Source organism: Lagopus muta, chromosome 9, assembly GCF_023343835.1.
Source record: "Lagopus muta isolate bLagMut1 chromosome 9, bLagMut1 primary, whole genome shotgun sequence".
Taxonomy (NCBI): Eukaryota; Metazoa; Chordata; class Aves; order Galliformes; family Phasianidae; genus Lagopus; species Lagopus muta.
This window is the reverse complement of record NC_064441.1, coordinates 1,608,492-1,730,794: the sequence shown is the minus strand read 5'-3', so window position 1 is coordinate 1,730,794 and position 122,303 is coordinate 1,608,492. Positions and strand designations below refer to the sequence as shown.

The window sequence follows — 122,303 nt, the reverse complement described above, 5'->3', positions numbered from 1 at the left end:
AACAACAATAAGTAAGTGTCAGTTTAATAAAATACATTTGTGGTGGGGGGATGGAATTTGGATGCGTCTCATGCTTTGCTGCAGACACCCTGAATAAGTCATCAGCCGAGTGCTTTGCTAAGGGGAATCTGTCACGGGGTTGGGGGGGAATGAAAATGTGGAAGGCAAAGGTCCCCGCTCCTGGGAGCAGAGCAGGGCAGGGACACAGTGCCCACAGAGCAGGGCACAGCCCCAAGGCAGGGGGGAGCTGCTGCCATATTGCATACATTTCAGATGCTGCTGAAGATTTTTAACATAGATTCTTCTTTCTCTAAATTTCTGACACGGGGGAGTCATTGAGCTATTCAGCATGGATAATAAAATATAGAAACATCTATGTGTGTGCCTGGGCCTAACAACAGTCACAATATTACGGCCTGCTGAATGCTAGTATAGAAGAATAGCTTAAGTCCATGTCATACATACATGATGAGCTTACAGGTAAGTAGCTGTACAACAGTCCTGTCTTCTCTGCACAACTGTACGTGCTTGGCTCTTTTTGGTGATGACAAAGGAGGCATTGCACACTGAGTTGGCTGCGTACATCACCGAGTCAACCACCGGCCAACAAAAAGACATGTCATATGAAACAAGTTTTTAAATGTTTATTTTACATCTTTATACATAAAACTTTCCAGGTAACTCTTTGAAACCCAACTCAATGTTAATAGCACATCTAAAAATGAACGTCAGGTAGTCAACATTCACAAAATGTTGAAAACTGATTAAAATGTACATATTACCGAAGGTTACGACGTCACTACGAGGCAGGCATGTCTTTTGGACTTGTATAGCACCGTCAAGTACAGTCTCTTTATTTAAAACTACAGTGAAGAATAAAAAAGTAGTCAATGGTAAAATATCGTCCAACGTAAAACCTCTAAGCAAACAAAAATAAAGTTAAACTGCCCTCTCTCCTCAGCCATGTTTTATAACGTTATAAGTACTGTACATTTTTCTGTAATAATATTATTAAAACGCCTGATATTGAGTGGCACGAGTAAAAAAAGAAAAAAAATAATTAAAATAAATTAAGAAGCGGAGGCCAATCACCGGACATAAAGCTTCGGACACGACCAAGGACTAACACTGATTTGCTGCGCGCCACTGAGGACATCAGCACGTGTACAGACACAGAAGCGAGGGACAGGCGAGCTCCATCTCTGCTGCCACAGACTCTGGGGTTACTTTGCTGGCATCTTCTCTGCCATGTGCTTCTGCTGGCTCTCGGCATGTCTGGGAAGGAGCAGCCTGGTTATGCGTTGGCAAAAGCATGGAGGTGGGGTAGTGGGACTCTGTAAGCTCACATCTCCTCCCAGATCCTGCTCTTGTGGGATTGAGGTCACCCACAGCCCAATCCCACTGACCTCCCATGCTACCCGCATCTCACCGTGGTGGTGACAGCCCCCATCACCTCCTGCCACCAATGGGGTTAAGCCATAGGGCTGCTGCATGGACACAGCCCGTTTTTCTGCTGGCTTGGTGGCTTCCAAAGGCTGACAGTGGGGGCAAATGGCCCCTGGACCCCTCCCTCACCTGGTCAGGTCCTCGATGTCCACCAGCATCGCATCCTGCTCCGTGTGCAGCTCATCCCGGATGAGCAGCAGCTGCACCAGCTCCTCGTTCAAGCCTGGGGCCGGAGAGAGAGGAGGAGAGTTCGCGCTGAGCAGGGGGAGGTTTGCAAGGAGAGGAATTTTGCAGTGCTTCAGCCACAGGCATGAGCAGCTCCACATCCCTAGCAGGAGCTGCCAGGAGGGACGGTAATTAACGAACGCGAGCAGTTACAGAATTGCAGAGCAGCCCAATGAACGTGTTGGGGCTATTTTTGTCCTACAGCCACCTGAGACATTTCCTTTAAGATTAATTAATCATTGATAAGGGAAGGTGGAGATGCCGGGGAATAACCCTGGATTCTTTGGAGAGAGCAAAGACAGACAAGGAGGCAAACACAAGGATACGTGAGCCATGTTAATGTGCTGCAAGACAGAACATACGAACTCAGTGGTGTCTATTGGACCAGAGGGCTTCTCCACTTCTGGATGCTGCTGAGGCCATGCAGAGCATCATATCAAAACACAGCCATAAGGCTGCATGAAGCCACAAAACTGGCAGTATTTCTGGCTGCTTTTAGACGCTGAAGCAATGCTACGTTACTGAATGCCCTCTGAATGCTTGATGGATAAAAAGAAAGCAAAAAGCCAAAGGAGCCAGACCTAGCAAACAGCCCACCTCCAGCAGCTCTCCTCAGTGGTTCCATTCCTGTACATTTATCAGTGTTTTTACATATATAAAATATATATATCCTGAAGTAGACGGTGCTTACTAAGGGATAATTAAACAAAGACCACTTACTTTCTATCTGTGAGTGGAGATCATTGACTATCACTTGTAGCTGCCCAATTGTCATGTCTCTTAGGTCGGCGGGTTTTAAGTTCCTTTTCATCAGGCATTCACTTATATGAGGCATATGTGGGAGCTGGAAATGAATTTTCATCTGTTTAATTCTTTTTCTCTGAATTACCCATATTTCTGCACAGCACCAGTTTGCCCAGACACATCCCCCCCTGCAAACACCCATTTGTGGCTACACTGAGACTACCAAAGCATCTGCCAGCGCTCGGTGCAGGCCTTCAGCCTCAGCTGGGAGGTCGTAACACAGCACTGAGCTCCGTGCTTCCCCCTCTCCTCTCCTGCTCCCATACCACCCAGGGCAGAGGGATGAAGTTCCATTGCATCGGCCAGCACTCACCAGATCCGCCACTGGAGATTTCTTCCTGTTCTGCTTCTCCACCTCCACCTGCATTTTGGCCATGGGCTTTGCCATAGCCAAGGCCATTTTGGCTTCAGCTTGGAGTTTCTTTTGCCTGGTGAGAAAATCCATGTCATCGAGGGACTCGGACTCCTCCTCGGTCGTGTCTCTGTCGGAGTAGGAAGAGCTCTGCTTGCTCTAGGGAAGCAGACACGCACCGTTACAGCCCGGCACCGCCGCCGCGGGGACAGAGCAGTGGAGCTGACCTGCAGCTTCACACCCTCTGCATGCACACAGAGGGGTTCATTTCTACAGGCAAGGTGAAGATTACAGGGTTGGCTGGCTTTTTTTTTCCTCTTTTTTTTTTTTAAATCAAACTCATTTCTTGATTGGCTCTTCTGAGTATTAGCAGCCACTTGAGCACTTTAGATGGAGCCAAACAGATCGATAAGTGCCTAATGGACAAGCTGGTTAAGCTGGAGGAAAGCCCACCACGGGTCTGGGGCCTCTGTGTTGTATCCATGAAGGAAAAAAGGAGTGGAGAGCTGATAGGAGCCGACACCACTCTGCACCCATTACTGCTCTGACAGAGCACAGAGAAAGGAAGGGCAGGAGAAGGGCACTGTCCCTTGAGTGCAACCCCCCCTGCAGCGGGTCTGTCCTGTAATAGCAATGTGCCAGCTGCTCTGGGCTTCAGTGCTTCAGCAGTTCTCATTATGGCCCGTGTGCTCTGTGAGATGAGCCACCAGACCTACCATGGGTGACAAAGGTGTGTCCAGGCTGGTTTCTGTCTTGCTGTCATCAGCATCGCTGTCCTTATCACTGCCACTGTCGTTCACAAAACAGATCTGCAGGTTCATCCCGCTCTGGAGTCTGCAGGGAGGAGAGATGACAATGGGGATGGGCCGTACGTAATGGCAGATCTGTGATGCACAACACTCTGCTTGGCCTCATTGGCCCCACAGGCAGCAGCACCCAATGCCTGGGTCGGAGGTGACAATTCCCACATAGCATTAGGAAGTGACAGCTCAGACTGAAAAGTCATCAGCTCCACCATGACAGTGCCTCTACCACCATCTACTGCTGAACGGCAGAAATACCCACAACACTGCAGAGCTTCGTCATCGTGGCCATGAAACACCATGTGCTGACCAAAAGGATTTACTGAGGGCTGTCCCAAGGCTGCTTGTGGCACTATGGCATCTCATGGGCACTCCTCAGCAGAGCCCTGCCCAGCTTTTGCTCCACCACGTGCTGTCCATGCTAAGTACCGGCGTGCAATGAAGAAGAGGAGCAGCACAGCCCTGAGCATGGTGCGATGCAGGTTTGCAGCAGGGCTCCTTGCCTCTTACATTGCACTCCTTTTTCTATATTCAAGTTCCAAATGATCCTTTGGGGGCAGCTCCGTTGCCTTTCCTGTGCTCCATCACCACGTGTCCACACTGGGAGAGGCCCATACATAGACAAGCTCTGCAATAATGGGGCTTATATTGGTCCTCACACCAAACTTTCCACTTATTTTAGTGGTATTTTTTAAATTCATTATTGCTATACAACAGATAGCATTAACACATGAGCTTCTGAGCCAGGCTCAGTGAACACAGCGCCCAGGTTGGGGAGCAGGACACAGTTTTTGCTTGGCTTCAAACTGCATTATGCAGAAAGGGAAGAGTAAGTGCAAGTCAGGGTCTGTGGGACACCTGCATTTCAAGAGCATGACCGAAATGCCTGACCCACACTCATCCTAACAGAGAGGCAGATGAGGCACCTCTGGGAGACCAGAATATTAGAAACGGAGGATGCTGACTGCATTGTAAAAATCCTGGATTAAAATGGTGCACAGCTGGGAAAGCAGCGACCGGCCTCGAAAGGAATCCAGGAAACATCCTGTGGGACACAGCTGGACGTGGAGCCCTTCCCTGTGAGCAAGCACCAGCTGTTCACAGTGACAGCAAGCACAGGCTGCAGCAGCCCAGCTCTCCCACTGCCTCCTCCACGGCCCCGTGTGATGAGCATGGAACCCCTGACTCAATATGCAGTGTGCTCTGCTGCAAAAAAAAGGATGCAACAGCACGAGGAAGCATCCTGTGCTTGCCCTCAGGGCACTGGGACAAGGAGACTGGGAGCACTGTGGTGGAGCAGTGGGGACCGCCAGCCTCTCCTGGATGTCCTGACCCATGCAGTGCATACCAGTGCTCTGTCTGGACTATAAATACAAACAAAATGCTGCAGCATCCAGGTACACCTGGTGTTTTCTCATGTTATGGCTGCCCAGCCCTGCTGCAGGTTGTTAATTAGTCCTGCCCTGTAATTACAAGACAGCAGTTACCACTCAAGCTGTAACCACACAGAGCACAACTTTCCTTTTCAGATGCACTGTGGTTCAGTTGCATTTTACAGTCTCACCTCCATGCTGCCCTAGTAGGATTCCCCCTGGTTTTATGCCTCTCCCAGGTTTCTTCCTCCCTGCCCCACATCTGCCCACAGCACAGAAGGCACTCGAGCTACCCAGGATCCACCCTGGCTGCTCAGTGCAGTGTGAAACATGCAACCAACAGAGCCCAACTGGTGACCAGTATGAAACAGGTGGCCACCTCTTGAACCACCAGAGGAAGATGCTCTTTTACAAACCAACAGTTCTGTTTTTAACCAGCTTTCATAGGATCACAGAATAGGTTGTGTTGCAAGGGACCTCTGAAGGCCATCGGTCCCACTGCCCACTATGCACAGGGACACCCAAACTCCATCAGTGCTCAGAGCCCAGCCCTCACTGTGGGTGCCTGGAGGGACTGGGCAGCCACCCCTCTGGGCAGGCTGTTCCCAAGGCACTTGGGTTTGTTGAACCTCATGAGGTTCTCCTGGGCGCCATCGTTCACCACGCTAACCCAGCAATAAGACCAAGCTTTCTGCTGCTTTGGATGTGCACATTTCAACAGGAATTCAGACACACAACTCCTTGGCCAACCCCACCAAGCAGCCCAGCCTCCACTCGCCCCGCAGCCCTGCGTACCTGGAGGACAGGCTGGGCTTGCCGCTCTTACTGCAGCCGGTGTAGAGCCCTGGGCCATCGTCGAAGAAGCTGCCAAGAGCCAACTTCTGCCTGATGGACTCACGCTCATTCTTCTGAGCCTGCAGGGGAAGGAATGCAGGAGAGGTGCCATCAAATTACCAAGGTTTGAAGAATGCATTCACAGAGAGGCGTTTTTTTTGAGTAAGGTTAGGCTATGGGATGGATTGGAATGGGTCACCGATCCACGGCTGTGCAGTCAGTGTGCAATAAATGAGAACCACAGATCTGTACCCCAAATCAACAGCAGTACTGCACTGGTGTCTGTCGGCAATGGATGACAGGAAGGGAAAGTAAGGGCAGAAGGAACATTTGGAAGCCCTCAAACATTTCATTTTAAAGTAACATGTAACAGCTGATCAGGAATACAGCAAATTAACATGTACCATCAAAAGAAAATGTACCAGGCAGCATCCACAGCACTAACATAGCCCAGTGCCTCAAATTCTGCCTAAACAACGCACCTTTATCTGACAGAGGGAAGTGACAAATAATGAAATGTAAATTATTAACGTAAAATAGCTAATCATTTAATCTAACCCCAGTGCTGACAACCTACATTACAGCATCGCGCTGCCCATTATGTTGTCAATCTCTTACCAAAAAACATACTTTATTTGTAATCAAACTCCTTTGCCACTGCTACAAATAATTCAGAGCAATGAAAACAACGCCCAGAGCATCGAGGGGCATTGAATTTTCAAGTTGTTCCCTGTTTTCTTTTTGTATATTATTTACTGCTGGTGCTCCTGGCCTGGTAGCACACCACCCCTTTGGGAATGCAGGAAAGGAGCCACTATTTTGAAGAGCAGGCCAAAATGAGATGAAGCAGTGACACAAAACCCAAGGAAAACAGAATTTCTGTGCCACTCACTGCACCCCTGGGCATTGCTGCCACACTGGGCATGTGATGGGTGAAAAAGATGGAAGAAACACCAGTAAATGTCCATGGTGCACCTTTCCCTCTTAAGAAAAAATCACAGAATCATATGGTTATGATGGTTATCATATTAATGGTTGGGTTGGAAGGCACCTCCAGCATCACCCAGTTCTGACCTTCCTGCTGTGGGCTGGGTGCCCCCACCAGATCAAGCTGCCCACGGTTCTGTCCAGCTTGGCCTCCAACACCTCCATGATGGAGCCCTTCTCTGCCAGGGGCCGACCTCCGAGCTCAGCTGCCTCCAAGCACCAGATGGGCACATCCCCACAGCACCTTCCTATTTCATGATACCATGGATGCTTCTCTTCCCACCCAAAGGACCCCTTCTATTCCATCTCCATGCCCAGACATTTCCATCTCCCACCAGAAGCCAGGGGCTGCAGCACAGGGCCGTGCATTCCCTGCACACCAGCCCTACCTCCAACACGTGCTGAAAATCACTCCACATTAAAACACACACGAATGCAGACTGCTCCCGCGTGTTTTCCCTTATAGATGGAGCTCTCTCCACACCCGTTGTAATTTTGCTCCACGTCCCACTGCGGCTGCAGCTGCTCCCAGTCTGACATCTGTACATTTAATCAATGTGCCATTTGTCTGCTCCACCAGGCCATTACCAGGGATACGAAATAATGCTATTCCCAGTCCTGAGCTCAGCACATCCCATCTTATAGAACAGACCCAGCATAATGACCGTAAAGAAATGGAGAGTCCTATTTGTTATGATAAAATAGGGAACAGTTACTAAGAAATAGAATATACCTAAGGGAACCAGACTTTATGCTGTAGATAAATTACCCGCCAGCTGCTCGATGCATCCTGAACCGGGCACTGAAAACTGGAAATTGAGAAGGAAAATTGCATGTGGTTTTTCTGACTATCAAATATACTCACTTTGTATATAAAAAATAACGCATGGAATAAAAAGTACAGGTACTAGCAAGGAAAATGTAAAACCATGTTATATTTAAATGTGCATTTTGACTTCGCATCCCTCAGCTCTGCCCCGGCCTCTCACAGCTCACAGCTGGGCAGTGAGCCTCCTCAGGGGGTTAAAAAAACCAACAAAATAATTAAAAAAAAGATGGGGTTGAGAAACAGGAAGAAGATCTGGAAAAGATTAAAAAAAAACCCTGAAAAGTTGTGAATTGATGAAGATTCATGCATTACAAAGGGCAGCGCTCTGGGACTCTTGTTTGGAGGACACAAGCTCGGGATCCCCGTGTCATGCTGTGTGGGCCCTTTCTTGGCCATCCCAATTCTATGGTCGGGGCTGCTTGGCCCACTGGCTGCTCACACCGCTGGCAGCAGTGCCCACATTGCTACCTGACCCACTTTATCTCCTACTGACCTATTTTGTCATCTATTTCCTTCTGCATATACACAACACTGGGTGAGCAAGGAACTGTTCAATCCTTGGTCTGTACGGACACTTGCCATCCACAAGGCGTACTGGTTTACCACAAAAAGCCCCTCTTTGGCCAACACCCCTGATTTGCCCCACTGATACTTCATCCCCATGCAATCCCCATCCATCAGGCTGTCCCCTGCTGACCTGTGCATGGATGGGAACCACGAGATTTCTGCTGATTTCTGAGAAATGAGAAGAGCCCCCAGCGCATCGCCCATGCCGTATTATTGGCGTCACTGGAGAATTAAGAGCTGGGCTGCTCCACTCACCCGCTCTGCATGCAGGACGCGGTATTAGCAGCCTTTATGCATTACAGACGTCACCCAGAAGAGCAAATAAAAGTGCACATCAAATATTTATCTGCAACTCAGGTGCCGCAGCAATCTCCCAGGCTCCGCGTTGCACTTTGGAACCATCCAACATTAACAGCCCTCCATTAACAGCGGACGACAGCGACATTTCTGGAGCTGTACTGATCGATACCAAGGGCTGAGCAGCAGGCATGGCTGGTCTGTGAGCCGCCCAGAGTGCTTGGGAGGGAACAGCACAACAAATTCACAGAACCATTAGGTTTGGGAAAGACCTCCGAGATCCCCAACCCAACTGCAGCCCACCCCACCGTGCCCACTGCCCTCAGTGCCACATCCCCCCCGCTCTGAACTCCCCGTAAGGGATGGTGACCCCACAACTCCCTGGGCAGCTGTGCCACTGCCCAATTACTCATACAGAGAAGAATTTGTTCCTAATATCAATTTGGTGCAACTTAAGGCCATTACCTCTTGTCCAAGAACTGCAGGTAAATGAATGCCTGGAGGGCAGTGCTGCTCCCATCCAGCCAAGGGGTTAAAGCCTATGGGGGCCATCAGTGGACATCACCCCACTGCTGTGGAGCTGCCTGGTCCCTGCAGCCACACCACGGAGGCTATTTTTGCCAGGGACTGTCATTACCAGCCATGGACAATTACTATATTTAAAGTCCCAGACCCGTACACAGTACCCTTTTTTACTTCTGTGCAGTACAAAGGCTATGATTGGATTCACCAGCAGAAATTATAATTATGCAACACTTGTTTTTGTACGACCGGATTTGCTAGAAAAACACAAAATGCTCATCATCTCTCAAGCCATGTGGCACGGAGCCCAAGAAATGCCAGCTCTCCTGGTCTGAGGAGGTGTCTGGGAACGCCCCTGGGGACAAGCTGTGACGAGGACACACAGAGGGGACAGTTCTGCCACATCACACCAGGGAGAGGGCATCCGTGGTTAAAGGCAGCGGAGGGGCATGAGCATCCAGCGCAAAGTGGCCACGCGTGCAGCCCCACTGTGCAGCCCCATGCCCGAGCACATAGTTCTGTGCAGGTCTGCCCTCTCTGCAGCCCTGTACGTGCAGCCCCACGCCCCGTGCACGCCGCCTGGCAGCGCCCATCCATGCGGAGCACGCCGACAAAAGGCCCCTTTTTGTCTCCTACCTTTTTATAATTCCCCTCCACATCCCGCGCGGATGCCTGCCCGATGATGTCACCCATTCCATCACCAGCCCCGCTCATGGCCCCGTTCCCCGGCTGCTCCCCGTGGGCACATCTCCGCTCGCCGCAGCCGTGGCACTGGGATCGCCGCTCGCTGCTCCCCGCGGGCGCAGGCCTTGCCCTAATAAAGTCAAAGCTGCGGGCAGGCAGCAGAGCGGGACCGGGAGAGGAAAGCTGAGGGCTTCCTGCAGCCACTGGCAGCGCCGGGTAAAAATAGCCCCAAGTGCTGCACAAGGGCAGGAAAAATCCCGGTGTCTGATGTCAGAGCCACAACCTCCGACAGTGAAGTGATTGCAAAGCGGAGCTCGCCTCTGATATCAGCTTCCCTAGAGAGCTGCTTCTGGGCTCTAAGAGTTTTTTCGGGTTCCTAGGAAGTAACCAACAGGACCCAAGTGGTATTTTATGCACAGCTCAGACCCCACCGCCCTCCCCAAGCACTCACAGGGCCCCAGCCCTTACCTCCCCCAGCCAGAAGCTTGGGGACCATGCAGGGGATCCTCCAGGCTATGGGGTTTGCGTCCTGTTGGGCCAATGCAGCACATCAACAGCAGCACTGCTCCTCAGTGTGGCAGAGGAATGCCCTCAGCAACCTCACAGTGACAGATCCCAGTGCCACCACTCCTCTTTTCAAAGGCACATTGGCTTGAGTTTGCTGGCTCCGATCACCCACAGGTTAACCACCACGGCATTACCCCATCCTGAAGTTTCAGGGGAGAAATAATAACAGCAGCAGTACAGGGCACCACTTAATCCCATTGCTTTCCCAGGACACGCAGCTCTCTGCACGCCTCATTCTTTCTGCTTCCCCTCCACCGCTGACTCACTGTGTCATTTCCCAGTGCTGCTAAATTTAACCTCCCCCGCTGACAATGGGGTCCCTGAGTTGGCAGTGATAACATCTCCAGTTCTCAGCCCAGCTCTGTGCACAACACAATGCTGCTGCACGCACCGGCCCTCCGTCTCTTCAAGGAAAGGGTTTCTGTTTTTAAATACTGCAAACGCTCAGACGTCGCAGACTCGCTGTTAGGGTTGGGGAAGACCTTTCAGATGCCCGACTGACAGCCCACCACCCTTGTGCTCGGGATCTCCTCCGAGAAACAGCAGGGGTTGCAATGGGCCCCTGGGTTCTGCCCTGCAGATATGTGGTGGAATAGGAGGGGATGGGAGAGACCTCCTCCAGGTCAGGGGATCACAGAACCATTCAGGTTGGAAAAGAGCTCTGAGATCTCCAACCCAACACAGCGCCACCATGCCCACATCCCTCAGTGCCACATCCCCGCAGTTCTGGAGCACCTCTGGGGATGCAGTGACCCCACTGCTCCTTGGGCAGCAGTTCCAACAGCATTTGGAGAACAAATGCTTCCCAATATCCAACCTGACTCTCCCCTGGGGCAGTGGGAGGTCCTACCTCTGGTCACCTATAATGATAATATGGTAACCCACGTCACAAGAAAGTTCTGCTAAAGGGAAGCAGGCAGTGCACCATCTCTCCCCGGATACATTTCCTCTCCCTACCACAACAGCAGCATCATAAATCTGAGAAACAAACCCTGCAGAGTGGAGGAAGGGCTTTGGGCATGCAGACTAACACTGTTCCATTGGCCCTGACACCACCTCACTGCTCACTGCAGCCTTCATGCCCCCCGCCTTGCCACCCAGGCTGGGATGCAGCCCCGCACCAGGATGCCCCACGCAGGAGGAACATCTCAGTGCAACCCACAGATGCTGTCCCACCCTGTCCCCGGTGACAACCCCCATTCCACAGCATCTTTTTGCAAAGCTGTGGGCACCGTCAGCAGCGGGTTCCTCCTGGGGAAGGATGCAGACGTCAGATTGCATCAGCTGTGAGCCAGCTCCATGGTTACAGCACTGCTGAGTGTAAGGGGAGTGCTGTTAGAAGCAGCCGGAGCCACCTGAGGCTGTTCTGCTTTTTATAGCACCGAAGGAGAAGTTAATACAGGAGTATGTGGGGCTGCATGGCCCCAATGCAGGGCTGGGGGCTGCTGGGATGGGGTGACAGCCTCTGGATCTGCCCAGGCAAGGTGAGGGATTGGGCTGCTTCATTGCTCATGGACAAGCAAGGAGCTAAATTAAACCATGCCATGCCTATGTAATGCTGGTTTGTGTCAATGCAAAGCCCAAAATGATTCTGATGCTTGTTCCATTGTGAGAGGGAACCACCACCATCCCATTCTGCTCAGCATCAGCTTCCAAATGCTGCTGTCATTGAGTTGTCAGAGAAGAAACCTAAATCTCCTGTGAACTAAAACAACTCACTGCAGATTGGGGAATGATGCTGACCCTTCCCACCCGGGCTTTAGCACATCCCATGCTCCCAATGTATTTTGTAGAGCATTCTTGGGATCAGACCGAATGAGAAAGCCCTCAGCCTGCTTTCCAGAACGCAGCCTTTGTTCTGTGCCATGGCAGCTGGTGTTGTATGGCCCATGTGGGGCTTCTTCTCAAAGGCCTATTGTATGAACTCCAAGCAGACCAAGGGCCAGGTCCTGCACCCCACTCACAACCCCATGCATTGCTGTGGGTGTGGAGCAGAGCTGAGAGCTGCACGGAAAAGAAGGGAGCTGGGGTGGTGGTCAGCAGCAGCTGAACAGAAGCCAGCAGTGTGCCCAGGTGGGAAGAAGCCAAGAAGTCTTGTCAAATGATAGGAGGAAAAAAAAAAACAACGGAGCCCGGAACAAAATATTTGACACAGGAAAATAAATCAGCATAAAACAGAAAAGGAAATAACTAAGAAGTTTCTTTTTGTTTACACTTGGGTTACTTGCAGCCTTCGGGCTGCGTGTCCTCATTTGGTTGCTCAGAGGTTTCCAAAGGGCATTCCTCTATCAGATCTTAGAAATTCCCCTCTGATGGAGGCAGACTCCTGGTAGGGCTGGCAGTGCCCAGCGTTGGAGCATGCAGGCAGCCTCAGGGCAGAGCTCGGAGCCTCCTGAGCACAGAGAACCCAAAGGAGAGCAAAAGGAAGAGTGCAAGGACAGCAGGTTCCCAGGCCACCACCCTCTGCAGCGCTCGGGTCAGAGCTTTTCTGCTGAATGTCCCTAGGGCAAACATGTCCCCAGCCTCTCTCCACGCACTGGCTTACTCCTCTGTTTGCTCTGCAGCTCTCCTAAATCCCCAGGAGCTGCAGTGAGCAGTTTGAGCAGGGATGTGAGGAACACGGGCAGGCATGGCTGCCCCATCCCCAGCTCTGATGGCTCCCAGATGGAACCACAACCCGGGATTCACGTTTGGCTTTTGGGCTAATGGGCCAGCGGGGGTAGGAAGGTTGTGGGACAGATTGCACTGAGTGAGAATGCACTCCCTGGGATCTGCATTCCTTCTGCCTTTTTCTGTCTTCATATTTACTGTTCCGGAGGAGAGAGACCGGCTCAATGGAAGCAGATCAAATGCAGCAGCACTACTGCAGTGCAATGAAACATCAGCACATAGGGATGCTGCCAGGCCAGCACCAGGCATTGCTTGCCATGCACCATGCACTGCCCACAGGGCACCGTGTGCCCACTGCCCCGAGATGCGCAGCATCTCAGCAAACGTGCCAGGAAACATCCCCTGCCCACAGACAATGGCCCCATTTATAATGGCAGGGGAGCAACAGGCTTGTAGCTGCAGAACAACCAGCTTCCCTCCAGCAGAGATCAAAAAAACAGCTTTTCTTTTCTTTTCTTTTCTTTTTCCAAAGGAGCTAAAAAGGGAAATCCATTTCCAGAAGCACTTGCTGCAACGAAAAGCATCCACTGAAAAACCGCCTGAATTACCCCTATACACAGATATATACACTGATATCATTTCCCTCCATGGTACCTTTACCAATAAGAGATGTTTAGCTTTAAGATGAAGCCTGACTTCAGAGGAACGCCGCAGCTGAGCTGCTGCCCTGCACAGCCCCTCTCCCAAGGCCCAGCTCCACTGCTGGGAATGCTGCTAGGCCGTTCTGCAACACGCCCTGCACCGCACGTACGCACTGCTTAGTGCTGCTGTAGTGCAGGGGATGCTCACATGGACCAACCCAGCCCCAAACGCTGCCCTTCCCCAAGCAGGTGCACCCACAGCAGCACCGACCCTCTCGGCACACAGCAACGGAGGCACAACAAGAATCGTAGAGTCGTCGAGTCATTCAGCTTGGCAAAGAGCTCTGAGCCCATCGAACCCAATGCCTGCACGGCACCAAACCACAGCTGCAGGTGCCGCATCCACAGCGGGATGCCGGGCTCCCACTGCCCGACGAGGCGGGGGTCCAGCACCCCACCGCAGCCCCGTTCCTCACTGAGCAGCGCAACGTAACACCTTTAGAAATCGTTATCTCCCGCAGAGATACGGGGCCGCGCGGAGCCGGCGGATCGCACGCACTCACCCGGAGCAGCTTCATCAGCGGCGGGGCTGCGGGCGCGCTGCGGGGCGGGCTGACGGCGGGGCCGGAGCATCCCCGAGCCGTGCCGCGCCGCTCAGCCCCACCGCGGCTCTCACTGCGGCTGCGAGCATCACATGGCGAGCACAAAGCCCGGCCCGACCGCGGCTCCTCCACAAAGGCTGCCGCAGAGCGCTCCCCGCGGCTCCGTTTCCCCGCGCCTCCCGCAAATCCTTATAGAAAAAACAAACAAACAAACAAACCCAAAACAAACAAACAAACAAAAAAAACAAAACCAAAAAAACACAACCAAACCAAACCCGCCACAACAAACCCGCGTCCTCCCCCCGGCCCCGCGGCCCCTCACCCGGTAGGCGCAGTTTTCCTGCAGGACCATCTCCGAGCATCCCGCGGCTGCTAAGATGGACGCTGCCGCCCGGCCCCGCCTGCTCCGCCGGGCGCGGGGGGGTTGGAGGGGGGGCGCAGGGCTCGGCTGCTTCCCGCACCGCGCGGCCCCGCAGCGCCTCCCGCAGCGCACAGCCGGGGCCGCCCGTGGCACGCAGTGCCAGCACGGAACACCCAAGGCCGAAGCGTCCCAAGGCCTGCGGGGATCGAACACCCAATGAGTGCCCTTATCCCTGGGGGGGCTCAGGGCGAGGCTGGATGGGGCTTTGGGCAGCCTCAACCGGTCCCTTCCAGCCCAATCATTCCAGAGTTCTATCATCTTTAGGGCCCCTTGAAATCCAACCATTCCACGGCTCTATGATCTTTGATGCCCCTTCCAACCCAACCATGCCATGGCTCTATGATTGCTCTGCAGAGGTTTTCTGCAGGGTGATGGCTTGCTGCCCTTTGCTTCATCAATATAACAAAATAACACTAGAAGATAGCAAACATCTCCCACAAGCTCAGGCCAGACACACACGGGGGAACAAAACCCCCACTTTGCTTTCTATTGTAAAAGTCTCAATAGGAAAAACTGCAAAGAACAGAGGAACAAGTTAGCAATTCTCTGCCTTCACAGCCTGTGGGTGCTGGGTCCTCACTGAGCACCATTACCTCAGTTTGGATTCACCACTCACCCTCTGGGGGCTGACAGCTGCCCCACAGCCCCACCTGCAAGTGTCTGGGGCACTGCTGGCTGTGAGAATACAGCAGCTCCCACACTCCAGCCCTGCCTTCTGCTGGGCACGGCTCACCCCCAAAATGGCCACTGCCCCCCATACCAACACTGCCCAGAGATGAGCTCACAGCTCGAGGATCCTAAACGCAACATGGCTTTATTCTGCAGTACCAGCTATTGCCTGCTCCTCCTCACAGCCAGCTGTGAGGTTCCAGAATGTAAATGACTGCAGAGGCACTTGCTCCCAGATTGGATTCCTGAACCAGATGTGCCTGCAGAAAAATTGGCCTTTGTAGAAAAACAGCTCTGCCCAGCTCTGCTGGCTCCTCCTCCATGCTAGAGTGCATGCAGGGGAGATAACAGCAATCTGCAGCTTCACCAGGAGTGGAAATGGAGATGGTAGGAAAAGAACTATGGGAACTCATGGGATAAGGTTCAAAAACGAAGGACAAATGCACCAAGTGACCCAAACAAGGCTTCCTCCTGTGTCTGCAAAGCGTCCCCTTCACTGAGGTGGGGCATCCCAAACATCAGCATTTAAACATTCACTTTCAGCACAGCACACACCTTGGGCTTGGCGTGGAAAAGTACAGTGAGCTCAGAACAGCACCCTGTGCACCTCGTCTCCAATGTCAGCCATTGGGCACATCACAAGGGAAACTCACAGCTCTGAGCCCTCTCCCCCATTCCTCCCTCTGGATGCTCTGCAGAGGGTTTGGGACATGGGGAGATCCAAAAAGAAGGGAAAAGTGGCTTTACCAGGCACACTGCCCATAGTCAATCACCAGGATGTCATCAGTTACTACAGAACCACTAAGGTTGGAAAAGACCTCTGAGAAATGAAGGGGCAATCACCTGGTGGCAGCAGTGCTGGGGGAAAAGACATCACGTCTGAGTCCTGCACATCCCCAGCCCTCCCACAGCCATCCCCATGCGGGGGAAACATCCTCACACATAACCACAGGATGTGGGGGGGCACATCCCCACCTCCATGGGAAGGAAGTGAGCCATGCGGGTGAGCAGCGGGCAGGAAGCCGTGGCCGGTCCATCCCAGCGCACTCCTGTCTTCCCACGGCCCCATGCAGTGATCAGCACACACCCTGTGCTGCCTGCTGACCCCAGCCCCATAAAACAGGGACACAGACCTGCTCCCATCCGCCCAGCTGGGAATTACACGGGGCATCACGGGATTTCATCTTTATTTGCTAGCGATTTACTAGGAGTTATGGGTTTAGCTCCTCTTTAAGCCAAGCTAAAGCTTCCCAGGGTTTAAATCTAGCAAGAAAGAAAAAAAAAAAAAAAAGATTATATTTTAATCGGTTAATACTAGAAATCTCCTTGGAAAGGGGAACATTTGTTTGGATTACATTCATGTCTAATGCTCTGGACTATTACTTCTTTCTTCTTTCTCGAGGGAGGGCGATGCTGAGCAGCATTCCACCCCCTGCGATGTGCCACTCCTCCCTGGGAGCAGATAATCACACTCACAGCCCAGGCCACAGCTACCCAGGAGGTGATGGAGTCACCATCCCTCTGAGGGTCGTGGTTTAGTGGGAAATACAGATGGATGATTGGATCAGGTGATCTTGGAGGTCTATTCTAACCTTGGTGGTTCTACGATCCCCATTCCCTCCTGTAAAACACCAACAATTTCACCCCAGTGTTACAGTGCTGTCAGTACCCTGGAATGCCATGGGGTGATTGCAGGCACTCAAAGCTTTTTGGTGGTCCAACAGGAAAAACCACACAGCCAACAACCTCCAGACATCCCACCTGTATCAGCTCGCAGATACAGCTGCATGGCCCTAGTTTGCAATGGTGCCATTAATCAGCTGGCTCACGCGTGCTTAATAGAGGATTTACAAATAGCCTGATGATTAGTAGGTACGATCTCCCACCAGCTTTTTGCTGCTCATGAATGGGGAACCAATTCTCCATTCTAATGAGCACAGTGAGATAGCAACTGAAGAGCTATGGCTGCCTCCCCACGGTTGTATTTATGTCCTTAAGGATAAGCTGCTCCTTTGGAAATGCGAGAGTCACATTATGCAAAATGCTATGGAGAGCACGAGCCCTTCAGTAGAACAATATACAACTGCAAGATTTTGTATTAATATAAATAAATTAGCAAGTTACAGCCCACTTTGCTCTGCAGTGCTATTTCTGTCCTGTTCAGGAAAGGATTTGTAGCAAACTCCATTGGCACACATAACATCAGTGTTTGTGTATAGACACACGCAGTGCAGGCCTGATGCTCACAGCATGGCGAGGTTTTGGGGACTCAGCCCCAGCACCTCCTCTGTGCATCCTCTCACCCAGCACAAATCCAACGCAGCACCAAGCCCAAGTCAAAGCCACCCAACACCACAGCCAGGAGATGGGCTGCATCCACCTCCTCTGTAATAAATCACCCAACTTCAACAAATTACCCAACCTGCAATAAGTTACAAAAGTCCATTGACCAGAAATGATTGTTTTTCCCTTTCATGTCCTTCAGGGCAGCTTCTGCTGTCACAAAGTCTTCTAGGACAGCACTTGGAACAGCACCGTGTGAGAAGGAGGAAGGGAAGGGGAAGAATGAGACACATCTCCCCAGTGATGATGAAGAGCCATGCGGCCTTCAGCTTCCCCAAACAGACACAAGGGGCTGCATGGGAACATCTATGAGCAGAAACCCCACATCCTGTGCTCTGGGTCTGTGTGCTTCCAACAAAGAACTTGGAATTCCAGCCTGGCCATGCAGGAGCACAGACACAACCTGTGCTTATATGTTGTCTTTAGTACAGTGCTCTGTGCTGCCAGTCATCAATGAGTCCCCTGAGCCCATAGGTGAGACAGAGCAGCATGTGAGGATGGTGCTGGCATCACTCTGGAGCTGTTCTGGGGTTATCATAGAAAGGTTTGAGTTGGAAGGGAACCTTAAAGGCCATCAGTCCCACTCCCTGCAGTGGACAGGAACACCACATCTCCATCAGTGCTCAGGGACCTTGAAATGGGGTTACTCTGGGGTTGTTCCAGTACCAATCACCTGGAGCCACCTGCCCCACTCCCAGCCAAATGTGTGCAAAAAAGACTCAATTAGGAAAGTGCAGGCTGAAGAATTCCACAGACCACAACCCCATGTCACCCAAAATTCAAAGCTTCTCTGTCAAACGCAGCCAAATCCAACACAAACACGCTGAGACACAGGGCAGAAACAGGCAGCTGGGGACTTCGGTGCCCACAACAAAGCCTAGCAGAAATCTATGTTTTTTCTTTTTTTTTTTTTCCCTTCCCTTCCTATTTTTGGTCTACTTGTACCGCTCACAAAGCCACCAGCAGCAGCCCTGCAGCTCCCTGTCCACACACAGGTCTCCCAGCTGCACCTCCGGGTTGATGCAGTGGGAGAGCAGAGTGAAGCTCTCACCACAGCGAGGGCAGAGAGGCTGAGCACAGGGATGGAAAATGCTAAAAATACCAGTAATGGTAAGGGTGGGTCCCAGTTACTCATGCAGTGCAGGAGCTGCAGCCGGCGCGGGGCAGCTCCATATAAGAGCAAAGGAGCGATGCTCGCCTCGTAAATCAGATTTGTCACCCTCCCTTTGGCTGTGAGCTTTGCCTTCCAGTGAGCCCAGCTCTGGGAGCCCTCTGCTTTTAGCAGTTCCACAGCAGGGCTCATCTCAGCCTCCTCCTGTAACTGCAATCACAGCAATGCGCTCCCAAGCCAAGAGCACAGAACTGCTGCTTGTGCTCTATGCAGGGCACCTGTCTATCCAGGAGCTCTCTGAGCAGAAAACAAAGCCCAAATGACATTCATTCCTCCAGCCCCCTGCTTTTGCACACCAACCCAAGCTTTGGGAACACCACAGTTATCATAGAATCCTAGAATGGCCTGGGTTGAACAGGAGCACAATGCTCATCCGGTTCCAACCCCTGCTGTGTGCAGGTCACCAACCAGCAGCCCAGGCTGCCCAGAGCCACATCCAGCCTGGCCTTGAATGCCTGCAGGGATGGGACATCCACAGCCTCCTTGGGCAACCTGTGCCAGTGCCTCACCACCCTCTGGGTGAAAAAAGATACCAATATGCCCATATCACCCCTGTCCCTGTGCATCTGTGGGCTCAATTCCACCTCTGAGAGCAATTAGCAAGCATACAATACACAGTGTATCATAGAACCATTAAGGTTGGGGAAGCCCTCTAGGATTCTCATCCCAACCCACCCCACCATGCCCACATCCCCATGGTTCCAAATACCTGCACGGATGGTGATCCCACCACTCTGCACAGTCTGTGCCAATGCATCACCACTCCATTTCCTAACATCCAGCCTGACCATGTGCTACAGACAACACCAGGCACTGCCTAGGCACAGAGGCTTGCAGTATGGCTCTGAGCGTGCAGTGACAGCACCAAGGCTCGTGCTTCTCTATCAGCTGTAATTAACTCTGCATGCACTCATCTGAGCTGCCCCCTTTCCTTGAGGAAAAAAGAAGAAAAAAAAAAAGATGAGCATTTAGCATTTGTATCCATTTTTTTTTCCCAAGAACTTTCACATTCTTCTTTTCTCTGCTTTGCTTTGCTGCAGCACGACATAAATCATTTTGTTAGAGCTGTCTGCCCAGGGCAAGGCTGGAGCCAGTGATGAACACAGAGCCTTCACCTAACACAGAATCCTATTTCACGAGGTGCAGGTGAAAAGCAGGCACAGAGCTCAGCATCCTGCCATGTCCTTGTCACACTGCTCCAGAACTCACTCAGCCCTTCAGCAAAATGACCCTCATGGGAAAAAAACCCAAACACAACCTAAAAGTGCCTTCCTCAGGAGAAAAAAAAACAAAACAAGGCCCCTTCATGGGGTGATTTGGAGCAACACAAGGAGAGGAAGCAGCAGAAGAAAGCAGAGCCTCACCAGCTTGTGTCAGCCCTTGTTAAGCTATCAGAGATGGGCACCAATGCAAATGCACAGCATAGAAAACTCAGTAAGGAGCATCAATCACAGATTACTTGTTCTTAAACCGCTGAGATCAGTTCATCACCCCATTCCTGATGGGAAGGAAAACAAAACACGATGGCCCCACACAGCCCAGGCACAGAACTCTGCTACTTCCCCAAGTCCCTCTTTAATAAATTCAGTATGGGAGTTACATTAAATAAAAAAATGTACATTAAATTTTTAATAACTCACTAAAAGCATTTCAATCCCCTACAGACCACACATATTACCAGTTTTGGTGTTCATAAAGAATTAAGCACTGCCATACAGTTCTCTCTCAGTTTTTCCCAGCATTGCCACCTACCAACCAAGAGCAGTAAATCTCATTCCTGCACCTTTCCCTTTTCTTTCCTTTTTCCTTTTCCTCCCTCTTCCCTTTTATTTTTCTCCTCTCTTCCTTTCTCATTTCCCCTTTCCCTTTTCCTTTCCCATTTCTCCTTTCCCTTCCTTTTTCCCTTTTCTTTCTCCTCTCAGTTTCCTCTTTCCTTTTCCTTTCTTTCCCTTTCCATTCTCCTCTCATTTTTCCTTTCAATTCCTCTTTCCTTTCCCCTTCTCCTTTCTTTTCCTTCCATCCCCCCCCCCACTGCCATTATTTCTTCCACCTCACGAGAGCACTTGGCTTTCATTCTAACAAAGCATGGACAGGTTGAAAGAAATGGCTTTAGTGCAATTTTCTCATTTAAAGGCGACCCATAGATCACTGAGCAGGAAGCTGAAATTGGTGGAATAAATAAGATCTACTGCTGCTGTGACGCAAATGACTCCATAGGCACGATGGGGAAAGACAAAGTGGGTGAAAGTGACACAAGTACTTGAAAAAGCTGGAAACCCTTGATGACAACAGCTATTACAGAGCAATCCTGCCTCAGGGAACAACTCAGCTCAGGTAGCTCACTGCCATCAGAGCCGTTAGTGCTTTGCTCACAGAAGTGGGATAGACTTGGCAAAACATGGCACAACACAGGGAAGCTCCTCCGCTTCCCATTTATCCTTAAGGTGACAGAGTAAATCTCAAGCATCCTTCACAGGATGCAAGGTCCCCATGCAACCACTGTGCTACTCTGGGGCTCCTGCAGGATGGATGCTGGATCACAAAAAGGGCAGAGGCATCTCCATGGCTCAGGCTTCAGGCCTGCATTCACTGCTTAGTATATTTTACTCCCTCTGCTCTGTGCCCATGAGAGGCTGGGGCTCAGCACTCATTCCCAAAAGGCTCTGCCATCAGCAATGGCAGCCGGCCCACAGCTCACCCAGATGCTCCTCTGCAGATCCTGAATGCATTTGGTGTGTACTGAATAAACACTTGACTCTTCCTGTGCTTTTTAATACACTCTGCCTATAATTTCTCTCTTCACACACACTGCTATTACACACACACCATGCCTGAGTGTTGCTGCAGAAGCTATGGTTCTTCAGCAGTCAGATTAACACGTTTTGCACAGCACAGGCCAATTCTGAGAACTGGAAAACTCTAACTCTCCCGCTTAGCACACACAATATGCAAGAAAATGATGCCTAAGTGCATAATTAGTACCCAACCAAGTGTTCCTGCTGCTCCTTCAGCCCCAGCCACCAGCGCTGTGTGAAGGGAGCAGCAGGGCACGGGGCTGTGGGGTTACACTGCAAAACTAATTCACACCAATCATTGCATGACCTCCCCAAAAGCTCTCCTCTCTCTTCAGAAATCTTCAGTTCTTTGCTGCCCATTACACCCAATACCCCAAATACTCTTAAAACGCACCCACGGATCTTCGAATGGGCAGCACCACAAATGGCACTTTTTAAAGATCTCACAGAATCATCCAATCAATAAGGTTGGAAAAGACCTCCAGGATCACCAAGCTCAACCCCAGCCCACCCCCCCACACCCACTGCCCACATCCCTCAGTGCCACAACCCCACAGCTCTGAACACCGCCAGGGATGGTGACCCCACCACCAGCCCCAGGGCAGCTGTGCCACTGCATCACCGCTCTTTTGGAGAACAAACCTTTCCTAACATCCAACCTGGAAGTTTGCTGCTGCCTGCACTGCAACCAGCACTCCCACAGCCCCACTTTCTCAGTCTGAATTGGGGATTTCTGCACACCATAAGGAACAGCCACTTACCAGGCGGCCGGGCAGCTTGCTGGCATCCATAACAGAGCTCTTCCCATCACATCAACTCTCAGATAAAGGAGAATCGTTCATCAAAAAGGCATCTGCACACTGTCACCTCACATATTTAACATTTTCTTTAATGACAGCCTTTGCAGCACCGACAGAGGCAGCTTGTAGAGTTTTTACTTAAGATTGTTAATTACGATCATTTGGCTTGGACCAGTTTCAGCCCCAGCAAACACGCATCTCCCCCGTTTGTGTAATTACAAATGTGCTTCCAGAACCAAGCTCGTCAGTGCACCTACAGCTGTCTTCTGAGCTGACTGACAGGGCACACTTTGGCAGAACCATTAATACCCTGCCAGCCTCATCTGACCTTTGAGCTGGGTGGAAAGTGGCCGAAGTACGACGCAGTCACCTTGTTGTGTTTTGTCACCAGGCGTGTCCGAGGCACCACGTGTGGAAGGTCAGCCCCTGTTCAACCCATTGACAGGATTTCCTATGGCTGAAGGGCTTGTGCTCCTCATCAACACAAACAAGCTGCCTCTGGAGTACCCCTCCCAGCCAAACAGCCCCATTCCCTTCTTTGGGTGCCGAAGAAGGAATTTAATCACAGAATCATAAGATGGCTGGGTTGGAAGGGACCTTAAAGATAACAGAACCGTAGGATGGTTGGGTTGGAAGGGATCTTAAAGATAACAGAACCATGGGATGGTTGGGTTGGAAGGGATCTTAAAGATCATAGAACCATGGGATGGTTGGGTTGGAAGGAATCTTAAAGATCATAGAACCATGGGATGGTTGGGTTGGAAGGGATCTTAAAGATCATAGAACCATGGGATGGTTGGGTTGGAAGGGATCTTAAAGATCATAGAACCATAGGATAGTTGGGTTGGAAGGGATCTTAAAGATCATAGAACCATGAGATGGTTGAGTTGGAAGGGATCTTAAAGATCATAGAACCATGGGATGGTTGAGTTGGAAGGGACTTCAAAGATCATAGAACCATGGGATGGTTGGGTTGGAAGGGATCTTAAAGATCATAGAACCATAGGATGGTTGGGTTGGAAGGGATCTTAAAGATCATAGAACCATGGGATGGTTGGGTTGGAAGGTCCTTAAAGCCCCCCCCAATCTCACCCTCTGTCACAGGCTGGCTACCCCCTGCTACATCAGGCTGCCCCATTCAGCCCAGCCCTGAGCACCCCTAGTGATGGGGCACCCACAGCTCTGGGCAGCAGTGCCAGGGCCTCATCTTCCTAACCTTCAACCCAAATTTCTCATCTTTTAGTTTAAAGCCATTCTCTCTTGTCCTCTTACTATCAGACCATGTAAAAAGTCTCTCTGCCTCCTGTTGATCATCTCCCTTTAGGTACTGGGGGCCTGCAGTGAGGCCCCCTGCAGCCTTCTCTTCTCCAGGCTGAACAAGCCCAGGTCCCTCAGCTTTTCCTCCTAGGAGAGGTGCTCCAGCTGATAAATAAGAGAGCCCAGGCACCCTGCTGTCAGGTGTGTGAGGAGGTCTGGCAGGGCTTCTACATCACAGGAATGACAGAAATGCAATTCCCCTCAAGCCACAAGTTTGATTTTGAAAATGAGTGTGTCAGAAGTGAAAGTTCAGACAGCTCTTGTCTGGGGAAATGCCTGCTCGGACAAGGAACCCAACGCTTTAAGAAGGCTCAGTCAACCATCTATGACTTAAAGTGAGAACAACCTCGCTGCCCACCTCACCAAGCAAACATTTGCTCCCTAAATGCTGGAGGCAGAGCACACCAGCAGGCAGGAGCTCTGCACTGCACTCCCACTGAGCTCAGCCAGCAGACACAGGGCCAGACCCCACCAGGACAGCCACTGAATCATTCCAGGATTTAATCCTGGACCACAGACTGTACTTTGAATCCATCTCTCTGGGCATCCAGCCACGGTGAACCACAGCTGGGAGCAGAGCAGAGCCCTGCGCCCGTCACCTCTAAATCAAGACAGCCTCGAGAGCCAAATGATTCAGAAGGAAACACATTTAACTTCCTAACACAACTATGTTCAGCACAATGCAGGACCCATAAGCTGGAGGTGAGGCACAGGCCTGGGCAAGCTGTGCTGATGCACAACATGTCTTGTGTCCTGCCAAAGGGATCACAGACCTGGAGGCTGCAGGAAAAGCTGCTATCACTGCTGCCTGCATCGAGCCTCCTCCATAGAGCACAGTCCATTCAGCAGTGCCATCCATCTTCTGACTGCCACAGGCTCTGAAGTGGCAAGCTGGTTGACCAAGCCATTTCCTTGCCCAACTGACTATGGAATCTGCAGATGTTATTCTTTGGAAAATACATGCTATTGATTGTAATCACCATCCTCGGAGATGCAATGGAAAGAGTATTAAAACCATCGATGCTGATTTTGATTTTATTAGAACCATTAGTGAAATGGTGAGCAGCAAAGTCCTGCTTCCTGCACAGCTCCCAAGCGCCGTAAATCACAGCACAGCACATCTGTTGTGCTCCTGGTACAGCTGTGGGCCGGGGCTGGGATGGGGAACAGCAGTGGGGGCAGAAATGGGATTGCTTCTCCAGGAGTGGATGGATGTTCCTTTAAAGATTCATTCATTGAAACATCACAGAGCCTCAGGAAGGAGCCGGGCCCAGGCTGGGCAGAGCTATGGCACAGCCAGCACCCACAGCAGTGCTGGGTATGGCGTGGTGACTCAGGTCACAGCTGGCTCCTGGAGCACAATGACACCAACTCACTGCAACTGCCCACAGCAGAAAGAATTCCCTACTGCCCCAACACGAATTGCTCAGGATTTTGTTCTCAACGTCTACACTGGATTCCTGTTCACATAAACCAGCTGAAGAAATGCTCCCATTCAAAACAACAGCTGTTGCTCACTGTGCCCCTGTTAACGAAATCATCTTACACTGCACCAACCAAGGCCTCCTCACGCTGAAATCTCTCTTTTCTCAAGTGTGTTCTCGCCGTTGGAGAAAACCAACCCCTCTCCCCCCTGCCTGCTTTCACTTCACCATATTCACGTTTCCAAACATTTGGGTTTCCAGCAGGACGAGAAAACACAAACAGTGAGACGCTGAACTTCAGGAAAACATCATGGTAAGGGATGGTTTGGGTTGGAAGGCACTTCAAAGATCATCGACTTCCAACCCCTGCCACAGGCTGCTGCCAAACACTACATCAGACACTGGATCTGGTCGCCCAGAAACCTCACAGTTCTACCACCAGACCACACATCCCTCCCGACCCAGGAGCCTGCAGTCTCTGTGCAGACAGAGAAACACATCTGGGCAGAGTTCCTCAGGTGAGCCCTCCCCTTGCTAAGCACATCACCGCAGGCAATGAGTTTCCAGCAGTGCTGCTGCTTCCGGCAGCTCGGGGCAGCAGGAGTTCATCAGATAGCACAGAAAGCCTCCAAGCCACAAAAACGAGCTTTCTTTCTTTCTTTCTTTTTTTAAGCTGACTTTCTTTCTGCACAGAAAGCAGCTATTAGGGACGTTATCTGTCCCCAAGCACTGAGGCTCCCCAGCTCAGGCCCTGGGCACAGCGCCCCGCACCGCTGCTGTCACACTCATCCATGAGCCATTCACCGTGCCCAGGACCCACCCACATTTTTCAGCAATTAGTTGTAATTCGAGGATTTCGGGGAAAATCCCCTACCTCTCCGAGCCAGATGACTTCACAGGATGCGAGGGCTTGGAACGCCTTAACAAAACCCAAACCAGGCGGGGAAGCTGCGGGCTGTGGGCGAGGCGCACCGCGGGGCTCCTGCGCTGCGTTCCGGAGGTTCCCTCGAATTCAACCCCGATGGAAAAGTCCCAAGGAGCGCTCGGCCACTCCGGCGGCTCGAGTCATGCGCGAATTCTACCCGACTTTGTCTGCGGATGACGCGACCGTGGAAACAATTCGCGGCGTTTCCCCATGAAAGCACGCTCGTTAGGCTTTGCGGCTCAGCCGGATCCCCACCGGCGCCCGGCTCAGCCGGCGGGAAGGCCGCCCGGCATCACCCCAGACCCAACGCACAACCCCAGGGATGCTCCGCGAAGTTGCGCTCCCTCCCCCCCGCCCCGCTCCCCACTCACCGAGGCGGGGTTGGCCCTCTGCCCACGCTCCTTCTCCCGGCACTGCAGCCCCGCCAGGTGCCTCTCCAGGGCCGCCCAGTCCATGGCGGGCGGCTGCGGTTCCCGGGGGGGTTGAGCCGTTCCCCCGCCCCGCCGCGCCCGCCGCCCGCCCGGCCCCGGCGCCCCTCCGCCGTTCCGCCGCTGCTGCTGTTTCGGGGGCGGCGGGCGGTGGTGCGACCGCGGGCGGGGAGCGGCGGAGCGCTGCGGGGAGCGGCGGAGGGCGGGAGCGGCGGGGAGGGCATCGGCGGGGCCCGGGCAGCGGGGAGGCAGGTAGGCGGCTTCGTCGTCTTCGTCGTCGTCCTCCTCTTCTTCTTCCGAATCGTCGTCCAGCGCCGCCAGGTCTAAGCTGCTGGGGGACGGCGAGGACTTGCAGTCGGAGCACGGAGTCACTTTGCTGGAGTTGGACTCCGAGCTGGAGCGGCTGCTGCCGGCGTCGCTGCCTAAATCCATGCCATCCTCCCGGGAATCCTGGCGGGGGGAGGAGGAAGGGAAGGGAGGAACGGAGAGAAAGGTTCCGCGTTAAAAATGATTAATATCTATATCTCTATATCTCTATATCCCGCTCTGAGCCCGCGGGTACCGCGCACCGCCCGCCCCGGAGGCTCCGCCGCTCAGAGCGCCTCCGGCGGCGGTCGGGGATGGGAGGAGGGGGGCGGAGGGGGCGGCCCCGGGTCGGTAACGGGGAGGGGAGCTCTTTGCCCACGCTTCCCGTCTCTTTTTTGGCCGTTTAACGGAGCCTTAATAAGCGAATTGTGTCTGGGATGTTCTGGCTGGTCAGAGGCGAGCCCGACGCACCAGCGATTCGCGCTCCGCTATTAATTTTGATGAGATGCTTTCTGCAGTGCTGGAATCTGGAAGCAGCACCCGGCCGGCCTTGCAGGAATGGTACACACAGACCGACAGACACAGCAGGATGGATAACAAGAGACCAAACTTCTGCCGTTACCTCCTACGTGATCACAGAATCACAGAACCATTCAGGCTGGCAAGGACCTCCAAAATCATCAACCCCAACCCACCCCCTCAGTGCCACATCCCCACAGTGCTGAGCACCCGCAGGGCTGGTGACCCCAGCAGCCCCTGGGCAGCTGTGCCACTGCAGCACCACTCTTTGGGAGAAGAAATCTTTCTTAATCTGCACCCTGAACCTCCCTGGTGCCACCATGGCTCCCAGCCCCAGCTCCCTATGGGCACAATGGTACAGCTGCAGCCAAGGCAGCAAAAATAGGTGCTGGTTCCACAGCTGTGCAGCAGGGTTACACCTGACATTATGCCTTCGCTGGACATGAAGATACTGGTGGCAGGCAGACGGTTGGACTGGATGATCCTGGAGGTCTTTTCCAGCCTTGGTGGTTTTATGGCATATTTTGGGGACATACATCTTTGTCTGAGCATATCTGAGTGCTGCGAGGCGGGGAGCAGCCTGCTGGGTTCCAGCCTGACAGCAGCAGCCTGCAGCAGCTTTATTTATAGGATCTCGTGGCACGCGGGATCGATTGGAAGATTTCTGCCATGAGAGTGATGACAACAGCTCGGGGAAGAGGAGAGCACACTGTGCTGCTCAGAGCACTGTTAACACACCATACCAGGGCCACCTCTGGCTGCCAGCTGCCATCAGCTCCCCAGAGTGAAGGGAATACCAAGGGCTGATGTGACCCATAGGACACTCAGATGGTGGCGAAGCACTGGAACAGGTTGCCCAATCACAGAATGGCCAGGGTTGGAAGGGATCTCAAGGATCGTGAATCTCCAACCCTCTGCCACACGCAGGGCCACCAACCTCCACATTTCATAGCAGCCCAGGCTGCCCAGGGCCCCATCCAACCTGGCCTTGAACACCTCCAGGGATGGACGGGGCATCCACAACCTCTCTGAGCAGCTGTTCCAGCACCTTATCACTCTCATAGCAAAGAACTTCCCCCTGACATCCAACCTAAATCTTCCCTCCCTCAACGTAAAACCATTTCCCCTTGTCCTGCTGTTATCTACCCTTTCCAAGAGTTGATTCCCCTCCTATTTGTAGGCTCCCTTTAGGTACTGAAAGGCTGCAATGAGGTCACCCCGCAGCTTCTCTTCTCCAGGCTGAACAAGCCCAGCTCCCTCAGCATGTCCTTATAATGGAGGTGCTCCAGTCCCTCATCATCTCTGTGGCTCCTCTTGACCCTCTCCAACAGCTCTCTGTCTTTCTTGTACTGGGGGCTCCAGACCTGGATGCAGCACTGCAGATGGGGCCTCACAAGAGCGGAGTAGACAGGGACAATCACCTCCCTGTCCCTGCTGCCACCCCTCTGCTGATGGAGGGGTGCCCAAGGAGGTTGTGGATGCCCCATCCCTGGAGGCATTCAAGGCCAGGCTGGATATGGCTCTGGGCAGCCTGTTCTGGTGACCCTGCACATAGCAGGGGGTTGGAACTAGATGAGCATTGTGGTTCTTTTCAACCCAGGCCATTCTAAGATTCTGTGACACCTGCAGAAAGCAGTGCTGACAAAGGAGAGCTCAGAGGTGAAAAGCCAGAAGTCCTCAGCCCACCTGCAGGCCTCAGAAGGGCAGAATGGTTCCTTACTAGGCTGCAGAGCAAACCATGTTTGCTCTCTGTCTAAGTTTCTCTTTTTTTTTTAACTTTCTATTTTTCTTTCCTTGCAGACAGTTGCAGTTGATTTACCCTTGCAGCGTCAGCCCTCTACATTTCTAATTATACACGGGGACCATATTTCCACTTGACCCCTTTGCAAGAAGAAACCACTTATTGTTATTCAAAACACATATGTCATTTCTTCCCTTCTACTAGCCTACACCAAATGGGTTGTTCCTGCAAAGCGATGAACAATTTGAGCTTCATATGAATTTTAAAGGGAGGAGAGTGTGAGCACAAGTCCTTGTAGATGAAAGAGCGTGCTTTACAGTTACTTTATTCACTGCAAAGGAGGTTTTAATGCAAACAAAGCAAGCTGAGTTTGTTCTGAAACAGCAATCTCTCATGGAAGCAGAATTCTCACAACTTTCATTGCACAAGTGCAGGGCCATGCTGAAAGCCAGCTTGCTTATTTCCACAAGCCATCAAACTCGCTTTGTTCTACCATTTTGGCACTAGTCTAACCCCTTATTAAAGGCACCTCAGGTGCTTTCTCTTCCTTATGATAAAGTGCAGAACTTTTAGGTAGGGGAAGGAGGAGGATAGAGAAGCCCAGCAGCCCCAGCCAGCCCCTCCTGCCCTCTCCAACCCAATCCATCATTGGGAGCATTACCCACAGCTCCATTCCCAGGCACCAATCAACCCCACGGGGATACACAGCAGGGCAGAATGCAACCACGTGTTTTTGGAGTAGCATTTTTTTGGAAAACTTTGTGTTTCTCCCAGTTTTGGAGGCCTAAATACATAGACCTGTGCTGCCAAATGCATGGACTCAGCCTCCCTAGTGCCTGCTTGCTGCAGCCTGGAGCCTACTGGGAACCCACCACTGGTCCAAGAAAACACTGTGCCTTTACCTGACAGAGCAGGGGCTTCCAGGAGCCCTTTCTGATGAAGCTGCTGAGTCTCAGGCTGAGCTGACCGCTGCTATTATGCAGCTGGGGCTTTGCCAGGGAAATGGTGCTAATCTGCCCCTTGAAGCAGCAGCAACACACGTTTCCTCTGAACAATAGCAGCTCATGTCATGGATTTCCTTTAAGCAATAATAAAAAAAAAGCCTCTAAAGAGCTTCCCCTTCCCTGCACAAGCATCCTGCCACTGCTACAGAATGTCACAGAATCATGGAATCATAGAATGGCCTGTGTTGAAAAGGACCACAATGCTCATCCAGTTCCAACCTCCTGCTGTGTGCAGGGTCACCAACCAGCAGACCAGGCTGCCCAGAGCCACATCCAGCCTGGCCTTGAATGCCTCCAGGGATGGGGCACCCACACATCATGGCTGCATGCTGGCTGTCACCCAGCAGGGACCCCATCCTGCGCATCCCACCAGCTGGGCTCCCCATCTCACAGCCAGGAGAAGCCAGTTTATGTCCGACACAACCGCTGGCCCCAGATTTTATTCAGGAGCCCTTTTTTACCTATTGCCCTACTGACACCAAAGTTCTCTACCACGTATTCCCCAGCAGGGCAGGGGCAGCACCGTGCCATCCCCACAGCTCTGCGTTCCTCAGAGAAAAATCACTGCTTTTTGAGGAGCTTTTTGACAGTGATTCTTTGCTGAGAGGCGCACACAGATACCATGGTGACAGACACCTTCCCCTATCGCGAAAGCAAACAGGAACTCAGGAATTTGTGTTTTAAGGCCAAACTATATATAGGAGCAACGCGCGCTCAACATCTTGCTGCTGTTTCCTATTAGTGCTGTTTGCTTGATGAATCCCCCGCAGCCCGGCCGGCTCAGGAGGCACTGCTTGGCCTTTTGGGGCTGCGTTGGGGAGACTCGGCAAACTCCATTCGCACTGGCAGGTTTCAGCATTTAAATTTAGCACATTAATCCTTTGCTTAATTTAGAGCAGGGATGGGAGGGGGGGGGGGGGTGAAGGAAGAGGAGGAAATCACACCCTGCACACTGTGGTCCCACTGTAGCTCTGCTGCAGGCAGAGGAGAGGCAGAGGGCTTCTCCCAAGTATTGCTTTGGACTCCTTTTTAAGCACTTCAGGTCGAACTCAGTGACAAATTCCCATTCTCTCATCCGGGCAATATTCACAGAATGGCTCAGATTGGAGGGGATCGTAAAGATCATTGAGCTCCAAGCGCCTGCCCTGGGCAAATAATGGCAGGGAAGGGAGGAAAAAAAACACCTCTGCTTTCAGAAGCACCCACTGCACTCCCTGCTCCTGGTGGATTACAGAGGAAACAAGGAAGGAACAAATCCCCTTCAACTGAAGGTACTTCCTGGCCATTTCAATAGGGCAGAATGGTTCCTGCTGGAACCTCCTGGGAGCTGTCTTTCTGGAGGCCAAAGCAGCGGTCAGCATGGCTAATTTTATTCCCAAAGCATGAAATGTGCTGATACACACAGCAGAAGTTGTATCAGTTCTTTGGCAAGCTGAGGATTACCACCCAAGTATGGTTGAAGTGAAATTACACTGAAATCAGTGGAAAGCAAACACCACCTCATCACTTTAACGAAGGTGCATTAAAGGCAACTACCAAAAACCACTCTTCAAGGAGTAAATGGGCTGCAATGAGGCTGCCAGCAGCCCAGCAATGGGGCTCTGCTCCTCCCTCAGCCCCCCTGGGGAGATGCTGGGTACCACAGGGAACCAATCCCCCCTCCTCATCTACAGTGAAAGCAGTGATGTGCCACTGTCACACACTTTCCCAGCAAGGGCACATCACTGAGGTTGGATGAAACCAGTGGGGCTGCGAGTTCCCCTTCTTCTGTTTTCTCTCCTGGCTTCAGGAGAGCCAGCAAACACATTGGGTAAACACGGTGCGAGGTCAGCAGGAATCCCCTTATCTCTGCACAGGCCTCTGGAATTTGGTGTAATCTCCAAGGCCACGTGGAAAGAAAAAAAAAGCCATTTATAAACTGGTTTCACAGGCACATTTGGTAAGGAATGTGAGCGAGGAAATAGCTGAAATAGTTCACATGCACAACGCCAGCACAACAGCACCACATCTTCATGTTTTTGCAGTCACTCTAAACCTATTAACCAAGGAATTCCAGCATGCACAGAGGAGGTCACACAGAGCCAAAGAGCAGTTCTGTAATGAAAACCCTCCTGCTCCACTTCTGTGTGCACAGGGAGCAGAGGGCAGCAGGATGGGAGGAACCAGCCCTGTAATTACATATCAGTGAACTGAAGCTGCTGCCCTCACTGCCCTGTGGGTGCCGTGCAGGGCACAGAATCACAGAACCATACAAGCATTAAGGTTGGCAAAGACCTCCTGGATCCCCAACCCCAGCCCATCAGCCATGCCCCCAAGTGCCCCATCTCCACGGTTCTGTACGCCCCCAGGGACGGTGACCCCATCACTCCCTGGGCAGCTGTGCCACTGCCTTTTGGAGAAGGAATGTTTCTCAGTATCCAACCTGAGCGTCCCCTGAGCCTCCTCGTCCCCACACTGACCCATCCCACTCCCCACAGCACTGTGCTCCAGACCCCTCACAGCTCCATTGCCCTTCTCCAGACACACTCCAGGACCTCAATGTCTTCCCATAGCAGGGAGGCACTGAGTACACAGGAACTATCTCTGGGAGCTGAAGGCACCAAGGAGAACAGAGAGGGCAGTGCCCTGGTACATCCCTGCAGCCCAAGCTCAAGTAGACATCTGAGTACAAACCAACACTCAGCAATTTCTCCAGAGGAGTCTTCCTGGCTGGAGATGGCCCTCTAACACACGGCCCCAGCTGCACCACTCTGCCCAAGCACCACTAAATCCACCACTGCTGCTTCCCACCTCCCAACCAAGGGCAATTATCTCTTGCTATTCCTTTGCCTCTGCGTCTTTACGAGCTACTCAGCATTGAGATGCAGTTCAGGTTCACAGGAGTACAGGCTGCTGCTTTGCTTTTCCCTAATGATTTATGATGTGCTTAACGCAGCCGTTTGCAGGAACGTGCCGTGGAGCAGCAGCAGGGCTGTGCCCAAAGCCCCCAAACTACTCTCCCAAACCTATAGGACAGATACTCAATGGAGGGCAGATGCCACCTCCAAGCCTCCCTGGGGGCTGAGCCCTGTGTGCCTCCTCCTGAGGCTGCTCGCCCTGCTCTGGTCCTTGGGACGTGCTCCAGAACCTAGAACTGCCCATTTGCTATGTTAGAATCTGTTCAGCCCTTGCTGTAAAGTTCCTAATCTGTATTCCAAGCCAGAAATGAAACTTCACAAAAAAAAACCCACAACCAACCAAGTCTCAAAACCAACCAAAAAATACCCAACACAACTGCACACAAACCCAAGGAAAATAAAATACATAACTACAGCACATGTAGCTGTGAGGAAACAAAACCTCTTCCCTGATGATGAATTATACTTTGCTCGCAACAGATGCGGCTCTTTATATTTGTTTTCTGCATAAATCTACATATTAGCCTGAAAGCAACTGTATGTGCTTTGTCTTGCCTTGGTTACATCAGTCACTGCTCATTTTAGCTGATTGCCTTCGAGTGCTGGGCTGGGTGCTCTAAGCACAGCTTAGCTCCTGAAAACAGGCCTGTTATGGAGCTTTTCCAGCACCAAAAGTGCCTGGTGCTTCCCCAGGGGCTGTGCCATGTCACCTTGTGCCATGCCATCCCATAGAATCCTATGCTATGCCCAACATGGCCGGAGCTGCCAAGCTCTGTTCCTGCAATGGCACTTATTATAATTGATTGCTGTCGTTTAATGAGTTGTATTACTTGGAAATGCCTGCTGCATCCCAGGCCTTGCTGTGGTTAGTGAAGAAGAAGCACAGAGTGACAGTGCCCATTGCAGCCCCAATGTCCTTGCACAGAGATGTGGGGTAGCAGCTGGTGGGGGTACACTGCAGCCACCCTGAGAAAGAGCTGCTCATGGGGACCCAATGCAATTATGTTATTAAACAGTGAGTGCAGTTTTTCAGCTCTCCATAATCTCATTTAATGCTATTGGTGTCGAGTTAAATTATTTCTAATTGTTTTTACCAAACGCATCTGATGAATTTATGTTTTTCTCTGTAGGCTCGTAACTCTCGGGGAAAATTTATTTGTCTCTCCTCAAGGAGCATTATTTAATATCCATCTGCTGGGAATCAAAGTGATGAAGCAAGTCAACAATTACTGCACTGCTTCCTTAACGGGAATGTGCCCATCCTACACCCTCACTCCAGGGACATGGTGTGTGTAATGGAATCTCAGGGGTTGGGGTCATGCTGGGCAGACTCCTGCCCGTGGCCAAGAGGATGCAGAAAGATGTTTTCTTCATTAATTGAGAATTTGGAAGATCTGCAGCCGACAGCTCCGACGCGCTGAGCAGTGGGTCAAAGGCGTGCTGAACTCAGTGCTGGGGGAGGATGGCAAAAAAATAGAAAGCAAATTGCCATGACCTATTCCTGTAATGAAAAGGTCTATTTCTAATCCATGCACTATTTAAGCAGAGGTATTTCCAGCTAATCTCCAACCATAACCCACTTAGGCAGAGCTGTGTGCACGAAGCAGTGGCTGTGCCCTCAGCACGGTGCAGAAGCACAGACTGACACTGCTGGGTCATGATGGGGAACAGCGAGCTGCTGCTGGGCACAGAGCAATCCCAGGGCTGTCCCAGTAGGTGAGGGGGGCTGAATGCTGGGGTGAACCTGGGCTGCTTAGATGAGAGCTCTGTGTCCCAGTCTCTGCTGCTGCCACCGGGGTCATGCTGTGTCTGATGCAAGACAAGAGGTAACGGCCTCACGTCGCACCAGGAGAGGTTCAGGTTGGATATTAGGAAGAATTTCTTTCCCAACAGAGGGGTAATGCAGTGGCACAGCTGCCCAGGGAGCGCTGGGGGCACCGTGTCCCTGGAGGTGTTCACAGCTGTGAGGATGTGGCACTGAGGGATGTGGGCAGTGGGCATTGTGGTGTTGGGTTGGGGATCTCAAAGGTCTTCTCCAACCTTAATGGTTCTGTGATTCTGCTTCTGCAGGTGCTCCAAGACAACATCTGAACACACCAGCTGTGCCTCCTAAATGCCTTCCAGACCAGCGTGCCCAGCACAGGAGCTCCGTGACAGAAGAAGCAATAGATTGGGCTCAGCTCCCGAGAGCTCCTGCTATTTGTTTTCCAGAAGTCCTGCAAGGCACAAACTTCAGCTATTCCGAAGGTGCGAGGTAGGCGGGCTGGGTATTTTTGAACACGCTGCAAGAAAGCCTGGTGTCAACATTTGCATTTTGCCTGCAGTGCTACAAAGCCCGATCCTATGTTACACAGCAGGAAAACCTGAAGCTGACTTCCATGACCCACCCAGACTAGATAAAATGAGGAAAGCACCGAAGGAGGCAGGAGGGGATGGGCTGCTGTGCTGTGCCCTGCTGCTGACCCAGGGGGTTCCCACTGACACTGGAACCAGTGGCACAGAAAGCCAATAATCCTCTTACTGGCCTGGCACTGCTCGTGCTGTGCTCCAATTAGCGGTGGCAGTGGCTCAGCCTCTCTGGGGTTGTTATTAATTAAGGGAGGAAGAGGGATGGAGGAGATTTAGAGCACGTCTGCTGAGGGAAAGGAGGGCAGAGGGGAAAACGCTTTGCGGGTTTGTGCTGCTCCACTCTCACTCCACTCTCATTCTGTCCCCAGAATGGAGCTCCTCCCCCATTCAGTGTATAAGATGCTACACAAAATACACCCCAAATGCTGCTGCTGCTCCATTTGTCATCATTCCATTTCAGCATTCCCAGATGATTTTCACCCTGGGGAAAAGCCAGAATCCCCCACCCCAGGCGGGCACAGTGGGAGCAGCCATCCTCCCCCAGCAAGAGGGCTGAGCGCCTCGGGAAACTCATCTCAAAGCCTCAACACATTGCACAGCCCTCCCAGTTAACAGCAAGGAACCTTAAGTCACGAGAACATAAGTAAGGCATGAGGTGTCAGCTGGGTGGCACGGGGAACAGCTTTGGTGAGCACAAATCTGTACTTCCCTACGCACTGCCAGCTAAAACTGGGCATGCCTCTAAAGGGACGTGGTGCTTAAAAATAGGGTTCTTTGTCCCAAAGGCTTTTAAAAGAGAGCTCAAGGTAGTTGCATGCATTGCACCCCCTAGGAGAAGACGCAGGTTGGGGTTCCACCTGTCCAGCACTACAAAGCTGGGGTGGGATCCCCCTCTGTCGGGCAACACTCATTGCCCTAACCCTTACCATGCAGCCTCTGTTCTGCCACCCCTTTCCCTGCTTCCACGGACGTATCATGCATGCATGACACAGCACAGTTTTGCAAGACACAGTGTGTGCCACACTTATCTCTGCAGTGCCACAGATGTGGCCAGCACTGCTTCAGGGCCACAGGTCACTGCCATGCAGCCCAGTATCACAGCAATACAGTATCCACTACTCCTTGCACATGGGGACTGCAGGCAAAAAGCAGAACCTATTGTAATGAGATCTCTCTCCCTGTGAGGCAGTCAGATGCCCAAAGGCTCTCATTTACACTCAAAAATGACCACCACTTTAGAACCATCCTGGACTGCTTTGCACAATCTCCACTGCCAGACACACAGATCAAGTCCAAGTCATACTTATCAAGAAACAAAATAAGGTTAAAAATACTGTCTTAGGGTGAAGTAGGATCTCTCTAGAGGCTCCCGTGGCTTTGCCTGAAATACACCCAACGTCACTGCAGGATGTACCCACAGACCTTGCAGGCTGCCGAATCGCATCTGCTACAAAAAGCCCCAGCTCCTGAGCCTGGCTCCAGCCCTGCACGCTGCTGAAGGCACTGGGGCTGTGCTGAGGTCTGAGCTGCATCAGGACCAGGACTGGAGGAGCACAGAGCACTGTGCAAGGTCTTCACACCAGGCAGGGATTTTCTACCTGCACCCTCAGGCATCCATGCTCTGCCTCCCATAACACATTTCTGCACAGAAAGGGAACGAGCCGCCTGAAAGCACCGGATGCGCACCGTACTCACGTTCATCTTCCAGAGCAGCCCTCCTCTTTCAAGCCATTTTGTGAGAAAGCCCAGTCGCTCACCGCCGCCTAAGGCATTGCTGCCTGCGTGCCCTGCAAGGACCCGGGCTCCAGAGCAGCCCTTAATCCATCCAGCACCAGAGGTCCGGGCTCAGCCCTGCAGCTCAGGGATGCCCGGTGCCACCAACTCGCTCTCCTCGGCTCCAGCCTGCGATGGATGGAGGTCCCCAGGCAGTGCCGAGCTCTCCAAAGCCGTCCCTTTTACGTTCTCCGACCTTGCGAGGAAAATCCTGTCTCGTTTGAATTATTCATCATACTTTCTGTTCTGCCAGCTCCAGCACAACGTTCTGAATCATTAATATGTCATGACTTTTTATCTCTTTTTTTTTTTTTTTTTTTTTTGACTTTTATCTTCTCTCCGACACGACTCCCTTCTTTAAAAATAACACAATCACCGGTGTGTTAATTAGCATTCATCTGATTTACCAAATAAAAAGCCGTCTCTGTCCTGATGCACATCCTTCCTTGTGGGAAATACCACTTTAACAGCTTCGGGAACTGGGCTAGCGCTGGCTGGTTCTATCTAAAGCACTGCAAAACATGTTTGGATTTCAGTTTTTGGCAGCATTTCCTAAGCCTGCAAGCCGGTCTGGTGATGGAAAGCAGGGTAGGCTTCCAGGATAATAAAAGAAGAACAAGGTAACGGCGCTGGGAGTGCTGTCAAACAGCTTGTTCTCCTCCTTTTTAAGCAGAGCTAATGGCAAAACACTCCAAGCCAAGGGCAGCAGGGCTGGCTTGGCTCAGTGCTGCACTACTGCAGTGGGGACACAGCTGCTGCCAACACCAGGAGCTGTACCCACAGCATGCATGCGGCCTCACATCTGTCCTGTGGGGCCCGTTGTTTGGGGATGCAACGAACCACCCCCTGGGTCCTCCCTGCCCTGACTTGGCACTCCCTTATTAATTTCGAGTTGGATCCAACAAGCAGCCCTTCCCACAGCTCCTGGCTGGCAAAGCTGCATTGCCCACCCCATTCTCCAAAGAGCTAAATGACATTTCAGCAGCAGGAAGCTCCTGCCAATAACATCACAGCCCGGCCTCGTCGCTTTCATGAGCTCCTACATTATGCTCTGTGCTGGAGGTGGCTCCTAGAGGAGCCAGGGCTGGGGCTCAGCCTGGCCCCAGTGCCTGCAGCCAGGGCTGGGAGCAGACGTAACCCACCCTGTTCCAAACACGCTCCTCTCTGTACAGATTTCACATACGAACCGCACCTGGTTTCATAAATAAATGCAGTGGGAACCTGAACTATTCAGCCCGCTGACCTGAAGTTGGTTCTGAAGTTAATAATTCATTCATGTGAGCTGGGATGGAGGTTTCTAATTCAGCTCATTTCAGAAGTCAAGAGGGGGAAGAAACACTTCAAAAAAGTTAATTTGTTCTGGGAAGTCTGAGCATCCCAGGTAACAGCAGCAGGATGATGGCTTCACCTTGATCAGTGTGGGGTCAGGATGGGTATCAGGAAACATTTCTTCTCCAAAAGAGCAGTGATGCAGTGGCACAGCTGCCCAGGGAAAGCTGGGGTCACCATCCCTGGGGTTGTTCAGAGCTGTGGGGATGCAGCACGCAGGGATGTGGGCAGTGGGCATGGAGAGGTCTTTTCCAGTCATCATGGTTGGAAACCATTGACTGGAAGCAGCCTTCAGCAGCATTGGATCTGGTAATTTAAAACTCGAACAAATATTTCTCAGATTTCGGTGGGACTTCAGAATCACTGAAGTTGGAAGAGACCCTTATCATCCTCAATCCAACCCACCCCACCACACCTGCTGCCCGCATCCCTGAGTGCCACATCAAGGCCAGTGTTCTGTGACCAGAGGAAATTCTCAACCTGGTGGCCAAGAGCTGCTTCCTCACTTCCACTGAGTGATGAAAGAGGGATGCAGGAGAAACAAGGGCAGTGCATGCATTTTGGGAAACCTGCCTCTCCCGCTGCTGACCTTCCATCCATTTGGCTGGGAACAGTCAGTGGGGGAGGTAATTAACAGCTCACAGCTCACAACACACCAGAAGTTCAAACCACAAATGCTATGAATCACACAACACTTTGCTGTGTAACCCTTAGTGACAAAACCTTGCTGAGCTCTACATATGGGCTGTGCCCCCGGTGGGGGGCTCGTGCTCTGATTGAGCAGCACCAATGATCTGCAATGGCTGGTGGAATGGTTCCAGCCCTCCCTTCAATCCCACCTGCACTCAGCCAAGGCAGGTGCAGAAGCTGCTGCTTTTTGCAACACAGTGCCACCCTCGTGCTGCTGGATTTGCATTTGAAGCTGTTATTAACTGCCAGCGTAATGAGGAGCTTGTGCAAAACTGGGCAAAGCAGAAGAAAAAGCCAAAGAAAGGCAAGTAACCCAGTGAGTGTGCTGGGAAGTGCTGTGCTGGTGGCTCATGTGCATGTCCTGGGCCTGCCAGGGGTACTGGGGGCTGCTCACACCCACCTGGGTGCCCACATCCATCCCCAGCAGTTACAGCCCTTGTGGGAAACAGAAACCAAATGCAGCCAAGGCCTCACACCATCGCTCAGAGGCTGCCCACTGGAGCAAACCCACATCTTATCTCAATTTTCTTTAATCCAAGGGCTTTGCTAAGTTGACCTGGCACAAATTGATAGCACAGCCAGCTTGCCCTGAAGGGAGCCGCACGCGTATTTCATCCCCTCACCTTGAGAAGTGCTGAAATGGCAGCACTGGCACAGCCCAAAAGAGGCAGAGATCCACCTTGTGCTGCCCCAGGTCCCCATTGCTGTGTATGGGCAGCAGCCACTGACCACACCATAGCTCCTGCTAATTAAACCCCACTGTCACTTTTGTTTGCTTAAAGTTTTGCCCTCCCAGCTCACACCGGAGCCGTGTAATTAGCAGCAATCATTACACCGCTCCCTAGAGCTTCTGAAATCAGCAGATTCTTTCAGTAATAACATTGTGATAAAAAACAAATTTGTCCTCAAAGCTCAGTTTGGTATTCCTCTCATCCCATCCTGCCCCACATTGCCCATTGCTGGGTGCTCCCACAGCCCTGCTTCCATCATTCCTAGCTAACTGTCACCGCCTGGTCAGAGAGCAGCTGCTTTTTGAACATGCCCCATAGGGACTTCCCACACCACAGCTACTGTACCGGTTTGTCACCCATCTCCAATGGGCATCTAGAGGCCTTAAGGAGATCCAAACGCCATGTCCTGCACTGGGGAGGCACCCCACAGGGGAATAAGAGAGCTGGAACATTTCATAGCATCATTCAGGTTGCACTCTGAGAGCACCAAGCCCAACCCCACCTCACCACATCCCTCAGAGCCACATCTCCGCAGTTCTGGAGCACCTCAATGGACCGGGGACCCCAGCACCCCAGGGCAGCCTGCACTGCTGGTCAGACAGTGCTGGAGGAGCTCAGCATCAGCAGTCCTTTAAATCAAACTACAGCAGGCTGAAGGGCTGCTGTCACCTCTGAAAGATGGGAGGCGCTCCTCAACCTCTGTGCAAACTGCCTTCCTTGAGGCTACAGCCCAAGAGATCACCATTATTCCCTTCTTTGGGAAGCTACGCACACCTGGGCACCACAAATCAGAACCTTGATTTTAAGTCCCTTATCAGAAATACAGTTGTTCGGAGCATCGCTTCCTCCAATGGGTGGCAGCAGCACTGATGAGTGCCCCATCCCCATTGTGGTGGGACAAACAAGGATCTAAACCCTTCTGCAATGTGTTTTTGCACTGCCTGGACACCTGCAGGGATGTGCAGGATAAGAACATTCCACGGGCCAAGAATCAGCACCTAGGTTGAACTCCCCATGCTTTGGGGCCTTCCAAGTGCTGTGCTGCTGCCTGCAACATGCCTTTAGAGTCACACTTTTTGCTGAAGCAGTAATAAGGCACAATCCCCAGTGCATGTAACCCTGTGCTAGCAAGCTCACCTGCCTGATAGCAGGGGAACGCTGGCAGCATTTGCAGACACCAGATACAAGTGTGTGGGGTTAAGCGTTTCCGGGCCTAGGGAGCTTTCCCTTACAAAGCCTCATTTTATTTCCCCCAGCTATTCTCCAGCTGTTTTCAAAATGTACGTGTCACTTCATTTTCACGTCTTCGTGTTTCAAAGCCCAAAGCAACATCTCCTTTGCCAGCTGAAACGGAGCTTTGCATCGAGCCATCAACATCAGCCAGCCAGAATTAACGCTGAGCGCTGCCAGCTAATATTTCCTTCATCAAAAGAGACCATTTGAGAGAGATCCTAATAATTCTTCATCCTCTGCAAAAGCGCTGGGATGTAAAAGCATTAAAGAGCAATTACATGCTACCTGGTATGTAAACTGCTGTAGTTTGAATTTATGAATAAAGTACCCTCACATCCCTGCAGGCATTCAAGGCCAGGCTGGATGTGGCTCTGGGCAGCCTGGGCTGCTGGTTGGCAACCCTGCACACAGCAGGGAGTTGGAACTGGATGAGGTTGTGCTCCTTTGCAACCCAGGCCATTCTATCTATGACTGATACCTTTCTCCCATGGCTGAAGTGTGCAGGTGCTTATCAGGCAGGTGTTGCAAAGCACCTGGGCTTCTGTGCTCAGGGTCTCTCCCAGCCCACAGCAGGAGTTGCTAGCGGCTCCTGTCCTGCAAATGTGTGACAGAACAGAAGGGGATGGGAGAGACCTCCTGCAGGCCTCAGAATCACAATCATTACAGTTGGAGAAGCCCCCTAAGGTCACCAAGTGCAACCATCAGCCCACCCCCACCACCTGTGCTGCACTCTGTTTCTTCCTTAGCAAAGCTCTGAGAAGCGGAACCATTTCTTGTGGGTAATGGGTGAGGCTGCTCTGAGGACTAAAACCACTTTCCTGATGGAGCCAAAAGGAAGCTTTTAGAGCTCTGGGCACAGATGCTGAGATGCACTCCTCCAGTCTGGGAAGGTGGGGACCCAGGGGAAGTGTCCCCGTGTGCCCTGTGCACCAATGCATGCAGAACCTGCCAGATGGGCGCCTTGCACAGCCTGCTACCTGCAAGCATCCTCGAGGGAAAAGCACTCCATTAGAAGATATTCGCCCAACATTACATTTTGCCATTGCACTGAAACCTTATGGGGTTCCTTCTGGGAAAAGATACAGGGAAATGTCTGAAAGCGATTAAGAAAAGGTGGGAAAAAATGCTATATGGGGGAGATTTTCCGCTTAGAGTGATTAAAATGTACTCCAATCAGATGCAGGAAGAGAGAGGAAAAGGAAGAAAACCACAGAATTTGGCATTCTAGGCCCATCTGCTGCCAAAAATATACAAATATCCTGACCATATTCTGGCTGCAAAGTGTCTGCAGCACAGCCAGCAAGTGGGAATCCCCAGCAAGTAAAGGAGTGAGAGCTGTGCTGAGGGGCCAGCAGGGAAACACGGACTGAAAGGATCTCAAAAAACAGAATAGATGGGGATGGTGGTGGCCAAGGAGAAATAGAAGCCTGAAAATACAAATAAAAACGGAGGCTGTCTGAGGTCTCTCTCCAAAGCCTGCGGTGCTGCTCAGAAAAAAAAAGTTAAATCCAAAGGTCATTAATTATTAAATGGCAGGGAGGATTAAAAATTGAACGAAGTGTTAGATAATTTAAAAAATAAAATAGGGCTGTGCTGCACAGGGTGCTGGGAGGGATGCGGGGCTCTGAGAAAGCAGGAAGAGACACTTCGGGTCGGTAAATAATTGATGCTGCATTTAATTTATTCATATTTCTTTACTTTGCTAATGTTGCACTGAGGAAAGCAGAGCTGAGGGCTGGGATGTGGGGAGGAAGGGGAGCTGGGGATGCCAACAATGCGGCCGCTGCTCCCTTGATGCTTCCTGGGGACAGGACACACATCTCCCTACAGTTTTCATCTATGTCAACAAGGCGTTTAAAAATCAGACCCATTAGAAGCCACCATTAATTACACTGTCCCTTGTACCTACAGCTTTGTCCTCTTTTTTCCACATACAACAGAAGAAGAGCCACTACTGACCTTACAGAATCACAGAATGGCCTGGGTTGCAAAGGAGCACAATGCTTATCCAGTTCCAACCCCTGCTGTGTGCAAGTCACCAACCAGCAGCCCAGGCTGCCCAGAGCCACATCCAGCCTGGCCTTGAATGCCTGCAGGGATGGGGCATCCACAGCCTCCTTGGGCAACCTGTAACAGTGAACTCCTTCTCCCTCCTAAACTTTTTATAACTGTCTCAGTTTGGGGAGCAGAGCATTTCCCTCTGACACACATAATAGGCACCATCAGCACAGTCCTGTCTTCCCATCCCCTAATTTGCAATGTGATATGATGGCACTTTTTGGCAATAGCTGTGGTGATCTATAGCCACAAGGATACAGCCCTCAGGTAGGGGGAAATTTATGGCCCTGGCTATAAGAGATATTTTACTGCTCAGCAGCAATAAAGGCATGGCTGAAAGCTCTACAAAATCAAAATAAATGCAGAGAACGAGGAAGCTTGTCAGGTAATAACGGGAGTTCTTTAAATCAATGGCAAGTTTAAGGGAAAGGTGACTGAAGTTTGTGAGCAAGTCCTAGACTGCGCTCTTGGGCCTTCCAGCAATGCAGACTTCTGCCCCATCCAGCTGTGTTAAATCCCACCTCTGCTTTCTGGGAAGTTTAAGCTTAATCAAACTGCTTTTACAGAGAGCACTGTTCAATTCTGCAGATCTCTGTTTGCTCCATAGCAAACAACTACCAAATGGCACACACGAGAGTGCATGTGCCTCCAGCTGAACAAATACACAGTCTTACTGCTGTACCATGGTTTCCCTATCTGCCATCACTTTTTCATTCCCATCTCCCCTTCCGCCTTTCTTATAGCTACCAAAAACAGCATGAGTTTGGAGAGCTCGTGGAAATAATTGTAACTATTTACTTTGGAGCTGGGATTTGCAAGGCATCAATAGGTTTGCCATCAGAAACTCCAGCTGCAGCCCAATCCCTGGGATTAACCAGCACCTCCACGTGCCATTTGGGCACTCCTTCTCACCCCTGTCTAATGAGCTCCCAGGCTGTACCCATCACAGAAACATGGCAGGGCCCTCCTGATATCACTCCTTGTTTTACAGGGCTGGTGCAAGTCATTAAAGAAAAGCAGGCATTTATTTCCCTCAGTGGGAGCCGGTGAGGGCCATCAGTAACGGGAACCAGGATGGAAGCAGCTGGTGAGTGCTTAATGATGCATTGCTGTGCTGTTAACATAAAGCTGTTACATGCCTTGATAAGCACATAACAGGCCTGACGAAATTAAAAGAGAATTAAAATGTGGATGTTTACATGAGATCTGTTTTCCCTCTGATTTTTTAAAACACTCATTCACCTGCATGGCAGCAGAATGGCAGCTACGTGATGGTGATGCACCAGTAAAAGACATGGCCACTGTGCACAGTGAGCACTGATGGCAGCTGGTGGATGGGAGGGAACACCAGAATCCCATTGCATTACCAATGGTCTGCTCCACTGGTAATTAATCAGCTGGCTATAACAAGCTGCTCTCCTGCAGTATTGTCTCCCAGCATCTCTATAGCAGAGCTCACAGATCAATGCTTGGCCAACACTGAGCACAGAGCAGTTTGCTCCCAGCCAGGACTGGACAAGAAATATATGATGTAGTCCATAAAAAACAAAACAAAACCAAACCCACAAAACTATCAGGTTTGGATATGCATGGTCTTGAGGGAAGACCACTGGTCACACCATCTGTGTGCTCATGTCATTGAAGCATCCATGCACCCCCAAGCTACGTGCCTTGGGAAGCACAGGCAGTGCCACACTCATGGGGACAGGGACCAGCGAGGGGGACACAAATTTGCTTATTGTGGTAGTTGCAATCACTGTCCCAGGAACTACTAACCTGAATATGAGAGCAGGGAGGGGAGAGCTTTAGGAGCCATTCCCATCACCTGGTGGGCACTTGGCAGAGCCCCACAGCCCAGGCAGTCCTTACAGTTCCCTGCAGCATTGGTTCAAAGGCATGAACTCAAACTAAGGATTTACACACCGTGACCCCCAGCTGCACCAACGCTGATGGCAGCCCCCAGCACAGCCAGGCACAGAGCTGAGAGATTCACTGCAGCTCCTTGAGCTGTGCCCTCAGCCACAAAGCTCTGTTTTCACACCGTGCATCAACAGCTCTTACGTAGAGCCCCAAGCCACTGCTGTTTGCTGGGCTGTTGAGCAGAAGCTGATAAAAGGAAACAAAGAAAGAGCATGAAAAGCTTCACCCAACACAGGGTCAACCTGCAGCAGCGCTGCCCTTCTCAGTAATCATACTAATGAAAAAAAAATTAATCTCTTTCAATTAACACTCAAAAGAGGCCTTCATTTTTAATACGCGAATTGTTACGTTTCCCATATGCCTTCTTCCAAATGGGCATCCTTGATTTGCTTGTGGATCATCATCATTTTTTTATATAAATGTAGAACAACTCGTTTCAGTCATTTAAAAATTCTTGACTATTGAAAAAAGGTGAGGATGGCAACCTGACAAGCATTTAGGTAGGACTTGCATCAATGCTCAATGTTTTAAGGCAAGAGGGGAGACGTTCACTCCACAACTCACATAGAGGTGCCTGGGTTTGTCATACTCCTGGTGAATTCCACTTTGTACCAAAGAGATTCTGATTTCTATAGAACTTCATAACACAACTGTGCCCTGCAATCTGTAAGAAGCAGGGTAAGCCCAGATCAGCTCATCGGATCTCTCCCTTTGCAAAGTGAAGGGATCACATCGCATCTGAGGTTAACTTCATTTTCAGTGTGATGCAAACACTGATTGCTCCTGTATAAATCCTTCCTATCGATGCACATCTCATTAAATCCCTTCACATCATTCTGAGAACACAGCTCTTCTTTTTCTGGTCAGTGATCAAAACAGAGCAACGTAAGCAATAAAGACCCACTCTACAGTAATCAGTACGGGACAAAAACGATGTTTAAATGCAGAGCATTAAAGGCTTTGCACAGACAAAATCATGTTCTGCTCAGAGGAGTGCTGAATATTTAAAGGCAATAAAGTTCTGATCGGTCTAACACTAATTTATACTACAACCTATTCTGTATTTACCAGGATGCTTAACTAGAGAAAATGCCACCTGGTTGTAGATGATGCAAATCCAATCAATGGGGTAATTCTATTTTGCTGAACGATAATCATGTTGTAAGACACAGAAGACAAAAGAAACACTGTAAGTGCACACTGCCTCCTGCCCTACAGTCACGCCAATCTGCTCTCAGCTCAGTCAAATAAATATTCATATTTCATTGCCAGCGAGCTCAGGTAATCAGTGCACTCAATTCAGCTGTAACAAGGCAGTCAGCAAATATGTTAATGCACATTTTTTAAGTAGCATCACTCAGCAGCACTGACGAAGCAAACCTCTGTTCTCTATTTTTAAGCACTGGGTGCCTACTGGCTGCATGCAGTGCTTGGGTACCAGTGATGCCACCATCCTGCTGCCTGGGAAGGTGCCACCAGGGCCACCAAGCTTCTAAGCTAGAAGAGAACAGGATGTAGCACACACATGGAAGTGCTGAGAGCACTGCTTGCCTTCCCCGCTGATTTTGGAACAACACCCCAAACAAAATTTTAACACGCAGGCGAGAAAATGCCAACATCAGAGAAGCTGAGGGCAAAGCCAATTGCTTGATCTGCTCATGGAAATGTAATGGAAAACAAGGAGTTGCACTTCTGGAGCCACTGTTTATTCCCTTGGAGGCACATCCACCAGCGTGGGGTCATCTCAACGTGCAGGTGCCCTTCTCTAGGGGTGCAACTGTGCTGCACAGCTGCTGTGGGCACTGCAGCCATCCATCTCACCTGGACAGACAATGTGCAAACCAGTGAATCCCTCCACGCTGTGGGTTTTTGCTGAATTCCCACTGCAAAGCCCACAGAAGCACACGGACATGCACGTGCAGCATGATTAAACCAAAATGCTGCATTTCCACCCTTTAATCAAGTTGCAAAATTAATCAGCGCTGTGGCTTTTCAGCTTTTCCTATGCTGCTGCTTACAGAGAAGCAAATGCAATTAAAGTGCTGCCCAAACTCTTAATTGCTGGGCTGGGGTAATGAGTGTGCACAAAAGGGGACCCTTGAGATATGCAGTTGGGCCCCAAATTGCTTTTTTATTCTGGATGAGCCCCAGCGTGGTGCGAGCAGCACAGCCATCACAGGCAGCCTCATTGCTTCAGCAAGACCTGCTCTGTCTAAAAATAAATTAAAAAAATAGTAATAAAAGCCCAGTGTTGAGATCAGAGCTCGTGGCAATGCTCTTCCTTCACCTGGCAGCCCTCCCCAGGGAGCATTTTAAGTACCTTTCTGCAAGGAGGAGAGGATGGCACCAGCTGCTGGAGTGGGGGAGGAGGGGAAGGAGCAGGAGGAGCTCAGCCCAGGGCAGAGGGGGTGCAGCTGGGCTGCCCCACAGCTATCACTAATAAAGGACAACAAGAATGAACCAAGCGTTCCATTAATGGCATGGAACAGATAGAGCTCTGGCTCAAACTGCCACTGCTGGGCTGCGTGTAACCTGCAGGCACTAATATGGAGCGCACAAAGCTGGTTATGTGAAACAGTATTTGTGATGGTGACACCAGCACATAACAGCATCTTACAAAGTTAATAGCTGGGGAACTCCCTCTCATCCCCTTCATGTGGCATTTCTTGGTTAAATCATTGGCATATTACCACTTAACAGATAGTTTTAACCAAGGAGCTTTGTTCAGCTGCATCCCCTGCACCCATCTTTTCCCCCCCCCAATGGGTATTTTGGGCACCTTCCTCCAATGTGCAGTTAAGCAAACCTAGGCAATCCAGGCTGGTGCCCCTGAAAGTCAAATGAAACCCAGTGCTCAGGAGGAAGAGACAGCACAGTAGCATTACTTTCTTTTAAATGCACAAGTCCTCAGCTCGCCCAGACAGATAACACAATCTGGTTTCCCTTTAAGGTCCCTAACCTAATAAAATCCACATTAGCAACAGACTCTAACAGAACGGATCCTGCAGGTAAATACTTGCATTACACAGCGTCAGGAGGCCACAACTTCATCTGGTGGTTCTTCACCTCACCTAAATGCTTTGTGGCTGGAGCCAAGAGCTCCCTGTTTCCACAGGTTAATGGCAGTGCCACTTACTGCCTTGCAGCCATGCAGGAGTCAACACTGCAACCAGAGATATGCACTGTTTTGCCACAATAGCTATTTACAGAGTGACTTATTCAGCAGGTACAAAGGTAATCAAGTTGCCAGGCTGGATGGGGCTGTGAGCAGTCTAGAGGGAGGTGTCCCTACCTATAACAGGGGGTTGGAACTGCGTGATCCTAAAGGTCCCTTCCAGCCCAATCCTTTCTATGATCACAACAATGCCACACGATGGAGGGATGCTTGGTGTCAGTTCCAGAGGTCCTTATGTGATACACAAACCCCACAGCCAAGGGACCCCTTTGTGACCCCAACCCCTGGGTTCAAGCACCATTCCTGCTTCTCAAAAAAACAAACAGGATATGGGCAGAACTGGCTGCATATTAGGCAAGTTTGGAAAAGACCTCTGAGATCCCCAAACCCAACCTCACCCCCACCATGCCCACAGCCCTCAGTGCCACATCTCCATGGTTCAGGAGCACCTCCAAGGATGGTGACCCCAGCACTCCCTGGGCAGCCACTGCCCCACTGCCCCACCACACACACATTGCTAACACCTGCTCACAGCAGCTACACCACGTGCTGGTCCTACATCTAGATACCAAGTAAATAGATGGGCTTGGACAAATGAAAACAAACAAACAAAAAAAACCCACCAAAAAATAAAAATCAGTGAGGTAGCAAAGGCTTCTCTTGTTGGATTGATCCAAGCCCCAGGATAGCAGCACACAAAGCGAGGTTGATGCAGCATACATGAGTTTCATTCACAGGAAATACAACATCAAGGAACTAATAGCAGCACAAATGCAACCCAGACTATCACTGACCCTAAGACATTATGTGAGGGCATCGTATAATTTAATGAACAGTAAAGACCTAAGAGCAGCACACTGTTTAACACTTACTCTCTCCACTGTTGGAAGCTGTATGATGCTATACATCTCATTCAGCACATGTGCAACAATCATTGTTTAAACACCAATCTAAAAACTATACTTGGGCTTATATATCCTTGTAGTATTCTCCTAGTCAAGTTATTATTATTATTTTCTTTACTAACACTGTCAGGGCTTCTTTACCACACAGCAGGGCAGCACTGCCTAAGCAGCTCTGCATATGCTTGTCACTGAAAAGCATCTTAAATAACTCCTGCTGAGGTCCACACGAGACTGCCTCTATATCTCCAAAATCATTTTATCATAGTCCATTTTTCATCAACGTCAATGAAAGCAACACCCAACCCACATACACCTGAACATGGGTATTGTGAGGATCATCCCACAATCACACAGCAATGCATCAAAGGCACTGGACTTCAAAATAATATTGATCAGTTCCAGAGATTTACAGCAGTTGTTGAAACACATCTTTGAGGTGTACACAGCAAAAGCTCCAAGAACTTAACGCGCTTGAAAACACAGAAGAATACATCATAGCTAGCAAAGAGGTTTGCAAAAGTCAGCCAAAGCCTTCCTCCTCATCCCTGGCAGAGCAATGCTCCCAAGCACTCAAAGCCACAGTAGCCTCCAGCAAAAGAGTTATGGGTGAACTTCTGATGGCTTTGCTGAACAACAGATCTTTTAGTCATGGCGCAGTATTGGTGGTTGAAAGAAGATGCCCACAGCAGACCATGGGCATGGTGCTGGGTGGCCTGCTCTAGGTGGCCCTGCTTGGGAAGCGAGACTGGACCAGATGGCCTCCAGAGCCTCAACCGTTCAGCAATGGCTTCTGTCCCCCAGGTGTACAAAACGTGCCCAAGAGCTGCCTGCAGGCTGATCCCCTTCACACAGTAAGGTCTTCCCCAACCAGCCCAGCCCCAGGGTCCTGGGATGGCACAGGGATGGATCCCAGCACATGGAGCCCAACCCAGCCTATCACACAGAGGAAAACTGCAGAGAAAGCATTATAATAAAGCATTAGATTTACCACAGCTGAACTTTGGGGAATGAAGTTAGTTTCCTCATCATACACATCAGGCCCAGGCATGACCGTGGGTTCCTGGCTTGCTTCTAAAGTAACTTGTACATTAAAATGGTGCTGAGTTGCACCCTTCTGTCCCAACAGGATCCTTTCTTAAGAGTCTGAGGGATTACACAGCTTTGATTTCCACATTCTAGCTCCTGCACCTCTTAAAATCCACAATAATTATTTGCAGTCAAAAGCCACATTTCTGTCTAAGGAAACTGGAAACAACGAAGAGCAAAGACAATAAGAACTGGAAAAGGAAACACAAGTCAAAAGACCACTTTTGATGAGCTGTTTCCAAGCCATGGCCTATAATCACAGCCATTCAACCACTGAGCTCTCATGCAGGCATTACCCACCCCAATGGGTGCTGGGGACCAAGCACAGGGAGTCTTCATTTTTTCCCCACATCCTCAAGCATGCCTGATCCCAAAAGAGCACACATGCTTGCACTGAGCTCCAGGGCACTTGTGCAGTTCAGCATTATTGCATATAGGTTATAAATGTGAATTTGGAAGGGGTTTTCACCTTTAATCTCTCACAAGATACACAGCCTGCACAGAGGCACGCTGCTTCACATCAATGCACTGGGCAAGGAAGGCAGAACCTGCCCACAAAGAGCAGCAGACAAAGGATGCAACCCAGAGCAGGGAGGCTGAGCTGAAAGCAGAAACCCAAAATCCTACCTGAGATCTCCAGATGCACTCATTTCCCATGGTGAAGCCTCCAACCATTCCAAGCCAACCCAGCACTCCAAGGTTAATCCTCTACTCTGGGATGCCAAACCACCCTCTAAAGCCCTCAGTATTTCAGAGGGGAGCACAACTCATCACAACCTACAGCTCTCTTACCATCAGCACCAATCAGCTCTTTTGCTCCCAACCACACACAGGTGGGGATGGATGAGCCCAGCTGAGGACCGTCTCATTAACCCACACTGCTGCCCTGATCGACTTTACAGCCCAGTAAATCCAGCTGGACTCCAAAAATAATCTGCAAAACCACTGCACTCAATAGCTCAAGGTTCAACCTGTACTCAACTCCTCAATTTACAATTTCCATGCCATCACTGAATGCAGCAGCGTTCATTAAACGCGATTACACATCTCCTGATTAAAAGCTGCACGTGTGGCAGAAGCTGCGGTGGAAGGAGCTGCCTTCCCTGTGCAACGGGCAGGGGATGCTCTTGCTGTAGCAAGGACAAAATGCTGACCAACACCTTCCACAGCTGCCTTTTGCCCCAGTGCTGTGGACTCCCAACACTCCCACCTCTCTGCAGGCAGCCGCCTTCACGTCGGCACTGAGCAGCTTCCATTCAGCAATGGCCATTAAATAACATCAGATAAAAGGCTGCCTGCAGATTACCCTAAGTGCCCCAGCTCCACCTGGGAAAGGTAGTGGAAGAACTTCCACAAACAGTACGATATCTGTTCAGAGAGAGAAATGATCTTCACAGTAATGACTTTTTTCTATCGCTGGGGAGGAGGGAAAGGAGCAGCGCGCTGTTTCCATTTCTCCATGTGCAGCAGACAGAGAACCTTTTCAGATGAGCATTGCCAGGTTTTAAATATATCTAAAAACATATTTGAGCCCACCTCTCCCTGGTTTCTATCATTCACGCTGATTTGCAGCTCTCACAGTGTCTATTTTTTTCCTATTAATTGCTAATGAAACAGCCAGCTCTCCCAAGGGCAGAGTGAGGTGTTGTTTTCTAATTCCTCCAATCAAGAATATTGTAATAATTCCTCATTAACTCAATCATCTTTCTGTCAGGTAACTGCTGTATAATTTAAGGGGTAAGGCTTTAAATAAAGATCTTGGCAAAACCACCAGACTGATTTAAAGCATGCCCTCCATCTCAGTGCAACTCGTAACAAATTGGTCTGAAAAGCAAAGCGAGTTGGCAACAAAAAGTCCTAACTGTTTGAATATACCTTCTTTCCTCTCTTTCTTCCTTTTCCTCAGTCTCCTCTTTCCTTCTTTGCTCAGCAGCAATGTGCCCCAGTGGAAGAACCTGACCCTCTTTTCCAACCTTGGTGATTCTATGATGCTATATCACCCCTGGCAGACAAGACCATGTCTTATTTTGCAGCTTATCTAGCCAAGCCAAGCAAAGGTATCAAAGCTGTCCTGCCTTAATCCTTCTTCTTTAAAGGTCAGCACATTTCCTGGCATCTCATCTGAAACGAGAGCCCTCGTTTTTAAAAAACTAATAATGATAGAATAACATCATTCAATACTTTGAGCTGGGGTTGGGCAATGTTAAATCACGGAGAAAGCAGTGAAGCTGACAGCATTTGACACGAATACATTGTTGGGAGAGTACAGAGGAAACCACCTTGTGTCTTACGGTGATGAAAATGATCATTTAATGCAGTTCTACCCTTTATTTCCCTGAAATTGCTGCAGGTGATGTGAAAGCTCTTTATTTTTCGAGCCCTGCAATTCACTCAGCAGGATGATCGTTTTAACACGCCCCATCAAGTCATTATTTGTAATTAGAACTACGAGTCAAAAGGTAGAGACACTTGAAAATAAATATGTTTTCTAAAGAGCTCCTTTCGTAGAAAGATAAAATTAGGATAATTCAAAGAGTAACAACACTAATAGGTTACATAGATGAATGGAGGAAAGAGTCATGCCTTGTTTAACCCCAATGGAGAGCAGCAGAAGACAAAGGGATGCTTTGGATGGGACAGACAGGCCACCAATAGAGCCAACCAGCCATGGGCAGAAGAGGCAGAGGAAAGTATCTGAGCCCTGAACGCTGCAGTGGCAAAGGTTGCTCTGGTTTCCACATCCACGAACAGCAGCTTTCCAAAAAAAGACCTCTGAATCTGGAACAAACCTCCTGGGAAGCGCTGTAAACCTGCAGGTTCACCTTCGTTTGGTTTTAAGACAAGCTGTGTCACGCAAGAAGTGCAGAGAGCTCATCAAAATCCCGGTCTGAAAGCTCATGCTGCCAGGCACAGGGAAATGAGGCTTGAGAAAGGACCTGCAATTAGAGCATTTTCTGGATGCACAGCACTCAGAGGCATAATTAGCATTCCCCAAATTGCTGGAGCCCCAAAGTCTTAAGAATTGGGTGCTGTTTCCTTTGGCTCTGCAGAAATATGCATCTCCAGGGCACAAACAAGCTCAGACAGCTATTCCTTAACACGTGTACTGGCTAACGCTGCACAAACTCCTTCACGTGCACTGAGAGTTTTAAATGACTTAAAGACGCCTCTGGGAACGGAGGGGAGAGGGAAACGGCTTGGGAGACTGGCAGGGTTTGAGTACATCTGTATGTGCACACAGGGATGTGTGCTCTGTGCTGACTCAATGCCACCAAGTTATTCTTGCTTGGGCACCTGGCCACCGATTATTTGAATTAAATCCCGATGAAAACCACAATGGTGGGTGGTGATGATGAGTTCAGAGGGTTCACAGATGCTTGTTCTTTAATAATCAGTCCAGAAGATTTGGGGTCCTAAGGAGAACATGGGGAATGCAGCCCATCTCCGGCATCAAGACTTGCTCCACCTGTGGCAGAGGGGTTGGAACTTGATGATGCTGGGGTCCCTTCCAACCCAAGCCATCCTATGACTCTATGACTCTATGATTCAGAGCCCTGCAAATATTGCCCTTCTCTGTAGTGATTCTTGCTTTAGACTTCTGAGGTCTTCTTAGAGGTACGTTTGATGCATTAATATTTTTAGGGCCGCATGAACTATTGTGAAAGGATCTGAGTATTCCAACTTTAAATTTCTCTTAAGGCCTTAAAAAATGGATGTAGAACCAAATGCTTTGGACGCAAAAAGCCTTTTCCTATTTCAGGGCCCACTGTTATCACACGTGGACGAAAGCCATTACAGAAGAATGTCACAAACCCTCTTATGCTCAGAAGAGCCACTCACAGCCTGCTGGTGCTGGCTGGGAGAGAGCAAGGAAAGGCAGCATCAACAAGTTTGGATTTGTGTGGTGCCTTCAGGGCCAGAGCAGGTTGCTGCTAATTCATTTGTTCAGTAAATCTGTAATAATAGATGATAACATCACATGGCAATAACAGAAAATATGTATGTGGCCACAAAAGTTAATCTGGACAGCTTCGTTCCTATAAAATCATTGTTTTCCTAAAAGTGAGGAGCAGATTAAGCTCTGAAATGGCAAAAATAATTCCTCGAAGAGCCCACATTGCTCTCTTAAGACTGATTGTTATCAGCAGAGAGGAGAGCAAGTCCACTCTAATGGAACGATTTAAATGCATAACTGCTAAAATAAACTCCTTAAAGTCTGTCTCCACATTCCTTACGATGACTAGCAAGACATTGCTTTTTCATAAAATACCACAGAACTGAGAGCATTTAGAGATACTGTCTGCCCCTGCCTGGTCTATAACAATTTCTGCACTTAAAGGCATGATTGACTGTGTGAAAGGTAAAGCTAAAATGCACTTCACATAGCTCTGCAGATTTCAGCCCCCTTTCTGGTTTCCTTTATACATATGCACCATTCCCTGGGAATACACGTTTGCAGGGAAGAATAAGGCAGCAGGGAGTGTGGTTAAATGGGTTAAATAAATAAATCGGCATCCAAGCGATTTTATTATCAGGCTGATTCACTGAGGATGGAAAGTACGACGGTTAAATCCACGTCACATCAATGAATTAGAGCCATCAGATCTCCTTCATCAGCCATAAAACAGACCCACGGATGGGGCTGCAATGACAAAGAATTATGGTCTGTCAGGGCATGGATGGAGGCTTCACCTCTCCTTCTCTGCCTGCTCCTGCCTTCAGCCAGGAAGGTGTCTGGGGGAAAGCACCTCCAATTTAACCAATTTAAAGACAGTTTCTGCACATGAGCCTGGTGGGCTCTCTGAGTCAGATCAAGCTTTTAATTCTCCAGTCAGGAGAATTAAGAGTAATTCTTTCCACGAATTACAGGTGATATCGGTCAGCTTTATGCACAGATGGTTAAGGCACCAAAGGCTACAAAATCAGATGATAATGAACAGAATGATCCTAACAGCTTTTATTTACTGCCTTTTCTATCACTGCAGAGCACAACCACTGTTGTAAATGTGTAAACAATACCAGTGAAGGCTTTAATGCATTTTATCACCAATTTCCACTGTCAGGAGGCTGCTGAGACAAGGCTTTGTGCTCCGTCTATTGTGTAATTAAGATCCTTTCACTGAAAAGCAAAGCTAAGGCAGTTATCAACCAACTGAAGTAGGAAACAGGAAGTATCTAGCACAAAAACACGTAGCAGAGAGCTGAGGCTTTTGTAGATATCAGACAATTGTGCTCATAAAACAGTTGTATCAGGTCTGCAGGCAGAGCCCACCCCAGGCTGCCACTTGTGCTCATGGTCAGAGAATGGCAAATCCCATTAAAAGCAGTAAAGGAGTTGGGAAACACAGCCCATGTGACACCCAGGGACAGCCTCCTCCTCCTTCTCCTATGGCACACAATGATGGGAGGTTTGTTGCACACCCCAGGGCTCTGGGAAAGGGTCAAAGAGGGACCATGCAGCTGAAAAGGTGGTGTGGGGAAGCTCAGGCATCATCAAGATGATCAACTGTGGTGACACTGCATTAGGCAGGACTGGCCTGGGCCAATGGCTTTCCTGATGGACCTTCTGAAGGCAAATCAAGGACTTATTGGCCTTGCCCACAATCGTGCTGTACGAGCTGCCCGTCCTCATTCAGGTCTTATTTTGGACCTGCACCGGGATGGATTTAGGGCTATCTGCCCAAGGAAATGGGAGTGAAACCTATCTGGAGGAGTGGGAACGTGTCTGGGGGAAAGAGATCTGCCCATGAGGATCAGAGCTGCTGGGGTGCCCCCAAGAGAGGGAACAGCAATTAGCTGCTCCCCTTCCTCTGTGGGACCCAGGTGCACGCCAGGACCAGAGCTTAATTAATTGCCCTCAGCAAAATGCACCTGGTGTTGCCCACTTCCCCCGGCTGTTCTGGGAGGTGTTGGGGTACTCTGAGATCTCAGGCTCGGCTGTGGGAGGTTTTCTTTAGTCATTGCACACGGGTTAGTCAATGCACAGAAATGCTTCTTTCTAAAAGTTACCCAAAGAAAACATACTTCACACGTTTTCTGAACGCTGTCAGATGCCTTCGGGCTAAACATTCTTGAATTAATTCTGTTACATCTCTTTTGACTGAGCTGTAATTATTGCTGCAGTGGAGATGAGTCATCACTGGCTGTAGTTTACCTCTGAAATACAGCACGTACTGCACCTAACACTGCACCAGAGCTACAACAGTGACTTACTCCAATGCCTTTATTACAAAGGGAGAGAGAGCCCAAGGCAGGCTCTATCTGCCATTCACACGCAACGTGAAGCACAAACCCTTAATTTGCTCTTTTCTACAAGCCCTGTAATAAGAGATTTGATCGTATGTTTAACCACCTCTGTGTACCACGTGCACAAATAAAGAGCGGTGAGCTGGGGAAATGAAACTGAGAAGCTGATGGGGAGAAGGCATAAGGGAAAGGGGAAGCCCTGCCCTGGTTCTCTGCCCCTTGGCATGGGGAGGTGCAGGCAGCCCCACGCTGAGCCATGCTGCTTGGGGTGACCGACTCCATCTCCTCCCAGAGCAACCCTTGGGAGCTGGGTGTTCATGAATAAATACTGCCTCAGTGTTAAACTTGTATTTATGCATTTTCAGGAGTTTAAAAATATATCTATATCTGGTTTCATCTGCAGTTAAAGCACTTTAATTTAAGCTTTCCCTGTTTTGTTAAATTAGCTTCTACATCCTAATTAAGTACTTGTGCATTTCAAGATGGTAACCTCGTGTTTAAAGAGTAATGGCTCTTTCCTGTCCTGGGTTCCTCCTAATTTGCTCTCTGCCAAAGACTTTAGAGATAGCAGCTTTTAATTACAAGACAAGGGAAGCCACTGATGTGTCCCTACCACCTCGTTAAGGATTCCCTTTGCAAATGTTATCTTAGTGGCTCACTGCACTGAAGCATTCAGGGATCTCCTGCTATTCTTACTAGGATAACCAAGGAGCTGTGTCTACTTCTATCTTTTGCTTGAAACCATCTAAAATTTCTCTTTTCCTTAATAGAGGGTCTTCCAAAACATACCTGCTGGAAGCAAACCTGCTCCTTCTAAGGAAAGCAGAGAATATTTCCACGACCACATCATCTTGCCCCAAAACAAGGGGAGGAACACCTGGAGCCAACCCATCTGGTTGTATATAACACAAATTTCAGCTGCCCTCCCCATGTGCCACTGGAAGGTCTGAGCAGCTCCATGGGCATGCCAGGGCACCACTCTGCTCCTCACACATGAGGGCAGCGAGGAAGTCATCACTGACACTACCAGCTTTTATCTCCACTGTTGAGAAGTAGGTTCTGGCTTTCATCAGAGAGCTAAATTAACTTTCAGTTTGGCTTCTGATGGATGTATAATGAACTGCGCATTGTTCGGCTGGAAATCTTGGAGCTATTTTTCATTCCAAATGTCTTCTGAGCAGCGCGTTTGACAGGTTATTAAGATTTCAGTATCATTGTGGAAACATTTTTCTAGGTTTCATGTCTAGGATCAGAGAGGTTCACTGCACCTTCCCCTTCCCCACACTGTGTCCATCCCTTTACCCAGTTTGATGAACTCCAAAACCAGCTGTTCTTCAAAATTCAGCTTTTTTAAGTGACTGACTGAAGGAGACATTCTATAAGCTGTAGAAGCAATCATTTCCAGTTCTAGTTTCTCTGTTCTAGTTACCAAACTGCACGGAGAATCACAGGATCACCAAGGTTGGAAAAGACCTCTAAGATCAGCCAGATCATAAGTGGTCACACCAATCACCAACAGAAGGGCTCACACATCATCTCACATACTTAAGTGCAGTTTGTTCAGCTGTCTACCAGCTGTTGGCAAAGTTGGGTTTCTCTGAAAGACCACCAAACTGGGGACGAGGGCACTGGGCTCTCAGGTCTGAAAGGAAAGAGTTTTATCATCCTACCTTCAACCCCGTTCTGCTTGTGCACTATTTCCACCAATCTCACTTCCATGAGGTTTTCATGATTTTCTGTTTTCCAGGCAATTTAAAGAAGGCATTTTGGCTTACTGAAAGGGCATCTGAGCCAAACTCACCACTTGTTCTCATGTGTTGTGTCTTTAGTACCAAACCCCAAACTTTTCAATCATCAATCACAATGAAAATAGGGATATTCTGGGGACAGAAACCAAAGAAAAGGTAAACACGTACACATAATGAAGACATGCTAGCAGGATAAAATCCCAGCCTCCCTGAATAACCATCCACTTCTGTTTCTGCATACTTTAATTATGGCTACCAAACTTTCTGGTAACTGACAGCAGAAGCATTGCGGTATAAAGTGATAACTTGTCCCTTGGCAAATCCAAATTCCTTCCTGTGGTTCTCACAGATTGGGATCCAGAAGCCCTACTCCCCTGGAAATGCACCTGCATGGGATGGGTGCAGGGGGAGAAGATGTTTGTATGGGGAGGTGGAGGATGAGGTGAGCCCTGACGGAAGGAGAGTGAATGAGAAATGGGCTGCAGAAGTGGTTTCCAAGGCCTGCACCTGGCAAATGGATTCCAGAGTTCTTCAAAAAGCATAATTTGATGACACAAAATACTTCTTTCCTGAGTAACAATGACAAGATGGATGCCTTTTGCTCACTCTGTTCTGACATAACCGTGTCTCGCTGTCTGAGTCATCTTGTCAGACTGCTCAACAAGACAGATATCCTCACTGGTTTCCAACACCACTGACTCATGTCCTATATTTCAGAACTTTATAAAAGAAAGGAAAAAAGAGATCCAATATATCAACAAAAATAGCTTTGTACTGTTGGTTGTTGTTTTTTTTTAGAGAAGGTGCAAAGACCTCAGAGCATCCCAACATCAAAGAAACCCTGGTGACAAATAATTGATTTTCTTAGACTCCTCAGATTTCAGAAATGCCATCTCTTATCTCTGATCCACACAGGAATGTTGGAGGATTATGAAACACATGAGAAGGACTCACCCACAAGTGCAGAGGTGGACTGCTGAGCAGGTGGGGCACCTACTACAGCAGTGCTGCCAATCTGCCTAACAGACAGCAAGCAAAACAAACAGCCCTGAGCATTAGTGCACCAAGGAGAGAGATACCAATCCACCAGAGTGATCTCTGCAAACCCTTCCTGTATCATCCTGCATTTATTGGCTTCCCAAATAAGGCATCTACCAGACACAGCCAATTGTTTTTATAAAACCTGTTGTATTTGCCAGGCTCAGGATTGCTGTGGGACAAGCACATATCCCGTGCTCTCTTGCAGCTCTCCAAGTCATATGGACATGGCTCGAATGTAGAGATTCTGGAACTCCACACAACAGAGAATCTGGGACTGGATCCCAGCTGCGTGTCCCTTGCTTCAAGCAGATGACATCGGTGTCCTGCCTGAGCACAAGGCTCCCCTGGGCCTCGGCTGCCCTGTCCTGAGCCCAGCACTCACCCTGAGCTCAACCCTCAGTATGGAAGCACACAGCCTGAGAGCAAAGCTCTGAGAACAGCAGGTACAAAGGAAATCGAATACACAAGGTAAAATTTCCACTGGCATTTAAATACTTCAGTACTCTGAAGGCCCAAAGTAACTAAGCAGAAAATAATTTCAAACAGTGAACTACTTCTGCTCGGCCTTTTCGTCGGCTTCTCTCTCCAAAAATGAGAGCACAAAATATTATTTGCACAAGAGGAGGAACAGGGAAGATGGCTGAGCTCTGAGGGTCATTTGAATTAATATAACTCCATGTTCAAACCTTGTCAGTGCATGATGAAGATTGAACTGTAATAGCTTTGCTTTTAACAACCATAATCTCCCCCTCTCACTAGTAGGTCTGATTTTTGCACCAAAATACTTGCTGAATGAATTGGATTTTCACATTTTCTGCCATTCCCCCCCCCCAAATGATATAAATCAGCATTTTATGAATGAATAAATCCCATCTGCCAGCTGTTAAAAACTTGCTTCCAAACTATAATATCTAGGTCATTTTCTTTCGTGACCCTGGTGCTACCAACAATAATTAAACTTATTATGGAACCGAGAATATTTCAGTCTTTCTTTCTCAAGAGGATTCTCTTTTTTGAGAAAGGGAATTGCTGAAACAAACTGCTAACTGCCCAAGGCATTCAGCACTTGCCTTAAAAACATCCCTTCCCAGTCAGCCTTGGCCCATCTTTTGATTTACCCTCTCCTTGCTCAGCGCAATGAATTAATGCTGTGATGGCCACAGTGCAGCAAGCTTGGGAAATCAGAATCATAGGCCATCCCGAGTTGGAAGGGACACATAGGGATCACCAAGTCCAACTCCTGGCTTCACACAGCACCACCAAAAATCAGACCACGTGTCTCAGAACGTTGTCTGGACGCTCCCTGTGCTCCAGCAGGTCAGGGCTCTGACCGTGGCCCTGGGGAGCTTTCTATTTGCACCCTGCTCCAGTGCAAAACCCCTTCCTATATCCAACCTGATGGAGCAGTTGAGATCAAGATGAAAGAGGGCACATCCAAAAACGTCTTTGAGCATCTCTACATCGATCAAAGCCAAAGGAACAAAGTCTCCTCAACATCCAACATTACCACACGTTTCTTACTACTGGTTGGTTTCTTACTACTAATATCCCTAATGTTCTGTTTACTTTGGGTCCTGGTCAATGCTCACTGATAATATCATGAATTATGTTAATGAACGCTAAGGGAAAGACAGCTATTTCTGTGCTGGCCTGAGCTGCTATGACATTACCCAAGAGAAAATCCCTCCCTGATGCACGTGCCCATCCCAAATTGGAAACTGTTGTCACTAAAATAATTGATGTTCAGCACTTCTTGACATGTCTGCTTTTAATTAAAGCCTATTTTAATTAAAAAGGGAGAACAAATTTAAGGGAATCTGTCTGCCAGATGGCGATCCTTAATTTACCTCAGATGTGTCAGATGCAGCATGATGCCTTCCTGCCTAGCTGAGGTTGGTCAGATGTGTGAAATTACAGTTTTGCTCTGAAAAATCCTATGAAAAATGTCCAGTTACCCACAAAATGACAGGGTATGTCAGTTCTTCCATTGGTACCTGAGCTATTTAGGAATTCTGCCTTTGTCCTAAGATTTCTGATGTGGAAAGTCACTGGTTCAGCAATGAGGGATTCTGCAAAGACTCCTTCCTCCTGCTCTGCAGACCGGCAGAGAACACACTAATTATATTCTGTTAAAAAATTACTTGCAATGAATCAACTTAAATGGGACTTCCAGCTTTTTCCACTGTTAAGACCATTAATAAAATACAAACTCAGAGCATGTTCTCTCATAGACCATGCCTCTACTTGGAAGCAGTTTGTACAAGTTCTGCTTCTGGCCCATGGAGTTCACAGCTCCAGCGGAACAATTTCTAAGATGTAATTGGAAAATCTGTGCTGCAATATGGGTGAATATTAGACGGCTCCTCTCACTTCTACATACTTTCCTTTCTGCCAGCTCCTCGTTTTGCACGCTCACGGAGGTGAATGAAAGGACTGCACAGCACAGAAACAGCAAACTGTGCACACAGTGGACATTAACATTGTCAGCATGTTGTACCCCCTCATACATCAGTGAAAGAACTGCTTTGGAAATTAAACTGAGGATCCAGCCATGATGTGGCGCTACATTAGCAGGTTACGCATTGCAACTCATCACGATGGCTGAACACCTCTCCAGTTTTGGATCACCTTCAGCACATTTCAGACTTCCACTTTGCTCTGTGGGACAGCACGTATAGATTTCCACTTTTTGGGCTATCACAGTCTTTATTTTAAACACTGAGGATTTAGGCTTGTTGCTACGCCAGAGCTGGAGCAGCACTGCAAGCAAGGGGCCAGGACACAACAAGAGCTGCAGAGGCCAACAGGGCAGGATTAAATACCATTAAGTTACAGGGAAACCGACTGCAGTCACCAAATAAACCCAGCTAGCTTGAGCAGCTTTTATGTGAGGGTGTAAATCATTCTCAAACAGATCCGACCGCACACATTGAGGAACTGGTGTTTTATGTACGACGATGGAGAGATGTGGGAATGGGCAGAGCTGTGAGTGGGCAAAGCACTGCTGCCTTGTGGCTTTCCTGCAGCTGTTCTCTCTTTCTACGACCGCATAAAACTTCACCTTATCAGTAACTCACATGAGGTGTAGCTGGTAAGAAATCAGATCCTTGCTATCTTGATATTTTGCTGCTGCAATACTCCACATCAAAGGTCAGCTGATAGCCCAGACCCCAACCCCACAGCAGGATTGTAGTGAGTGCATCCCATGCGCAACCAGGGCACTGCTAACTGCCCAAAGCATTAATTTGGTGCTATTTACACATTCCTCAGATCCTAAATGCTTTCCCCCTTGGAAAGAAGTGATGTTCTTCAAAAGCTCGAGAGCTTCATGGCGCTCGCCCAGCAGAGCAGAACATCCCTGCAGCACAGGTGGCATTTGGAGATTTCCAGCTCACATTTCACACCATAATCATCCTCTTACACACTGCCATGACAATACTCAGGAGCCAACACAGCTAAATGCTTCTCTGCATACTACTGTATATCTTAGAGGGCGAGGTTTTCAGTTTCAAAACCTCTTTAATTTGAATTTCAAAGTAGTTATAAAATATGAATTCCAGGGCACAGCATTAGCATAAAGCCATTCAGCATTATATATGCTGTCAAAAGTGCCAGGAAGAATTCCACAACTATTGCATTTCCATCTGGTAACATCTCCCTGCCCCGAATATTTGCATAAAATATTTCCACAATAAAGAGAAATTATGAAATGTAAACTCTTTACGTTATTTCAAATAGATAACTTCCCCATAGATAGATACTTCCAATAGGTACTTTCCCCCTAATCTATTGAATTGGCCCTATATTTTCATAGCCAAATCTCTTCTGGCGTTGTCCTATCTCCTATCTGGCTTATGGGCCAGAGTTAGACTGTAAATGCTGGATTTCCAGTGTTCTTCCAGATCTCGGGTAGCAGAGAAGAAAGTCAAGACGTGGCTGCAGCAAAATGTAGAGCAGAATAAAGAAATAAAATGCATTCTCGTTGTGTTGTTGCTCAGCTGTTTCTGTCCTGACCCCTAGAAGTCAAACCATGGGCAGGGGAACTCATCCTTATTGCAAAGCAGCTGGTGGGGGAATGAGTGACCTTGCAGTACCTGCAGCAAGAGCACTGCTCTAAGGATTTGCCACACATCTCCTTTTCATTTTCTGCTGCATTTGAACAGAGCACTGTGGCTGCATTTGTACACAGAGTTGGACATGAGGTGCTTGTAACAGCGGAGATGATTGCCACATTAAAGCAAGGGAAATAACACAGGCATTTCAGCACTGTGTGAATGTTATTCACACTAGTTCTCTTCAGGACTTATTTCAGCAAAAAGGTCATATGTATTTCAGCCAGAGAAACCAGGAAGTTTAATGCAAAGTCTATTTTCCTTCTTCTAACATGCACATTTATCCAATCCTTTCCGTGATTCGGCGTCAACTTTCAATGCCAAAGAGGGAGGAAATACAAAAAAGAAGCGTGTTTGTGTTTTGCACTCCATGCAGGTTACATGGAATGGGAAAACATCTCACGCAGGCAATTATAAATTACTACTCAGTCATAAGTAATTCTATTAAAATATAACTACATCTTCCACTTGGCCACACCGAGGTTAATTCTCAAACCTCACGCACTTGTAGGCTTTAAATGAAGTTTAACAGGAATCACCAATCTCAAGCACGAGGTGCTGCTCACCAAGGGTGAACCCTATGCAGCCGTGCTATCAAATTTCAGCTCAAGTTCCTTTTAAATCTTAACTTAGGGGGAAACAGAAGAAAAGCATGAGAATGTGATAAAAATGACTTTTAACCCAACTGTATATTGAGTCTAGACTTGCATAATTTAATAATAGTAAAAAAAAAACCCCTCTTTGAAGAGCCACAGCTGAGAATAAAGCAAGACACAGGCTGAAGCAAGCCTGCCCAGACATGATTCATCCTGGCGTGCTCCAAACGAGCACTTTCTACCAACCTACTTCCCTTTTAATAGAGTTTTATGGCCACGTTGATGCAATAATGCTTTATGTGCAGTGAGGTTTGAGCGCCTGGCCAGATTCTACCAGTTCTCAGGACCTCTCACGTTGCTGGCACCAACTTTTCCATCACCCAAGAGTTACAGCGTACAGCAAAGGCTTAAGACAAAAGACAGTGACGCTGTAGAAGATCCAAATAATGCCCTTCAGTGATGCTAGAAAATGCATTCATTGAAAGCCAGTGGGGCTGGCATTCTTCTGCTGCACTGAGCGGGATGCAGTAACAGTCTCTAATTTCTTTGGCATGATTACACAGAAACCCAGTTCTTCTGCTCTGCGTGACCCCTAGCACACGAAATAAAGCTTTTCTGTTCAGCCGAGAGCCAGGACTAAAACATGGGGCATGGCAGAAATGCCCTCCCAAAGGCTGAAAGGACAGCTATGCCACACAGTGCTCAGAAATACAGATCCACGCTTATGCTGAAGGCTACCAGGGAAACAAAGTATGGGCATCTAAAATTGGAATATCTCCACATTGAAAAATACGACTATTCTTAATTTTCTAGATCATTAAACCTCCTCTTGAGAAGTGAGCTAAGAAACCTGGGGATATTTTTACCGCGCCAGGTCAGGTTTGAGGATATCTAATAACATTTTGATTCAAGCTTGCATTTGCAGGAGATCAGTGTCTTCACAAAGCTTTCTCCGTGAGGGAGCAAGAGTCTGTCCTGAAAGAAAGGTCACAAGCAGCGTCTGAGCACCAGCTGCCAAGTTTCCTCCCATTCTGGTTAAGGTCACAAAAGGATCTGTTTCATCAAAGTCCAGGTTGGATGGAGCAACCTGGTCCAGTACAACATCTGGAGGTTGGTGGCCCTGCCTGTGGCAGGGGGTTGGAACTTGACGATCCTTGGGGTCCCTTCCAACCCAAGCAATTCTATGATTTTATGATTCAAAGAAGTTCCTGCAGATGCACTGAGCAGCTCAATGTATGGGATGAAACATGCTGGATTTCTGTGCGATTTCTATGTGCAACATCTAAGCTCTCCTGAGCCTCACAGATTCCTACCATGCTGTCCTAGAGATGACTAATGTCCCACTCAAGGTCTGTTGTTCTGGGGGATTTTTTCAGACAGATTGAAGAAAGCTGAGAAATGGGAAAGGGAGGAGAGATCTCAGAGCAAAAGGCAGAACATATCTTACCATCAGTAAGAGATGCATCAAAATGGGCAAATGGACACCAAGAAGGCAAGAAGGCACACTGGGACTTCCAGTGCTGCTGTCTACAGAATTAGAATTTTTACTGCTCTGCATCACCACAAACTGCTGATTTCTCCATAGCACATCCATGCTGCATTTTCCTTTCAGGTGCAAAGGCTGTTACTGAAACTTGGCTTCAAGACTCAATCTTTGGGTTTTCGTCATTCCAAGTTTGCAAATTATACACAGAATAAAATTTAAGTAATGAGCTCTCTGGGCTGCTGAATTTCCAGGAATGCATGCAGCAGGCTTTTGCAAGTTAGGATAAACAGCTCTGCATTGCACAAATATACCATGCAGTTAGCATGTAAAGTGTTATCACATGATAACCTACTTATGTTTCACCACTGCACTTGTTTCATTTAAAAATAAAATCACCAGGAAGGATCTTATTCCTGCATGCAAAGCTTTCTCTTCCTTTCTATCCCCAAAGTGCTCTTTAGAACAAGATGTTCCTTCTGCTCTTCACTAAAATGGTAATACTTCATCCAACAGGCATTACAATATCTAAGACTTCTGGACAACATCATGATCAAATATAATAACATGATATTTTTCTTATCTCCTCAGAGTACCAAAGTCATTTTATTATTTTGAAGGTGGTTTGAAAGCATTTTAGCTACATCCTTGCTGAAGCAACACGAATGTCTTTAAAGCTATCCCACTGCAAATGCGTCAAGAACACTCTTGAAATTCCATGCACCTGAAAATCTGTTTGAAACATATTCTATTGTATTGAATTCCTGTCTGAAACAGCAGATTTAGGCAGCTGATGGAATATGGCAGATGCCCCATTCGTTGCGTTATCATTTTATACAATCCGCCCGTAAAAGCCCCAAGAGAAGGATGTACTGTCTGCCCATGAAAAACAACCCACTGCTGTCTGTGGCTTATGGGAACAGCAATAGAATTTTAAATACCTTGGAAAGACCAAAGCTCAACCATTTACATTATTCTAGCAGCATTTTTTCTAGCTGAATGGCCATATTCAGTCTGACAATGAGAGGAGTAATACAATTAAACCAGCACCGTAATGAGGAACTGGAAACACCAGTCAGCTTGTAAAACAAAAGCTTCTAAATTCTAAAATAACGAAGTAACACGACTGCTGCACAAGATGTGAAGAATGCATTATTAGACACAGCAGTAAAATGCCACATAAAACATGCTACAGCATTACTCTTGCACCCACGTTTCTCCTGATATTAACTGCCCAGGACCAACACTGCCCTGCTCCAACAAGAGGAACTTTGCTTAATTAAATGTCTCCAATGAGGGACAATTAGAGAGATCCAGGTGTGCCCTAAATAACAGCTGTCCCACAAGCAGGTGGGCTGAGAGCCCACACAGCTAACTCAGCAGGTAACTCAGCTCTGTGCAAACCCCAATGCACAGCATGGGATGCAAGTGAAAGGATAAGATGTTAAAAAAGATAAAACCACCCCAAACTGGCAGGAGCCAACAATGAAGAAAAGGTTAAGCATCAGTCAAGAGGAATAAAGTGGACAACCAGTGTGTTGGTGAAACTCTTGATCAGCTCCTTAAGGAGAAAACCAAGAGTTTGCGCTGCCAGCCCAAGTACAGTTTTTGGAGCCCTGGACACAATGAACAAAATGTTACTGTACAAAAGAGCATAAGACCAGAACAAAGTAATGGGGAAATCTTTCAAAATTCACTGTTTAACTACAGGAATGGGTAGGAAATGGAAGCTTTGGAGTACCACGTGCAGGAGGCACATCATGGCAGGGGCTTCAGAGGCAGGGGAGCAGTGAGGGGTGGGGGCAGCCACCTCAAATACTGTCAGAAGCAGAAAAGAAGGAACTTCTTCCCTTAGAATATCACTCCATGTCCATTAAACATCTATTTGTTGGGCCTCACCGTGGACAAAGCCTAAGAAGGAAATGGCCAAAAGCAATTAGTGGCAACACAAGAAATCCCAAGGACACCCAACGCAAGAAGGAAATGAGAAGACAGGAGCCCCAGCCTAACAGTGGATTCCAAATACCAAACAGACCTCATCCATACCGCATAGTTAAATTAAAAGTGTCTTAGGCTTGATTATCTTGGCAGCCCCAGCATGGTGTAGATATTGGACAGAAGTCACTCAGCGAATCCCAGCCTGAGGCCCAATGCAAACCACTGTTGCAATGTTTCAGGAAGGCATCTGTTGCTGATGGGAAGCAATTTGTCCAGGGTTGCCCTCCACACGGCCGGACCCCAGGGTGCAACAGGGACCCCACGTGCCCCAGGCTGGGTATATGCATGGTGTGGAGCAGATAGAGCAAGTCTGTGCCTACATTTACATCATTATAACCCACATCATTTGTGATGGAGTATTCTTGATAAGCATTACTGAACATGGCAAATTAGGTGATAATTTCATATCCAATATCCACAATATCAATTCTCAAACAAAACAATGGCCAAATACATCAGAAAACTCTACCTTAATATGTTTAAGAAAAAAAGTTATTACCTCAGGGAAGGCTCTGCTCACAGAACTATTAGTATTAGCACCCAGTTGTGCAAGAACTCATTTTGAAAATGATTCTCTGCTGCGCATTAATGGCACAGAGAAATAATGCGTGATCATTTTTAATAGAAAAATTGACAGCCAGGCTGTATCAAGCTGATTTTATAAAGTAATTTGTTCTTGGAATTTGACCAAAGGAAAAATGGATAGACAGCATTAAGAGGTCAACCAACCACATAGTAATTTACACTTAACAAATTCAAGTTATGACTAAGATTTGATAATTCCTGTATGGAAAGTTAATACATCACCTTAATGCTAAAATTAAGACCTTTTCAAAAGTACTCAGAGCTCCTAGAATGCTATTCATACAAAGTCGATCTGGGTTCAGTTCTGCCATGCAGGTGCCAGCTGATCTCATCAGCTTTTACCATTCCGCCGCTCTGCGCCGTGCCCTACGCTTCTTGCTGTGGATTTAACACAGCCACAATGTGGGGCATGCTGCTGGAGGCACGCCACGCCGTTCAGCAGTAGGCAGAGCTGCCAAATCTTCTCTCAAGAGCAGCGCCCTTGAGGCCTGGGCTTACCTCTGCAGAGCGTGGAGCAGATGGGGAATGAATCACCCCCAAGGAGGCGACTCTCCGCTGCGCCGCCTTTGTCTCTGCTCAAATTGCAATGGCTTTCCTTCCAATGTGAAATAATTCCCCACTTTCAGAGAAATTACCTAAGATAAGATGGGCTTTTTCCTTAAATATATTCCTTTGGCAGAACCGTTCAGCGCATTCGCCCTCCTAAAATGTCACATACATCTTACTGATGAACTTGAGCTGACCCTAACAAGTTACTTCATATGCGTAAGCAGTCAAGCTGGCTCAAAAAATGTAGTTATTGAGAGAGATTTAGAACCTCATGAAGACCAGAACAATGTTTGCTATTTCACTGCTTAGATTTGCAGCAGTGAAAGAAATAGCTAAAATTGTTAGTATTTATTCAGGTAAAAGTACGCTTTCCTAGTATAATTCACCTGGAAATTTATTTTAGGAGCAGAAATAAATACCCTCCACTTCAGGAGAATATAAGCTGAACATATGTGGAGAGCTACACTGTTCTCGTGTAATGCACACCATTAAAGGGATGCTGTCACATTGTGCTATCGCTATAGCCACTAACACACTTTGATGGATTTGGCTCTGGCTGTTCTAACAGGGTTCTCCCTACATACTAATATGTTTCTATTACATATATTTTATGTATTGAATTCCTGCTGGTCCTAGTAATCACGACTCCATTGTTTATTACTTAGACTTTGTACATATTTTTCCTCTGCTTTGGTAACATCAAAATATAATTAACTGCAGCAAGCAAAGCTAGTTACCCTAGGGAAATCCTGTTCTCACACAACCCTTAGTTGAAGCCATACCTCCCACACAACTGATAGACAGAGAAATTAAACAACAACAGCACGTCAGTTGGAACGCCCCAAGTTCTAAATCAAACTTGCTGTTTTTAAGCATCATCAATACCAAACATGGTAAACCTGTTGGAAGACATCACTCCAAAGCCTCCCCCTGTTCCAGAAGTCTGCTGGCATAGCTGTGCTTCACCCCAGCAGCGTGTCCCCACTGACTATTCCCACACAATTACGGTTCAGAAATGTCTCGTTAGACATTTTGTCATCAACTGAGATCATTTTTGAATTGATCTTGCCACTACTCAACTGAAATGTATCAAACTGACTCACCGCATCGATAGTCAACATTCAATAGATGCACATAAAGAAACCTATCAGCCTTCTGCTACCACCAGCAAAACCAAACTGAGAGTGTCCTTTTGAAACACAGCACTAAAAAGCCCCGGGGGAAATTACTTGTAAGAGTGTTAGATGCACACAGAGCAATCTGGAACGATGATGTTGTGTACACAGATAAATACAAACACATCGCAGGAACTATTTCTATATAAAATGCCCATTCAGAAGATAAACGTCGTGCTGGTCCAGAAGCTTTGTGTAGACTCACTTACATAGCAAAGGGCTAAAATTGTCTGGAGTGAATTAAAAGAATTGAAAATAACATTTGTTTCCATATTCACTTAATTTTAAATGCTTTCTTATAGCCCACATCAGCGTTAATGTTTCCCACAAAATCATCCAATATTTGATTTCTAATTAAGCCCTTTTCTTTCCAGTGGTTGATCTGTCTTCCTGATCTTTAATTACATTTCCATCTACGTTATTCAACAGCAAATGCAAAGATTTGCATTTTTACATTATACAGAAATCACTTGGTAAATGTTTATCAAATACAGCTCCTTCTCCCTTTTGCTGTTCATGGATTGATGAAAGCAGCCTTGTAGACACAAGACAATGCTCCCTGTAGAAATGCTCCTCTTCCTTCTACGTGTACCTATGTAAACTCAAGGAGCTGCTTGTCAGGATTGCACTTGCTTAAGGAATTTGGTACTTCCCTTCACCTCTGCTGTCTTCTCACTGCTCCTATGTAAGCAAACTGTGATTTGTAACCAGTGTTGGCGTACAACAGAGGACAAACACTGACTTCAGCTCAGGGATCCCTTGCATTTGGGTACCTACAAATGTCCAGAAGTTACAGACATATTTTGTTCCAGTTTTAGAGCCAAACCTTAATAATTCACTGGGCCAAAAGAGTGCAGCTTTAGAGGTACTGCACTGATGTGGAAGGATTACCAACCAAACCGGGTTTGCGGGGGCAGAAAGAATTCAACACTCTGTCTCTTCCCAAGAAGACCTTTCCTTTCCATTTTACTGCCTTCATATCAAGTAAAACAAGCTCTTATTTCGTAAACCTCTTTGTTTTGGATTCATTTTGCCATGCGGGCTCTACTAATCCATGCTAGACAAACAGAAAGAATAATTCTCTATTTGACCTTCTGGAACAAAATTATAAGGTTTTTTTTTTGGCAAGGGGATCAGTATGTTGCTACAGAGTGCTTTGATTTAAAATATGTACAACGTAGTGTATTAATTCATTTATCACAGTTAATGTCTCTGAGCTTCTCTGCAATATAGAATAACAGATTTGTAAGAATTGAAGCAAGTCACGCTTTCCATTTGGCTCTGGAGATCACTTTGCTAATCACCACAAATTACATTAGCTCATGGAAGATTCACCTAAACAAACTACTGCCCTATTGCTAATACTGCTTGGTTACTGCCAGAGGTAAAAACCTATTTGTACAGTCCCAGCTCGTTCTGTGCATCCCCTCCATCCACACCTATTTAAGACTGGATTACTGGGGCATACTTGAACAATTCCTGCTAATAGTTTAATATTTACTCTTGGAAACAAATTAGCCACGGAGAAAACCAATGGCAGAAATATTTAGCTTGAACAAGGGCAAAACAACAGGATTACTAAATCATGCTTATAGATGCCATTCCACTTTCCAGAAGAACAGCATTTTTCTCAAATACGTCCCTCCCAGCAGAGCTGTCCTGCACTTGGTGTCAGACAAAGCATGAATTCCATTTGGAAAGTTGGAACTGTTTTTGGTTACCTAAACATGGAACTCCAATTTTGTCAGTGCATTATAGGGTATTTTCCTATTTTAAGCAAGACAGAAGGGCAGGGTTGGTTTGTATTGTTTAAGCAGCTAGAAGGAAGGAACAAAACAAGAAAGGATCCAAAGGGAAGAAAAAAGGGCAGAGCAGCAGTTGAGGGTCCCCTTTTCAGCCAAGAGAGATGGCTTGAGGTGAGAGGAATATTTAGTGTACTTATGCTATACTCAACACAGAAAACATTCACAGCTGCACACAGGGGAAGCCGTGAGCAGGGGGAATGGAGAAAGCAGAGAGTGAGGGAGGGAATAACAGAACAGGAGGAGAAATGGGAGATGGAGGGCTGTGCTGTGGTGAGGAATGTCCCAGACAGCAGGTTTCATGAACCTGGCCTCCTTTCCTCGTGCACCACCTTCAGACAGTTGTTAGAGCTGCTCCAAGGGACACTAAGCTCAGGGGCAGGCACTGATTTGCTCTGATCTAGTGAGAACTAAAAAGCTCCATGGTTTATGTCACTAGGTCAGAGTGCGAGACCTGCAACAGAGCAGTAATTAAAGCTTAAATGGCACTGAAGTGTAGGATATCATAGCCACAGTTCTGCTGGATAGCTAAGGGAGTCAGTGCTAGGGAGAAGAGAAACACCTACATTTTTCTCTGTGTGCCTTCTGCTATGGGGCTGGGCAGGAAAACGCATTTGATGTCACTTGGTTCTGCCACTTCCCCCTTTTGTATCAGTCTTTTAACCAAAGCATGCTGCAAAATCCTTTCAGACAGGATATGGCAGGAAACGTGCAAGCCTCACCTCTGAAGCACAGGCGTTGTTCAGCATTCAAAATAAGCAAAATTAACATCTGTACAATCTATGCTGCAACTGGGAACAATGAGACAACTTCCCAGGACCAAAAGGTCAGAGCTCCTTCAATAATAACGTACAAAATCCCAACATCCAGATATCTGCCAGATGCAGGGCCTGCGGATTGGGCTCAGAAGAAGTTTTAAACCTGCTGTGAATGGAGACTAGATTTGACTGCAGACCTTTTTTTTGCTTCACTGCTTTACAGCATAGAAATCCAAGATCACTTTGGCTAAAGGTGACACAGTTTATAAATACACAATATTATAACTGTGTGATTAATAACATTACACATAATTGCATTCAGGACATCTTTTTCCTAAGCCACAAGGGCAACAACTTCTAATAAAGCACTTTAAGTTTGAAAGACATGCCATTGCCCAAGACTTTTTCCAAAAATGGACACATTCCTTAACTCTCAATCTACACTGCAGACCACTGCAGAGAAAGGTAACCAATACAAAACAAGGGAAAATATATTTAAACGCTGATTCTCGTTTGGATGAAATAACATCTATTAAAAGGTTGGGAATAGCTGCAAGGAAAGCAAACTGCTATTAAAGAGTTAAAAAACTGTTGGTGAGCAGCACGTGGTAACAGCATGGCTGTTATTTTTTTTCCCCTTCTTTTCCATTTACAGAAGTTTGCATTTTGTGATGAGAGTGGTCTGAACCGTTGATTTTCTGGAGAGATGTTTGCCCCCACACTACGAGCAGCGACACAACGTGCATTTTATGATTCAATAAAAAAGCCACTTCAGCTCTGGACACTGTAAGCAGTCATGGGTTTTACTATCAAACCTGCATCAGAATAGTTATTTTGAGTTTGTAGTACAGAAGGTGATGTACGCACAAGATAAGCAGTGGAACCCAGCAAAGCTGTATATGCATGATTATTAAAAAGAATAATAAAAACTTTTATGAAGAAATCAAATACCAGTATATTTTATCTTCTATTTTACTCCCTCCTCCAATAATAAGCTAAGTAAATTATCTGCTAATTCATACTAAGTAGAACCATTTTTTTTTTTTAATTGCAGCCCAAACTCCCAAGGTTACAAGAAATTCAGTCAGATAAGAGTCTTAATTAAGAACACAATGACTTGCAAACATTTCTTTGCAGCTGTCTATATTATCTCTGATTTAATATGCTCCATGCCAGCTAATTTGCTCCAGCTCCCACCTATTGCTTTGCAGAATCAAAGAATGGCTGAGGCTGGAAGGCACCTCTGAATGTCACCTGCCCAACATGGCGCCTGAGCACAGCTACCTGCAGTGAGCTGCCCAGGTCCACATCAGGTGGTGTTCCAATATCTCCAAGAAGGGAAACTCCAGAACTTGAGCAACGTGTGTCAGCGCTCAGTCACCTTCATGCTGTAAAAGTATTTCCTTGTGTTCAGACAGAAGCTGCTGCATTTCACTTTGTGCTCATTGCCATTTTGTTCTGAACACAAGAGAACAAATATTACGTACCGGATACTGACACGGGCTTGAACTGACATGATTTTCATTCTCCAGGAAGCTCTTTGAGGCAAAGTAGAAATCTTGTGTTTGATGCGTATTTGTTTTATGTGTTTGGCTGCAACTTGAGTACTTTCTTCAGTTTTGGGCTCCTCACTACAAAAAAGACTTTGAGGCCCTGGAACGTGTCTAGAGAAGGGCAACAAAACTGGTGAGGGGTCTGGAGTACAAGTCTTATGAGGAGCAGCTGAGGGAGCTGGAATTGTTTAGTCTGGAGAAGAGGAGGCTCAGAGGAGACCCTACTGCACTCACATCTTCCTGAAGGGAGGTTGCGATGGGGAGGGGCTTGGCCTCTTCTCCCAGGCAACAAAGAGGACTGAGGAAAGGCCGCAAAGAAGGTTTAGATTAGACATAAGGAAGGACTTTTTCTCTCAGAGAGTGGTCAGACGCTGGAATGGCTGCGCAGGGAGGTGGTGGAGTCGCCGTCCCTGGCAGTGGATGAGGCGCCTGGATGCGGAGCTACAAGATCTGGTTTAATGCTTGTGGTAGCAGTGGTGATGGGAGGACGGTTGGACTAGATGATCTTGCAGGTTGTTTCCAACCTTGCAATTCTATGATTCTATGATCCTATGTTGCATTTGCAGCCACTCCAGCACAGAGGGAGGGAGATCATGGAAACAAGCAACGGCCCCAGGGCGGCCCCAGCCCGACCCGTGCGGTGCGCGCCGGGGGGCGGAGCTGTCCGCAGTGCTGAACGGGCGGCGGTGCCGCTCTCCGCAATGCTGGAGGCCCCGGGGTCGCTCCGACCCAAAGCGGGGACAAAAATGCGTTCGCTTCCATACCAGTGGTTTGGATTAGATTACAAAGGAATGAAGAAATAAATAAATTAAAGCCAACACCCCGCCGCAATTCTCTGAGAAGTCTGGACCCGGGGCTGTCTCGCACTAGCTTTTGCCTGTCTGCTGAGGATTATCAGGTTTTCTGTGGCTTTCACAGATTATGCCTTTGAGACTGAACTATTTGAAGAGACGTGATGTTATCAGAAAAACAGGTCACACCCGCAGCCAACTGCCAGTGGGACATATCTGGCATCATCTTTATTTATTTTCTGAGTAGCTACAGATACTGTTCATTTCTGATGGAAAAGGAAACCAGGAACTTAGCCACAGACCACAGAGAAAGGTGAATTCTGCCACCTTTCTACACAGTGACAAGAAAGAAATTAAAGAAGATTATTTTCAAACCTTTCTGTTGCTCCTTTTTTTTTCATTAATTATTCTTCATTTAAACTAAAAATGTAAAAGGAAAGCAGAAGTAACTGGATATGGTACAGATGCTTATTGTGTGCTCCTCATCCAGTAATCTGACAAGTTATTGACAGTAGGCATTTTCTAGCAGCTAGAAAATCGCCTGTACTACATACACACAAACACAGTTGGCAAACCCCTTCTTTGTGGCCTACAAAGCTGTAGTCTAACAGGAAAAATCTGTTTCCCACCTCATCACTGAAGTTACATCCATTCTGCTCATTATATCTGTATTCTACGGGGAGGAAGGCCCAAGGGAATACTGCATACTACAGCACAAACAGTTAGAGATGGCCTCATTGCATTTTTCCCCACTGTCAAGAATGATACTGGGGGAGAGGGAGAGGAAGGGAATCTGTTACTTTCAGGTAAAACTTCAGTATTATGTAACTGGTATCAATTACAGGTAAAATCAGAAGAGTCAAATTCACATAAAAGCAGTTTAGCAGGCACTTAGACAATTTGACCTGACATTTTAAAAGAGAACCGATTTATTTTAAACAGGAGATGAAATCACACTGTGAACAATTACAGGTCTTTATCCTCTAAGTTTAATCTCCAAATAAAAAACAAAAAAAAAAAAAAAAAAAAAAAGGGACTTTAAAATCTTGTACTGGCACTTGTAGGCAACAACATACAAGGCATTCATTTGTCTTTCACTGATTTATGGTACTTTGCTTAACTAAATAGCAGAAAATCTTCTATGCTTTTGAAATTCATCTTTCACCATTTCCTTCTCAGTCTCAGGTGTTGTTGACACTTCTGGGTCAGAATCATTTTCTCTGGTTGTGGGTGCACTGCCCTTCCTCCCATGCTGCACTCAAGCTATGTGTGTGCTATGAGAAGGCTGTGTCTTTGATTCCAAGCATTTTTGACTGGGTATTACAGGCTTTTCATAGGATTTCAGTTTCCAAGTTTCAATCAGTTTTTCTACTACCAATCTGCACATTCTGTCTTATTCTCTAAGAACAGAAAAGTTTCAAGGGCAAGAGAGTGAAAAAACATTTTTAACTACGACTTCTATCAGCCCAGTTCCTCACTTCCCCTTACAAATGCCTCAGGAGGTTTGTAGTCATAGTGGAAAAGAGTTTCTCTTTCAGCTACAAATGACCAAACATTATTCTACACTCTGCAGCAACACACCTGTTGCACGTGCTGATAGTTCGTTGTCAGGTATTATTCATCCAATTAAGAGCTTCAAAATTATACCTCATTGCAGCTGCTGGACCCATGCACAGGTACAAATAGATATTTGGTGTGTGCAGTTTCAATACCCATCCTGCTGCAGTAATCTGCATTCGTCAGCCTACAGGCTCTCATTTGTTTTGTGGACATGAGATTCTGTCTTTCATCATTCAAGTAGTCAACTACTTTTTCACCCCCAGAAGTACCTGCGATGCAGCTGAGCAGAGCACCAGGAGGCTTGCACAGCAAAAGGAAATCGAAAACCAGGATTAGATTTCAGCTGAATTAAGTGTCTCTGTTGTGACAGTGGTTTCTCAAAATACTTCATAAATTTTTCTCTCCCATCTGCAAATCACCGCTTATTGCTAACATATTTTGGCATGCTAGCTGCATTCTGCCTCTTTGGAAAAGAGATGAAAAACCTCTCCAGGGAGCACAACTCTCATTTTGACTTTCCCTCCCTTCCAAATTTTTATTTGGGAGACTTCATACTGCTCAGCACAGTGTACTTTTACACAAAGACTAGCATTAAGATTATTTCTTAGGGCAGCAGCAACACTGCATTCGATCACAATTTGTCCTCAGTGCATGTGTTCAAGGACCTGCATGGGTGACCCACTGTTAGCACTGCTGTGTGCTCTCCTCTGAGCTCACCACACAGCCAGGACCACAATCCACAAAGGACCACAGCTGTTTCATTTCTTTAGAGGTAAAAATGAAACAAAACTATCCTGGACTTACAGAAGTAGTGCCTCCCCACCAGATCTCACACCTTCAACCATCTTCTCTTAGGCCACAGATATGGCTTCTCCTCACCTCCTTCCTCTGCTCCTGATGCTCACAGTGTCCCCCAGCGCTCTCCAGTGCAAGCAGAACAATAACATAAATCTGATTTTAAATGGTTTGGGAAGACCTTGGAAAGCACAGAGGCGTTTGTTGGAGTTGTAGAGCCTCAGCTGAGAGCCGCAGTGCGGGTGCCCCAGATCTTTGGCACTGCAATAGTCAAGGACACACAGAATGGGTTCTTTTGGCCTTCAGAAACGTTCCCTGAGTTTTCAAAGCTTATTGGCACCGGGCACCAGACAAATGCCAGACAATATTCCCATCTTCCTTGGCATTAAACAAGTATGATGCAGCAGTTGGATGAACAGGCATTAACCCAATGTTAATGCAAACTATGCAGTAATTCTAGTGTCTCAAGCTGCATGTTTCACATCACTACAACTCCGAGATGTACTCACTTTCCTGTAAGATGCAGAAGTGCTGAGAAAGTGTTGTTTTCCCAAGGAGATTCCCGTGGAGGGCTGGGGACCCCACAGGAGCTCTGTGTGTGGGGCAGGGGGGACCTCTGGTGGTGGCTGTGCCTCTGCCCCAGGTAACAGCGGGCCCCCAAGTTATTTCTCTCATTACAGGAGCTTAATTCGCTCGATATGTGAGACATCGGCACATAACCCAATGCTGAGACACACTTCATCATCCTGGCCTCCAGCTATGAGCACGAGGCACCTAAAAATAGAGCAGTGTGCTCTCAGTAATATTTCATTAAGTGCTGTCAAACCCGATGCTGCCTGCCCAACCACAGCCGTGCCACAAAAATAGCAGCTGCAGGAAGCAGCTCACCTCTTGTCAGGTTTAACCTGGATAACACAGCCCAGCAGAGGAAGAAGTTGAAACGTCCTCTAACTTGCAGACCAGAAGTACAAAAGTCATGGCTGATCCCTGGGACCATGCTGTGTTCTGCATCATGGGGCATTTTTCCAGCTTTGGACTCAGCAAACAGGCTCCAAAGATGCAGTTAAACTAACAGACACCACCTCCTCACACAGACGCTTCATCTGTTTTGAGAACCCCACTGGCTTCTCCACTATGCAGTGAATTTGGAAGTCACCAAATGCTGCCCTATGATCTCCACCAAAGCTTCCATAAGTAAGCACCTTGCCCTCATGCTGATGCCCTGCAGGGTGTGCTCCCAACTGCTCCACGTGCTCCCAGCTGGGCAACACGACAGACCTCACCTGTACTTATAGGGACAGCCTGACATGCTGGCTTTTTTTACCTCGTATTTTTTTGAAGCTATTGAATTACTTTCTGCACTCGGGTTCACTGCTTCCTCAAAACAGATGTATGCTGTCTCCAAGCTGAAAGCAGTATTTATAGGCTCGATATCTATCTGATTTATTGACCTAAAAAACCCTACTCCAGGGACAGCCACAAAGCCACATAATATTTGCTAAAATTGGCTCCTGGTTTGGAGTCCCTGTGACAAGAGGAGCACAGCCTCCACCAGCAGCTTCCCAGTATGCATTTGGTGCATCGCTTCCAAAATCAAGCTTCATTTTTAATCCCTAGATCAACTTCCCCAAGTCTCTTTTAGTAAAACAAAATAATGCCAGAAAACATATTGGTTTCTTGGAAAAACACCAGAATTTGCCACTTTTTTCTTTTTGGAGAACAGCAACACGAAATGCCAAACACGCACCCAAGTGAAGAGCTTCGCTTATTACAGAAAAACCAAAACACTTTGGAAACATCTTTTTTCCCCACTCAGAGCATCACTGCAGTGTGCAGTACACAGTGCTCCTATGATGATGATTTCTACGACAGATCTATGTCTCACTTGCACAACACCTGTCACGACACCCAACTGTCCCCTTACATGTCCGTTTGAGACGCTGCAACGACTTTCATTTCCCACAGAGCCCTCAATGGGAGCCACCAAAAAGGAGCCCACAGATCACCATGCCCAAGGCTGTACTCACCAGCGTGCTGCTGTCCGAAAAGGTGTTCATGCTGATGGAGCTGCTCATCTTGTCAGAGGACAGGGAGGGTGGAGAGGGGCTGCGCTTGCCCAGCTGCTCCTGGCGCTGCAGGTACTGCCGCCATGCGCGCTGGATGCTGGGCAGACAGCAAAGCACACAGTTGGTGAGTGCATCCACAGGAAGGATTTATGCTAAGAACCACTGAGGTTGGAAAAGACCTCCAAGATCACCCAATGTTCCCCACTGCAGCGTGTCCCTTGGTACAACATGGTGGTCTTATCTTTGTGCGCTTCGTTTTGAAAACTATCGTGCACTGCTACCCTGTGTAGGCCATCCACTGTCACTGCTAGCATATCTTGAGACACTTGTTAAGTAGATGGAATTCTTTATTACCTCTGTAGGCCTTGTATTATGCACTCCTGGTGTATCTTGGGATGCCTGGTAAGTAGACACAATTCTATATCTCTAATCCTTCAATCACTTGTGCGAGTTTAAATCTAAGACTACTTAACTCAGCAATTCTCTCACAGCTTGCAAACACAGAGGAAGACAATTATCCGCTTAAAGGAATGAACAGCATAAAAATCTTACAGCAGTAATAAAGACTGTAATACAGACACGGTTGGCCCTTCAGAGCCAGCCCAGCACTCTCTGAAATCCACCTCCCACTGCCAATAGGACTTAAAACTGCTCCAGAGCAATGTGTGGGAATACAGCAGGAGCTCTGCTTCCAAACCCTGAGCTTCGACTGTGAGAAGGAGTAAAGCCAGCCGAGCCCACAGCCCCTGAGCAGCTGCCTGGGCAGCGTTCTGCAGTGCTTTCCCTGGCTGCAGCTCGACAGGTGGCAGTGCGGCACCACCGGAGATCCTTGCTGTCAAGTCTGTGCTGCTAACAGCACGGATGTGAAAGGAAATTATGGAACAAGCTGACAGCCCCACGGAAAAACAGGGCTAAGTTCTGACCCGAGGCTCATCTCAACTACGGCAGTGCAATGAGACTGCAATGTTCCTTTGAGGGATTTTTAACGTTTGATTCACTGGCAGATGAATTCAGCAAAGCCTTCGCCATGCCTGGTGATGGGGTGCAGCACCCTGACCTCGGTGTGCTCTCAGCTCTGCAGAGCTCCCTGGTTGCTCTTCCAGCAGCACTGTGCAACCCTGGGGGCTCAGCACCAGCCCGGGCACTCCTTGTTGTGACCCTCAGCCCCACTCCTGCTGGCAATTTGGAGGTGTGAAATACAGACTGCGCTCCTCCCTCCTTCAGGAAGCCTTACAAATGCTTTCTAGTGCAACCCGAAGGATCCAAAGCCTTTCCTACAGATGTTTATTGTCCTAGGAATGCTCTTTCCACTTTGTCTTTGTAGTAAAGGTGTTACTTCTGTTCTGAGTTCCACAAGCAGGAAAAAAACCCACACAGATGTTGCTGCTAAGACCTCATGGCTCTCTCCATGTTGCTGCTAAGACCTCATGGCTCTCTCCAGCTCTCTGGCAGGAGGCTGTGGGGGTCACTGAGCCCCTGCTCCCAGGTAACAGCAATAGAGGCCTCACGTTGTGCCAGGGGACAACGCACGTTTTAGAGCAATTTGGATTGGTCAAGCCCCACGTTGCTTTCATACAACAGCTTTAAGATGGACAGGAATATCAACTAAAGGCCCCAGGTGCAAATGCCAGTGGAGGAGCTTCCAGTAAATGTGTTTTGCTTTAAAAAAGAACTTGCATCTTCACATCTCAAGCATTTACACTTCACATCACCTCAGCTCCATGCTCCACTGCAAAACATGTACCAGTAGTATTTACATATTTATGCTTACATGTATTTTCCATTCTAAAGCACGAGAATAAACTGAAGTTAAGGTACAGCTACCCCTCTCAGAAGCTCTCTGGGCTTTTCTTTTCAGTGGCCTTACATTGGCATGTCTAAAAGACACTGGCTGGATTTTAATTTGAAACTTCATGTCCTTTTAATATTTTAAGAAAGCATTAATGTTTTATCAACACATACAGCACATTAGGTGCAGCTTTTCGGTTGGAAGTGAACTTCAGTATGCACAACTGCATGATGCTCCACCCTGGCAGCTCAGAATTTTGCCAGTGGCTTTGGGGCTCTGTGCTCTGCTTCATTATACTTAGAGTTGCACAGACATATGGGGTGGACACAAGCTGGGTTCTGAGGTTCAGGAATCTGACAAGCTCAGCAGCACTTAAATGCAGAAAAGACTTTCCTGGTTACTCACATTTTCACTTTTGTTTCCAAGGGCTGTAAGTTGATACGATATTTTTCAATATTATTTTCCTCATCCATGGCAAGCTGATGGCTACGAAACAGAAGAGAAAATGGGTTGGATGTGTCTCAGCATGACACTTTTGCAATCACTGTGAATTAATTCAGAAAATTTGACAAGACCATGCAAGAGGCGCTCGTTTTCATGTGTTGCTGCCTCTGGGGGAAGGCATCTGAATCCCCATGTCCAGCCCCACCTCACTTAACAAGAAGAGGGAATTTGGACCCAGTTCCCAGGCTGGGGCTGCTTGAGTCCTTGCAGCTTTCTGCATTGAACCATCTAGATGCCAGCCCCAGAGACAGGCGCACCAAGCAAAGAAGCTGCTGCAAACAAAACCACTGGCAAATGTAGTAGATATTCTTGCTAAATTAACTTTCATCCCTGGGGCTACATTTGAAAAGCCGGAGAGTAAAATGGAAAGTAACAATGGTAATGCTGGCAGCAAATGAATTACATCAGCAAAGGCCATACAAGAAGATGAAGAAAAATTCTTTGTGATGAATGGTGACTGAGGAGTCGGTGCTGCAAACCGATTGCTTTGAGAAAGCAATTTTGAAGTGCTACAAGATAAAAATCAAACATCTTGGGACACTGCTTTGGATGGGATTGGCAACATGAATGAAAGAACTCTGCGTGAGAATTTGTAAGGTCAGACCCCAACCTGGGGAGTTATTTTGAGACTTTAACTGGACGCTCAATGACATCACTTGACCAATTGCTCAATGACCAATCAGTGCCAGTTTTCAGAAATTAGCCTCCTGTAACTAAAAGTAAGGACTGTTTGTGGGCTAGATGTGAGATCTTGTAGATACAGTATATTGCCAAGTGAAAAATATATGTACAAGAAAAAACACGTGTGAGATATAGTGCAAATCACAGCTTTACCTTTGAAGCGAGTATTTGCCATCATTGACCTGTTCCAGGGTGTTCTGGAGCCTTCTGAGCTCTTCCTGGAAGAAGAGAGAGAAATGTTTCAACATGCTGGTGGGCTGAGACTAAAGATCCCCCTTCCAGCTCCAACTATTGGGCCCAACCACAAAGCACAAGGTTGCCTCAGGCAGCGCCTCCAAGGCACGCTTCCCAACATACATAATAGCTACAAAGAAACCAACACCTTTCTCAATATACCCAGCAGGTAAAGATCAGACCTACAAAAAATAATAGGCAGAGTGAAAGAGGAAACTGTTCCTTTGTTTGCTAGGTGTGTGGCTGCTGCGATTTGAAAGATGGTCTTGGGAAGAGGTGATGAGCATCGGCTCACAGCAAAGGGCACTTCCCTTTGTTCTGCAATCAAACTGTATTTAGTTGCACAATTAAGAGAGTTGCTAGCTGAGATTTATAGCCTGCCATCTTCACCTGGGTATTTGCATTGGATCCTCCTTCAATAGAAGAGATGCCAAGAGCTGAACTGCAGACGTAGATGGGGTTCCCTGCATCCACACTACGGGTCCAGGAAAAGTCCCTCATGAATTTCAGCACAGACAAAGGGCTTAAAAACTAAGTTGTGTTTTTCTAGCAGTGCTATACTGCATTCAGAAGGGGTGGGAGCTGAGGGATGGTGGAGATCTGTAACCGAGCTAAAATTGAGAAGTACGCAATGTGAAATGCAATAAAATCAATTTAAATACAGATTTTTGTTTTAAGCAGGTGCAAACCTAGAATTAAAGCAGATTATAATCCATGTTAAATCGTTCTTCTGGTGCCAGACCATCTCTGTGGGCCACCAAGGTGGTTCACTGCAGGACGGGGAACGCTGGGACACTGCAGAGCACAGCTTGGTCTCACAGCCACTGCAGGAGAAGAGTGTTGGTCTGTTCCTACATGATTTACTTACAAAGGTGCATCTCTATCCTCTGCCATAATACGTAACCTGCCACTGGAAATACCCCATCCTCAAACTTCCAGGGCTTTGCCTTTCTTTTTATGCTCAGTCTTTCCTGGCACATTAAAAATAAGCAACTTCCAAAATTGTTTTCCTCGAAGCACAGTTTGGTTCAGAAGATAACCTTTATTCTCCCATATTATTCTGCCGGTCATTTTTTCAGCGTGTCCCAGAGCACTGTAAGGTAATTTAGAATGTGAAAACAATTTGCAATTGACTTTATATATAGCCCTGGGTGACAAAACCTGCACAACTTACATAAATCATTTCTTGTGTTTGACATCATTTTCTATTAACCTAAGGGTGAAGACGGAACAAAAAAAGTAAAAACCGAAATCAGTTGTGACATTTTTGACTATTCAGGCTTTCAATTAAACATCACCAGCCTGCCTGTCTAAAAGCCATAACATAAGACAACTACAGCAGGGGCACAGTAACGTTTGCATAATTGGGAAGAGAAGGAGACATAAAATCCATACTAATTTCAGTTTTGCGTCATTAAACATGAAGCATTGATTATTGCTCCTTGCAACCATGGCTGTGGCCCAGCTCTGCTGCTGTGCCCGGACCCTGGGTGGCACTGAGCAGGGGTTGATGGCAGCAGCCAACTGGGCGATGTTTGGCACAGGTCACACCAGGAGCGACCCAGCTGCAAACTCAGGCTTGGGAAAATTAAACTGGAAGAGATCCACGCTTCTGTTGGAGCACGCGACGAATTACGGTGCCTCCATAGAACTTGGTAGGACGTGAACACACTGAAACTTATTGCAGTTTTCACCTTCCTACTTCAGTGGAATACAGATGCTAATTGTATACTCGTTGGAGCTGCAGAAATATGTGTAATCATTAAGGCTGGAAAGCACCTCTAGGGTCATCAGCCCAACCAACCCACCCCACCATGCCCATGAGCCACATCCCCACTGCACTTGGGGCTCCCCAGCTCTGCCAGCAAAGGCAGAGAGGTGACTTCTGCACAAGGCCGCTTAGGAAGGAAAAAAACATTTCCTGGATGTTTCTAAGCCACGCATACCTTTGGGAAATCAATATTCAAACAATAAATGCACTGGTCCCTAAAGTCTGCTTTGGAGAAGTTTGCTTCCAAAGGCCAATATTAGCGTAATGTCTAAGGGAAGAATTCTGCAGATGCAAAGTCATGCCTACAGAAATATTTACCTGGAATAGCAGGCTGTGAGCCTGTGCTGTCGCTGTGCCTGTGCCCAAAAATACCCATTTGGGTCAGTGGAGCTATTTATACCCACGGGTTTGTACCAGCACAAAGAAATCAGGGCAGAGGCCACGTGTTAAAAATTAATGTTCAGAATCCTTTCTGGACACGTGCCACCGCTGGAGCATCTCTGTCTCAGAGCTCTGCCTGCTGCTGTACAACAGGGCTTCCCCAGGGGGCAGAGACAGAGATTGGGGCACAAAGCCCCCCCAGCACAGGAAAACCCCAAAACTGCAGCAGTAAAGACCTGTTTTCCAATTTATAACTAAGGGCAGTTATTCAAACACGTCATAGAATCATAAAACGGCTTGGGTTGGAAGGGACCTCAAAGACCACCTAGCCCCAACCCCCAATCAAAGAGGCTGTGCCTGATCCTTACCCAAGCTGCAAGGTGCATTTTTTATATTCAAATATCATGTTACTCGTGTCCTCCTACCCCACTGTGTCATTTACAGTGCCTGAGGGTGCCAGGAAGGAGCTGTGGAACCTCACCTGCTCACCTGCTGTGCTGCAGCAGCACCTCTGTGCACAGCAGCTCTGCTGGGCTCTGTTTGATCATCACTCTTCCCTGCAGTGCCTCACTGAAAACCAGCTCCCAGCCTTGTAAGGGCATTGGAGCAATAATCCTTTAGCAGAAACACATTATGCTCAGTTTTCCCAGGGAAGACCACAGTTCCCATGTTAAATGATGCCCCAGCTCAGGCAGCCAGCAGACCGCCTGCAATAATTCATACGTTTCAGTGGTGTGTAGAGCCTTCTGTGTCCCATTTAAGGGCTGGAGCACAGCAGCCAACACAGCACCCTGTGCACGCTGAGCAGTCAGTAACAGCGGTAATTAAACGTCAGACAGTGGCACACGCTCCATATCTCAGAACAAAAAGAGACAGCAGATGATGGAGGCTGTTGAGTATTGAGGGCGGGAGGGGGAAAGCCCTACTGGGCAACCTAATAGGAAACACTTCAGCTATGAATATTCAAGGGAAGTACATTAAGTGCACACGATTAACATAGCTGCAGGGGCTCCGCAACGCACAGCTGTCAGAGCTATTTACCAATCACATCGAAAAGCCACACCATCTTCGGAGTCACCTCAATCTACTTCCGTTGCAGATACAGATTTAGGAAGAAAATACAAACTAGCATGGTGGAAACTTGAGCTGCTGCAGGGAGACACAGCAAGGCAGTCCACTCAGACCCTGGCCCACAAGCTCCAGTCTCACAAGTACCTTGTCCATTTGGTTGTGATACCTCCAGGGAAGGAACAGCCCTCATTGCTTCCTTGTACATCAGGATTAGTTAAAATGGACTGTGGTTATTAACCGCTAATTAATAGCGAGCAACTTCAGACTCTTGTATCGCTCCTGCAGACTCTTCAGAGTCCTTCAGCTACAGACATTGCTCCAGTGGGTGCAGGGCAGTGAGCGTGTGCCAGCTCTGCCCACACACACCCACCATTCCCCACCAGCCAAAGCCCAAGGGCTGTTCCCAGAAGGATTCACCGCACCAAACAGCAAATCAGGTCAAGGACAGGGCTGGCATCACTGATGCGACTCAGGCTGGAGGAGGTGAGCAATAGTAGAGCATTGCTGGGGTGGGCACTGAGCATCACGGCGCTCTGGTGTAGATGAGCACACTGGTATGGCAGCAAGGCAGCCAGGAGCTGAGGCACAGAGCGTAGGGGAACAGCAGCTATTAAGCAATGAACTCCAGCAGCTTAATGCTCGTGTTGCTGGATACTAGTGAGATATTTTGGTCATTTCCTATGTTACTGAGGATCAAAGTTATGCTCACAGAACTGCTCCAGTCGAGGAGCTGCTGGGGCTTCGAAGGCTGGAAGCCAAGGCTGGGTTGTGGGCAGCTCCTTTGGTCCTTCCACTGAAAACCCAGTGAGGCAGAGATGGAAAAGTCTTATTAGAGCAGTGAGTATACCGTTCTGCTGAAGATAAACTCCATGCTGCATCATTTCTGTTTTACTCATTGCTGGAAGTTCCCATGGGCTGTGATTGCCTCATATTCCAGCGGACGCTTCACACACTTTAATACATGAATCAGTAATGTTTTCATTTTCTTCACATAACCTCTCTTCTTCTCTGTTTATACCCTACAGACATACTATCTAATTGCTTCTCTTCTCTACATTGTAAATCATGATGCTCTCTCCTGATCGTTGTTAAATCAAGGCAGGACTTGAGGCGAAACTAAGTGTGAAAGCAGCACAGAGACCAAACTGCTGGAAGCCCTGGCCTTCAGACCCCTGAACTGAGCTGGTGCCCAATCCTTCTGCCACCATCCTGGCTGCACAGGACAGCTGATATATTAAGTACTCTCCTGAGCATGGTATAAGGGCAGGAGGGAAACACAGCAATGCTGTGACATCTCCCAGGGGATAGGAGCGCTCACAGAACGACCCGCTGAGCTCTTCATTTTCTGTGATATCAGTAAATTGTTGGGTTTTTTTTTTCCTTCCTTCACTTCTGCCCTTGGAAAGAGTAATGTACTGCACCGTGGCTGCAGAGCTACAGCAGCTCTGGAGACTTTGCCCAAGGATGAATCCCTCTAAGAAGCCAAGTGAGATTCCTTTAGAAAGCCTCTTCTTTCTGCTGTCACTGTGGTCAAGGCTTCCAGCAGCACCACTTCTGCCTCAGAATACACACACTTCAAGCTTCTGCCAACAGAACAGACTAGAGAGAAATAAGCCTCTTGACATCCTGGCTTCTCTGCAGCTGAAGTGCTTCTGAAACTCCATCCAGTCTGAGCACGGAGTAAAAAGGTCTGGAACAGTGTGAATGCCATGGGAGAGCAGGGAGAGGAGTCTTAGAGGCAAGCAAAAAAATGCAAGTATAGATACTTTGTCCACATGCATACATATTGTCCACTGTTCTCTACCCTTCCTACAGTGAAAACCCACACAGAGCTGGAGCTGACAGCACAGCAGGTAATGTTTTTTCAAGGCAAGTTTCCATTTGGAATGAAAATGAACAATCCCTATGCCCTGGGTTACCAAGTAGTACCTCACAGCACAGCAACCAGCCTCCTGCAAGCCCTGGCTGCCATTGGACAGCCCTCCTTTTAGTTTCTTCACAAATGAAGGACACAAATCTGCACCCACTGGAAGAAACCCACACCGTCCAGCCACCCCGTCACCCTCTCAGATTTTCATTGCAAGTTACACTTGCGTCCAGCTTAATTTTGAGAGAAATATGATGAGATTGCAACCAAGCCAGGGTGGATTTGAGCACGCCAGGAAAGGGAAAGCCAGAGGAAAATTTGACATGACAGATCCATCTTCCATAGTCCCAGTGGAGGTTTCGTTCCCCCAGAAAAAGTGGCTCTTTTTATAGCTCATGTGCCTATTACATCTAATGACAACAACAGATGACTGTTTTAAAACTGAAAAGAAAAATAGTAATCCAATTTTCAGCTTTTCAGCGTGTGGTTCAGTCTACTAATTTCCACAAAAGAGAAGACGGATTCCTACTTTGGGAATCAGAAGGTTACCATACAAGAAACATCTATTATAGAAATGCTTTTTACACTTCTGCACATTTCAGCACAGGCCACGCAGGATGCATCTGGTCCGTAACCAAAGGTGATGCTTTTAGGAAAGCATGCACCAATATCCATCGCACTGCACTGTGGCAGCTCTGAGTACACGGTCCTCATATCACCAACTTCACAGTGAGTGCCTCTGCTTGGACAAAGCACACGTGGTGTAATGGCTGGATATTAAGAAACATTTCTTCTCCAAAAAAGCAGTGAGGCACTGGCACAGGCTGCCCAGGGAGCTGTAGGAGTCACTGTCGCTGAGGTGTTTGAGGGCTGTGGAGATGTGGCACTGAGGGTCAGTGGGCATGGTGGGGTGGACTGGGGATCTGAATGGTTCTGTGATTCTGTGAGTGCCTGGAAGCTTTGTCCTCCACCACTGCACACATGGGGAGGTACATCTCTGGTCAGGACAGGCAGGGAAGACATCAGTGAGGCAGAAGCATCAGCCACCTCTGAGCCACCACGAGTGATCCTGGATGTGTGGCCACCACTTCCCCACTCCTATTTTTGGGCAACTGAATGAAACACTGTCACTGCAAACTGCACGAGGCAGAGGTACCAGCACAGCTGGCAGCCACATGGCATTCCTGATTGACCCAAAGGAGAGCAGCTGCAGCTAAGACTTTAAGTTCATGGAAGATCTGTGCTCCCACAGAACCATTTCCTCTGTTATGATGGACTGCAGATGGAGCAGTTTTGATTAGGGTCTTAATCTTTATGTGTATTGTAATTTCCACCACGCACTCTCCTGTTTGTCTTCAGGATGAGAGATGGCTTTTCCAAGCTGATAATAATGAAACTACTCACTCATTCTGATGCTTATAACTATGCAAACACACCAAGAAACCAGCAATCCACTTATTAATTTGCCAGCTGAGCTGTGCTCGCTGGAGACTGCAGGCACAAGTCATGTCAAGGCTCCTGCCCGACCTTCCTTCCCATTCCAGCATCTCTTGATTACAAAATATGGCATTTTCTACTGTTCAGCCATAAAGATCAGCACAGCTTCAGAAAGACAGCAGCAGCACTCCAAGGGCAAATCCCTCCAGCAGGACGGCATCCGCATCATCCAGCCAACATCCTTCGGGTGCTATACCCCAGAAGACCCAATCTCAGCTCTCTTAAGTATATCAACATCATTTCCATTTCAAGCGTGGGCATAAACATGCTAACAGGTCAGTTAAATTCAGGAAGATCAGCAAAAGGCTGCCTAGGCTAACATGAACCCATGGTCCTTGAATCCCAAACTGATGGCATTTTAGGGTTATGTTGGCTCTTCCCTCAATTTCTCACAAAATGGATCCATTTGATTTCGCAGGGGTTGCTCTTCTCCCTTGTAACCAGCTTGCTATACACAAACCAGAAAACAAATTCATCAAGGCAGGGAGCCTGTGTGTATAGAACAGAGCTGTGTGAGGTTTCATATTTGTGAGCACCTTGCTAAAGAACTTTTTTAAGCTCCTTCAGGAAGAGATGTTCTGTGCCCCCACATTTCACCCCAATGTGACAAGAACATCTGCACTGTAACTTCTGAAGGGCTCACAGCAGAACTCCCTCTAACTTTTGTAGCACTACTGGGAACCACTATAAAATAGCAACAAGATAATTAGACAAGTAATAAAGATGCTCCCCTGGCAATCTCACAGGTGAAACAATCCAATCTCCTCCATCCTGCCTTCCCAGTTAATCACTTGTTAAGAGTCATTAACACGATTGTTCAGACTACTGTAGTCCCCTTATAAAGTGCATATAATTTACAATCCCATTAAAAGATGGGCACAGGTACAGCTCAGAGGCAAATTACAGAACTGTTCAGTTGTGTTTTAGCTATAGCTAAATTAATCCTGAGAATTAATCAATCAATCAGTTAGACAATTGCAGAGCAGGTTTCTGAGCAAGTACACCCATCAAATCAATCTCATTTCCTATATCAGAATCAAATATAATCACAAAGGGTGGGATGTACTCTGGTCAACAGCAGAGATCTTTTCTTCTGTTAATAGCAATGTAAAACAAGTACAGCAAGAGGGCAGAAGGGACACAAAGTTATTTCATTTTAAAAGCCAGGATTTAGCTCATATCTTACACTAAATTTCTGCTATTACTGAATGCTGTTGAGCATTCAAATTCTTTCTGTTATGGTGCTGGAGGACACCAAGCACGTGGCATTTCACAGTAATGGACAAGGCGAAGGCAGCGGACCTTGACAAAAATTGTAATGAAACAAATGTTTGCCTTTTTTCTTACTGTCAGTTTCTAACCTCCAGGATGTAGAAGCAGCAACATCCCCTTCAGCAGTGTTGTAATCCAGGAAAGTGACCAGAGAAGGTTCCAAAGCAGCCACAGAACGCTCTGGCCTTTGTCTGGGCTTCTCTAAAAGCTACGTGGGGTCTGGCCAAGGTACTTGACATACACCCTGAATACACACCGTGCAATGTTTCCCACAACAGAGCTTCAGGCAGCTCAGGTATGAGTTCTTCATAGGAAAACACTTGGATTCTATTAGTTTTCAACACAATCTTGGCATTTGAGCATGTTGGAGGTTAGAAAAGTGCACTTCCAGAGCCGAAATTATCAAACTTCCCAACGCAGAAGGCTCTCATTCTTGCACAGACATCCCCTCTCCCACCCCACAGCAGCACTTCTCTTTCCCAAGCACTCTCCATCCATCCTGTCTTTCCCAATGGCACGCTCACCCTTTTTTCCAACAGCCATCTCATGGAAATTCCAGGAGGGAACCCACGGTGCTCATGGCTCAGGGGACGACACGCAGCTGAAATTCTGACCGACAGCAGTGAGCTCCAATACAAACTCCTTACAAAAGATGAGCTTGAAGTCGTTTCCAAAAGCTCATCTACTCGGAGCCCATTTAAAATGAGCACTCCTCCAGCTGCTGGATCTGAACTCTGTTCTGAGGTTGGAGATGAGCCTGACAAACACCCAAGGACAGAAGCCCCAAACCCTGCAGTCAGAGCTTGGCTCCAGTCTCTCTCCCTCCTGAGAGGAGCCAGAGGCTCTGCCTGCATTTAACAATGACCACATGCAAGTGCTGCACCACCAACCAGGAGAGAACCAAAACCCCACTCCCAAGCCTTGCATTACAGGCAACATAGCAAAGAGTGTAAAGGAGGAGGATGTATGGCAGGAGCTGCCAGGCTCATGGGGTGCTCTCCTCCGAGCTCCCGAGGAGTTAAATCTGATTTTACATTTACTGCAGATATCTAAGATGATGTTTTAATTGAAGGCAGTTGCTTAGCAACTGCATCCCGTGTGCTGCAGCGATGCTTTTCACCTGGAGCAGATAAACATCAGGATGACACTTTACAAACCTGATGAGCAGCAACAAAAAGAGCTCCTACAAAAAGTTACACCTCTAACCTGATACCCATCAGCAGGAAAAGCCCAATGAAACTCCTCTGTGTGTTAGCAGAGCTCCCTTCTGCTCCCAGCCAGCCTCAGTTGCTGCTCACCACTGGGGTTTATCAGGAGTTGACAGCGTCGGCAGCACTTTCTTACTTGGAAGATTTTATCACAGTTGAACATAATGATAAAATCCGGGAGTGCTAGCAATCACACACAGATGTTTTTTTCTGAGCAGGACTATGATTCTTTGAACGCCATCCAAAAAAAGCACATTTTCCAGAACAGAGAAAAAGATTTCCTTGTAACTTCTGTAATTGGGCATTACTGCGTGCAGAGCTGCCCGACGCTGGCCTGCACGAGCTGTTAAGAGCCGGCTATTGGTGCTGCTGCTGTGTTTCCTACAAAAGCCAAGTTCTTGAATTGCTCATTTCCAACATCTCTGCATTTTAACGTTATAATGCAAACATTTTATCCTCATTTTACGTTAACATTTTATCCTACTTCAGCTGTGTTTGGTGTTACCTTGTTTTTGACCAGAATATCACTAGCAAAATATTCAGACATTGAAATTCCCAGTTCTAGCAGAACAAGTAGAAGGAAATCTTCCACCCAAGTTGCAGCCTGGAATAAGAAACATACAGCTCTGTGCAGTCACCTGGACCAGTCAGCTACACCCAAATCTGTCCTAATTACAGAGAACAATCAACACCTGCATTTCAGGACCACTGTTGGCCCCAAAAGGCATTCCCTTCTATCTCCGCCACCCTCAGACTTGATGAGGGTAGGAGAGTGAAGCCACTGCATCCCTGCATGGGAGGCTGGAGGGGTGCCAGGACACCCTGGTGGGATCCATGGCCACGTCTGCATCAGCAAGGAGGGAACGGAATGGGAGCAGACCTGCACAGCCAAAGCCACAGCCGCAGCAGCAGTCTGGGCTGTTGGTGACCCCATCACTCGACATGCAAACAGCCATCAACAACAGCTGTCAGTGCATCTTCAGCCACAACAAACTGTGGGCCTGGTGGTGATGGTTGGGCTACACGATCTTAGAGGTTTTTCCAATCTTAACGCTATGAAACGCAGTCTGTGCAAGATGAGGTGTTCCAAATCCAAGTACATTAAAACAGGGCAATCAGGAAGTTGGTTTCAAAAGATACCTTCCTGTTTCAAACCAAAATGCTTACACAGAGGCACCAGTGTCAGCCTCAAGTCCTGTGCAGGTCTGGGGCATTGAGATACAGAAGATTTGTGAAGTCAACAGGCAGCACTTGGAGCAAAAGTAATAAATGCCTTTTGCTTAGTGCTAGCACTCCAAAGCCAAAGCAGAACGATGGCATTATTTCCAAGGTTTATTAGCTCTTCAGTTATTACATTCCCTTGCATCCTTGGCTCACCCTCCCGCCAGCTGCCTTCTTTGCTGTGTGAAACCCTCAGCATTAAGCACAATACAGGTTCTCAATGTTTAATGCGTGGCTGATAGAATCCCACAGCATCCAGCAGAGCCTTTGTATAAAGGGCACCCTATAAAAAACTTAAACGCAAACAGAACAGCAGCATGTGAAACCGTACGATAGAAGCCGGTTGCCTTCGGTCTCTGAAAGCAGAAAGCCACAGTTTATATGAATAATTCAAAAACAGCCTCAGACAAATGATCCCAGGTCTATAAGGAAATAGTAAAACCTCTGGAGTCTGCAGCTCTTTTTATTACAGCCTGGTTCATGCTGAATGCTGTTTTCTCTGGGGTTATTTTTCACTCTTTTTTTTTTTGTATAAACGAACAGTCAGATAGGATGTTCAGATAACACACAGCAGACCCCAGAGAAATAGTTTCATTTTATATTCCTTTCTGACTTGTAAATTATTCATCAACATGGTGCCCGCAATTGGGCAAAAATTAAAAATCGGCAAATTAGTTTTCATTTGTTTATGTTAATTATTTAGCATTCTTCTTTTTTATTAGGAAAAAAAAAGTAACAGAGTGAGATTAGTCCTGTTCTGATGGTTTGATGGCCGCTCCCTAGACAACACACAAATTAGCATTGCTATGGCTACTTTTATGTAATGACTACAGAAATAGGATTCCACTGCCCAGACCTGTTGCTGAGACACTGTGGCATATGCTGGGTTTCTAAATTGCAGACAGCCTTTGGATATTTTTCAGCAGAGTTTTGGAAACAGGCAGTTGGGTCTTATGAACAGTTGAGGTCAAGGACCATTTCCATCACCAGTCCAAGCTCAGAGCACCTCTGTGCACCCCAGCCAGCAGGACTGCTGCCTTTGCATTTAGACTCAGTCACTCTCTTTGATGCCAGGCTTCAAAGGAGGAGGATCTCCTCCACTGCAGCACCTCCTGTTGGATTTAACTACAGATGGAAGAACCTGAGCACCGAGTGCCACCATGTCACACTCAACAAGAACGTTGTCAGCCATGGGCTGAACTGCTGGGGGGTTTCCCAGCCACGCACACAGATATTCACACATTCAGAAATGCTGCCATTATGACTTCCAATCTTCGGGTTTTTTTTCCTGGAAGGCGTCCCACCAAGGCCCAGGAACCAACCAGCTCAACCAGTCTTTCTCTTCCCAAATATTCATAGAATCACAGAATCACAAGGTTGGAAACGACCTGCAAGATCATCTAGTCCAACCACCCTCCCATTCCTAGTAGTACCACAAGCACTAAAGATCACAGATCATAGATCTTTGCAAGACAGCATCTCCCAGGGAGTTAGGATGAGAACAGAGAAATAGCAGAGAAATAAAGCCCAAAAACCCAACGCACAACTGAGTTGCGTCAGAAGGAATTTTCCAGCATTTAATTTGAACATGACATATAAGAACGTTGACTAAAAGCATTTTTGAGGTCTTTGATTTCATTATTTCTAGGAATTCTGACATCTGTACAAGCTCCGTGTTAATCCCGTTACTGCGGATTGATCCTCAAAGCAAACGACATTGCTGCTGTTTTTCTGAGGCAAGCAGCACGTTCCTCCCTTCAGCTGTGCTAATTAGGTTGAGTTTGGAGAAATAAAGAGCAGTAAGCACTACCTGCTTTCAAACACCCATTTCAGCAGCAATGCTAGCACCTGTTCCAGGTCCTTAACCCTGGTGGGATGAGGGAAGGCACTGCTGCAGAAGGGCTGTGATTTACACTGACTGCACAGTAGCATCTTCCCTCCCTGCAGCACTGCTCCATTTTCCCCTGGGAGCACTGAACCATGCAGGTCCTTGCCAACACCACAAATCTCTGCTCCCACTGTGACCGTATGATCAGCTCCCACCTAAGCTTGTTTGTCCATGGCTTGAAGGCTTTCAAACTCATGACAGAAGCTTCTTCCTCCAGGATAAAAATGAACACAGATGCTCTTGCAGGAAAGATGCTGCTACTGTTATTTCAGTGCTGTTCCCTAAACACCACATGGTCTAAGATCCATGCTTCAGTCCAACCCACAGCCCTGCAACTCGTCATGCATGTGCATCAAGCAGTCAGGGCACCTAGGCTGCAAGCTGAAGAGAAAGGCAGAATCATTAAGGTTGGAAAAGACTACTAGGATCACCAACTCCAACCCAACCATCCCCACTGACAACATCCTCAAAGAGCCCACAGACATCCTTCTGGCTGGGAATGCAGCCCTTCTCCCTCTGCTTGGAAACTAACGGAACTAATCGAGGCCCAAAGTGCTTTTAATGAAAACAAAAGGATTGTTCATACACAGCAAGAACAAACCCAAGAGCATTTATGAGCAGCGTACCGTGAAGGTGGCACGAGAATACTGGAAAAACAACTCATCCTCCCCTTTTCTTTAATGAGGAAGGAGAACTTCCATCTAACTAGAAATATACTTACACAAATTAAGTTTTGTGTTAATTTAGACTTGGCCACCAGGAAGCAGATGCATTCAGAAGACAGAGGTAATTTATGAACCCCAGCAGACTTCACTGCAAAGTGAAAACGTAGCTTCAAGCACTGCGTTGGTGGCACAAGTCTGGAGTTGTGTAAATAGAATGGCTTAAAGAAAATTAATGTGGAAAAATTGTTTTCATACAAGATTCCATACACAGGTAAATTTTAGATAGAAGCTCACCTTTAAAGAGATCAGTTATCAAGGTCTGTTCTCTAATACTATGGAAAAGGGAGGATTCCCCAATTTATTCTCTTTCTGTTTTTCCAATCAGTTATTTGAAAGTAAAATTTCTATTAATTGCACTAATGATTTACCCATTAGAAGAATCACTGGGGCAATGCTAGCAGAAACCCTTTTCTTAGCTGGCATAACTGATGCTGTCAATGAGCAAGAGATAAATAATTAGTACCAGAATTCTGCAGAAGTTATTTACACATTTGGGCCCCAAACTGAAATTATAATAACCAACACTAATTCCCCAAATGAATTCACAGTTTCTCGTAGCTCTAGAAACCGGGTTGTCATGGTGAATATTTATAAGGTTGATAAATCAGAACGACCTGATGGGATGTGTTCTCATTCAGATGCCTATGATGCACAGTAGGATTTTTATTTCTCCCACAGAGTGGCCTGCAATGAAGGTTTCCATTGCCCAACAGTTCCTGCACAGCTCCACATCCTCTACGTGTCCACGAAACCAACCTGCAACAGTTGAAGCTGGATGGCTGCTTGTGAACTTGACCAACCTTGGACTCAAGAGTTTGGTTGACTTCCCTCTCCTTCTGTATACTCCTGAGAGCATCCCTGCACCACAGGGCATTGTACAAGGGAGTTCCCCACACAAGCATACAGCTCTGAGCATCAGCTCCATGTTTCCAAATGGAAACATTAATAATTTATCATTTGGATTACCAGAGCTGTCTTATCTATACTTCCTTGTGACTAAATCTTAGTGCACAGAACTCTGACAGCATGCACATCATTAACAATTCCATTCTTTATGTTTACAGCTATGACTGTTGATAGGAAAAACACTTCTTTGAATGCTTTATTCAGTGATTTCATTTAAATTAACACCTTCACATGAGCCCCAAGCACCTCACCTCTGAAAACCAAAGCCTCTCTCCCTGTCCAGGGAGTTCTGAGCTGTGGAAGTGGGCACTTCCAATTTTAATGTCAAAACTATGACCAGCACGCATAGAGCATCCTTGGTCAAAAGCTGTTCTCTATTAATTTAGAGGGAGATGAACATATTTACAATGGGATGTATTTGCTGCCCGCCTCCAAAGTGCTTCCATCACTGCTCTGTTCCAGCAAGATTCATCACTCTTTATTATTTTCTTACTAGTTATTGCTACTGCCTTTGCTCCTCCCAAGCACCAAGTTAACATCCTGCAGAGCTGCCCACTCCAACACCAATGCATTATCCCTGATCCTCTCATACGCTCACCTTAGTGCCAACCACCTTCCATGTCAAGCACAGATTTCCCCCAACGAATGCACCAATTTAAATTCACCGTAGGGCACTTTCTGCAGACACAACAGCACTGTGGCCAGTCAGGTTCCGGCAAGCTCAGCTGGTCACCCATAACCAACCACATCCACTACCACTAACCCAAACAATGCAGCTCCCTGGGACAGCTTTGGCACCTGCTATTTCTGAAAGTCATGGATAGATGGAAGAAATCCAGGCAGCCCAGGTAGCTCACCGACAGGTGCTATAGCAGAAAATAAACATTCAAATAACTGCATTGAATTTTTCAGAAGCATCACCCAATTACTCTTCACTGTATCTTCCAATGCTGACACTTCACAGTGATAATTAGGTGCACTTATTGACCTGAACTCAAAATAAAAGCCCATTTCTCAGGACAGACTTGCAGAGAAATTAGATTCTAATAAGACGTGTGCACTTTTGTGAAAGTGGTTCAAAGGAAAAAGGAATATTGGGTTTGTCAACTTGTATCATTTAATGCACTGGTACATCTTAATGGCAGGGTTACAAGTGGATAATTATGCTTATTTTAATTCAAAATCCAAACAGAGAAAAGATCTCTTGCTTCATTAATCACCATTCACCGACCTCAGCAGAGGTACCTGTTCCACCTGAGCAACGTTTTAGGAATAACAGACATGGAGACTTCAAATGCCAAGGAAAAGCATTTCTTAACCATGCAACATTCACACTGTTCACATATTCCAGGTCTCTCCATTCTGCTTCAAGCCTGGTTAAAAAACAACCCTGAACACCACAACCCTGTCTTAAAAAAAAGTGAATTTCATTTTGCTCAGGAAAATGGCATTGCATGCAGGCAGGAGATGAGGGCTTTAGAAAGCAAATAGAAAGTAAAGCTCCACTTGAGATCCCAGTGTCATAACTCGAGATTCAAGACCAGATGGGAAAGCACAGCCTGTCACTGCCCTAGATCTGTTCCGATCTGCTTGATCAACCATCATGATGAATTCTTATCACTGCTATCACCTCATGCTGCTGGGTTGTTTTTCCCACCCCAGACATGGAAAGGGCCAGACAGGCATCCTGCTGTTGTCTTTCAGCTTTGGGATTTTTTGGCCAAGCCCAACACATATTTATGCTTAAAAGGTTCCCAGTGGATTTGACTTTTTTTCTGTAGCTCTGGTATCAGGAAACTGATTTGCACTTATAGAGGAGTCCCAAAAGAAACTAGAAACAAATATTTAAGAACCATTGAGCTTCTTAATTTTTTTTTTTTTCTATTTCAGCTCAGAGTTTTAAGTCTAAAAACAAAAAAAAAATTAAAAAAAAAAAGAGGAAAGAAGAAAGGGTTCAGTATCTTATCAGCAGTTGAGCTGTTCTCCAAAGCTGCTCACTGGTGCACGGCTCTGCTGCTGGGCTTCTGTGAACACTCCTGTTTGTTGGGGTGGGATTCATGGAGGTGCTGGGATCAATGGGATCTGAGAAAACCCCAGCACAGCTTGTTTGATGTCACACTATCATGGTATTAGCAGGAGGCAGATTCCCCTACAGGAGCAGATCCCTAAGGTGTGGTCACATCCATTAAGAGTTCACTCCAATCTCTAATTGTATGTTTGTTTTCAGGTAATAAGAAAACGTGTACTGGTGTTTAATGGACAGTGGAAATAAGATTACCTCCAGAGCAATTACGTTCTGGATTTTGCAGACTCTGAAGAGCAACAGTGAGGATAAACACACCACCAATGCTGGAAGCATAGTCATGTTGATCTTATCACCAAAAGACCCCCAAACCCAGCTCCTCAACGTGGAACAGCTTCACCTGGCTTCACTTGAGCTGATCCAGAGGTTGCTTATCACCTCATATGTTTCTGCAGGGCTCCATTCTCAGGAAGAGCTCCTTCTCACACACAGCTCAGAGTCTCGATGCTTCCTGCACGAGGGATGGGAGCCCCATCCCTGCAGACACTCACAGTCAGGGCAGGCAGATCCTTCTCATACTTTCAGTTTCCTTCAAGATTCCTTGAAAGGCAGATTGAGCAGGGCAGGAAATTAAGACTCCATCTCCCAACCACTACAAAAATCAGATAAAATTAAAAGAAAAGGAGGAGAGAAGAAGGAAAGGAGGGAAATAAAATGAAATCACAGTGTTGTATAAAACAGCTTCACATATTAAGCAGCCCTGGGGAAGATGAGAACAGCCTGTTCATTTTAACGTTGAAGTTTATTGCCACTTCAAGGAAGGGAATTTGCACCTAAGCCACAGATTCCATTGATGCACAAAGGCATGAGAGCTGTCTGAGAGTAAACCTGCCCTGCTGGAGCTGTGGCGGGCAGCCAGATGCCCCCCAGCCCTCAGCAGTGCTCCTAGTGATGCTCTCCTGGCAGCCTCCAAGCAACAGCCAAAGACAAAAACCATGTCCCAATTTAATACATTCTTGTAAATACTTTGCATGTCTTTCACTGAGTGATGAGCATCAGCAGAAAGACACCTGAGCATCGTTAGCATATCAGGCAGGACGCGTTGTCTCCATTCCCACTAATGAGCCTATTAATTTGTACTCTAAAAGCAGCTTTGCTGGTCAATGAGAAGAAGAGAGAGTGAAGTCTTTGATACAGCACTCACAGCCAGACAGTCCAGGGGACATTCATAAGGGTTTGCTTTGAGACATCCTATGCAGCTGGGGCTTCCATTTCATTCTGCTTTGAAAGATGCCGTACAGCTGCAGCTTGCATGCTGTGATAACGGCCATTTGAGTTTTAGATGACTTTAAAAAAAGAAGAAAAAAGACAAAAAAGCTAGAAATATCACCTCACCTCTCTTCACTCACTGAAAACCCCCAGGGACAGCATCACACTTGGCTGTATTAAAAAATAATAGCACTGTCTTGCTGCAGAGCCACCCCTTTCTTCAAACTAAACAAAAACGCTGCAGTAATTCTTCCAGGTAAAAGAAAAGCCAAGTACTTGTTGACATGGAAGCCCATTTCCTCCCCATCTAGTGGCACTACACAGGTTTTCCCATGCAGCAGCCTCTACTTTGGGTTCCCAATGGTAAAATGGAATGACTGAACGCGTGCCAGACAGAACACAGCGAGGAACCTTGCATTTCAGTGCCCCCAGCTGAACGGAGAAAGGACAAAAAACACCATCCACCAGAAGTTGGAAATTTCCTGTCATCAAAAAGTAAGATAGACCCCTTTAGACCACACATGAAAGAACCTGCCTGATGATATACCTTCTTTTTGAGGAGCTTTTGCAGTGCCTCCAATTTTTAAAGGTAGCTCATTACAAAGACCTTTCTCAGTTGAGCCTACAAGTGTAACATCCAATTTCCACCAGGTTTAATGCTACAGGAACGTAAGAAATACTGCTATCATAACAGAACCACTGCCAAGCTACAGCAAGGTCACAGAAGTGAACTTTATTGACTCACAATCTGCAGAAAAGGTCAAACGGTCACAAGGAGTCACATCCCTGCAGATTCAGATCGTGCGTGTCCATGTACGATGGGCCGAGGGTGGAAGCTACAGCAAAATGTTATATAAATGTTAAGTTGAAGATGCTGCCTTAATGGTATGGTTACCTCCCTGGAAACTGCAGTATTAACAGGATATATCTGTCAAAATCGGGAGATTCAGGCTTGAAAAATAATAAAAAAAAAAAGCAAATGTTGGCACTGGGTGTTCATCTCCTCCATTTATCATGGATTGTTGAAGGCTGTAAAGGTCAGATCGCTACTTCTGCAGAAAACTCCTTACAAGTGGATAAACTTTGGTGATGGGAGAGAAAGGTCAGATCAATAATGCCACGTAATCTCTCGGAGCCTGCCAATGCTCATCATCTGAAAGGCTGCAAAGCTCAACCTGTCACTGGGGCAGTTTTGTCTGTGCCCCACAGGGTCTGGCTGAGCCAGGAGATCCAGCCCCTCTACCACCCCATGGAGCTCCCTGCTGGGGAGGGAGATGTGGGCCAGGGGAATCTTAAACACCTAGCTCTGGCTGGGTAAAGCATTAGAGGCTGCCACAAATCAGAAGCCCTAAGCCTCGGTCGAGGCGAGGGCTTTTTCTGAGTCTCACAGCACCTGCCTGCTGAGTAGTCCATGGGTAGAGGTAGAGAAAGCCAATGTCCAAGGCGCTGTGACCCCAATGCCCCACAGCCCCAGCCCAAAGGCACTATGACCCTGTCAACGGTTTATGGGCTGGTCCGGCCCAGTTCCGTGACCAGCAGGGCGGAGGGATCTGCGGATCCGCGCCTCTGGGAAAGGGGAAGCAGGGGACCCCAAAATACTTGAAAACAACAGCACTGATCTGAGGTGAAACAAATGATTTTACTAAATATAGTATTAGTAAAATACAATGAGAGAGAGAGAGAGAGAGTCTGTTTGAATTGTATAGACCTCACCACAATGCTGGGGTGAGAAGTGCAGTCCAGTTGAGTGACTGAAGTACAGACGGCGAAGCGCAGGCGGCGAAGCGCAGGCGGCGAAGCGCAGATAGCGAAGCGCAGATAGCGAAGCGCAGACAGCGAAGAGCAGGCGAAGAAGAAAGATCAGGTGACCTTGCTTGGAGTTATATCCCCTTGCTGACCGCAAAGTCCCCTGGGGAAAAGTAGTTCTTCTCCGACGGACGAACATTCGGCAGATATCAAACCCCACCCCCAATGCATTACATGATGTTATGGTGTGGAATACTGATAACCAAAAATCATAAAACCATGACAGACCCCAATATCTTACTGCTCTGACCAACCAACTTCTGCCAAGATCCCAGGCAAAGCTCTGCAGGTTGCCATTTCCCATCAAAGCCTCTGCTGTGGAGCTCAAGGGCCAACCCACCCTTCCGCTCTCCTACATGGTCAAGAGGAATTGCTGTGCTCCTTGGCTCCGAGGAGCAGCCAAGCTCCTCTCTGGACCAAAAAAGTGCCACAACTGAGATAGAAGTATTCTTCCAACAACGCATAGCAACGAAACTGCACAATAAGAGTGAAACACTGAAAGGAAGGCCAGGTGCCATCAGTCATGGCTCCTACCCAAACTGCTATAGTTTCATGGTTATTGATGGCAGAATACACAGAGCAACACATATATTTGAACAGCACATCCAGAGCAACACTGGCTGCTTAGAGGGAAACGAAGGAATTTTTCAGGGAATTTTTCTTGCCTGCTTGAGAAACCTTCCAACCTTCCTTGAGAAAGTGTCCAACAAAAAGAGAGGTTTCACCCTCCGACTGCAGGATAACACAAACTATGGCTCATTACAGCACTGCGTGATATGGAGAAAGGCTTGTGTTTCTGCAGAAGGACCGACCACAGGGAAAGAGCCACCAGAAGAAGCGTGTTGTTACAAGCACAGAAAACTTAATTATCACTAAATTTAGCACAGAGGCAGTAAAAGCTATTGAGAAAGTAAATGGATTTCTTTACATCTTACGTTTTCCCTTTCTAATTTCAGCAGACAGAGGAGGAGCACAATACACTTAATCAATACTTATTGCATTCAGGGCAGAGCCGTCCCTTCTCTTGCCATCACACATCAGGCTGTCACACACTTCCAAAACCCAGCTATGGGCAGCGGGGCTTTGTGGGACACCCTGGGCTGACAGCCCTGTCTCCACCACAGATGGAGGAGCTTCCTTCTGGGCCCAATCCTTCCCACTTGTAGAACAAGCTTTTCTACTCTAATCTCATTGGCTCCCTCTATTTAAATACCCCAAGGTTTGAAATTGTACTCATAACTCCAGCAAAGTGATTTAAGAGCATCGCCTGGCTAGAATCCAGACACCGACCCAGCTAGAAGAACAGGCTGCTGCTTCTTACATCAAAGCACCAAGTCACCCATTCATAGCAGGTTTCTATAATGGATTTTGGAGACACAAAGCAGCACTGATTGCTCAGTCTCATCTGCTGTTTGACACAGCGCACAGAAATCCCCCCATCCATACCAGCACGGGAGAACACAGCTCTGGTGGAGAGGTACCAAGCCTTAGTTTGCAATCTTGTCTGCTTCACTAAAGCTGTTGGATGACATTTTTTAACTAATGGCAGTGGAAGTGGCGAGCAGAGCCCACATTGCACACAGCATCCCCAGCATGAAGAGCAGCACTGGGATAGGATCCCAGGACTGTGCCATAAGGACACCAGGCAGGACAGTGAGTCACTACCAGCAGGGCACGCTGCTGCTGCTCTTATCAGAGGATCAGAGAAGGTGAACTGGGTAATCAAAGCCTGAATTATTCCCCACACTCCCTCAAAGAAGAAAAAAAGACCAACCTTGCTGCCGCTCCATTAGCTTGACAACGTACGGCCTAATCCTCAAAGAAGGGAGCATATGCTGCAAAGAGCAAACCTGATAAAGCTCCAAGCTGCAACACCCTCCTCCTCCTCCAGCTCTGAAGCCCTGGATGCAGGCAGCGTTACTGCTGGAAACGCATGCTGTCCTCCCTTGTCCAGCCACAGCCATCAGCGCTGCCTTCGCTCCAACACTGCTGACCCATTTCATTAAAAAGCACTTTAATAAACGGCAAGAGAGCGAGGGAAAGCGCCCAGCACTGCTTCCAGTGATGAGAACAGTAAGCAAAAAATAGCACTGCGAAGCACTTATCCCTTCATCTCACCAGTAATTAGAAATACATGAGATTGCGTTATGCTTTTAAATAGGCGGTAGTAACGGCTCAGGGAATACAATTCAGTGGCAACGGTTTATCATGGTAAAGTCAGCTCTGTGGGGCTACAGCACGCCGAGCCTAAATGGGAACCATTTGTTTCCCTTCTGCATTGCAGCAGAAGCCAGAGGACCTTTTATGGGAGCATTGCTGACAGTCTCCAACTGTTATTTTTGTTAAATTAAACGCTGTGCCGACCGAGCTTGCGAGCAGCCGGCCGGGCCCCCCCAGGTCCCTGCAATAGTGCACACAATGCTCTGTCATAGCAGATAATAAAATTTGACAAAGCAGTCTGTAATTACTGCTCTGCTTTACAGAATATTACGCGTACCGCGCTGCTCTTGCAATGAATGACATGTCGCTGAGAGCCCGCTGCTGCTTTACATGGGAGACACACAGCAGTGGCTGGAACACAGATGGGGGGGTGCCGTAAAGCCAAGAGCTTTGCTTTTCGTGCCCATGTGAAGAACAAAGCCCCTCCCTCACCAGGCGTGCTCTGCACAGGTCCTGTGCTGGGAGCTCTGGGGAGCAGAAGGGAAGGCAATACCTGCTCACAGGCATCAACAGGATGAGAGGATGGCCTTAAGTTGTGGCAGGGGAAGGTGAGGTTGGGTACTGGGAAACATTTATTCTCCAAAAGAGCAGTAATGCAGTTGCACAGCTGCCCAGGGAGTGCTGGGGTCACCGTCCCTGGAGGTTGGGGATCTCAGAGGTCTTTCCCAACCATATTGGTTCTGTGATTCTGTAAGGGGATGATTTGCCTAAAAGACACTACAGATGTCATTAGATAAAGCAGCTCCACAACACGGGCTCCTCCAGCACTCCCTTTGGCTGAGAACCTGGACACGCCTCCTCTATCTTTTAGATACCATGGTGGCCAACGTACTAGAGAGCAATACACACTGCAGCCTTCAACCTCCCTAACTCCTGGCATGAAACAATCATGGCAGCACAACACACCCTCAGCCTTCTCCCCTCCCCAGAAATGTCCCTCCCCTTACACCAGGTAGCCTTCCTGCTCCTTTTTCGCATGCCAACCAGCATGCAACTGGCCCTAATCACAAGGAAGGCTTCAAACCACAAAGCAGGTTCAAACAATTGTTTCAGTCTCACTAGATTTAACAGGCTGTTACAGAAGAATAGCTTTACCACTGGACTGCAGCAGGCAAATACATTTCCCTGGCGCAGGTCGGTTTTACTCTACCAAAAGCCCTGCCTTCCCAGCCACACTCCATCCCTCCCATTGCCCCGACAGATTTCTGTATGCATAACTTTTTCCAGATGGCAGATTCAGCGCAGACAGCAATTTACATAATTTAGATCTGCTTACTGGCAGAAATGACATCCCAGCACCCCCCTGTTTCCTCCCAGCCCCCATTCCCACGCATTGAGGTTTTGGTGATGCCTGAGCTCAGTGAGTGCATAGGGCAGTTCTGTGGATGGAGGAGCTGAGGCACAGATACCTGCACAGGCAGAACTCATGGCTGAAAGCACTCCAGGCTGAAGTGAGCTCCATCAGCAGGCTTTGCTGGGCAGCTGCTCAGGTGCAAGGAGGTGAAGGAGAGGCTGGTTACACTTCTGGGTTTTCTCGAAAGCAAAAATACCAATGAGATCGTGCTCCAACCAGGCTGAAAAGAACACACTGCAGCTGTGGCTAACTTCTTACTTGTTACACCTACTCAAGGAGTAATTAACTCTATGTTATTTAACTAGCCTTAACTCTTGTTCTCAACCACCACTTTTTTTCCCCGACCTTTCCTCCACGCTCATCACAATGCCAGCACAGCATTCTGTCATCCATTCTGGGGAAGGAATGGAAGGCATGTCCTTTACTCAGAATGAATCAAAGGTGCAGAAAGAGCACAGCAAAGCTCCCCCACTATTCACAGTACGCAGCACGGGGTGCAGAGGGAAGGGGGGAGCATTGGGGAATGCCTGGCTGTTCCTATGGGTTTCACAGCTGAGTGCCCTGCAAGTGCTGAGGCCCTGTGGTCATGAAGGGGCAGCCAGAAAGCTGAAGTCCACACCAGGATTTCCAAAACACGCAACCAGAGTGACCCCCACACAAACACTGTCGCTGAGACAAGAACCCCCAGCAGCAATCAGCTCCATCAGGTGGGATACTGCTCTTCTTCTACCTGCAGTCCCTCATCTTCGCTGCACGCTTCCCAAGAGCTGCAACAAGTGACGCAGTGCTCTGCCAGCAGTAACCTGCAGCATGGCACAGCCCTGCTGTCTGCAGGACCTGCCCACAGCCCGCCTCCCACCAGCAGGAGCCAGACAGGTCAGGGCAGTCTCCTCTTTAGAATTCAGAGCTGCACACTGATCAGAAAAACCCGTGTCTGCACGGCCAGTTTGGGTGAAATCACCCAGAACAGCAGCTTACTGCCAAACGCAAAGTTATTCACCTTCCTGAGAGCTCCACTTTATACAGAACATAAGTTTCTGTCCCCAAACATCCCCAATAGCAACCGAAACGTGAAAGCACTCAAAACAGAAATGTGCTGGCAAACACGAGATGCAAATGCATTCCTCTCCCAAAGAGCCACACTATGTGCAGAACAGAAGTCTGAATCCCAAAATAATACCCAGCACCAACCGAAACACACACACTTCCCCACATCTTGCCTTGCTTCCCTCAATATAGCAGCACAATGAAGCAATTCCCATCGTTAACATATGCACTGTATTAAGGGCAGCCAAGATTTAACATTCCTTTGTTAATTTGGCAGAGGGGAAAGACACAATAGGAGAGAGCCCTACAATTTGCAGCCATCTGCGATACTGAAAACAGTAATAAACTTGAGAAGCGCCATTATTATACGTGCTATCGCTCCTGGGAAGCCAACATCTCCCAACATTTACGTCTTTTATGTCTGAATTAATGCCTCTTAATTTCTGTAGAAAGAAAGTGTTTCCAGACATCTCCTCCCATTACCCAACCATTAATCTTGCCCACTGGTTTGAGCTCCCATAGTACAATACAATTTATGCTGTCAGAGATCACTGGGGAAGTCAGACTCAATTATAAATGTAAGACACTAAATTACTTCATGCTGTTATTTTTGGGGTCGTGACAGGCACCAGCAGCACCCAGCATCTCGGGCCACTCCATCTTCCCACTGAGAGCACCTCCCAGCCCCACAGGGCACATCCATCACCCAGTTCACATCCATCACTGAGCTCATCGCTCTGCTCATGAAGCGAACCTCAAGCTCCCCGACGGACAATAAAACCAACATTCTAGATTAAAATGAGCCTGAGAATATTCATGGGGCTTCTCGGAGTGGCAGATCCTGATGGGGTGGCCTCCCCAGCCCCGCAGTCCTGATGATGGATCTCCCATTTACCTTCTGCTGGGGGAAATCGCGCAGCCCGCTCAGCGTGCGAGCACAGCGGGTCACATCCATCATCTTCAGGCCTCTGTTTTATTTTTAATTACAGCACTTCACTCAGGAACGCTACTTCAAATCATAGACCTAAGGAGAACGTAGCTTTCAACGTGCAGAACAGCCGTTAAATTCGCTGCTTATGCGACATCAATTTGGTGGTGCTCTGTGCACGAAGCAAGAGGTGATGCTGCGCGGCTGTCAGAGCCCATGGGAAGAGGAGCTGGCCCAAAGTCACGACTGCTTCACACCCAGCTGTGTGCTGTGCTCTCATGCTGCTCTTCCTCTGCAGAGGACCCCTTCGCAATTAGCAGCAGGCAAAGTTACAGCAGCATGGTTCTGGACTGATCATTTAAACCAATCGTTAATGCCTGGAACAGACATTTCAATTGAGTGCCCCAGCTTAACGTACCCAGCGTGGGTGCTTTTACTGTGGGCAAGCAAACCTCACTTTCATGGGATCAGAGGGGTGAGAAGTTTGACACAAAAGCCCTGTGAGGTAGGAAATAACGCTGCAAATACCTTTGCACAAGGCAAATAAATTCTTTAAGAGCAGATATGCCTAAAATCCAGTCACCTCTTAGTAGAACCACCACTGTTTGCCACAGAGGGCAAATGGAGTCAGCAGGCACAGCTCTCATCCCACAGCAACACATGGCTCCAGAAGCACAAACTGCAAGCACTATCTTAAACAAAACCTTTAAGGAACTGCTCCTTTATTCCATTATGAGCACATACATGACTTTAAAAATGGATTAACTGAAGTGGTTTAAAGCATTAATAGGAAGTTCATCCTCAGTGCCTCAAAGCAGCTATTTTGTATTATTTATTTTTTTTAAGGAACTGGATTAGAAAAGCATCATCCCATTGGGTTTTAACAAATGTAAATAATATTCTGATAGGACAAGACAGCAGTAGCTGAGTGGAAGTGAGATTGTATGTAACTAAAAGGAATGCAAACCGTAGTGACTGCATGAAAGCCTTGAGATGGGAAAGGAAGAAAGGTAGAAATGAAGGAAAATAGACATCAAAGGGTCCAATTTCCCTCTATTTCTTCTTTCCTTCATTCCAGGTAATTTCTGAGACTGCATAAAAATCTCTCCAAACAGGAAACAGCATTCCGGATCACGAGAAACCAATGGTTTCAAATGGCAGTTTATAATGTTTATGATTAACTTAAATCTGATACAGTTGCAGTCATTTGCAAGATACTTCTAAAGAGTACATTATCATTTTAAATCCAAAAGCCAGAACATCAAATGCCACGAAACTCAATTAAAATAATGAAAGAGAACAGCAACAAATATTGGCCTTTAGACTTCACATTTGCCAGCTATCCTCTGCAAACAGAGAAGGCCAGAAATGTATTTTTCATTAGAAGTGTGAAGCGAAAAACCTCACAAATCATGGAGCTGGAAAACAAGTGGCAAGCTCTGCTTAATGCCCACCTCCAGTGCACAAAGCCCTGCAGATCTGCACCGCGTCATCGGGGCCAACCTGCCCTCTTCCTGATCTGCTCTTCCTGTACTCTTACCCTTTCTTTGATGGCATAAAGCTACTCCAAAACCTGCCCTTGGGATTCATTCTAGAGCCTTGGGGACAACCTCCAGATTGAGGAAATATGAACTGCAGTCACATTTTTTAACCCTGCATTTAAATGCTTGTTCTTTTGTACTGAGGAGAGGAGCTTTACTTCGTTAAGGAAGGATGTTTTAGCAGGGAGCATCATGTGAAAGAAATGGACGAATTAAGAATGCTCTATCTGGCCTTAATATATCCCAAAAGCACTCAGAAACAGGAGAAAGCACTGCTGTGCTGTACCACTGGTAGCAGCCAGGGCTATGCAAGGGCTTATGTGAATTGCTGGGAGCACCTGAGGAGAACACTAAACTCCTAAAGGAAGAGAAACACAAAGCTGCAAACAATCCAGAGCAGATCTGGCTCACCTCCAGTGATGTCACAGAATCAATTTGGATGGGACACACCTCTGAGATCTCCAACCCAACCCCAGCACACCCCTCAGTGCCACATCCCCACGGGCCCTGAGCTCCACCACGGATGGTGACCCCCCCAGGCAGCTGTACCAATGCATCACTGCTCTTTCAGAGAAGAAATTTTTCCTAATTTCTATGAACTTCGTAACTCAACAAGCAAGAACTTTCCATTAGCAGCTGTACCAACCCCCTTAATGAAATACTAAATGCATGAGAGCTGGAGTTTTGGAGGAAAGGTCACTCCTGTGCAGCCATTACTCAGCTATACTTAATTGTGCCTTGGTAAGTAGGTTAACAAAATCTCATTGCTCAGAAAGCCTTGGGAACGACTTTGCTTTCATCACTTTGCACTCCATGTTCTTAGAGAGCCCAGGTATGTAATTTTTCAGAGGAGAAAATGCCACTTGATAATTAGCTCAAGTGATGCAATTGTCTTCCAAGGGTAATAACAGCGACTTGCAGCATCTGATGCCTGACAACCTTTGCAGCTGCAGCTTCATCACAGAGAAGGGCACAAAAACAAACAGGGAACAAGAGGTCCTGCAGCTGGTGACACGGGCACATCCACTGCCAGCCGCTCAGCAGCGGGTACCAGCAGGTCAGCAATGGGAACAGCCCATGGACAATGCTGCTTTGGTTGCCCTTCACTGTTTTTACACCTTGTGTCACCCTGTCCCTGCCCACACCCACTCCTCAGAGGTCCATTTCCAAAAGGACAGCAATTCAGCTCATGGGGCTGTTGGCTGTGGGGTGACCATCCTTCCTGCCACCTCCTGGCAGGCAGCAAGAGCAGTCACCACTCACTGCAGCTCACAGATCTCCAGCCCAGCACTCTGGGATGCTGCCCAGGATGATGAGAGAAGGATGAAGCTCAGCCACCTTTGCTGCTGCAAGAACTGATGTGAGGAAATCTGCCAAGAGCCAACCCGACATACATGTCAACCTGCCCTGATTTGTTCCACGCTTATCGAGAATAAATAAGATGCACAAAATTAACACACCGCAGGTAGAGCTCACTAACATGGGTGAAGGTATGGCAGAATCTGGGGGAGAACGAAACAGAAAAAGTCATTCCACAAAGATTTTCCTTATTTCTGGTAGTTCTGAGCTAGCAGCATTGCACTGATTCACTTTCTCCTCTTGAGCCTCTCAAAACACACCAATCAGAGCAGGAAGGACTTGCACTCTGTAACCAAAAGCTCTGCCCTGAGCAGCTGCAGCCACAGATGCCTCCAGCCATGAGCACAGCCACGACCACCTGCTGCTGTTAAGGGGCACACACTGATTGCCAGCACCTGGAGCAGGCCTTGCTCCAGCACAGTTTACCCAGCAAGAAAGCTGGAGCACAAGCACAACGTTCAACAAAGTGCACTCATCAAAAGCAGACCCAAAGATTGTTAAAAATGAGTAGCAGGCTTTACAGTGATACACCACATCACATCCCGCTCAAACGCAGCTGCAGAGCAGCAAGCAAGAAGTTCATCTGCAGTTAGGTTGACTGTAGGTAACCCTGCAACCTTTCCACAAGGCACAGCTCCACCCAATGTACCTCCAGCGCAGGAGGAGAAAATATTTTGCCCTGAAACTCCAGAAGGAGCCAAGCTCCTCTTTCTACTCCCCCCCCCCCCCCCATCTGTCTGTGCTGCAGGTAGAGCCCATAGCCCTCCTGACACCAGCAGCCCCCTGCCTAGAGGGCATTCCCATACAAGGCAGGTGGCTTTTTCCCCCAGCACACTTTAAGATACAAACATGAAAGACAAAGATCTAAAGGAGACACCCCTATCCTTGACTCACCAAGAACAGGGGCTTCTTACCTGATCTTCTCCACCTCCACTCTGTCACCATAACAAAACAGAGGACAAAAGGTGGCTCCAGAAGCAGGACAAAACTGCTGCCTCCCTGGCCCTGGAAGCACTGGTTCTGAGCAGGGGGCAGGGGTGGGGGCAGGGGCAGGTCCCACCCACCCGATGGGTGGAGGTGCTGCTGCAGGGCAATCAGGCTCCTGTGCCCCCAGCTGGGCTAATTACAGCAAGGGCAGCAACCAGAGTCATCACAGCAGAGCCCTGCAGCAGAAACATCTCCTGGTTCTGGCTCAAAGCACCGAGCACAAAAGAGGAGGCTTTCATACAGCCCTGGGAGGTGAACTCAGAAGTGCTGCAAAACCAAAGCAAGTGGGAGCACCTTCCTGTGAGTGCCTTCAGCAGCTCAGCTGTCTCCAGATGCACCAGTTCAACTTGGGCTGATGGCCCATATCTCAACATTCAGAGGCTGTGCACAGAGCACTGGATGCAACACTTGCAGTTCTGTGCAAGCATTACTGGAGGATCTGACCATGTGTTGTTATTGGTCTGATTCCTGGCCAGGGATGCTGTATGGCAGCACGGTGTTGAAATGCACCTCAGCTACTCCTTGTGTTTAACAGTCCTGGTGAACACCTAGATTTTATAGGTGTATTAAACACTTATAATTTAATAGCCCTATTTAAACACCTCATTGAATTCTGAAAATAACTTCAAGTTTTACTACAAATTTCTTTTGTCACAGAATGGTAATAGAGACTTAAAAAATGAGATGTCTGATCCAATATGTGCCACATTCATTTGGATACAGAGCTTGTCACAGCTCTTTTTCAATGCTTAAATAGTAAAGTTTCATTTGCCTCCCTGTGGAGGTTATTTTGCACATCATAAAAAAACACATACAACAGGAAAATTTTCCTCCATTCAGCATAACTCTGCCTTTATCATCTTACTCATTACATCTCTTCATGTCACGGTAAGTAATTCCTCTCCCTGCTTTGAAGACCATACAGTTTCAGACTGGTGAGTGGTTTCTGTTCCTTACCCCTTGCTCTGTAGCCCAGTTACATGTATTTAACCCGCCATGCCTGCCTCCAACCAGCTCCTCCGAGCCTTCAGGCCCACAGTAGCACTGGCTGCAGCCAAGGAGCATCCTTCCAGGCAATGCTGTTTGAGTCCAACACCGGTTCCAAAGGCTGCCACAGTCCCTTTGAAGCCTGTTGCTCCAAGGTGTTCCTACCAACAGGACACAAATGGCCTGGGAACACACCCAGCTCTACAGCTTTGTCCCCCAGCAGCTCAGTCCAGATCGGCCAGTCAGAGGCAACGACCCACCTCGAGTCCTCCAGGAAAATCATGTCACATCAGCCCGGTTCCACCAACACCATTCAGCATTCTCTGTGGTTTTCCTAAGGACTGTTCTGGCTATGTCTATTTTCACTTAGCTGACATAACTTTAAATGAAGATTGGTCCAAGTTCAACTGATTCTGATAGAGATGTAGAAGAAGAGAGGGGAAGAAGAGGAGAGAATCATTACTCTTGCCTAGCAGATATTCTCCTAAATGCTCCTTTTACTCAAAAATACAGTATACTCTCCAAAGGAAATGACCCTATTAAAAGAAAACATCCTCAAATCTGTGATCTGCTGAGTTCAGTGAGAGCAGCGCTTGCTTCATCTGTCTCACAACCAAACTCCAGTTAAACTCCCATGACATCACTGTCTCATGAGAAACTTGCCCACCCCAGCACGGCTGTGGGTGGTTTTGCATTCTGTATTTACTCACTGAGCACGCTGGAGAGGCTGGTGTTTGGACCTGGATAAACGTATTAGCTGCTTTTGGGTGGGCACCGAGCTCTGCATGGCCATCCCAGACTGCCCAACAGCAGCAGCCGGATGTGCACAGATGCTGCCCACCATGGTGAGCACAGCCCAGGCTTCCCAAGCAGAGAAAGTGTTAAGTAGTGGGTTTGCTGGGAAGCTGACATGCAGGTCTGTGTAACAGCTATGGCCATTTTGAAACTACAACATCCTGACCAGAGAACATAGCAACAATGTCATTTACTACAGTATTTTCTTTGGTGTCCAAGGAAATTGCTGAAAGCCCAAAAATTTCCCCTGGATTTGATCCCAATTCTTTACTTTGGGTCTATCCAAGCTTCTTAATACAAAACAGATGACCTCACCATTTGGCTTTTGGATTGTCCCTTGGGTCCTGCCAAGGTTACACGAGTCCACATAACCCACCTGTGGGACCCTTTGGGGACACAGACCAGACTTCTCAGAGGGTGAGTTTTAAAGCAAGAGAAGTATGGGATCGTATGGGATCTGTGCTCTGAAATGCACTCTGCAAACAGGTGAGAAAACTATTTGGCACCATATGTGAGGCTTTACAGTTCTGCTTTGTGAATACAGTGAATTCCAGCACCTGACTACCAAGGTAAATTCTTGATGTACTTTCCTTATTTGTAAGACCACCTATAGAAGCCATCAACCAAAAGGCTGAAAAACATGAAGAAAGCATAAAGGGAATCAGAATATATTCAGCTGCAAGCAAATTAGATACTCCTAATGCATTCTGTTTTCCTGTGCAATTTAGCAAATGAGTTTACATGGTCTGACAAGTCGTCCTGGAAAACATAAAAGCTCAGATTAATTTTACCTTCGTAGGGATTATAATTCAATATTTGCTTATTTACATCCAGCCACAACCAGAGCTAAGAGCCATATCTTCTGTGCACTGTCAGATCCATCAATACCAACTGAAGGGAGGCAGGAGGATGGCATACAGCATGGCACTGCTGGGCTGCACGCAGCCTCACCCACTGCCCCAGAGCTGCCCCAGCATCCCCAAGCAGTTTTAACCATGGTGTGCTGTCTCCCTGCAGAGCTAACAGCACCCAGCTTTGTTTGTTGCCCTGTGGTGCTTACATATATCCATGTCAGCCATCACACCCTGACGGATGGCTTTTTAATGATGCGTACAGCATTGAAGGGGTCTGTTTGGAAGGAGAAAATGGAAGAGCGTCGTGGGCAATTTCTTTGCTGTGGTGAGATGATGTATGGTTTTGCACCAGGTGTAAAGACAACATAAGCTGCTCCTGGGGGAAGTGCTTCTAAGGGAAGGAACCCAACATCTGCTCTGAACTGAGCTCTGATGCTAAATGCATCCAACTACCCCCTGAACTACATCTCTGCCTACAGCACTCAACTGTCTTCAGAATGCCAAAAAATAAAAGATAATCAATCCAAGATTAATTACTTCATTTCTTTGACCACCGCTGCGGTCAGCATTGGTTTGGACAGCATCTCCTGGACGACTTCATACAGATCCTGCAGTCTGCCTGCACTGCACACGACAAATCCACCAGGTTTTGCACGTGGACAAACAGCCGAACTCCGGGTTGCAGGACCCTCCATCGAGCTGCTCACTGTTTGGGGCACATATGGAGAGCAGCTGCACTGCCAGCTGAAACTCCGCTGCTAACAGCCCCATAGGGTGATCCCCACAACCGCAGCTGTGTTTTGCTCCCAGTAACACAGAGCAAAAATAAAAGGCAGGTAAACCTGGACGAATCCCACAGCAGCAGCACAACTGCCACTCTCTGAATCCTCCTGTGTTTTTCCAAACATCCCTCTAAATTGTTATCGCGCAAAGACAACGCTTCCCTTCCTGAGCCTATGACATAACACAGTCTGAAATTCCAGCCACCCTGCAAACTTACTGCAGCCCTGCGAGCACCGCGAATCGCAGCTGCTACTCCGTGTTTGTGCAAGCTCCTTCTCTGAAGGAAGAAGTGCTGCTTGATGTGAGATTCCTGGAGGGAAATCTGCCCGCACATCGCTGGCTGCGAGTGACACAAACAGCATCCATGTCCGACAGGCACCCGCCACCCCCGGCATCGCCTCGTTTTAATTAGTTCTAAGGAAACTCATCTCCCAGAGCAGCACGGAGGAGCGCCGCGGTATGTATGTAGGAAATGCCATACGTTACCAGCAGCATGGTGAAGTTCCCCGTCACCTGCAGGGAAAGGAGGGAGCGTTCCTGCAGCACCGCCAGCTGCACACCGCACAGCTCAGCTCACTCCGTCGGCATCAGAAAAGCTCAAAGAGGGGGAAAAAAAAAAAAAGGAGAGAGAGAGAGAGAGAGGCAGAGCGCGAGCGCACAGCACACAGACAGAGATGAGAAACTTCTGGCAACTCTCCAGCACAGGGATGGACCCGCTGTCGTTGGGAGGCACAGGGTGATGGAAACGAGGGGAAACTGGGCAGTAGGGATGGGCCAGATTCTGATTGAAGCACTGCAGAGATGTGCAGGAGGCAGCCCGGCACGCTGCACGGCACTGAGAGCAGCCAGCAGCACGCACACATATCTATCTGTGAGCACAAACTTGGAATGGATCATTCCACCGCGCTGAGAAGGTTATTAAATCCAGCACAGAGGAAACTCACGTCCCTTTTATGTCCCAAAGTGGATTCACAGCAATTCACGATGGCGTTTAGGCACAGCAACAAATTGGTTTTCAGCGTTTGCAGTCGTACTAGGAAGCCAAAATCCATTCTGTAAAGATAATTCACATGTTTTCAAGCAGATGACAGAAGTGTCAGCACACTGAGACCCAACTTGTCCAAATATTTCTACATTTTGAGCCAGTGGAATGAAAACACCCATGTCGGTAGCTGAGAGAAGCAGCAAGAATTAGTGCTCACCATAGATTTGCCACATATGTGCTGCAGGAAGCACGGCTGGCCATGATCACTGAGTACATCCCAATTGGTAGAAAGCGTAAAAATCACTGTTTTGGGTTTTTTTTGTTGTTGTTTTTTGGGTTTTTTTTTGCAAGAATGGGTGAATGTGGTGTTTCACCCCAGCTGCAGAACATGCAGTGTTTGGGCATCTTGAAGCCATGTACACAAAGTGAATGCCAACTCCTGGAAATCACACCAATAAATACTTTTTTTGGCATGAAAAGGGAAACGAGGCTCCACGTGGTGTGGGTTACTCTGCCGAGCCAAACTCAGCTCTTTTTATTCTCTACTCTGATAATGCACTGATTTAAAATCCAGCTACAAGTTCAGACAGTGTCTTGGTAAATATAGCTACTAATAAGCACAGCTCTCAAAATTAGAAGTCAGGTTCCTGTAGCTTTGGATGGCTTTTAATTTAGCTAACAAAGAAGAAGAAGAAGTCAAGCTAGGCTAAATAACTGGAGGGATTCTCTATTGCTTGTTTTCTTCCTATTAATAAATCAGCCCTCTGTGGGAGGAAAATCAAACAGTAACAAACAAACATGAATTCATTAGAAGGCAACACCAAGGGAAACAGAAGATCTCCAAGACAAAGAGCAAAGCTTCTGCACCTATCTGGGGATACGCAGAAGCAGACACAGCCCTCCTACCAGCTAGGGAGGGGTTCTATCCCTGGGATCATTTCTGTCCATGTCTGGATGCACCACATCAGGTCCACATCTCTCCTGTGCTGAGGATTCCCCGTGTGGTGCAGAGCTCCAGGTGGGGCCTCGCAGAGCAGAGGGGCAGATTCCCTCTCTCAATCTGTCATGAATGCATTCATCTCAAAGCACCCACCCAGAGAGAGCTGGTGTAAAAACTGTCCTGGTGCAAACACCCTGACTTTGCAGAGCCAAGTCAGTGTGCTCCCCCCACACACAGGAGGTTTTACCACCTTTGGTACCCAACAGCATCACCCAGTGACCACCAGCAGGAGGATCCACTCCCCAGACACCCTGTCCTCAGCCGTGCTCCCCATTGCTACATTTGTGCATGAGCACATCTGCCTCTGACAACCGGTTTGGTGTATGAAGAGAAACACGCTTTTTGACTGGGAAGATGCTGGAGCTGTCACAAGGCTGCGTTTCCACAGTGCTTTGTGCAGGAAGGAGCACCAGCAGAGCAGCCACGGGAACATGAGCTACACAGGGGATTTTCCTGCTCTGGAGTCTGTCTGAATGACATGTTGCTCTGAAAGGCTGAAATTCATAACGTGTTGGGTACTTTTCTTTCTTAATTTCTCCTTTGTCTCCCAGGGACTGAAGACAGGTCATTACCAATAGGTAATGAAAGTTGCCGTGCTGATGAAGCATGCTGTGCTCTGAGCTAAGTGTGGTTTTGTTGCCACTCTCCTGTTTGCTGCCTGGCAGCTCGCTGTGCACATCACTCACCCTTGCAGTGCAGCCCCCAGCCACGCCACGGAGCAGCTCCAGCACTCCTGCAGTTAGCTTGACATCCAATTATTTTTCTCATAGCAAAGACAGAACTCAGAATACCTGAATTTGCATTAAGGTCTCTGTACCACATCCTTTATGTGCACTTCAGGTTTCTTCCCCAGTCACTGATTTCTGCCCTTGGACACCTTCCCCTAATCCCACCTGACTGCCTCCACCTCCTAAGGCTTTCCTAAGAATTAAAGGAAGAGCAATATCATTTACAGAGGCAACAAAGGAAGATGAGTCTTCTGCACTTCTTCCACGCTTTCAAAAACTCAGCAAGGCAGTTTTGCTTATTATTATGCATCACCAGAAAGATTTGGGCTTTAAGTGCTTTTTGACATGGACCAGGTAAGCAGGACCTCTTTTCCATGAAGCTACCAGGCCCATCAACTGCACAACCAATCCCTTTCCTCTTCGTGCCCTCCTCCCACCACCACCCCCTGCAGCTCCCAACTGAGCACCAGGGGAAGTAGCAGAGCAGGCTCTCACTCCCTGTGCAGTGCTGATGTCTCTTCCCAAGCCTGCAAGGCTGTGCATGGAACCGTTCCACGCATTTAGCCAGCATTGGACCCAACAAGCAGACTTTCAATGTAATCTGGTTTTAAAAGCCTTGAAGGGCTGGCTCAAATGCGTTCATTGTGTACTAAAGAAATGGTATCCTATAAATAGCATATTAATCATTTATGGCGATCAGCTATGGCTGGAGATTTTAAGCTACACGCTCCTTGAATGCCAATGGAAGAAGAGAGCAAAGCTCCCCCCCACCACCCCCACTCACATCCCAACCCCCTGGGGAGCTAATTAGCCAGGAAACACTTGCTGAAATGTTTCAGCAATCTCTCAGTACCGTATCTGTTTGTGATTTCAACTCTTGGGTAACGCAGCCAAACAAAAGCTACTGGACGGCTCCCACAGCCTTCATCAGATTTCAAGGAACAGGCTCTAATATCGCTAAAAACGCAATTACAGAGCTGCCTCTCTGGTTCAAATATTTTGCCAAGCAGAAGTTCTCTCATCCCACCCGTGCTCAGACGTATTCATCCAATAGAGAACACCCAGCACCTGGCTCGCCTTGGTGGCATCACGCTGGGGCATCCTTTGGAACCTGTAATTCCTTCCACGCTGCAGATCTCATTTTAAAACTGCAGAGGGAGGTTTCCTAGAATGCAGGGAGGCTTTCAGTGTGCATTGCTTTCACCACAGCACCTCCCCTCCATGTCACACAGGGATCTCCATGCTCTTTTCTCCTATTGTACCATGCAACGTGGACTTTGGATGCTTCTACCCCCACACAACATCAACAGCTCCCTTCCCTGCTGGCATTTTGGTGGCATGAAATCCCTGTTCCATCCTACTTTCAGCTTACCGAAACCCAATATTCAGAGAAATTACAATAGTTGAAGTGGGAAGGGGCTTTATTTTCCTCCAAACCCACAGCTGGTAGCACAGAGCTACAAATGACTTTACAAAAGCAGAGGTAAGCAGCTCTAACTGTAATTTGCAGCTCCCCACGTCTCAGTACGGAGCCTGGGCTGATTGATGCACAAGTAGAGATTTACAGTGCAAAGTAAAGAATAACTGATTAAAGGAAATCCACAGCATTTCAGGGCCTTAATAAGTTGTTGGAGAAAATTAATTTCCACGTGCAGTATATGCAGAGACTATGAGGAAAACTTAGAATTTAATTAATCACAGTATTAAAAAGTTATTGGATATAATTGTAAGTAAATACTGCTTAATTATTCTTCTAATACCGTGGCTAATCTCCAAGTCATTTCCCACGATGCTGTGCTTGGTTCAGGTTGTTATATACTTACTGATTCAACTATGCTTGGACCCATTTTTGAAATAATGGTGCATTTTCAACATTTCCATGCTAACCCAACACATCTGCATGTGTATGAAGCACCCCCTTCCAGGCTCCAAGCAGAGTGGTACAGCGCAAAGCCCAGGCTGGCCAGGAAAGCAGCAGAAATAATGCAGATTCACAGTCATTTCTCTCTACAGCAGCACTGTCATCCCTGTCCCTTTTACTGGTGATGTTTGTAATTAAACTGCCTGCCCAAAACCCATTTCAGCAACGTTTCCCCCTGAATTTATGGTGACTGCTTCTCCATTACAGCTTTACAGTGCTTTTTCATTCAAGAGGCTTCCCAGAGCAATGGTTAACAGAAATCTGAGCGAATGACACATATTTTCTAAGCTCATTTATCTCAAAAATGTTTATTTTGAAAGTCCTTGTGCTGTGCAAGGAAACAAGGGGAAGCCCTCTGGAAGCAAAGTGAGATGCCCTCACTTCACCCAAGCGCAATCCCCACTGACTCCCATGGGGCTCACATCAAACCACATCACCACATTTGTCAGACCTAAGTGAGAATGAACACAGATCTCTGAATTACTGGTTCCTACCGACAGCATTGAAGGTCTTCAAAATGCCCTTTCTGACTCCTTTCAGGAGCACAGCACTGCAGCAGACCAGATCTTTGCTAGAGAACTTGAGGTCTCTGTCAACTTAAGTTCCTTGTTATGAGAGTGATGAGGTGCTGGAGCAGCTGCCCAGAGAGCCTGTGGGTGCCCCATCCCTGGAGGCGTTCAAGGGCAGGTTGGATGGGGCCCTGGGCAGCCTGGGCTGGTATTAAATGTGGAGGTTGGTGGCCCTATGTGTGGCAGGGAGGTTGGAGCTTCATGATCCCTTCCAACCCAAGCCATTCTATGATTCTGTCTCAAGTCAGTGGTTAGCAGGGCATCACTGGAGGGCTTTTGGGCACTGCTGGGAGACAGAGCCCTTCAATGATTGAGTGGAGACATCACTGGACTCATGTAGCTATCCACTGCTGTTTAGAGCAGACCTGCCCACTGGCTCTATTGCTTTATTACTGTGGCCTGAAGTCCACCATCTTTTCTGAGTTTTTGCTCAAAAATTCATTTGGAAAAATTAATTATCATCTTATTTACATGCTGAACCTTCAGAGAGGAGAACAAGCAGTCAAAAAGAGCACTGTGCTGACTGTGTGAGCCCCTTCTGGGGGAGCCCCAGGTGCAGAGGCTCTTCCAGGTGGCTGGGAACAGCCCTTTCTCTGCCTTTCCTCTTCTTATGGTTTTACTCCTGTCAATTATGGTTTTTAATTAGTCATTAGCAGTGCCTGAGGAATAAGATAAACGGTCTCTTCTGATTTATAAAGTTTCAAAGATTGCATCTAAACCATGGAAAACCTCAGATTACTGCTAATTGCACTGCCAGCAGCCAGTCAGCTCTGGGGGCCTATGGGAAACCCCAAGGAGCTCTGGGCACTGTGGGAACTGGCGGGCAACCTCACCAGCCAAATGCAAATCCAGTGTGATGCACAAGAACTCTGTCAAAACCAAAACTCCGTGTATAGAACGATTACCCCAGGAATAAAACAATTTCAAACTAGTGAAAAAAATCAATGTCTTCCTTTGTACACCAAAATTAAACTCTGTGTATAACTGGACACAATTATCCCCGTGAACCCCTTGCAGCTCAGGCTGTGCTGTTCTATGACTTTTTCCCAGCCAGAAGCATTTAACCAGAATTCCCCCAGAGTGGCTCCAGAATGCTCCCTCGAGGAGCATTTTCTCCCCAAGGAACAGCTCAGGTGACAGTGAGGCACAGGGAGTCACGACACCGTCCATCTGCAGGCCATATGGCATTAGTATTACGAATAAACCTAATTTAAATAAAAATGCTCCACTTTGTACCCAAACTTTGCCTTCGAGTGTTTCACAAAGAATCAATATTTTAGCAATGCATTCAGTGCAATGAAGTTCCCCAGCACAGAACCAGGAGCAGCTGGCTCTCATGGCAGATGGATTTCTACCAGGCTCTGCCTGCAGCCATGCCCACATGGAGCAGACCCAGCTTTCCCTCAGCTCGTGCTTGTTGTCACCAACCACAAAGGTGCTTTCATGGGCACCAGCCTGAGGTTGAGGAGGGGGTTTTGGCATCGTCCTATGTTCAGCCACTGGAAATGAAACTGCAGCATCTCAGAGGGCTATGTTAAGCATTGCCCTCAGATTAAAACAATTTAACTTTCCAAGACCTCAGCTTGAAGAAAGACAAGCGTATCTGCACTGAATTTCTTTTTTGGAAATGAACTTTGTTGGAAGAGGCTTTTTACTGGACTTCTCTGATAAAGGACACCGACTGCTAAATAAATATAAATTATCCAATTTAAAACACTGTCTTCCAACTCAAAGGAATGCCACGACTGCTGGGCAATTCCCCAAGGTGAGGCCAGGAATATAATGCATCGGCTGATATGTAATAGCTGTCTCACTTGTGAGGAATGAAGAGCCATTTGTGGAATTTCAGCATGCAGGAAGAATAACACGTCTATTAAAAGAAAAATGTGAACTCTGGGTCTCTCATCAGGGACTCATTTAAATGCAATTTTGCTAAATTAGCTGCAGTAAGGAGCCAGTGGAGGAAGGCTAACTGTAAACCCAGATAAAATAGCACTTCTTTGATAACAGCAATTCATATTAAAGGACTCCAGTGGATAATAAGTCATTAATAGGTAAACATTATTTTAATCCAATGTATTCTAAAGCAAGCTCAGAACACGGCATCTGCTTCTGCAGCTGGCAAACAGAGACGTTCCCATATTTCAGTGAAGAATTCCAAACGTGTCATTGATGTGTGATGCAAACTACACCTACTGAAGACCTGTGGCTGCTGCATCAGGGCTCCAAGCACACGTCCCTGACTGCTGGCATCTCAGTTGTATTTGTCATCTACTGGGTTTCACTGTGAAAAGGACATTTCCTCTAATTCTTTAAATACATTCCTCCTGTGACTTTCTGAAATGTAACGATGGCAACACGTGAAGGCAAAAAGGTTTTTCAAAGCATTGGGCAGTTGCTAATGATAATCTTAAAAGATTATATTTTCAACATAATTAGCCAGTGACAGGTCAATAAAATCCCTGAACCAGATAGCTTCCTAACTGACTTTTCCAAGAAATGTGGTAATTATAGGAACCACCCTTAGCTAGACTCAACTTTTCTTTTTAATGGAGCTGTGTTAATTCCAGACCCTGCAAGAAAGACCACGGTGAGCCTTAGCAAACTGAACAAAGACCCGTTTCTGCGTGCCTCTTCACACCCATCACCCCTGCAAGGAACTCTCCCTTATCTAAGGCTAAAATCAATACGTTAATCCATACAGATCAGCCCGGATTAATGCGAGAGGCTGCTTCCACATCACAGCCCCGACAGATTTTCCTAGAGGCAATCTGTTACCACATACTATGGTACAGGCTAAAAACAAACCCATCATCATCTCAGCTGGGTGCAAACACAAAGGTTATTCCTATTTGTGTGTGTTGCAGGAAGTGGATCTTCTGCCACCTCCCCCACCGGTGCAGAGGGACTCCAGGGATCCTTGAGGTCAGGTCTGCTGTGCCCACTGCTGCTCTGGACCCAATAAAACACAGGACCTCTATCACTCCTCACATCTCCTGCCCTCCAGACCCTTCCCTATCTTCACAGCCCTCCTCTGGATGCCCTCCAATGATAATAACCCTCCATGGATACTTAACGCTGAAGTCCAAATTGCCAGCACAGCACTGCATGTCACGGCAGCA

The 122,303-nt window shown here is 47.7% G+C and overlaps 1 protein-coding gene across 6 annotated transcripts; it reads right to left on the bottom strand.

Moving 5' to 3' along the window:
• Window positions 1-619: 619 nt before the first annotated feature.
• Window positions 620-114,479, bottom strand: SCHIP1 (schwannomin interacting protein 1). 6 transcript variants are annotated; one of them, XM_048954418.1, is made up of 11 exons: window positions 114,465-114,479; window positions 82,138-82,202; window positions 81,205-81,285; window positions 78,972-79,107; window positions 26,380-26,886; window positions 5,799-5,917; window positions 3,544-3,661; window positions 2,789-2,986; window positions 2,392-2,515; window positions 1,576-1,669; window positions 620-1,275 (listed from the first exon to the last, which is right to left on the bottom strand). In XM_048954418.1, the coding sequence occupies exons 1-11, from the start codon at window positions 114,471-114,473 to the stop codon at window positions 1,224-1,226; spliced, it is 1,503 nt and encodes a 500-aa protein (XP_048810375.1). In that variant the 5' UTR covers window positions 114,474-114,479; the 3' UTR covers window positions 620-1,223. The 6 variants fall into 6 exon arrangements, with proteins under 6 accessions (XP_048810375.1, XP_048810376.1, XP_048810377.1 ...); XM_048954419.1 differs by lacking the exon at window positions 114,465-114,479 and adding an exon at window positions 110,487-110,541; XM_048954420.1 differs by lacking the exons at window positions 78,972-79,107; window positions 81,205-81,285; window positions 82,138-82,202; window positions 114,465-114,479 and adding an exon at window positions 50,780-50,856.
• Between the last annotated feature and the right edge of the window lie 7,824 nt (window positions 114,480-122,303).

Coding starts and splice junctions, on each gene's coding strand:
- SCHIP1 (XM_048954418.1), bottom strand. Junction 2,987..3,543: donor ACACACCTTTGTCACCCATG/GTAGGTCTGGTG, acceptor CTGCTTCCCTAG/AGCAAGCAGAGCTCTTCCTA. Junction 2,516..2,788: donor AATCTCCAGTGGCGGATCTG/GTGAGTGCTGGC, acceptor ATTCATTTCCAG/CTCCCACATATGCCTCATAT.